Source organism: Erigeron canadensis, chromosome 9, assembly GCF_010389155.1.
Source record: "Erigeron canadensis isolate Cc75 chromosome 9, C_canadensis_v1, whole genome shotgun sequence".
NCBI lineage: Eukaryota > Viridiplantae > Streptophyta > Magnoliopsida > Asterales > Asteraceae > Erigeron > Erigeron canadensis.
In genome coordinates, this window is record NC_057769.1 from 10,779,433 (window position 1) to 10,923,611 (window position 144,179).

At 32.5% G+C, this 144,179-nt stretch overlaps 14 protein-coding genes and 1 pseudogene across 23 annotated transcripts; 5 read left to right on the forward strand and 10 right to left on the reverse strand.

Moving 5' to 3' along the window:
- The first annotated feature begins 7,918 nt into the window (after positions 1 to 7,918).
- On the forward strand, positions 7,919 to 11,227 carry LOC122582423 (annotated as a pseudogene).
- A 2,060-nt stretch (positions 11,228 to 13,287) lies between these two features.
- On the reverse strand, positions 13,288 to 19,251 carry LOC122581626 (C2 and GRAM domain-containing protein At1g03370). Its single transcript, XM_043753869.1, has 9 exons — positions 18,888 to 19,251; positions 17,189 to 18,412; positions 16,928 to 17,113; positions 16,563 to 16,846; positions 16,363 to 16,479; positions 15,613 to 15,875; positions 14,368 to 14,599; positions 14,011 to 14,283; positions 13,288 to 13,925 (listed from the first exon to the last, which is right to left on the reverse strand). Exons 1-9 carry the CDS (start codon positions 19,234 to 19,236, stop codon positions 13,716 to 13,718), a joined length of 3,138 nt encoding a protein of 1,045 aa, XP_043609804.1. The 5' UTR covers positions 19,237 to 19,251; the 3' UTR covers positions 13,288 to 13,715.
- Positions 19,252 to 23,127: 3,876 nt separating this feature from the next.
- LOC122581709 (putative disease resistance protein RGA3) lies at positions 23,128 to 31,426 on the reverse strand. 4 transcript variants are annotated; one of them, XR_006321030.1, is made up of 4 exons: positions 31,126 to 31,426; positions 30,917 to 31,011; positions 28,885 to 28,947; positions 23,343 to 23,418 (listed from the first exon to the last, which is right to left on the reverse strand). XR_006321030.1 is itself a non-coding variant. In XM_043753967.1 (2 exons), exons 1-2 carry the CDS (start codon positions 27,857 to 27,859, stop codon positions 23,266 to 23,268), a joined length of 465 nt encoding a protein of 154 aa, XP_043609902.1. In that variant the 5' UTR covers positions 27,860 to 28,026; the 3' UTR covers positions 23,128 to 23,265. The 4 variants fall into 4 exon arrangements, 2 of the variants coding, with proteins under 2 accessions (XP_043609902.1, XP_043609904.1); XR_006321031.1 differs by lacking the exon at positions 23,343 to 23,418 and adding an exon at positions 23,496 to 23,568; XM_043753967.1 differs by lacking the exons at positions 28,885 to 28,947; positions 30,917 to 31,011; positions 31,126 to 31,426 and adding an exon at positions 27,548 to 28,026 and having other exon boundaries at positions 23,128 to 23,418.
- Positions 23,545 to 27,540, reverse strand: LOC122581708 (putative disease resistance RPP13-like protein 1). Its single transcript, XM_043753966.1, has one exon. The coding sequence runs from the start codon at positions 27,494 to 27,496 to the stop codon at positions 23,723 to 23,725; it is 3,774 nt and encodes a 1,257-aa protein (XP_043609901.1). The 5' UTR covers positions 27,497 to 27,540; the 3' UTR covers positions 23,545 to 23,722.
- A 1,353-nt stretch (positions 31,427 to 32,779) lies between the features above and the next one.
- On the forward strand, positions 32,780 to 35,428 carry LOC122582063 (phosphoglycolate phosphatase 2). The gene is made up of 10 exons (XM_043754412.1): positions 32,780 to 32,966; positions 33,150 to 33,217; positions 33,787 to 33,879; positions 33,958 to 34,029; positions 34,113 to 34,184; positions 34,281 to 34,340; positions 34,429 to 34,481; positions 34,584 to 34,781; positions 34,893 to 34,996; positions 35,107 to 35,428. Exons 1-10 carry the CDS (start codon positions 32,840 to 32,842, stop codon positions 35,205 to 35,207), a joined length of 948 nt encoding a protein of 315 aa, XP_043610347.1. The 5' UTR covers positions 32,780 to 32,839; the 3' UTR covers positions 35,208 to 35,428.
- A 9,763-nt stretch (positions 35,429 to 45,191) lies between these two features.
- LOC122581806 (sister chromatid cohesion protein PDS5 homolog A) lies at positions 45,192 to 55,902 on the forward strand. Of its 5 annotated transcripts, none has more exons than XM_043754089.1 (32): positions 45,192 to 45,391; positions 46,653 to 46,856; positions 46,928 to 47,109; positions 47,206 to 47,332; positions 47,411 to 47,632; positions 48,300 to 48,516; positions 48,609 to 48,754; positions 48,872 to 49,002; positions 49,101 to 49,250; positions 49,348 to 49,399; positions 49,721 to 49,918; positions 50,011 to 50,184; positions 50,276 to 50,430; positions 50,515 to 50,641; positions 50,730 to 50,879; positions 50,948 to 51,007; positions 51,097 to 51,233; positions 51,586 to 51,703; positions 51,805 to 51,945; positions 52,285 to 52,484; positions 52,575 to 52,725; positions 52,828 to 53,172; positions 53,272 to 53,835; positions 53,913 to 53,992; positions 54,066 to 54,117; positions 54,280 to 54,366; positions 54,446 to 54,483; positions 54,603 to 54,662; positions 54,732 to 54,958; positions 55,075 to 55,229; positions 55,319 to 55,480; positions 55,571 to 55,902. In XM_043754089.1, the coding sequence occupies exons 1-32, from the start codon at positions 45,308 to 45,310 to the stop codon at positions 55,613 to 55,615; spliced, it is 4,941 nt and encodes a 1,646-aa protein (XP_043610024.1). In that variant the 5' UTR covers positions 45,192 to 45,307; the 3' UTR covers positions 55,616 to 55,902. The 5 variants fall into 5 exon arrangements, with proteins under 5 accessions (XP_043610024.1, XP_043610027.1, XP_043610025.1 ...); XM_043754092.1 differs by having other exon boundaries at positions 54,738 to 54,958; XM_043754090.1 differs by having other exon boundaries at positions 54,449 to 54,483.
- Positions 55,903 to 56,134: 232 nt separating this feature from the next.
- Positions 56,135 to 59,437, reverse strand: LOC122581808 (phosphatidylinositol/phosphatidylcholine transfer protein SFH9-like). Of its 2 annotated transcripts, XM_043754095.1 has the most exons (12): positions 59,329 to 59,437; positions 59,172 to 59,248; positions 59,047 to 59,075; positions 58,614 to 58,697; positions 58,481 to 58,534; positions 58,306 to 58,383; positions 58,138 to 58,191; positions 57,995 to 58,054; positions 57,812 to 57,907; positions 57,315 to 57,416; positions 57,093 to 57,173; positions 56,135 to 56,745 (listed from the first exon to the last, which is right to left on the reverse strand). In XM_043754095.1, coding segments are annotated over exons 1-12 (1,035 nt in total). In that variant the 5' UTR covers positions 59,331 to 59,437; the 3' UTR covers positions 56,135 to 56,427. The 2 variants fall into 2 exon arrangements, with proteins under 2 accessions (XP_043610030.1, XP_043610031.1); XM_043754096.1 differs by lacking the exon at positions 59,329 to 59,437 and having other exon boundaries at positions 59,172 to 59,322.
- Positions 59,438 to 65,765: 6,328 nt separating this feature from the next.
- On the forward strand, positions 65,766 to 71,889 carry LOC122581137 (nudix hydrolase 2-like). The gene is made up of 9 exons (XM_043753297.1): positions 65,766 to 65,981; positions 66,322 to 66,560; positions 69,493 to 69,558; positions 69,920 to 70,057; positions 70,460 to 70,537; positions 70,616 to 70,666; positions 70,793 to 70,827; positions 70,971 to 71,079; positions 71,528 to 71,889. The coding sequence occupies exons 1-9, from the start codon at positions 65,882 to 65,884 to the stop codon at positions 71,714 to 71,716; spliced, it is 1,005 nt and encodes a 334-aa protein (XP_043609232.1). The 5' UTR covers positions 65,766 to 65,881; the 3' UTR covers positions 71,717 to 71,889.
- A 1,194-nt stretch (positions 71,890 to 73,083) lies between these two features.
- LOC122581138 lies at positions 73,084 to 74,502 on the forward strand. Its single transcript, XM_043753298.1, has 2 exons — positions 73,084 to 73,394; positions 73,946 to 74,502. The coding sequence occupies exons 1-2, from the start codon at positions 73,127 to 73,129 to the stop codon at positions 74,263 to 74,265; spliced, it is 588 nt and encodes a 195-aa protein (XP_043609233.1). The 5' UTR covers positions 73,084 to 73,126; the 3' UTR covers positions 74,266 to 74,502.
- A 177-nt stretch (positions 74,503 to 74,679) lies between these two features.
- LOC122581139 (acyl carrier protein 3, mitochondrial) lies at positions 74,680 to 76,191 on the reverse strand. The gene is made up of 3 exons (XM_043753299.1): positions 76,133 to 76,191; positions 75,621 to 75,824; positions 74,680 to 75,043 (listed from the first exon to the last, which is right to left on the reverse strand). The coding sequence occupies exons 2-3, from the start codon at positions 75,816 to 75,818 to the stop codon at positions 74,849 to 74,851; spliced, it is 393 nt and encodes a 130-aa protein (XP_043609234.1). The 5' UTR covers positions 75,819 to 75,824; positions 76,133 to 76,191; the 3' UTR covers positions 74,680 to 74,848.
- A 4,396-nt stretch (positions 76,192 to 80,587) lies between these two features.
- LOC122583187 (putative disease resistance RPP13-like protein 1) lies at positions 80,588 to 81,766 on the reverse strand. The gene has a single exon (XM_043755611.1). It carries the CDS (start codon positions 81,764 to 81,766, stop codon positions 80,588 to 80,590), a length of 1,179 nt encoding a protein of 392 aa, XP_043611546.1.
- Positions 81,767 to 85,107: 3,341 nt separating this feature from the next.
- Positions 85,108 to 90,078, reverse strand: LOC122582178 (TATA box-binding protein-associated factor RNA polymerase I subunit B-like). Of its 2 annotated transcripts, XM_043754535.1 has the most exons (5): positions 89,973 to 90,078; positions 88,520 to 89,072; positions 87,198 to 88,037; positions 86,937 to 87,070; positions 85,108 to 85,739 (listed from the first exon to the last, which is right to left on the reverse strand). In XM_043754535.1, the coding sequence occupies exons 2-5, from the start codon at positions 89,070 to 89,072 to the stop codon at positions 85,218 to 85,220; spliced, it is 2,049 nt and encodes a 682-aa protein (XP_043610470.1). In that variant the 5' UTR covers positions 89,973 to 90,078; the 3' UTR covers positions 85,108 to 85,217. The 2 variants fall into 2 exon arrangements, with proteins under 2 accessions (XP_043610470.1, XP_043610471.1); XM_043754536.1 differs by lacking the exon at positions 89,973 to 90,078 and having other exon boundaries at positions 88,520 to 89,109.
- Positions 90,079 to 96,707: 6,629 nt separating this feature from the next.
- Positions 96,708 to 101,409, reverse strand: LOC122581361 (oligopeptide transporter 3). The gene is made up of 6 exons (XM_043753582.1): positions 100,876 to 101,409; positions 99,570 to 99,667; positions 98,304 to 98,873; positions 97,952 to 98,207; positions 97,648 to 97,830; positions 96,708 to 97,541 (listed from the first exon to the last, which is right to left on the reverse strand). Exons 1-6 carry the CDS (start codon positions 101,353 to 101,355, stop codon positions 96,927 to 96,929), a joined length of 2,202 nt encoding a protein of 733 aa, XP_043609517.1. The 5' UTR covers positions 101,356 to 101,409; the 3' UTR covers positions 96,708 to 96,926.
- A 19,234-nt stretch (positions 101,410 to 120,643) lies between these two features.
- On the reverse strand, positions 120,644 to 121,723 carry LOC122582596 (non-specific lipid-transfer protein Lac s 1-like). The gene is made up of 2 exons (XM_043755008.1): positions 121,313 to 121,723; positions 120,644 to 120,758 (listed from the first exon to the last, which is right to left on the reverse strand). The coding sequence occupies exons 1-2, from the start codon at positions 121,654 to 121,656 to the stop codon at positions 120,749 to 120,751; spliced, it is 354 nt and encodes a 117-aa protein (XP_043610943.1). The 5' UTR covers positions 121,657 to 121,723; the 3' UTR covers positions 120,644 to 120,748.
- A 12,079-nt stretch (positions 121,724 to 133,802) lies between these two features.
- LOC122583189 (receptor-like protein EIX2) lies at positions 133,803 to 136,898 on the reverse strand. The gene has a single exon (XM_043755612.1). It carries the CDS (start codon positions 136,896 to 136,898, stop codon positions 133,803 to 133,805), a length of 3,096 nt encoding a protein of 1,031 aa, XP_043611547.1.
- Between the last annotated feature and the right edge of the window lie 7,281 nt (positions 136,899 to 144,179).

Genomic DNA, 144,179 nt, shown 5'->3' on the forward strand with positions numbered 1-144,179 from the left:
GGAGTAGGAGTTCAAATAAGAAATCTTTAAAATTTATTAAACTAGTAGATTCCGAGTCCCACGTTATGAGACTTAATTTTCGCTTTAAAATAGTTGTATTGTTTATGTACTTGTGATAACTTTCAACCGTCTAAAATTAAAAATCATCTGTCACGAATAAGCTTTTTTCAAATGTATAATGTTAAAGCCACATAACTTCCGTTGAGCATTGTGAAGTTTAATTATTGTGATTAAATTTGTTACTTATGGTATGTCGTTATATATGTTAGCTTCTTAAACTTTTGACATATAGAAATAGATATTATTTAAAGCAATACCACAAACGCATTATGTTTGGGATGAGTGGCTAGTCAAGCTGTTGCATACTGATTAATGCTTCAAGTTGTATGTTCGTAGCTTTATGTCTTGGCCTGTTTCTTAGGCTGTTTTGCAGTTTATGTATCGAGTAGGGTCTAGATTAGTTTGCTTTTAGTGATATCTAGATTTCTTTGTAATTGTATTTTTACAGCTAGTGTCTGTAGTTGTATATATTAATAAAATTATGCCGTTCTAAAAAAAAAATACCACAAACGCATCTAAAAGTGGAATACATATATTTAATATGCACAAAGAAAAAGGTCGAATGAAAGTTTTCATATATTAGTTGAAACTACCTATAAAAAAAAGCGTGCAAAAACCGAATAAGGTACATAACATTACGAAAACATGACATTAAAAAGTTGCAATACTATACTGTTTGGAAAACCCAAACGGAAAAAAAAGGTGTGGAAAAAAAATCAATAAGTAACCCGTAATAAAAAGCTCAAACAGAATGCGATGTGACAAAATCCAAATAATGGTAATGGTACGGATATAGGCATTAGAAAGTTGCAATATATTGTTTGAGAACCCAAAAGGAAAAAAATTGTGGAAAAAAACAATAAATAACCGTAAAAAAAGATCGGACGGGATACGATTTGGTAAAATTTTACAGGATGTTACGTGGCCGAATAGTAACGCCACACAGGCGATTCCTAAAACTCACCATGAAGTATATCTCCAGGTCTATTACAGTGAACTGTAGACTATTTTGACTTGACTGTAATCTTCAACCTGATCTCTTTATAGATGCAAGATTGAATCGACTAGACCCGTGTTGTTGCAATTCTCATAAAAAAACCTCAAATGCAGATTTAGTATCAACCTGCATTACCATAGATGGATAATTAAGTTCTTTAAGCGTGAGCTTCTTAGTGCAGTTAGCCTTTTATATATATTACACCAAATTCATGGAACACTTCCATAGAAGTCCCATATTACTAGCATATGTTCTAAGTGTATTTTTTTTCTTTCAAATTATCAAAACCAAAAATTAGAAAGCATTAACATAACCACCCTATAACATGTTGTTAAGCCCATAAGATCTCTTGAATGTCAAATTACGATTATATGTGTGTATATAGAGAGGGAGAAATTTAAGCATGGTTATTACAATACCTTCATCAAGAAAACAGTAAAATATGTTTTAGTTTGTTTCAAGTCATTTACCTTTTTCATAAGCATTGGAATTCATTTTAAAATCTTTCTATGAATGTGCAAAATTTGTACAAACTTTATACACGACTAGTCGTGCAGAAGAACGCCCCCTCTAGCAACTCCTAAACCGTAACAGTTTGCATCTTTCACTTCATTCCTAACTTAATTTTAAAAAAAATTATAGCATAATTGATACTCTTGAGTTTAAGTAAAAATAAATTAAAAAATAAATAAGAACTAATTCTTGAGTTTAAGTTAATGATAGGAAAAATAGATTAATAGTTACTTTTATTTGTTTTTCCTAATGAAAAAAAATAAAGATTTTTAGTTCTTACTAAAAGGAAAAGGAAAGAAAACAAAAGAAAAAGAACGGACGGAAAAAAAAACAATATAGACCCAAACGTTCCTTACCAAGTTTGAACCAATTTGAAAAGACAAAATTGTGATAAAAACACTACATTTTTATTTTCAAATAAAACTAAAAAAAAAGTCGATGTTTTAATAAATGAATAACAAAAAATATTTAAAAACTATAATTAATGTACGTAAAAAACTCGAATGCACTAACAAACATATATTGTGTCACTTGTCATAATAAAAGATTGAATAGCTAAATATATCATTTACTCACTTTAAAAAGATGATGAAATAATAAAAATAACATGAGGTATTATTACTCTTGTAGTTTTATTCTATATATATATTTAAAAATGAAAAGAATGGTGCATATTCACACCATCGGAAACTTTTCATTTCTACCTCGAAATTATATATCTCTTTATTTTTCTTCACTTTACTTTATAAATATTCGGTTGTAAAGATATATATGGGTATGGGAGAAAGATTAATAGGGTGTGATAAAAGTTTGATTTGTTTGATTATTGTAAAGAGAAGTAGAGGAAGCAAAATGGCCAAAAAGAAGTTAAACACCAAAAAAATAAACAAAACACATTAAAGGTAAAAACCAAAAAAGGACAATTAAAAGTTAAAATTTTCCATTTACAAAAAAAAAAGTTAAAAGCCAAAAAGTCTCAAATAAAATAAAAACAACGAAGAAGCTGAGAGTCTGCCATTAAAAATTTCACTAAAAACAAAATTAAAAACTAAAATGACCAAAATTTCGTTACTAATTTGTTTAGTGACCAATTTTGGTCATTATGATAGATTAGTGACCAAAAGTTTGAGTGATCAATTTTCGTCACTAAAAGTCCATCACTAATTTGTTTGAAGACCAAAAATTGTCATTTTTGGGCACTAATTTTGTTTAGTGACCAAATTTAGTGATAACGTTTTTAATGGTACTAAATAAGGTTATTAGTGACATTTTTCTTGTAAATCTATATATACATGTTACCCTTTTTAAGAAATATGATATTTTTTATGCATTTAACTTATTTTAATTTATTATCTTAATCTAAAGTTACAATAACGCCAAGAAGTCATTAAAGATTTATACTTCTTCAAATACCTTTTAATAATAGGAGTAAAAACATTTGAACATAACCAAGTTTAAATGTTACATAAGATCGAGACTTGTAAACCACCACTGGAAAAAAAATGTAAAGTAAAACTACTGTCTTCAAAAAGCATTTCTTCACAAAAAATAAAATAATTATTATAGTGTATGCATACTAAAAAAAGAAAACCTGCCAGCAATCACGATTTGCAATTTATCTCACAAATTTGAATGGCTTTTCTGGTCTACCTCTAATAGTAACATCTTACCTGTAGTAGCAACGAGTGACGGATTCAAAGTGAATATTATAGTAACAGTCCACCACTAATAGCAACCATGAAAAACCATGATTATATATGTAAGGGGGGTTGGCCGCTTCATCCACATTCAACTAGCGTTGTACTCGCGCGATGCAGCGGGGAATAAGAAAAAAACGTCGGTGATTTGTGGGGCGGCGGCGATGAAAAAGAAAAAAAAAATAAGCCTGCGGTGGTGGAGGGTGGTTTTTGGGGCGGTGGTGGATGGTGTTTATGGGGGGATAGCGTACATAGAAGGTGGATTGCGGCGGTGGATGGTGGTATTTGGGGCGGTGGTGGATGGTGTTTATAGGGGGAGAAAATCAGAGAAGGGGGGAGGGAGAGAAAATCGGAAATCGGATGAACGTATGTGTGTCTAATGAGCGTGATGGAGAGAAAAAATAGGGTAGTGTAAATTAGGAGGGCATAAAAGACATTTTAAAGGTAGATGTGTTAAAAGAGGGTGTGGTGGTAGTTTGCTTATTGATATAGATAGATAGAGAGATTCTTAACATAAGTTTTAACTCAATTCTCTTAAAAAAAAATAAGGTCCATAATCATTATGGAAATCGACAGACTATTTAAAAATCGACAACAACATACAATTTTAATTTTAGATTTCTATCTATATTTCCTAACAATTTTTTAGTAACAAAAAAAAGCAGATATCTCTAGCACATACACAAATACAAAAACTCTCATTCTTCGGCCATACACAAATACAAAAACTCTCATTCTTCGGCCATAATCCTGCTCATCCGTAGCAAGATGTTCCGAACCACCAACAACCCTCTCAATAAAAGCCCCTTATTGAAAAACAATCAGATAAACAAATTACTCGACTATTAGTTTATGCTTACCACGACCATCCTGTTACATCATGATATAAAAATTAAACAAAGCACCAATATCCATAATAAAAGGATAATGTGTAGCTGATTATATATAGATCAATTGCAATCGAATGTATAATTATATATAGATCAATCCGGCTATACATTAATGCTTTGGACAATTATCAGATGCGATATCCGCAATTAAATCAATTGCAAGTATTTGATTGATTGATAGCTTCAAAATCCTAAAAAGCATTAAAAAAATAATGTAAATTCGATGATATATAGATCATGTGAACAATAACATTTATACAAAGAAACAAAATTAGATTTAGAAAATATGTTGAGACATGAATATAAACATACAATACCTTTTGCCCTTTTCATCTTCTTGTTTGTAAATGATGATATTATAAAATGAGAAGCATGAATGGTGAAACATGAATGTGTTTGTGGCTTTTATAATGAAATAGACTATAAAAATTCTTTGAAATCGAAGTGTGTTAGGTACGTATTAATTCGATTTTGGAAAGACTTCAAATTGTGTTGACATTTTCTAATTAAAGGTTTACCATGTATTAACGGGCGTTTTTTTCTTTTTCCTTTTTGTATTGTTAAAAGTTTCAAATTTTTGGTATAATTCACCACTTACCATGTACATATAAATTTAGTTTGAATTTATTTGACTTGTATTTGAATGGCTAAGATTGTTTTTCTTCTTTTATTTTCGATGGTCAAGATCAAACTTAAAATCTATTTTTTTTCTTTAACTATGGTAGCCATATATATATATATATATATATAATTTTGTGGTTTGACAGCTGCATCCACATTCAATGGAGCGAAATGACTTGATTTTTTTTAATAATAAAAGCAAAGACATAAATGATATATAAAAAATATCATATTTTCTTAAAAGGGTAACATGTATATATAAGTATTTATATCTCCAAAAACGCTAGCTAGGAACCATAATAGACTAATATACACATAATTGACTTGATCTTCTTTTAATAATAAACACGAAGACATAAATGTATATATTAAAAATATATATTATCTTAAAAAGGGTAACATGAATATATAAGTATTTATATCTCCAAAAACGCTAGCTAGAAACTATCTAATAGAATAATATTGACATAAATGTAATATATACACCAAAAAACATGTTTATATTTTGTTGTTTTAATTGGTCCACCGTCCATGCTATAGAGTTTCCTTACCTAATAGAAGGAGCCCCCCCACCCCCCTCTGGGGAAAAAAATCTAGTAATCTGGTAAATGCACAAAAAATATAAGGGAAAACTTTTGCTCCTAGAGGCATTCTTGTTAATATCAATATTATTTTTGTATAAATATACTAAAACAAGTTCATTCTTTAATATATGAATGTTTTCAAATTTTAGTAATTATCTAATATAAATATTCTAATGATCTTTTCGTACAAAAAATATAAATAATGAAAAGTAAAATTAGCTCAAAAACGATTATGGTTATAATTTAGATAAGTATTATATATAATATATATATATATATATATATATTTTGATTGTGTTTTAAATTTTTGATTTCATTTTATTATATATGTTTGAAAGTGACTCTCCCCTGGTTCGAACCAAGGACCTTATGTTAACTTTACTAAGTAGCTTCTTGTTTTACCTTGTCATGAAAAGTTACTATTCATCCTTTAATTCCTCTTAATATTATACTAGTAAAATATACCCCGTGTTGCGGGGATTCAACTGTTCGTTGAAGCAGTTGCATTATTCTAGTGTAATCGCGTAGAACTTTCAACTGTCTTCATTATGTGATCGATAGATTTGTTTCAAATATATATTATTAGAGGTAAAACCACATTAGGTTATTTCTCCACATTGAGAAGTTTCACTTATTGTGATTAACTTTTGTTATTGATGATTTGCACTATATATATAACTAAAAACTTTGACATATGAAATATATATTGCCCAAAGTCAAAACTACAAACGTTTTTAAAAGTTTGTAGCAACAAATATATATATATATATACATATATATTTTTAGGCACAATAATCCAAAAATCAAAAATGAAAGAAAAAAATTTTTGAATAACAATTTTCAATATATTAGTTAAAACGACAAAGAAGAAAGGTTTGAGAAAAACTATGTAGTTGCACATAATAGTACGTGGTACATAATGGTACGGGATATGACGATGAAAAAGTTGCAATATATTGTTGAAAACCCAAAAGGAAAAAAGTTTGCAAAAAACCAATAAGCAACCCGTGTTTGAAAACCCAAACGGAATATGATGTGGCAAAATCCGATTAGTAGTCAGGATGTGTGGTGGACGAATAGTAACTCGCCACGTAGGCGGTTACTATTTATGTAGTTATGTTCATGTTTCAAGTGTATTAACATATAGTATAATTATCAATAAAAATAATAATAATTACCAGTCTTAAAAGTATTACAATCTATTATTAAATTAGTTTATATAAAATTAAAAATTTAGTTTATATTTTTATAATTTATTGGTTGAGATAAGAATTTGTTCTAGAGTCTTAACTTTAACATCTAGTTATTTAAATTAGAACATACATTTAAACAAATTTTCAGATTTTTTGATTCATAACTAGGAATAGGGGACTTTTTTTTTACTTTCTTTCTTTTTTATTATTGTTTTTCTTAAGCTTTTTTTTTCAATTTGTTTCGACTTATATATATGTGAGGATGATAATATAAGGCTGTTAGGTACCTAAGTTTAGATGCCGGACACTCACATATTAATTTTTTAAACCATAAAAATCATGGCGACCTAGACATTTATTCATTAAACAATAAATAATAAAATCAGTATATGAGGGGTTCCACACCTAAGCTTAGGTGTCAGACAACCTTATATTCCATTTTCCATATATATATATGTATATATATGGAGTGAGTAGGGTCGGAGGAGGAGTGATGGTAGTCGGATGAGGAGTGATGCCGTCTGTTGGAGGAGTGAGTGGGGTCGGAGGAGAAGTGATGGTAGTCGGAGGAGGGGTGATGCCGCCTGTTAGAAGAGTGAGTGGGGTCGGAGGAAAGATTCCTCCGATGGGAGGAGTAATGCTTGAGGGAGGTGTATGTAGTGTTAATGGGAGTAGCGGGTGTAGTGGAGGGTGGTGTTGAGGTTTTGCAGCCGGTTACAAAGGTTATAATCGGGAGAAAGACAATTATTTTAGTAATCATCGTCAGGATGGATATTTGATATTTGGTGTGAATGATAAATAATGTGTGAACTAAAATGCTCAAAGTATAAACATAGACAAACCTCCTGAACCCAACAAAGCGGTAGCAACACCAGAAACAATGCGCAAAAATTGGAAGTCGCCAAAGTCAACCTTCAAAATGTAAGATGCCATATAAAAAGAAGAGAAAAATAAACTATTGAGCCTCCAAAAATGTAGTTTCATAGTTTTTATGTAGGTATGAGCACGAGTCAAAACCCGCCTCAACCCGTGATCCGACAAAACAATAATATTGAACCCGTGACCCGGTTCATTATCCCTTTTAGGTTTGTCGGGTTCAGCTCGACTCTCGGGTTTTTCACTTGTCAAAACTTGGTTTGAACCTCAACGGAGAAATAACATCAAACTCATTACTCTATCAGACGGGTTGGTCCAGATCGGTTCTCGATCATTACGGATTTTCGGGTCATATACTCGTTAGTTTCTTGTATATAACCTTGAATTGAACTATAAAAAAAAAACCCAAATTGAACAGTCTTTGCATAATTTAATTATTAAAAAGAAAATTAAAATTAAAAAAAAAAATTAGAAAAATCAATCGTCTAAAGTACACAAAACAAAACCCTGGATTTTTGAAAACCTACTTAGAAACCTACCACAACTTTTGGCAAACGACCACCAATCACCCCCACCACCACAGTTGTCGGAAACCTCCACCGTCACAGCTGTCATAAACCACCACCGTCTTTCTAGGTAATTCTTTTCCTTTTGTCTAGCTTGTCCTTCCTTTTTATTGTTAAAATCAAATGTTATTATTCTTCATTTGTTTTATATTATTATCATTATTATTTTCATATTTTACTGTCAAACATCATTCATTATTTTTCGTTATGTAATGATATATGACGCAATATGTTGATTATGATATGATACATCAATTTATCAAAGTTATTATATTTCTATAAAGTTAGACACTGCCCAGTTTAGTTTTTCGTTTAGGAACAATTATTCCGATTTTAGTATGTCCAAGTTTGTTGTGGTATGCGAAATGAGCGGTAGTCAGGCGGGTTGAGTTTTTATTAAAAAAAATAATAATAAAGAAAAGAAGAATTTAACTAAACTAACATTAGCATAAACAGCATTACTGTGAGGATACTTATATCAAGTTCTGGACTTTACGATTCTTGTTTCACAATAGTCTTTATGGATTTTTATGCTATAGTCCAAGTCGAGTTATGTAATGGTAAGAGTTTTAGAGTGTCTAAACAAATATTTTACTGTTACACTTTGCTTTGATGAAAAGAAAGTCTTTAAAGTGTCGCGTGCAAGTAGGCTTGCGCTTGATTGGTATATGTATCGGATATTATAGTGTGAAACGTTAGATGGCATGTTCGCTTTTAGTGTTTGTTGATATAATTTTGACTGTACCCAACACTTTGGCTTGCAAGTATGTCCTGAAGTAGAATTTCAAAGGGACAAGTATTTTTCAATGGCTTTGTCCCTTAAGCTTTTGACAAATACTTTTAATTAGTTAGTGGTTTCTACTTTGGACAACGAATCCACAGGGACCAAGCCCATCGCCACACAAACTTGGCCTAGCAAAAGTTTTTCCTGCAGAGACTCGTGTTACTACCTGAAATTGTTTGCACCTAATAGAATCTGAACTTTGGATCTCTTTAACTGTGCGAGTTATATTTTCCTAAAACTTTTCACTAAGCCAACTCATGGATGCTAATCTTGACGAATACATATACCGAGGATTTGTCATTGGTTGGGGGTTTGATGAACACCGTCCAGGGTATGGACATATCACATTATAATTATAATTTGGGTTTTTATGTGGCCCGACCCAATATAGTTAGGGTGTTGCTTTCTATACTCTGTAGCTTGGGTTCTATTTATGTCCTACTTGATACTGTATACACAGGATAAGAAATCTTCGCTCCTGCCCATAGACTAGGTCGATCAGGTGAAGTGTTGAACTATGTAAGTATGTTTTCTTCTTTTTTGATTGCTTCTGTATTGTAAGTCCATTTTGCATAGCAATATAGTTTATAGTTACTACCACACATTAATGGACACATGTCGTGTTTCTAATAGCCATCTAAAAAAGTAGACTGCCCAGTTATATGAATGCTCATCTATCGCTCTTGGTAAAGTCAGTTACTTATTTAGCTTCTGCAAAGTAGAATAGCTATAATTTACGTGTTTTTCGCGTTCCCTTTGCATGTGTGCTACATTTTCTCTTTTCATTTTATATTGAAATCAGTGGCTTATTGTTTTGTTTTTTCTAATGGGAACAGAATGCCCGGAGATAAGCTATCTATCGGTCTGTCGTGGGAACCACAACTGCCCTCTTTTTCGTCTGGTACAAAAGTGAGTCGAATGACAAGTTTCAAACTTTATATAAGCCCAACTCAGAGCTCATTGATGGGCTGTTTGTTCCACCTAATGACCCCAAAGGTTGAACAAGTTACTGAAAAAGCAAGTCAAAGATACAAAGGAAAGAATTGGTATGCTCACATTCTAAGTGGTGTACTTCATACACGATCTTATATCTAAATTTCTGAAGTTGACTTGAAAATGTTTGAAATGTGTGTAGGTTTGATATGCCTGCTCCTACACTCACACCTGAGTTAAAGAAGGATCTCACTCTGCTAAAGGTGTTGTCACTTCTATTGGTTCTTATAAATTTTAATTCAGCTTAATTTTTTTCCATAACTCTTTTGACATTTTGGCCACTATCTGACAATGTTTTTTGGAGCTTCAAGCCCATGCTTTAAGAAAAAGTTTCTGCTAAACAAAAAGCTTTGAGTGGATGTAGCTTTTTAAAAAACCCCAGCCACTAAAAGCTCCTAAAACGAAAGCTACTGACAATAAAGTTTTTGAAAGAGCCCCGGCTTCAACTTCATCCCCTGATTACAACTCTCACTTCATCCCCTTGTTACAGCTCCATCCAACTACAACTACTTTTGCTAAACGTACCCCTAGTGAATAAACAATGGCATTTGCATCTTTTGAAGCTATATCATTGATTTTTTGTGACAAATAGATATATGCTTGTTTTATGTTTTTAATACTCTATAATGGCAGCTAAATTGTTTCTTTCATCCTAAATGATCTCACTTTATAACATTGTTTTCGTTTATAGCTGCGAAATGTGATTGATCCGAAGAGGCACTACAAGAAGGGTGACTCCAAATCAAACTCATTTCCAAAATATTTCCAGGTAGGTCTTGGTCTTTCGGTACATCATTAGCAAAATACTGATCTCATGGCAGATTAGGACTTATATTTGAATTTTTCAGGTTGGGACGGTTGTGGAGCCAGTATCAGAATATTTTACTAGTAGACTTACAAAGAGAGAAAGGAAGGCAACTCTTGCTGATGAATTACTATCTGATCAGTCACTCAAGGTTTACAGGTGAGGTTTTTGTTTTTTATATATATAAAGGGTCGAGGAAGAGAAAAATATAGCATGTTATAAATGTTGTTTCATTTTACAGGAAGCGCAAGGTTCAAGAGATTGAACAGAAAAACCAGCCAGGCGGGGTTGATAAATGGAAGTTTAAAGGTAAAAGCTCATTGAAACGTGCAAAGCAAAGGAGGCACTGAATGTGGTCCTAATGGGGATTTTTGAAGCTATGGAAAGTAGGGCGATGACTTGTTGGATCAGATGGTGTTGCATCTTTGGTTTTGATTTATGCTGCAACGGTGAAGTGTTATTATTGTATTATGTAAGCAAGGGTGAACGATTCCTTTTACTCTAACTGTCAATTTTTGGTCTCCTTTAAAGACATTAGTATTATCTTTGATTTTTAAATGTCGTATGTCCACTATCTTTAGTTTTCAAAATGGGACAATTTTGTAGCTAAACATCAATGTTATTATTAATTTTAGTATATTGGAAATATGTGATTCTAGTATAATTTACTGTACAAACCGTTAATTGGATGATCTTTTCCCTGTTCATTGACCAGGGAAGGACGAGTTTTAACTCAAGATGTATGTGACTTAACCCATGTATACCATGAAATATGAATACTATAGAACCCTTTTCCTGACAGCCCTTAGGATTTTCGAATATGACATCTCTTGTGAGAACATTAGATGCTAGACTGCCCGGTCATGGTGGTTAATCAATTGCCCATGTTATGTTATTATAGTATAGCAGAATCTTATTAATACTTTGGCAACTGGATAGGCGCCAAACAATTACAAACAATAGCTTACATCAAATAGTCTGGCCTAATGTCATGCAAGATGGCCTTTGGTACACCAGACAGCCAAAGAAGCATGACCTCTATAACTAGATATTATTCCTACGTGGGTTTTATCTATGGAAGGGGATTCTATTTGTTTGTTTAAGTTATAGTTATGTAGCCTTTTTCTATGTTGTTTTGCTAGTTGAATTTCATTAACTTATAATTATATGCCATACATGATTATGCTAATCTTTATTATAAAAACAAAATAAATGTTTCACATGGTGAAAATTATAGTTGATGTAAAAAGTGCATATTTATAGTACAATCATTACTTTTACAATATACATTTTGTATGATTGTCTCCGGCATTGTAAAACATTTTTAATAATAAACATAGGTAAAAGTGTAAAACTACTTGATCCCCAATACCATTTTTGAACCCACCAATCCCACTCGTAAAAGACGGACGCCTATAAAATCCCCTAACCACATTACCGCAACATGCTACGACCGAGGATCGAATCCGGGGCCTTATTGGGTAAATTCATATAACATGTGGACACGGGCATTAGCTGCGGTAGTGCCAAACAGCCAATTGAATGAAAATTGCAAGAAAATTCACAAATTATTTATATATATACTAAAAACCTATGTAAATGTATAAGTACTTTATACGTGAAATGTAAAGCACATACTAATCTTAACTAAGTTTCGTTTTAGCCCCCTAAATTTTAACCAAATTTCGTTTTAACCCATTAAAATTTCTACTTTTAAACTTTTATCTCATATCAAAGTTTTCACTTTCATTTTCGTGACACGAAACTTTTAGGTTCTCATATTTTCATCAAACTTTCACACAGTTACGGTTTTACTTTTAAACATTTGGTGTTTGATTATTTTCATTTGTCTTTTTATACATATAGCGTTTTTATTATACAATAACTTTTATTATCGTTACGTCTTATGTTTATGTTACATTTAAAACGTTAATATAGTTATTGTTTATGTTTTTATACATCTTAATATTCTTTTACATTATTTTTATTGTATTGTTACATGTTTAGTTGTTTTTTTAGTAAAAGTTTTTTTCTTTTAACTTGTATCCACATCAAAATTTTCGTTTTCATTTTTATTAACACTGAACTTTTGAGTTCTAAGATTTTCATCATACAATTTGCACACAGTTATGGTTTACTTTTAAAGATTTGGTTTTTGATTATTTTTTTCTGTTTTTATACATATATATAATATAATGTTTTAAATATATAATAATGTTCATAATGATTACACATAAAACATTTAAAACATTAATATACTTATTGTTTATGTTTTTATACGACTTATTATTTTTTTACAATATTTTTAATGTTATTATTAGATGGTTATTTATCATTTTTAAAGTTTATGTTCAAATATTTGACATAATTTGTCAAAACTTTATTGTATAAAAAACGTACCCCGTGGCAATAACTAGTTGAAGTTAAAAATGAAGTTCACCATGGTTGGTGGCCCATTGGTAGGGTCATTAACCTTGGGGAATCCACCTGGATTCGAGTCTCACTTCTCACATTTGTGGGGTAAATTAATAGGGATTTTTCGAGAGTCATGGATTTCATCCCAGACATGCATGTAATTTAGGAATAAGAGTAGATTAGAATGCCGTTAAAAAAAAAAAAAAAAAAAAATGAAGTTCACACAAACCTATAAATAACCAATATAATGGGTAGAAAGGAACAGAATAGAATGAAGTGATGTACAACAAAAATGGACTGAAGCAAAAACATTAAATTGAGACATTGAGTGTCAATAATGAAAGGATGTCCCTGCAGACTGTCAACGCCAAGATGCACCTTCGTGTTTATATCTGAAGCTAACTATCTGTTGCTGTTGTAGTATATAAATGTGAAAAATGTCTATAATCCGTACATGTGAGATTCGAGTCTAGGCTACTTCCTACACTTGTACACAACTATCTATAGCTTTCAAAAAGCGTTATTATCATAAATGACTGTACAAAGAAGGCTATATCCTAGGTAAAAAAAGCCAAGATATGCTAGAAAATTCACTTACAAAATGATACTTTTATCTCGCCACTTGATTTCTTGGGTCATCTGTTGCATTACCCGAGAGCCAATTCAAGTCTGTGGTGTAGTCGAAAATGCTTCTTGGTAGATGTCGTAGCCTCTCTCTATTTTAAGTTTGCATCTGTTGTTTTCCTGCTACATATTCTCTCTCGATTGTACTAAACATGATTGTCATACGTTCTTGCAGATTTGCATGTATGTTTTTGGTGATCTTTTTCTTGTGTTTGGTGCTTTTCAACCATGCAATTCCAAAATGCACTACAATTTTACACACTATAGATCTCGACCCTTGGTCCTCTATTTGGTACTTTGTATGAAGCTGCAACAATTATGTCAGAACAGTCATATTTTGATCAGAAACACATCGTATTCAGATCCATATTAAATGTAAAAAACATGCATACAGTGAAATAGTCGCCAAGGGGGACACCATGCAGCGTTGTTACTTCTTCTACGAGCCAACCACTTCGATCAGGAAGACGGGATTTTTGTTGACTTGTAGTGACCTCTCCTCCATAGCGAGAAACACTCACGTCAAACTTGTAATAAGTTTGTCTTTGATATACATCTGGCTTTTCTAACTCCCATGGGCTTGTTGAATAATTGACACAATGAGCCCTATCCATTGCTCTTCGCTCCAGTTCGCTTCCACTGAACAGCTCCATCACAAAATTTGACTGAAATCAAGTACTAATCTACATCAGCAAAATATGCATGTAAATCATTAACAGTAATATTTATTTATGAGCGATGAGACTCACAGGAACTGAAAGAACAGAAGAGTAAACAACAGACATGGTGACATCCCCAAGGCCTAAAAAGGCTCCACTTTCTTCACTCTGGAGACTTCTGTTTTCATTGTCATCATCACTTACAATGGATGATGATTCTTCTTCAAGTATCTGTAAGCTTTTGTCATCTGATTCTTCTTCAGCTATTTCTGCCTTCTGTTCAGGACTTAAAGATCTGGCCCTCCACAGAGCCATGATTGTCCTGGTTTTCAACATTACACAGTTTTAGTTATTTATCACACTCTTTGGAGTTTCAGTATGACCCTCCATCCAACCAAACAGGAAGGCCACTACTCACTAGTCACAGAACTTACATCCCAACTCCCAAAGCAAAAGGCAAGTGCAATAGGAACCCCTTTTATGGAGTTGGAATATTACATGACAGCACTTTCATGTATTCAGCAAACAGTATTCATCTTGTAAAGCGACCACCTAAGATTTTTGGCTGCCACTAGACAGATTTTGTTATGATAGCACAAATGAAATCCACAAAACATTAACACAGTTATGGCCGTCTCAGACATAAAAAGCTATATTTTTTACGCACAATCCAGTTTAACTCTTTAACTGCACTTCCATTGTTCCATCTAGGGTATCTGGTTTCATAAATATTATTTCAAGAATTGGAACTTATAACAAAGATTGATACTGATTACACAATTGTTTTAGGATTTGCATAGTCAACATGTAAGGTATTTATGGATCTACCTATCAGCCCTTTGATCTAATCAAGGAGTAGGTCTTCAAAATCACATAAGAAATTTCCTTATAGCACCTACCTCTAGTGTGCACGCATAATTAACTTTTGTTTAGTGTGAGATTTCTCATATAATGACACTTCTTATAACCAGCAGTATATGGTGCATGGCCTGACAAGATGAGCTATAGGCTCATACATTCCACGGAGTTGATGCCACTGAAATGGCTACAGCGTCATACAATCAAATAGACTAATTCATTTGTAAAATCACCAACCCTAGTGGAACAAATAAAAATAAACAGCAACTACGAATACGATGGTGATTCTCAGATTATGATGGCACTTTAGTTGGTAACTTTTTGGCACTTTGACTTTGGTGATTCTCAGATTATGATGGCACTTTAAACGAATTATCATGTGCTATTTCCAGCTGTTAAACAATATTTTCAAATGCTGGAAAAGAAAGTGAAGGGAGTTTTAAAGATGAATAGAAAGAAAAGTCATCCTAAAGTTACCTGTGTGCAACGCTGAAAGACACAAATGACTGGAAATGAAACTTGAGCCTGCCTTCTGCATCTTGAGTCTTTGCCCCGTGCTTTGCATCCAAACCTCTGCCCGGATGTAATGTTATGACCACAATTGGACTGCCCATTGATGACAGGGTAGGAGGAACCACTTGAATATCTTCTATATCCTCCCACAGGAAAAAGAAATTTGTCTTGTGTCCAAATATATCTCCATGAAACCCTATTATTCTGGCTGACAGAAACAAACGACCCTGCGAACGAACATACTTTAGAATCAACCAAAGCAGAGTATGCCAGATGGATGGCAAAATGGGCAGGTCGGGTTATGAGTCACAGTGGGTCCAGGTCCATATGGGAAATTTTTGCATAGGTTGAAACAAGTTGGGTTGATCCAGAAAACTTTTTGCCCTAACTTTTTAACCTTCATAAGCGATAGGGATGTCAAATATGACTACAGAAATTATATTCATTGTCTAGGTTTCTGAATGTAATGCTTTACCAGGTTGGACTATACTTTATGTGCCTTTCAAACTGTTTGCTCTGCCCATCTGGGTTCTTAACGTTTAAGCTAATTTTGTTTTCAATTTTAATTTTTACCTATTTGATTACATAAGGATAAACATAACCCCAAGTGACCCATTCTAAGGTAAATGGGCCTGAACAACAAGTACTGAATTAGTTTCCATATTAGTTAAAGACTAAAGAAAACAAAGACATTCACCAGAACAGAGAATAAACCTGGAGGGGCATTTTGCGCTTCAAATGACAAGTAAAGTCATTAATTAGAAATTCCTCTGGTGGAAGCTTAAAGAGCTTCTGAAATGCTGAATTTGTTTGGGGAGAACGTAGTTTTATCTAATTATATAAAAGTCAATTACATAGTTAACAAGTGGAACTATAAGTAAGAGGTCACAAACTGGGATCTTAATGAATATTACCTTCTTTCCCACCTCCTTTTCCATCTTGGTCAAATATTCTTTAACAATATTGCTACCTCTTGTATTATTCAGAAATATCCTTAAATGCAATTTAGATTGACAAGCTTGTGCTAACTTCCCTTGTAGTGGAATCCACACATCACCTAAATCAGTTATATTACTTTTTACAAAATTAATTTGCGTACTTCCCAAACATACAGCTTCATCAAAAGGTCCATCAAAATTATACACTTCAACATCCAATGTAGATGGCGGGTCATCCATAGCATCAAATTCAAAGATTTCTGTAATTTATCACCGTTTACCAACACATTCACTTATACACATTTTAAACAACCCAAAATATAAAAACAGATAAAACTCACCATTCCATCGAGGATCAGACTTTTGGAACTTAATTGAGCTTGTTCTCGTTTTTCCGTTGCAGGTAAAAACCACATATGGATCAGATAGCCCAGTGGAATCAATGGTTGGTAAATTGCTTCCCTCAACCAATGCAACAGTTAGCAACCATCCATCTCCCGTTGCTTTTATTCCATGATCACCACCACCTATAAGATGCAAAGTTATAAGTCATCAAACACATAAAACGGTTACCTTATATACTGTTAATGAACGTTCCATACCTTTTTGCCCTCGGGCTTGCATAAACCGTGATATCAGATTCAAAACCCTTTCCCCTTGAAGAACCAACACCCCACACACAACGACTTCTCCAATCGAATCTGGCAAATCCAGCCCACCAAATTCAAGCCCCTGAACAGTGCTAGGCATGGCCAGAAAGAGGTGCACTATCACATACAATCCCATGAAAAAGGTAGAAATCACAGTGAAATTAGCAAAATACTGAACTGCGAGCTTCCAATCTGACTGTTTTTCCACTTGTAAAGAAGCCAACACCTGATCTTTTTCTGAACCAATATCTTTAAGATCAACCACCTTAAACTTTTCAGCTAATAAACCTGCTACTTGCTCAAAACTTTCCCTCACACCTTGGCGGGCCCCACCTTCTATCATACCCTTCATCATTGTATTATGCAAAAAATTCATTCGCCACGAGACCACCATATGGGAAGATTCTTCTCCTGTTGGTAACTCAGGACCAGGTGATATGGAGGTTTGAATTTCAACCCTGTAGTTACTTGCATATGGAGCATCTGGCGTGTTTACACTTGCTAAAACTGCAAAAGATTTCCCGTCAGCTTTTAGATATGTTTGCTCTTCAATTGCTTTTAAAGCCTTAATTAGCCTAGATGGTGCTTTAACATATGTAAACACTCTTTTTAAACTCCCACTTTCAGTGTCGAATTTCCATGGTCCCACTTGCAACTCTGAATTTTTCTGAACCTCTGCTAACAGATTCAGATAATTTGAATCAGATGAAAAGATAAATGAGTTCAACTCAGATGTTGAAACTGTATAAACCTGATCCAACACTATCCCTCCAGGCAAATTTGCAGGCATTTCACCACCTTCATCTTTCTCCTCCAACTTTTTCAAAAGTTCTTTAAAATTTAGAGATGACGACGGCTGCTGTTCTTCACTTTTGTCCTCAGATACCTCTGAATCATCGGTTTCAGTGGCCTCTGGTATCTCGGTGATTTTATTATTTGCAGCAGGCGGTACTAACTCATTACTTCTATTAAATATATGTGAAAGTAGACTTGAAATTTTTTCTTTACTAGTTTTTTCCTCCTTTATTGGAGCTAGAAGTTCCTCTGACCTCATCGGAGACGACATTCTTGAACTAGTCGAAGATCTCGCTGGCGACATTGACCCATTCTCAATTTGAGATTGTATATCCGATTGAGGGTTATTTTGCGCAAAACTTACTGTCAGAAGAACTTCACCTAGTAATATAAACACATTATCATATAAAAAAGACTATTTAAACTTCATATAATCATATACGCATTCAGCAATAAACGATCATACAAAACAGTTTAGGTCAACCTCAGTAATCAAATAAGAAGTTCAAAATAAGCAATTCCAACCATCCTCAAAGCACATTGTCAGTGTAAAAATGAGAAAGGACACAACCCGCAAGATGTAATATGGACAATTCATACAAAAACTGATCATATAAAGAATAGGTAAAAGCAAAAAAGTAACAATTTTTAAGCTTACAGTATGTTCAAAATAAGCAATATACAACTATATACAAACAATGATCATATCTACAACAACATAACGATGCCCAATCACGCTGGTATTAGAGTACGGGGACGTGGGATGTTACACAGTCATACATTTACTCGAGGGTAAGAATGATCATATATACAAATATCTAAAAATGGAAAAAAGTAAAGATTTTGAAAAACTAACCACAATCTTTAATCTTTGATTTCTTTTTCGGCTGCAACGAATACCAAGAAGTACCTAAAGATTTATCCACAGTATCGAAAACTGTCGAAATAGGGATTTTAACACTACCAATAAGATCATCATTAAAAAACTTGTCTTCATTTAATAAACTAACAATAAGTTGTTTATTTAAATCTTCAATTCTAAAACTAAATTCTTCACACCAAGATGGATTCAAACATTTTTTAACAACTTTTGTTTTATGTCTTTGATTTCCAACTTTTAATTTAACATATGAATCAATTGATCCATTATTTTGATCAATTATAGGCAAGTTTTTGGCTTCAATTACACGTACTAATAATTTCATATCAAAATTATATATATAAAAAAAAAATTAACAAACTTTATAAAAAAAAATATCAAGATTTTATAAGGGTATACATTTTAGTTCAAAAATATTTTTTTTAGGAAAAAAAAAAAGAGTTGGTCAAAGTTAAGAAAAATGCTGAATTGAAAAAGGGTATGAATATTTTTTTAAATCTTGAAAATCTTGAAAATCTTGAAAACCTTGAAAAGAGGTAATGGGATTAAGGATCAAAACCCCATAAAACTGGATTAAGGATTGATCATGGGAGTTAAATAAAAAAATCTAGGGCGAAAAATAATGTAATCTGTGAAATAGCAGAAAATGATTACAAGAAATATAGAATATTTTTACTTTTTGTTTGAATTAATTGATGATTTTAAGAATTGATTCAAGGTGGAAGGAGAAGGAGGAAGTTGAATTTTTGTAGCAGAAAATAGTTTTGGGGATTTTTTAATTTAAAAATATTTGTTTTTTAAAAAACAAATAAATGGCTGACAAAGATAAAAATATTATTTATTTATTTATAATTTACGTAAATTCAAATATGATTGCGCGTACGTTTTTAGAACCGATTTTGACTTTTTGGAAGCTTTAGAATCTTTTCATGTTTTGTAACCTCGCCAAATTTAGTATCAATCTTTTCATGTAAACTTTATAATATGGAATGTGCAAAGTATCAGTAAAAGTCTAATTAGTCGTTGACGTGAAAAAGTGTACTATTATTTGAGGTAGTTTAGAAATAAAATAAATTTATCCTTATAAAATAAAAGTTTAGTAAACTCTTTATATTTTACTCGTAATGTGGTTTTCCATTTTGTATGGTAATTTTGTTTATATCGAGAAAGTTGAGGGCCAACAACATCATAAATTGTTGTTGTGATTTTCGGGATATATCATAGTTATACTAACGATATAAGTTGTTAGTTGCATCGTGACCAAAGATATTATTATTCAACCATATTTAATGTGTGTGAAGAAGAAAAATATAAAAGAAAAGATTGATGACATTGAACAATACTAACATGATAGTCGCACAATACGACGGTGGTGATGATGGTGATGGCGACGGGTGTTGATGACGGCAACTATTGTTGTTGACAGTGTTGAGTGATGTGAATTAAACTATTTTAAAAGGTATGAGCTTAAAATGTAAATTTATAAAATAAATGTTTAACACGTAAATTAATTCATTAAGTGCAAATTGATAAATTTCTATATCATATATTTTCATTAAAAAGGGTTTAAAAAGGCAATTAAATCAATTTCAATGTAACTTTCATGTAACTATATTAAAACGAGAGAACCTAGAATATTTATAAAATAGAAAAGATATTATGGTTACAGAGTAACAACATACGAAACCGACACTAAAATATGTGCTAACATTAACAGTTTAGAGAACATTTCCCAATATATAATGACGATCACTATCAATGGCAAGTCATGATATAACTTTAGAAATTGTTGTAACATCATTGACGATGACTTCATTGACTTATATGAACAAGTTAATATATACATATACACATCATAATCATTAGGGTATGTTTTTGCATTTAATTTTGATAACAAAACCATAAGCTGAGAATACATTGCTTTTTTAATTGGTCGACATTGTTCATAAGTAAGGCCACAAAGTGATAACTAATCACTGAGGTGGGGCGGACCACATTCTTTGGTAACATGTTTTTGTTCAACAAAATACAACATCTGATTCGTTATTATGGTTTTTCTAGTGTATGAATGAACACATATCAATTAATAGTTCAATATAAATTAGTATTGCTTTTGCAATTGTTTGTCCGAACGTCAACTATATATTTATCCATTGGTAAAGGCACATGGAGTCGAAGGTTGACCACGTTTCCCTACAATATATGTAAACTCGATATATATATATATTACTAACTTTATGTATTAGTTTAGTCTAAAGTTAACTGACTCACCCACAAAGCATAAATTCTTGTTTAGCCTCTTTATACGTCAATTCATGGCTATACCAATGTGTCTATCTAGTGAAATAAATACACTTTATACAACTCAATGGAATTGATAGTGTATTGGTAAGGTCTTTGACCTGAAAATAATCCGGCTGGGTTCAAGTTTAGCTCTCCACATTTGTAAAGGTGGATTATTGGAAGTTTTTTCAAAAGTCCTAGATTGTGTCTTAAGCATTTGTATTGTTTAGGAGTAGAATAAATTGTCGTTCAAAAATTACAATAATAAAAAGAAATACATACAAGACAATGACCCCTATTTTTACCAGCATTTACTAGTTTCAAGTCAACTATCAAAGCATACAACTATGGATATAAGCATTATAAACATGAAGACATCAAGTTATGCTTTTGGTTAAAGATATCACCCCTAGATAATTAAAATATTAAAATTTATATTCGTAACAAGATGACGAAAACTAGCTAGGCTGACTTGTCAGTCCCTCTAAAGTCTAAATTCATTTACTGGTCAAAATGTACCAACAAGGCCCCATAACGCCTACGATGGCTATCGCATAATGCATGTCGATCTCAATTTAATAGATATATTTCGCTCATTGATAGTTAGCTCATTATTAATTAAGTAATGGTTTTGGATATATATATTAAACTTAGTACACCAACTTTACAGGTGGCTCTGCCCCATCTTATGTCATTGTTCGTTGGGTCAAATCTGGCATTCTATAACTGCCTTCCATAAACCACATTGCAATTATATATCTATAGTTTTATAGTTTTATTTACATATAAAAATGAAGTTAGGAATGCATGTTTAATAGATTATAATTAGATCTTAAACTTGAAAACAGTGTATATTAATATATAACATTTTAAGTTATCCAAATGTATCACATGCAATAACATATGTGTAGTTTTCCCTTTTACCTTTAGAAAAGCTAGAAGTCATTATTTTATTACTTGCAAACTTGTATTGTAAAATATGACAATCTAAGTATGAAAATATTGTTAGCAAGTTTGCTAAGTATATGATGTGGTTAGTTGGTTCATAGAGTTCAAATGTCCTAAAACTGTTTGGAATGTGGTGCAGAGAATTGCTTTGGTTGCCAATGTTAGAAGATTAAGGATATATATTAAGGTTGTTAGGAGCCAGATCAACAGCCCAAACAGCTGCTGGATCAGCCGTCTGAACAGCAACCCAATCAGCAACCCGATACACCAGCCGACCAGCAGCCCAAACAGCCTGAAAAATGAGACTGAAAAGCAGCCAAACAGAACAACAAAAAACAACCAGTAATGAACAGACTAAGATAGATGTAAAATTTAAAAACAAAGTAAGATACATGTCAAAGAATCTTAGGGTCGTATGATAACAGAAAACAACATCCCTAGAGTATGTAAGTGGTTAATAGTCCTTTAGAGTTGCGAATGACTCCACATGAAATAGAAAGAAACTTGAAGGTGTAATCAACAAACATAAAGTTCAAAGGTAAAATTAGGAGCTTACATGTTCATGAATTAATAGAATATCAATTGCCAAGAATTCGATGGTACATGGGATATAATATTGGAACAACTCATTTGCATTACCGATATAGAGCTAAATATTGGAACACACAAACTCAAACATACTGAAAGTATCAACTAAAACCAAAAAGCATTGCCTTAATGTTTAGATACAAGTATAGTGTGCAAAATGACTGAACAAAAAGCATAATTATTTTTTATGTTAAAAATATAGTTACATAACGAATATATATGTAAAAAAACGCCTTTTAAACATTTCATCAAACACCATAAATGCATCAAAAAAAAATTTCAACGGTAACATACATTCTCAACGCATAGTTTTGGAAAAAAAATTCAGATGTTAAATCACAATCAAAAAAATAAACTAAGAAATCACTTTTAACTTATACTACATAAACAAGTCAGATCTCAAAAAAACAATCTCCATATTGACAGAAACTTTAAATGATTCCAGAAAACTAAAATGTTATCATAGTCATACCGTAGAAGTTTTGAGGGACTCATTTATAACACAAACTGCGTAACTGAGAATCATTTTAACTCATTATAATTGCCCTCGCCTTTTACCTGAATTCAACAAAACTAAATGCTTAATTTTGTCTAAGAAGGAAGTGATTGAAAAACCTGACAAAGAAAAAACGTGTGCCTCTTCATATAGATTCGCGAGCAATTTGGTTGCCATTTTGTCACGAGCCATCTACAATTCAATTGCTCGCACAACATTAGAAGCAGACATAAGTAAGCCATCTACTTTATATGAGAAGACAACATTTCACCACTTGTCAATCCTAACTTCCCTATTCCAATCGTGTTCGCACAGAAATTTGCTCCCAACATTACCTATTCTCTGCATTTTGTATTTCATATTACATTACAAACTACATCATTTAGTCCTTTATAGTGACAGAACAAACGCAGACAATTACTATACAACAAAGAAGCAAACTATATATCTTTATACATAGAAAAAAAAAAAGAGTTAACAAAATCAAAGCCACTAATTAAAAGGAAGTATTATTTCTCGGAGAGATTTGTAGATGAGGGATTTGGGAAATGATGGGCCAGTACTTTCCTTTTCTTTTTCTATCACTACTACACTTTTTTCTCAGTTCCACGGAAGGAAAAATCAGCCTCAAACTTGAAAGTGAAGGGAGTAGTGTCTCTGGCAGATCTCTTAGCTTCTCGCATCTCCAAATATAAAGATATTCAAGGGAGGTGAGGTGTTTCATTCCTTTTGAAACTGTTTCCAATTCCTTTAAACTACGCATGGATAAACGAGTTAGAGATGATGGAAGTAGAAACAATGATGATGATGATGATGATGATGATGATGATGAAGTATTGCTTTTGATATTTGCAAATGAAACCACTCCCGAATTATCACCATATAACGTTAGATTAACAAGTGAGTTTGGGAAATTCTGCATCCCCCACTCTGACATCGGCTTCTTTAATCCTCCTATTCTTATCTCTCTTAAATTAGGAGGCCAAAATCCACAAGGAAAGGACTTGTCCATGCTTGGACAATCCTTAATCCTCATCTCTTCCAAAGATGTGAGACTTCGCAATTGCTCATGTGGAAATGAATGTATATTCTTGCAACGCTTAATCAAAAGAAATCTCAGGCAAAGATGTGGGGAAAAACCATAACCTTTCTCTGGAATGTATTCTATGTTTTCACACCCCCAAATTCTCAAGTCTTTGAGATGAAGTAAGCATCTTTCTGGTAACAACCTCAAATTTGGCACTTTTTTTAATTGAAGAGATGTAAGCGATGACAAGAAGTTGCTGAGGAGCAAATTAACCTCCGCATTCTTACAATCCCAAATTTCAAGACTCTTAAAAGTGGATGGCAAGTCGTAATCATTCACTGCTGGGAAGGTCAATGATTTCATTAAACCACTACCAGATATTTTCAGCGTCTCAATACTATCTGAACCACAATAGTAACTCTCCAATTTCGCACAATGATATAGTCCGACACTTCTAAGAGATTCCATGTGAATCACCAAATCCACCTTTTTTTCTCCTAGTCTTACCAAGTTCTTACACCCAATTATGTTCAACTCCTGCAGATTCACGAGAATCTTGCATGCTTCAGCTTCCGATTCCCACAAGTATGTGAGTTCATCACACCATGAAATGCTAAGAAATTCTACTGCCCTAAGATTCTCTAATACTTCTCCCTCTAGCCAAGTAGTAAGTCCATTAATTTCCGTCACTGTTAATCTAGTAATAATTGAAGACACACCGATCATGCTTCTTAACGTCACTGCTGAACATTTTTCTACATGTAGAACGCGAAGTGAATGTATTGGCTCAATTGTCAATACGGCCAATTTCGGACAGTTTATAATAGAAATTTCACTAAGACAACGAAATGATGTAGCAATTGCATCTTTGCTATCATCATTTACAGTTGACCATTCGTCCCAACTGTCCATATCCTTAAATTCCAAAACTTCAAGTGATGGAAATGTATTACCATTCGAAGTTCCAAGTAACTCTGAACCCACCCTCTTCAAACCATTCATGCTTTCAACAAACAGTTTTTGAAGTGACGGTAAATGTCCAAGTGTCGGTAAGCATGTACAACTTCTACAGCCATGTAATGTAATGTGGGTTAAGCAATCATATATGGGATCCCCAAGCCAACTAGGAAATTTTGTTCCCATGTAGTTTGATATCTTGATGTTGGTCAACTTCTTAAAAGGCCTTAGTTCTTCAAGCACACCAGACTCAGTCAACTCATTACGAGAATCATCAAAGACGTCACCCCAGTCCATCTCCAAATCATGAAGGCCCTTCTTTTGCATTAAGTTGGCTTTCTTTGCGTTCATTGAGTTTGCTACTTTATGCAGTCCTTCAATGGCAAGCCGACCTTGAAGATGTTGTAGGTCCTTGAGATGGGATATTTTGAACCCATTAGCATCTCCGATAATAACTTTGGATGATAGAATTTTTAGACCAGTCAATTCACCTATCCCCATGGGCAACTCTTTCAACCTTGGAGTATCTGTGATCTCAAGATGTCGCAGGTTTATCAGCTTTATGAGACTGTTTGGCAAGCTAGATAACCCATGGCAACCAGAAAGCAACAAGTTCTGTAGATTGTACAGGTTACCGACTTCTTCCGGTAAACATGTGATGTTTGTTTCAGAAAAGTTGAGGTACCGCAGGTTTATGAGCTTTACGAGACTGTCTGGCAACCTGAATAACTCTTTACAACCAGAAAGCAACAAGCTCTGTAGATTGTACAGGTCACCGACTTGTTCCGGTAAACATGTGATCTCAGTATTAGAAAAATTGAGATACCGCAAATGTTTCAAACCACCAATAGGTTGTGGTATCACTGTGATTCTAAAATTAGCCAGGCTTAGCACCCTTAAGAATTGTAGTTGGGGTAGTAGTTCTGTAAGGACCTTGCTTGATAGATAGAAACTTTTCCATCTATCTATCTTTACCGACGACATTGGTAAGAATGTTCGCAAGCGCCTGGCTCTGTATAGTGCCTTGAACTTTTCATATATTCCAAATTCTTGACGAATAAATGAAAAGTGGTGGAGCTTCTCCAAAGCTTCATTTTGGCAGTTAACGGCGCTCTTCTCACCCAACATGAAAAAGTATTCTCTGGCAACACTTGTTGCCAGGTCATTAATGAGATCGTGCATTGTATAATGCGATTTATTATTGGGTGGATGCTGAAAAAACGATCTCGACACAAGCTCTTCAAAATAGTCACTACCTAAATCCTCCATTGACTTGCTGCCATTTGTCAGGTACAAAAACCCTTCTGCCATCCAGAGTAGGACGAGTTCCTCCTTGCTAAACATGTAATCCTTGGAGAATAAGCAGCAATAGACAAACATTTGCTTCAAATGCGGAGGGAGATCATAGTAACTTAGTCTTAGGGCCGGAAGAATATCACCTTCATTCGGTAAGTTCCATATCTCATTATTTAACAACTTCTCCCATTCTTTATCACTTGATTTTGTTCTCAACACCCTTCCAAGTGTTTTCAATGCCAATGGTAATCTGCCACATTTCTTCACGATACCTTCTCCATACAACTTAAGTGTCAGATTCGAATCGAAATTTTGTTTACCCAGAGCATGTTGGGCTAACAAAGACAGAGCTTCTTCATTCGACACAAGCTCCAGAGGGTAAGATTGAGAAGAATTCATCACCAATGCAACTGTACTATTTCGAGTTGTGACAATAATCTTACTTCCAGATGCCCCTGCAACAAACGGGCGTTGGAGGAGTTCCCACTTGTTGTGGTCTTCATTCCAGACATCATCTAGAACGATTAGGAACCTTTTCTTTGAAAGTTTTTCGGTAAGAGCCACCTGCAGCTGATTTAAAGTCTCAAATTTTTGGTCATTCCCACCTACATCTATATAAATAGCCTTGCAAATTTTAAATACTTCGAACTCATCAGAAACACAAACCCATGACTTGAGTTCAAAGTGATCCTTCACTTTCTTATCGTTGTACAAAACTTGCGCAAGAGTGGTTTTGCCAATCCCACCCATACCGACTATGGATACAACGCTGAAGTGCTTACTAAATGGTTCATTACCCAATAGCTTCCCGAGCACTGCCTCCTTATCGCCTTTCCTACCCACAACGCTAGGTACATCAATAAGTGAAGTTTCTTCCAATCTTTTGATATTTGTATTTGACCTTCCAACATTATCAATCAAACCCAAAAGATTTTTCTCCTCGACAAGATCATGCAGTTTGGTTGTAATCTCATCTAGCTTAGAACGCATCTTATGACCATATTTAAAATCATAAAATTTGTTGGGGATAATCTTTAATACCTTACTAGTGCTGGTACCGACAGAAGATTCTGTGTGGCGCCGTGCTGCTTCAGTGGTAATGTCATCTAGTATATCGTCTATGTCATAAGCCAAATGCTGGAGTTTGTTTAGCCACAACTGAACAGATGTGTGTCTTAAGTGTTTCTCCCCAGCATCAACAAGGACAGCTTGGATTTGGGCCAATTTCTGGTTCCATTTCTCTAGCTCAGAATAGATGCCTGCTGATCGAGCAAGCCTGATCAAGTCACCAGAGGCCAGCTTCTCAAACAACACAGTGATGAATGCGCCAAGTAACAGTTCAGCAATAGCCATGAAAAGATTGCTTGTCTCTTAGGGGTTTTGTTTTGAAAGAAAGATAGAATTATTATTCAGATAAATGAAAAAGCAAAAGCAAAGTTCATTGATAGAATTATTATTCAGATAGATGAAAAAGCAAAAGCAAAGTTAATTGATTGAATTTGTGTGGATATAGTAAGAGGAGACTAGACTTTCCATTATAACTGGATACCACTTCATATGACATCTAAGATAGAAAGTTATATGATTCCTCTTTTACTTTCAAACTGATTGCACAAATAGTCCTTTTAATATTCCTCTATAAAAGAAAATATATATAATATATAAAAACTATATGAATCATAATGTTTAAAGGACATGTTTTGTCCTTTTCTTTTTTTAGCTTTAATGTCATATTTTTTTTTTTGCTTTAATCACCATAAGCATAAAAATATATGCTAGTCAAGTATAGATGCGTGAAAATGTATGCAACATTGCAATGAATATGTTAAATGTACCCAACTCTATTTGTCATCCTCTATAACATATATATGTTAGACATTTTGTTAAGCAACAATCACATGATTCTAGTAAAGTAGTAAGTGACATTCACCTCCAGTTATGTATAACATAAAGAGCATAAAAAGTCACTCTCGCAAAGTTTTTAGGTACATAAAAATTCTGTTTCCCGGTTGATTAAGTATCATGAATAGTTGGTTCATATGTAACAGAATGGAGAGCATACCACATCATTCCAATGACTTCCCACCCCACCTAAACTATTAGATCATGATACTAACTTTTCTTGGACAGTTCTATTTTGTAGTTCATTTTATGAGCACCCTCTAACTGGTTTCTTCCACAAGTAAATCCTTAGTTCTATAGACCCAAATAAGTCAACAATTCAAATAAGCAAGATAAAACAGTTTATATGGAACGATATAATATGTAAAGAATAAACAACTTGGAAACTTGATATCTAGTAGTGGTGCTAAATTTCTAAACACCACTGGACTTGGGTATCATTGTTAGCCATATGTTACCACCAGAAAATAGCAAACCTTAATTCAGATGAGTTGGGCCTCAGTAGTTGCAACTTCAGTAAGTCCATTTGAGCAGCCAGTCTACAGAGCATGAAATCCGGTTAGAGAAACAGACAATGGATACAGAAACAACTATAAATGTTATGGAGAATAAGAATTGGAAACAAAGTTGTCAAAGGAGAGTATAAACGTCACAATAAGTGTGCCAAATGAAAGGTCAATGAATCTTATTATAATAAATACGTGATATAGCAAACAGTGTCTTCTTTAATGAACAACAATTCTTCTCTACTAATCTACTTGTTATCCGTTTATCCCTGTCAATTAAATACCATCTTTCCCTCTATTTGCTCCACTAACTATACTCTTTCTCCCTCCAGTTGATTTTTAAGCAACATGAACCGTTAAAACGTAAGGCAACTTTCTAATGTATGAAATGACAATGAAACTCAATCCCATCAAAGGCAGGGTATGGAGGAGGTGAGATGTAGACACTCATACCTCTACCAGGGTTATAGAGACTACTTCTAGAAAAAATTCCACCAGGAATGTGTGGAAGCATATAGGCATCTGTGGACACGTATTATGTGTATTTATATATATATTATAAGTATATGAGTTTGTTTTTGTGTTAATATATGAAAATACAGAGTACATGACAACAAGCAAAAAGGATATAAGAATATAAGCATATAAATCATACAAGCACCTTAAATAGCAAATGTAAGTTTGTATATCTATATCTAAAAACAGGTGCAAGTATCTACACGAGAAGGGTCTAAGTCGCTTAGAAAGCCTATAAGCAACTACCCTGCAAAGGGAACAGTCGGAACACCCTACTTATCTACACTAGATTTAGTTCTCCCGGTATTCCTAGCAGAGGTCAAGTCCTCAGACAGCCATCTACCCTACTTTTGGTTCTCCAAGTATTCCTACCAGAAACAAAACAAACGAAGCTCCTTTAGGTATTCATGTCCTCAGACAATCATCTACCCTTATTTTAGTTCTCCAAGTAAAAACTATCATACTAATTTCTCTAATTTAAGTTTCTAATTTTCTTTTTTTTTTGGTTTACCTAGGGATCCAACCATCTTTGCGAGCTAACTAACCCTAGGCGGAAAGCGGGTAGCTTAAAGTCGTGGCCGGTGAACCTCCGTACCACAAAGAGTATATGTGCTCTTAGGATTCGAACTGAACCTGAGCCTTCAAGTAGTTTCCTTTTGAAAACATTTTGTGTCATTCTACTATATTTTATTTGTTACACTCTAATTTCTCTAAAACTAAAACTTCTTTTCACAAAAGCTAAGTAAAGATTGAAATTTGCTTTTAATTTCAAACATGAAACCTCTGTCCATTTTTGTGCTACATTAATCAGAAGACTATAAAGACCGCCCCTTTCACGTTCTTCAATTGCAGGTCGTATTTAGTGACTTTTCATGAATATTGAACCTAAACTTGATTGCCAGGACCCATTCTTAGAAGCCTATGCTTAATTTAAAATCTAATTGCAGACATTTCCTAGACAACTGTATGCATTGAAGAGGTTTAGCTGATAAAAATTAACGTACCAAATCAAAGGAGCAAACTATATGTTTTCTCTATCATTATCGATAAATATTTGTTGTCCTAGACTTGCATATACATTAGTTGTTTATATGCTGTAAATCTCTATTTTAAGGCTGCTAGTTAACTTACAAGCTAGTTTAAGTATATTATGAGAACTCTGTTTAAACAGACAGCAAGATGTACACTAAATATATATGAAGCATCGAATCTTTTTCCACGTGGAAGCTGGAACAATTCTGTTGCCTCTATCAGTCCTTTGCCATCCATCTAACTAAATTTTGCATTTTTGTAAAAAAAACAAAAAATGTATATACTTTGACTCTGATATAGTATATATATTAAAACAAATGCAACTACAATAGCCTAGTAACTTTACCTTCATTGTCATTAACACCATCATCTACATTCACAATATCCACATTTTTACAGCAACTTGTATTATTATCCACATTATCAAAATATTATCTGTATTAACAATACTTACAGAAATGTTAGCAGCCTATCCTGTACTCACATTAGATGCCAATTCTCCTTTCTCAGTCCCATTTTCTCCCACGGGACTTTCATCAAACACCTTACCTGCAGAACCACATTATCAAAATGTTATGGTTCGATCTCATCCCATGCAAAGGTCTGAGGACATTTTCTATCATCTAGGTAGAACGTAGAGTTAAGTTTTGTCTACAACTTAACCTCCCCAATACACCGTCAAGGCACTGTGCTTAAAACCCGCGGGGGCGGCACTGAGTTTCTTTCTTTCTTTTATACTCATCAGTCATCCCTTTTTTCTTAGTCAGTATAAACTCGGAGTTCCCAAATTTGGCACCACAACTTTACTGGTATGTTTGGCACAAAGGCGAGCTGAGATTGTAATTAGGGTCTATTTCAAACTTTTTTTTTTCGAACATTCAGTCGGTATACGATATCAGATATCAGAAAAACCTCACCGTATAATAGTGAAACTTGCACGTATCGTAGACAACGAGATGTTGATCATGGCCGTTACAAAGATTCGGAAGAAAAAACTCCAAGACTTGTCATTCTTAAGGATCGAACTCAAGACCATGAGTAAAACCTGGATGCCTCTGACCAATTGGACTGTCTTCTTTGTCCTCAACCCTTCAAATTATTCAAACTAAATCATCAAAATATGTATTATTTAATACGACTTAGATGAAATTAAACTTATTATTCTACATATTAGTCACGTGGGGACTTAACGGCCAAAAGGTACGTTGGGCATTTGGACGTCGATGCAAAATTACTATAGGGTTTTTGTAATATTCTGACCTTAGGGATATAAATTGAAAAATATTATATTTAAAGGGACGAAAAGTGTAAATTACTTAATAAAAAATACCCAACGAATAAACATGCTATACAAAAAACAGAATCTTTGAAAAGATATGTTTTTCTTAGTTGTCAATAAAAAAAGAATATTTTTCATTAATTTTTTAATTTCAAATATTTCATATTAATTAAATTATTCTTAATCATTTATCCTAATTATTGTTAATTAATAATTAAAAAAAACTAAATAAAAACTAAACAATAAGACAATATATTGATAACAAGTTGGTTGTGATGGTGGATATGTATATGTAAATGGCTAAAAAAAAATTTGTTTTATTATTAGTGTAATTAATTAATAAGTTGTTTTAAAACATATATATATCTTAATATAATGATAATGAGGTCGATCGGTTACAATATATATTGATATCTATTTATATAACTAAGAGAGGATATGTTTTCTCCTATGTGACATTTTAGTTTTTTTATTACATAGAATTTTTAATGAAGTGTCATTTTCTCAATTTAAATTGCTATATCTATGTTACCATATATGATCTTAATTATTAATTTTAATCTTAATCACCAATCATAATTCTAATCATTAATAATTATTTTTCTATTTTCTATATAAGTATAAAAATTATATAAATTATACTATGTTTTTTTATCAATTCAGTGATAATTATATTTTATCAAATAAGATTATTTATTATATTATGTTTATTTTTTTGAAAATCATTTATTAAATTATATTTAATATTTATATATCATAAGAAAGATATTTATGATTTATAAATATTTATGTTTTATTAGTCATGCTTGTACATATCATATATTTATAAAATACAATAATTTTATTGTTTGTAATCTGACAATCTTATATTATCATAAATTATGAATAATAATGTAATTATCAGTTATTGTAATTTTTTTTATTAATGTTTACATTTATTTCATATAACGCGCGAGTTTAATTTGGTATATTTATATTCATATTCCTAATTTCCTATTGGCTAAAAGCAATATATAAGTTTAACAATTCTTTCATATATTTTTCTTTCTTTCTTGGGCAGGGGAAAGTGAAGTGAAGAAAGAATAAAATTCCTTTAAAATGATGAAGGAAGAAGAATCTTCAAGAACAGCATCGTCATCAGCAACAACAGATTGCAAGCTTTTATCTCCCTCCAACCTTCCACAACTCTTTGATTCAGTCGATGCTTTTCTTTTCGATTGTGATGGTCTCTTTCTTTCTTTCACTTTCTTTAGTTTTATTTAATCTTTTTCTATATCATATAAAAAAAAAATATACAATAGCTAGATATATGTTTTTTTTTTAAATAGAACTTGAACACAAGTTTATGTCGTTAATGATGAAATCAATACGCATATATATATATATAATATAATGTGTATATGTATAGGCGTGATATGGAAAGGAGATACACTCATTGATGGTGTTCCACACACTTTGGATATGCTTAGGTCCAAGGTAAGTTGTCAACAACAGATCCTGCAACAACAATGTTTATGTGAATGTATGTTTTTTTTGTCTTTTTTTTCGTAATATTATACGGAAATAGGGAATTTTACATACCGTAGCAACGTATTTTCACTTATGTCCTTCATTTGTTATTTTGTATATAGGGAGTGTTTGACTAAGCTTAGTTAAGGTTAATCACCCTTGCTTTTATTTTGATTTGTTTAATAGAACTACAATTTGTGTCTCGTTTTGGTCAATATAACTACGTGTTTTAGGCTATCTGTGTTCCACTTCGGTTATAAAATACTAATTGTCTTAAACAAACAGTTAAACAAACAGAGAACCAGACGTGTTTCGATGGAACTTAAATAACACAAAGAACTATACTCTTCATGACCATTAAGAACAACAATTAATATAATTACCCAAGTTGAGTGTTTGTGTAAGTACGTTGTTATATGCAATCTGCATTATACTGTAACATAAGCATCTTTCTAATCAATAAACCTTGAAATTTATATAATATTAACTTAGTCGTCAAAATTAAATTCTTGATTTTTCTCAATATTTCTTTGCAGGGGAAGAAGCTAGTTTTTGTGACTAACAATTCATCAAAGTCAAGAAGACAGAATGCGCTGAAGTTCCAGTCACTTGGAATCTCGGTTACTGAGGTTTGTTATGTTCCATTACCTTCTCTCACTTTTTTGTATATAAAATAAATGCGGTACTCAAATTCCTAGTGCATTCAGGAAGAGATATTTTCTTCATCATTTGCAGCAGCTATGTACTTGAAGATCAATGGATTTCCTCCAGAGAAGAAGGTCAACATCTACAAGTGTCTATTACAATAATCTTAACATTTTTCTTATCAAAGATTTGACTAAAGTATATGTTATTATTTTAGGTGTATGTAATAGGTGGTGAAGGTATATTAGAAGAGCTGAAACTTGCTGGTTTTACTGGCCTTGGTGGTCCTGTAAGCCTTTTCATTTATTTTGTTTCTTTTGAATACAACATATACATACACGATAGACATTTTGCAATAATATATTAAATTTATATGTATCTGCAGGAAGATGGGAAAAAGACTGTGGAGCTAAAATCAAACACTCTCTTCGAGCACGATAAGAGTGTAATGTAACATGTTAATATGAATATTTTTATTTATTTTTTCTTGCTTAATAGCACGTGAATACTAGCTTTTTAATTTAAAATTGCAGGTTGGAGCGGTTGTTGTTGGAATTGACCCGTATATAAATTACTACAAACTACAGTAAGATATATTATCTGATTTACTCATATAGTCACTATTTTAATGATTTTTGGTTATGATTGAAATACTAAAAATTTGAACTTATGAAAATTGTGTTATCAGGTATGGAACTCTTTGCATTCGTGAGAATCCAGGATGCATTTTCATTGCTACAAACCGTGATGCAACTGGCAATATGACTGATCTGCAAGAATGGCCTGGGGCCGGGTGTATGGTTGCTGCAGTTTGTGGTTCAACACAGAAAGAGCCTATTGTAGTTGGAAAACCGTCAACCTTTTTGATGGACTTTTTACAGAAGAAGTAAACAGTGCCTCCTAATACTATTATTGTTAATTTTTTGAATTTGAATAGCATAAATTCTAGTTTTGCTATGTTGCCGAATAAAAGCTGACTAAAATCTTGTCTGTTCAGATACGACATTCCTACGAGTAAAATGTGCATGGTGGGTGACAGATTAGACACTGACATTTTGTTTGGGCAAAATGCTGAATGCAAAACGCTACTTGTTCTTTCGGGTACATAAGCAGAAGTTTATAACTTTTAGTCAGTTTTTTTGTATGATTTTTGTAATGTATTTAGATTTAGACATTCATAGCTGACCTGTAAGTGTTGCTGATGGATGCAGGTGTGACAAACCAGTCAACACTCCAAGACCCTTCGAATCATATCCAACCAGATTTTTACACAAACCAGATTTCCGACATTTTTGATCTATTGAATTCATGAACCAAGGCATCAGATTGTGTTTATCATTGAAGAATTACAATCAGAAATAATGCAACAGGGTTCAACAAACTATTGTACCATGTATGTTCTCTCAATATTAGCCATCTCTGGCTGGCATTGGCTTCTTTAAAGCCTCATTTAAACTTTGATCACACACTTTGATTATTCTAATTTATATTAACACATGGTATGTGGTTTTTATGTAAGAAAGATTGAACTTTTATCTGGGTCTCCATTAACAATGCTGAGCTTCATGTTTGATCACACAATTCGCATTGTGTAGTATATTAGTTGTTAGCTACATTATATTAGCAATTTTATATAGACTAATGGAATTGTGATGAGTATGACCTACTTATTTACCATACATGTTGTGCTGTCCATCTTCGCCCCAACCATGGCTAGAATAAGTCGACCAATACTAAAGAAAACCGCAGACCATTATTTGAAGGTACATTTAGTCCTGCTGATGTTTTAAAAGCCACATTAGCTAGTGAGCCGTAACTCATAAACAGCTCTACTGCAATAAAATTATGGCGTATGACTGCTTAGCTTTTTGAGGTGTTTGGATGTGTCTGTTCTAGTGTGCAATTATCAGTTTTATAGTGGTTGGATAGTCTGCTATGCATACAAGTTTGATTGTTTATAAACTAGGAATGACCTGACTGTACTTAAGCAAGATCTATTCTATAGGCTTGTAACTCTGTCTGTATGTAGATACTTTAAGTAATTGGCTGCAGTAAATTTGATTCTCAAAGTCAAAGGTGAGTGATTTTATCCAACTTTTCTTCCTGATTGCACCAGAACTTTATTTAAAACTTTGGTTGTATGTCCATTTAATCTTGTCATTCCCTATCAAAATTGGATTTTACAACGTGAAGTAATGGACGTTTAAAGAATCTCTCGTGGTTCTTATCACGACAAGTACATAGAAATAACGGCTATGATGGTATGATTTCTGAAACCAATTTCCAAATACAATTTTATGAGAGAATAACAGGTTGAAGGGAAGTGGCACAGAAAAACATGGGCCCTTGACCTATTGTAGTCTCAACAGGTGTTCTGGTCCTCAAGTCGCATATACTACATGTTTTGTTATAATATTATAACATTTACTTTGTGTCTTAAACTTACATTAGTATAAAAGTATATCGTAAATAGTATTTTAAAACTTAAATATACTATACAAAAACATTAAACCCATCTTTGACTCATGTTGGTATTGGGTTGGATTTTTGTTGATACTAAAACGTGAGGTAATGGTTGTGTATTTTAGCACTATTATACAGTATATCTCATAAAGGTCAAATTTTGGCCCATCTAAACTACTTTTTGCCACTTGTTTGTGTTTGATAAATTTTTCATTCTGTCCTGAAGCAAAATCTTGGCATCTCGGCTCTGCCACAGAACATGGATGCAAATATAAAGTTAAGGTAGTTCCTAATACTTCAAAATGAAGCTATATTTAAGGAAAACTATGAAGGCAACTACGAGCTAAGCATTTCAGGGAAGCTCTATTCAGCGTTCAACATGACCATTTGCTTTTCGTCGCGAGCTTCATATACGTTGCTTAATATCTTTTACCTTGTATCCAAGTTGGTGGAAATGTAGAATACTAAAACCTGGTCGGTCATGACTTATTAGCAAACAATTTATAGAACACAACCTTAGAAACACAATAATGCACTCGTAGTTTAAGCAAAAAGTAAAGTGGATGCTCAATAGTCAAACTCGAGCATCAATACAAAAATAAGAAGAATACAAAGATAAAAAGAGAAAAAAAGTCTTTAATAAACCACCCCCAAGAGGCCGGAACGAAGAAAAAGAAACACTCATAATTCACGGATGAGAAACACGAAGAAAAAAAAAATGTACCTCCAAACAGAGTTTACTAACTTCAAGGGGGTGTTTGGTATAAGGGAATCATAAAGAATGGATATGTAATAGAGAATGGAAATAGTGTAAAAGAGAATGAGTATTTGGAAAGAGAATGGATTCCGTTGTTTGGTACCCACAGAGAATGAATATATAAAAAAAATAAAATTTAAATAATAATACATTTATTACATATAACATCTTTAAATAAAAATAAAAATTTGTTTTCCATTATCACCCATTTGCTACAATTTGTAGAGAAGGGAGAGAATGGAATTGATTCCCTTCTCTCCTTTCCCATTCCCTTTCTCCATTGCAAACAAACAAGAGAAGTATTTCTCATTCTCTTTCTCTCCTTTCCATTCCATCATACCAAACACCCCCTAAGTTCCTTAACATGATGAAGTTCGAGTATAAGTCCTTCAAGCATCTCTTCGTTATAGTATTATAAATTTGGGGGTATCATATAATTGAATCATTCAAGTAAGCTTTAAGTAAAGACGACACATTTATTAGCAACAAATGTTTCGTCCAATATGTCAAATTGTGTAGTGTTAGTGACAAAACATTCGGAGCATTGATTTCAATAATATCTGCAACATACTTAGATCCATGTTGACCACACCGGTCGCATCCAGAGACGACCAAGTTCTTAACCCTTTTAGAAGTGATATCAAGCCTCCTATAACCATAGCAACATTCAAGGTTCAAGCCTTCAAGGTTTCCAACAAAGGACTTCCAGATAATATATTTTGAATCAAATCTTCATCTAGTTTCATATGTGAGACACACAAACTCTTAAGTTTATTCCAACTAATGACACCAGATGGACTAAATATGCAGTGTTTCAATTTGAGATGAGTACAACATGAATTTTTAAAGAACGTGTCGTCTTTTAACTCAAACGTATTGTCACCTTCCGGCGCAAATGAAATTAAGTAAAGCTCTTGGACGTTACGATTAATAGCATAATGAATATAATTGTTGAGTTGTGACTCAAAGCAAACATGGAAACCGGCCATATGGAGTTTGAATATGTTGAGCTTCTTTGATTGGCATTGAGCTATGGTTTTCTTAAAACACGATAAGTAATTAGGATGCGAGTATCTTTCATCCATAGATGTTGGTACTCATGAAAGCGTATGAACAAAAGTCCATAGATGTTGCCATCGTTTTGAGAGAACACTTGTTCTGATGGCGTAAAATGTCGAAGGTAAACGGCTAAGGATTTCGATAAGTAAACAATCTGGTAATGAACTTATCCTATCTTTTTTCCTGCTCTTTTCTTCATAATTCTTTTTTCAAGCTTGATTTTGAGTTTTTTACCCCCTCCTCCTTTCATGACGGCAACTTCAAATACAACTCTTGTTGCCTTCTAACTCAAACTAAATTTCCTTCTGACCTTTCAACCTTTAGGAAGTAGGCCTAGCTTTTGGAAGTAGGCCCAGTCATCTTTAAACCTTTAGGCCTAGCTTGGCTAAGCTAGGGGCTGACCGGACTCGACTATGATCTCCGATAATTCAAGATTGGTTTGGGATTTGAGTTGGGCTTTTTCAGGCTAACGTCCAACAACTCAATATTTAAAAGTTGAGGAAATTGTCAAAAAAAAAACTTGTTGGAGCGAGGTGTTAGATGGCCTCGGGACGCCCAACAAGGCCAGCTCAAGGTTTTCGGGGGCTCTAGCAAGACTGATTTTGGGGTCATCCTGTAAATATCTAACAACTATTTTCATAGTTCTACACAAGACCAATTTTAAATTTCCGTCAACGATATTAATCCGTCATATGCATAGCACATGATGACATATAAGTCTTTTATACCTAAAGCTAATGATGTTTTCATGCGTCTTCTTCTTGAATTAAAACCCAATCACAAATAATCAAGTAAATAAAAATACTTACCACTCACGAATATACATATGAATATAAAGATTTTTATGTATATACATAAAAACTCACGAAAAAAGATACCTAACAATCACAACATAGAAAATAAATAGTCAAATAATTTCAAAATGCTTTATAATCCACAACATACTTATTCATAAAATCACTAAAGTAAAAACAATAATTAACACATATATAAATAATTATAAATAAGGCTTAGCTTGGATGCACCTGCATCATTTTTGGATGAAATTATTTTAAAAATCAGGGGTATTTTTGTAATATATCAATTATCTATATGATATGTATGTGTGACTCCATCTATAAACTTTGCAGTCAACTGCATATTTGATCTTGCCATATAAATAAAGACAAATAAAATATATATATATATATATACATACTAGGTCTTTTACTCACGCGATGCGCAGATTATTATAAATATTGTTTTATGAACAATCAACTAATGCGACAAGTAAATGTTTTTAGCACAACTTTTGTTAAGCTTGCTTTGACATTTTTGACATGATAGATGCACGATTACACAAATTTTGTAAGAAGTATAAGGACTAAAGAAATGCTTTTTAGTTTGAAAGCTTTCAACAACTTAATCTTACGCAATTCATTTATTTGATCTTCATAAAAAACTTCCACATGGTAATAAAGAACAAATCTGTACGTATCAATACAAATTCAGACTTTTCATAATAAAAAAGGTGTTTTCATTATCAAAACACAAATGCATACCATATGAATCAATTAAAAACTAAGAAAATAAAAGTTAGAAAATCCTTTGAAGAATAACTAATAAATTAAAGTCGTCATACATATTAAATCCTCATAATACATACATACAAATCAAATTCAAGAAAAAAAAAATCATCATATTTTTGTAATACGTACTTACTTTTCATGACAAAAATAAGAACTAAAATCCATAAATACATATATTTCAAATAAAGAAGAAAGTAATATAAAAGCTTAATTACAAATTTAATCATATTGTGTTGAACAAATATGCAAGAACACATAATATTCGTGTATGTATAGGGTGAACATGGTGTAATTTTTTTGTTAATGGTAATCGATATCATTCATCTATTAGGGACTTTTTGGAAACTTCCTATTTTATTAGTTACTAGCTAATCAACCCAGATTTAATCCGGGCCATTGCAAATAGGTTTCGTTATATATACAAAATAAAAATTGTTATAAGAGGCTAACCTTGATCTTAAGACTGAAGGTTCAATAATATTAATAAGACTGAAGCTTCAAAGTAGAATAATATTAACAACATCATCAGTAGATAAAAATAATATAAAGTACAATCTATAAAAACAAAACACAACTGACATATCTATAACCATAAACTCAAAACACCAAAAGGAGGTAAACCTATGTAATTATGTATTTTATTAACTCTAAAATAAAATTTTACTTGGACATAGATATAAAAAATATCATTAATTTAAATTTATAAATATTTCATCAAGACTTAAATGGAAATTTTGAACTATGATAGACCAAAGAAAAAATATGCTAAATTAAAATAAATATAATATTTTTGTAATATGACATCATCTTTAATTATATAAAATGTAGGAAAGAATTATAACATGACACATTAGATTTTTGCTTCTAGAAACAATCTTTATTTATTTATAATAGAGATCAAGTGTGGGTGTTGCAGTTTTGCATGTACGCAATAGCCAACTTAGTGATTTATTAAGTTGTCTATTTTTCATTGATATTAATAAAATCTTACAAAGGTATAACCTTTCACTCAAAAAGATATCATTCATTTAGTTAGAAAGATTTAAATTCCTATAATGAAAAGATTTAATAATTTATAATTTGATATATTTTTAATCATATATCTTTACCATAAAAATTAAACTTGATTTAGTGGATGTAATGTAATTTTTCATCAGTGTATGGTATGTTTTTTTAATAGTTTCTAAAATTTTGTTGACAAATGATTTTGGATCCTCATCCGTTCTACATTAATTTTTTCTATTTTTATTATATATAATAAATATAATATTGTAATTGTAAAAGAAAATATGGGAATGCCACATAGGATTAAATCTTACGTGACAATGTTAGAAGCTAGCTTTAGGTTGGAAAGGCTCTAAAATTATTTGGTTAACTACTATTTTATTAGATATATAGATAGATAGATATATATACATATAAAAAATTAATCGTGCCGTAAAAAAAACACCTTATACTCAATAGTAATGTAGTATACACATATACATAATTATATAGTAGTAATAGTAATAATAATAATAATAATAATAATAATAATAATAATAATAATAATAATAAAAGGGTTGTTCATAATGGGAGAAATCAAAAGTTATTAGAAATAAAGACATATAAAATTATTGTTGTTGTTATTATTATTATTATTATTATTATTATTATTATTATTATTATTATTATTATTATTATTATGAGTCTAGTTATCTTTTTTTAGTTATCTGTCTCAAATCTCAACCTTTCATCCAAGGTTCACAAAGGGGAGTAAAGCGCCTCATTTTGATACAGCCATACAGATACCTTACTTTTATTATCTAATCATTCTTATTTTATAAGTCCAGAGAATATGTAGAAAAAACCCATTACATTAAAACTTTGTGGCCTTAGTAAATGGTGAGTTTTAGCCTAGCCCACTATATAACCGACATTGACGCTCAAAAAGCGCATGTAACGCCCCCATAACGTCTGTTACATTGCCCCCACGGATGTTATGGGCAAAAAGAATTTCCCTCCGTCCCTTTTTCAACGCCCAACGGATATATTTCCTTTCTCAATGGTTCTTTTCTTTTCTTTTTTTCTTTTTCTTTTATTTTATTTTTACTTTTTAACTATATTAAATTTGAGAGTTATTGGAATCTATCACTCCAAAGGGAAAGCTCACTTTTTTTCTTAACTCCACATGTCATGATGTCATAAGTTTGAAGGTTATGGGACCCCTTGCTACCTTTGGTCTTAAAGACTAAATCGATAATTAGCTAATTCAAAGTTAAAAAAATTAATATAAAAAATTAAAACCACTTATAGTAATAATAATAATAACTAGTTGGTTATGGACCCCATGTTACAAGGCTTCAATACAATCCGTTTAATAAATTATGCATATAATGTTCAAAAAAAAGTTATATACATTTGAATTTTATTTATTTATCGAGTACACTAATATTTCGAGGGAAAATGTATAATTTGTTATTTAATTAGGGATAGCCATAAGATTGGTCGGGTCTCAAAACTCACGAATATATGGTACCGGTCCTCGTCCCATATAAGGCGGGATCAGACGGGACGCGAACGAAAAATCCAGTATTTGCGGGATTTTGTCGGTCTCGTCCCGATCCCAATCACATAAACCATCAAAAATCAATACTGGTTCCAATCTCACTTAGAACTCGGTATCACTTCTAGTACTAGTACGGGACTCGGGACTTGAAATTTTCAGCTCATCCCTATATTTAATGACTATGTCTAGCTTGTAATCTATATCTATCTATACTTTCATACTACTTATTAGGAATTGTACACCTCATGTTAACAGTGCATCCTTAAGTTTTTCTTTTATGAAATAGGAAAAGAAAGACTAAGAAAACTTTCATTTTTTCATTCTTGAGTTTTTTCTTTAAAAGAAAAAACTGAGAAATAAAGAAAAACTTAAGGCTTTTTTTATCCAAAAACTTTCCAGCCAAATATGGTCGGATTTGGACATAAAAGCATACATCAAAATATAAAGTACCAATCCACCCCTTGAATCTGCTACTGCAACCGATCTATGCTTGAATATTCTGCTATTGCATCAATGGAATCTGTTAATGGCAGTAACTGTGGAAACATTATGGGTTAGGTTCTTGTATTTGTAATCAAGGGACGGATAACATAAAAGGAGGAGGATATGGGTTTTTGAAAAAGTGAATAGTGAGGAGATAGAGGTTATTTTATGGTCATTAAGATAAATGAATGAAATCATAGAATATAAACAATAGATAAATAGAGGAGGCGATGGCGGTTATTTGATGGTTATAATAATATGTCTATTATTTTTATGGGTTTTGTTAGTGACAGCCCTTAGGGTTGTCAGTAAAAACTAATTGGGTGCATTAAAATTTGTACGTTGCTGTTAGAAAAATCAGGGGGCGGTTTTTAATATATAATGTACAAGTTTTTAAGCATGTAATATGTTGTTAGTGACAGGCCTTAGGGCTGTCATTATCATTATTTTTATTGATTTATATAATGAAGATATAATTGTAAATTTTTGTTTTATATCCTTTCTTTTCAATCTATTTTTTTTAACTCAAGAATGTTTTAACATCAATATGATTTTTAATCTTTTCTTTTCAAGTTTATTCCTTTCTTTTCTTTTTCTAAATGTTAAACTCGAGAATAGATCGAGGGTAAAAGTTACACAATTTGAATGCATAAAATGACAAATTACCCTTATATATTAACAATGAGATAAACAACGGGTCTTCAACTACTTATATATACTTATATATTTTATCAACATGATTAAAAACGGAATTAACAATGACTTCTTTCACAATATATTTGGGATCACCGCATTGTGTGAGTATCAAGATTTAAACTGACCAACTTGTCCAGTTATCCTTTAAAAAACTACATAATACGAGTAGTAAACTTATCTATGGGATGGTCTAGCATCCACTTTTGTAGTATCCGTTGTTACTTGTTAAAAACGTTTGATTTTTTTTAACGTTATAATATAAAGCCAACTGGGATATGAAAAAGAATATTGATTTATTAATATCAATTTAAGAATATTCATTTTTTATTTTAAACAAGCAATATTCTTTTGATATAAAAATTGTATAAGTTTAATTTTACCAAATGATTTTAGTTATATAAGGTTTAAAAAAAGGGAAAAATTCATTAAAAGGTAACCTTTTTACTTAAAATTCATAATAAAGGGAACCTATTTAGTTTTCATTTATTAAAAGGATTTTGTTTATGAAAAATTCTCAATAAAGGTAATATCATTAGTTTTTAACAATAGACCTCCGTTAAATGTCACGTCGACTTGTCACGTCATTAAAAAAAACTATTATGTCATCTCGGTGCCTCTCTGTCTCTCTCATAGTCTCAATATACATGATATCTGTCTCTCTCATAGTCTCAATATACATGGCATGTCATCTCAATTTTTCACATAATTAATTTTACGAGTTTTATGAATATTCAAAATATTAGTGTTTTGTTAACAGATGTTTAAAGGGATTCCTAAACCAATCATTTGGAGGGATTGCTAAACGACTAGAAGACACAAAATAATACTCGTAGTCTATTAAAACAAATGGTCTAATTTATTACCAGGTATTTGAATATTTAAAGTATTGATGCTGGTTGTATTACTGCCCCTTAGCTTACTGTTTGACGAAATTGATCAAAGAAACACAATTATGATGTTATCCGAAATGAACTGAATTTATGCGTACTTTAAAGCTTGGTGTACTAAGCTTGTGAAGATTGAAAAATACAATTAAAAAACTTAGCCGCTAGCTTGATCATTACACGGAAAAAATAGAAAATTACAATACAATCGTTACTTTTCTTGATGATTTGGTATCAATGCTTGTTATCATTCGAATCTCGTCATCTTTCTCAATGTCGTGGCAAGTCGATGAGACATTTAATAGAGGTTTGACGTTAAAAACTAACGATATTACATTTATTGAGAAATTTTCATAAACGAAATCCTTTTATAGACGAAAACTAAATAGGTTTCCCTTATTTGGAAATTTGAGAAAAAAGTTATCTTTTTATGGATTTTTCTCTTTAAAAAAGATAAAATATTGAGATATCCGTTGCCGAACTGATTGCAAGATATCATGCGAGTTAATACAGATGAGATGTAAATATAAACAGAAATTAAAAAACAAAAAAAATTGAAATACAAATAAAAAGATTTTTAAAATACGTGCTGTAGAGAAAATTGAAAAAATTTAACAATTAGAAGATGTGAATTGTGTACAACTCTACGACATGGATAATTTTATTTTTTCTTTCTTTTTTTTTTATTTTTATTTTTTATTTTTTATTACAACGACTTTCCTTGCGGTAAATCTTACTTTCCAAATTTACACCCGTGTAATAATACATACATACATACAGATATCGATATATATAGATGACACATACATATTTCTGCCTGAAATCAAACACACTTCAAAATTTTCACACACACACACACACACAGTTGAAAAAACTTGCTGGCTTCTTGTTCCAAAACTCACCCCTTCTCTTTCTTCTATCTCTCTCATGGTGATTTAAAATCAAGAAACAACAATGGCTAAAAACCTTCTAGAAGAAGTTGGATCCAAACTTGAAAATCCACCTGCAAATAAAGATGCACTTATCAAACTCTTGAAGGCACTTTTTTTTCCCTTCTCATTGCAATTTTAAAGATTCAATATAATTTTTAAGTTTTGGTTTGTGGGTTTTTATAAAATTTGTTTCTTTTGTATAAAAATTGTTGCTTTTTTTTATTATAGAAAGTGTATCTTCATTTTAGGGTTTTGGCTTATTGACTTCTCATTACAATTTGTAGTTTCAATATTCTAAGTTTTGGTATCTGGGTATTGGTTTTTATTGTATAAATTTTGTGGGTTTTGTTGGGGAAGCAAGTTTAATTATTTAATTTGGAATTTTCTTGCAATTTGTGGGTTTTTGTAAAAAAAAATAGAAGATTGTTTCTGTGGTTTAGGTTTAAATTTTAATTTTGTGTTTTTTGGAATGTGCTATTGTTTTGAGATATCTATGTATATGTATGTAGAATTTTATGTATAGTCTGTTTAATTAATGAAATTAGGGTTTAGTTTTTACCGAGTGAAGAATAATTTAACTTTATCATATAAACGGATGCCCTGTTCAGGTAGGGTGGGTGTGGGGGTGGGGAGTTCTTTTACTATGATGTACACGGCTTAACCGGGGATGCCAGGCACCGTTTCTGAACCTTTCCTTAGCCATCCCCGAAGTTTTACCTAGTGGGATTCAAACCCAAGACCCCTTGTAAGTTGTGATGACCTCGAGATGTTAACACTGTGCCACTTTGGAGGTGCTTGTTTAACTTTATGATATGTTTGGGCTTATAATTAGACTATTATCAATTCCACTTATGAGTTTTTATCGGTAAAAAATCTGAATGGACCACTTGTAGAAAAAGATCTGTTAATTTGAAAATTTAGTATTCATTTGGTAGAATTCATGAGCTCTTTTTGAGAATTTTGTGAATAATGATTGGAATTAGGGTGGGTATGGAGGATTGAGGATGGTAAGAAATGCGAAGTTAGAAGTTTGGATCTTTTAATCATGCGTATTTTTAGTTATGACTATGGAGCTAATAATTGAAAACCAGGTTTTGTTAAGGTGAAAAGTTACGTAGAAAGTGTTTGTCTAGTGTTCGAAAGCCTAATTTTTTTAAATCAAAGATGACCGAAGAGCACAACATTTCATAATCATAATAAACCTGATGACTTCTAAGCTAATACTTAAACTTAGGTTTGGTTAAGCTGAAAAGTTACTTAGGTAGTGTTTATATGGTGCTCGAAACTTTAAATTTAGAAATACAAGAAGATGGCAGAATGCAAAATTGAATTCATAAACGTAATATGTACGGTTTGCATTCATGCAGCAAGCGGCGGCATCTTTGTCGGAAATAGAGCAATCACCGTCAAAAGCAGTATTGGAGTCTATGCAGCCTCTTGTAACTGCAATCGTAAAGCCAGAATTGCTAAAACATCATGATAAAGAAATTAAGCTTCTTGTTGCCACCTGCACATGTGAGATAACCAGAATCACTGCTCCTGAAGCACCATATGATGATGATATTTTAAAGGTACTTTTTTTTGTTGCTATTTTGGATCTTGGTTATGTGATCATTATTTAATAGCATTTCTTATCCTTCAGGACATATTTCATTTGATTGTAAGCACTTTCAATGGGCTACGAGATACCAAAGGACCATCTTTTGGGAGGAGAGTAACTATCTTGAAAACTGTAGCTAAATATAGATCATGTGTCGTGATGTTGGATCTTGATTGTGAGGAATTAATCAAAGAAATGTTCAGAACATTTTTCGCTGTTGTCAGGTTTGTCTTGATAATTAATGGTATTGTACTCTTATTATAATGTCATTTTATCCTTTACGACCAAAGTTCTTAAATGCATTTTTTAAATACATGCAGTGATGAGCATTCTGAGAGTGTTATCTTATCGATGAAGACTATCATGGTGGTTCTTTTGGAAGAGAGTGAGGAAATTAATGAGGACCTTTTGCTCATTATTCTTTCTGTTTTAGGCCGAGATAAGAGAGTAGGTTTTTCTTTTTTCTAACTGTCCGCATTTCCATAATTTCTTTAGAGAATTAAATTTGGAAATATGATTTGACAGGCCATAACTATGTCTGCAAGGAGGCTTGCTATGAGTGTTATAGGGCATTGCGCTGTAAAACTTGAACCAGGAATTAAGCAGTTTATTGTAAAATCAATGTCGGGAGAAGAGAGCAGTCCTTCAATTTCTCAAATTGATTACCATGAAGTTATTTATGATATCTACCGTTGTGCTCCTCAGGCCTTAGCAGGAATTGTGCCCTACCTAACAGGAGAGCTCTTGGTAAGCACTTTTTTGTTCCTTTCTTGATTTACTTGTGCCTTAGCAACCATGGCCAACATCTTGAAAGTGATTATCTGATTTAAATAGTTAGAATAAGATAACTAACTGTAAAAAAGCGGGATGTAGAAGATAATGCTCAGTTGTACAGTTGTACTGCTGCTTGTTGAAGTTGTAATAATCAGATAATCAGCTGTTTGAGTATTTGAGGAGTTCTGTTTAAGGAAGTGATGGATTGTTGGAAAAGACATTGTTCTATGATGAGAGGTTACACATTTTGTGAAATAGGGTTAAGGTCTCTCAAACTAGGCAAATGGAGGGTAAGTAAGTAATTACATTTACCCTTTTGATAGTAGTTTTGTTTTATCTGGTGTGAAATTCTTTTTCTTTTTTTAAGAGGTGTGTGAAAATTATTTGACCTTTGACTAATTAAATAGGTGTAGATGCAGAAAAAATTCTAGCCAAACATTAACAGTGATTATTCCACCTTCAGATCACAATAATAAGCTTCAAAGCACGAATTTGACGACACCATAAGAATCGTCTCATTGTAATTTGTGTGGCATTGTTTTATTTAATATGTGTGCCGTTCCTTCCTATTATAAAACCAATCTGTTGATATACTTTAGCAAGTTCTGTAAGTTAACTAGTCAAGTAATGACATTTACAGACAGATAAAATAGATGTTCGGTTAAAAGCAGTCAAACTGGTGGGAGACCTTTTCTCTATCCCAGGAAGTAGCATTTCTGAGGCATTTTACCCAATCTTTTTGGAGTTTTTAAAGAGGTTGGCTGATATAGTTGTTGAGGTACGGATGTCAGTTCTTGAACATGTCAAGCGCTGTATGCTGTCCAATCCTTACAGATTAGAAGCTCCTCAGTTAACCGGTAATTTACACTTCATACTTTTGTTGCATTTCATTTGGTCATTTGCAGTGTTACTAAACAGTTTTTATCTTATCTTATTATTTTATTATTAGCTGCGCTATGTGATCGCTTGCTGGATTATGATGAAAGCATACGCCAAAAAGTTGTTGCAGTAGTTTCGGACCTAGCTTGCCATGAACTATCTTCTATTTCACTCGACACTGTCAAACTTCTAGCCGATCGACTTCGTGACAAATCGGTATAAACTTTTCCTTTTTTTCATATATAAAGTTGATTCTTTGTTTCTCTTCATTTTTTATGTGAATATTTTACTATAACATTAGATTGATACCAAATATATAATCGTTAAATACAGCTCCCTGTGAAAAAGTATACCATGGAGAGGCTATCTGATGTGTATAGAACTTGCTGCTCGGATTTAACGAGGGATGGTTATGATTGGATCCCCGGACGAATTATAAGATGTTTTTATGACAAAGATTTTAGGTATGTAGAGCTTCTTAGTTGTTCCTTACTATTATGGTTAGGTATTTTTATATCAATTTGAAGAGTGAATGTTTTTATAAATATATTTTGAGTTGCAGATCAGATACAGTTGAACACGTTCTGTGCACCACCCTTTTTCCAGCTGACTTCTCAGTCAGAGATAAGGTTACAACGTGGATCAGAGTATTTTCAAAGTTTGACAGTGTGGAGGTAAAGGCTTTAGAGAAAATACTGGAGCAGAAGCAAAGGTTTGTTATGATAAATGGATCTTTTTTGTTCCTTGTTATTGTTTGTGATAAATTTGCACTTTTAGATTAGTTTGAAGTTCTGTACCTGGATTTGCAGGTTACAGTTGGAGTTGCAAAAATACTTTTCTCTCAGGGAGATGTATAATAAGGTTTGTACTTCATCAATTGCTAATAAAGGCGGCAATTTCATTTATGTACTTTTGAATGGGTCAATTTGGATTAACTTCTAAGCGTCAAATGGGTAATTTAACAATGTTCGTTTAAAAGTAAACGGGAAATGAGGTTAAAGTCCTGAAATATTGTATGATTATTGAGTTAATAATTTATATCATGTGTAAGAGACTAATTATTTATAAAAATAAATATTTCTGACAAAAAACAACTTGACCTGTACCAAATTTACTTGCACAGGACTTACGTGTGTATAACTGTATATGCAATTATATGGTAACCTATTTTTCCCCCCTAAGTTTCAGGAAAGTGATGCTTCAGATATCCAGAAGAAAGTTACACTTTGCTTTCGGGTCATGTCTCACTGTTTTACAGATCCCACTAAAGCCGAGGCAGATTTCCTGCTTCTCCATCAACTAAAGGATGCTAATGTTTGGAAAATGTTGAGAAAACTACTTGATCCTAACACTACGTCTCTTCAAGCTTGTAGATATCGGGTAAGAGTTTGCTTTCATTGTGAGTACCCAAGATTTTACAAAATAGGCGCATCTATTGGATATATATGTTACGATTTTGTTTCGTTCTACAGGATGAATTGCTTAATGTTGTTGGTCAGAAACATCCGCTTCATGGATTTTTGAGCACTTTGTCTGTGAAGTGCTCATATATACTTTTCAACAAGGATGATGTTAAGCGTATTCTTCTGGAGGCGAAATCATCCCAAAATAGTCTGCTGACTCAGTCTTGCATGAATATACTTGTGGTAAACTTTTATTATTGCATTGAGTTTTTATTATATGTTATTGTGATGTGTGGTTCTTATGAGTTGGAATAAATATGATATTTATTTTCAGATTATTGCATCCTTCAGTCCTTTATTGCTTAGCGGGGCTGAAAAAGAGTTGGTTCATCTTGTTGAAGATGATAATGAAGTAATAAAGGAAGGTGTTTTGCACGTTTTAGCAAAAGCGGGTGGAACCATTCGGGAACTCTTGGGAGAAGCATCTAGGTTTGAAGAAATATCCATATCAATTTGGTGATTTTTAAGGCGTTCGTTGTATTGTCTGTGAAATCTAATATTATCTTTTTTCAGTACATTAGATTTATTACTGGAGAGAATATGCTTAGAAGGTAGTAGGAGGCAGGCCAAGTATGCTGTACACGCGTTAGTGTCTATAACAAAGGATGATGGCCTCAAATCACTATCTGTTCTATACAAGGTTCGAAAGTGACGTGTGTGTTTGTGTATTTTATTCTTATACAGCATGTCTCAATACTTACTATTTGATGTGTACCGAAAATGTACAGAAACTTGTAGAGATGCTAGAGAAGAAGACACATTTGCCTTCTGTTCTACAGTCTCTAGGTTGCATTGCACAACTTGCCATGCCAGTATTTGAAACTCAAGAAACCAAAATTCAAGGCTTTATAAAAGAAAATATACTAGGATGTAGTGAGGTACGAGTTGTGAATCCACTTGCTATCTTGTACTTGTTATTATGTATGATTAATATAACTTACTTCAGGAAACAAGTGACAAGACAAAAGAATCTTGGGATGATAAAAGCCAACGTTGTTTGTTAAAGGTTAGTTTATATTTCGTCAATCTATGATATCAAATTTCAATGGAATTCTCAAGTTTCTCATATGCATTCTGTCAAACTCTGCTGTCTAGATATATGGCATCAAAACTCTGGTGAAAAGCTATTTGCCTGTGAAAGATGCACATCTTCGTGTTGGGATTGGTGAACTGATCAAAGTTCTTAAGGACATGCTTTCTATAGGGGAATTCTCTAAAGATATTGAATCAAGGTAATGTGACTATTTCAAACCATTTGCTAATGGGTCAAGTAGATTTAATGTTCCCGGCCTCGACTTTTTTTCTTTGAATAAAACCTCATAAATCATTTTACCCAATAATTCAGGTTGTTATTGAAACAATATGATGTTCGTAATCATATTTTAGACCCTAGTTACAATTTAGCATTTTTGGACAAGAACTTTTTTGAGTCAACTCGGCATGTTTCAGTCGGTAGCATATGATTCCTGTCTTTCCGTGATCCATTAGACTTGTTGCCTGATCCTGCTTATTTATCCACCCTATTGATAGTTTGTATATTAAGTTTTTAAATATGATGCTCCTTCCTTTTTTGTTCCTCACCAGTTCTATTGATAAAGCGCATTTAAAGCTAGCTTCAGCCAAAGCTATTCTTCGTCTGTCAAAGCTTTGGGATAAGGCCATCCCAATTGATGTATTTTACCTCACTTTAAGAACATCAGAGGTATAATTAATAATTTGTTATTTCTCTCTTTTAATTTGTTTATATTTATGCAGCTTGGCTGAATGACGTATTTTATCTCAACTTTTTTATGATGTATATAGATTGGGTTCCCTGAAGTTAAAAAACGGTTTCTCAACAAAGTTTATCAATACATCAAGGACCGAAGTTTGGACCCAAAATATGTGTGTGCTTACTTCCTAGGCTTAAAATCTGAATGGTCACTGCAGGATCAGAAATCTGAGGTTGTATTTGTTGATTTTTTCTCGATTTTTTTTTAATTTGCTTGAAGTATATCTACAATATGTATATCTACCCGTCGATTATAGATCAATCGGTACCACCGGCACTATGCCCAAGGCCCCAAATGTGAAAGCTTACCAAATAAAAACACCCGGGTTTGATCCCTAGCATGTGGGGTGACTTGTGGTTGGGTGATTTGCAGGTGTCCGGCTCTTGTGGGTGGGATTGGTGAATACCAAAATGGTACAGGGAATCAAGGGGTTCCCTTCAAACTACCCTTTACCAAAATGTATATTAAAGATGCAAGAATGATATCTTGTTATTGAATTTTAATTTGACAGGAGTATTGTAATCTAAATGACATCATTCAGATGTGTCAGCAAGGAAAGGTAAGGCAACTTTCTATGCAAAGTGATGGAAACTCTTCGGTGGTTCATCCTGAGTATATGCTTCCGTATTTAATTCATGCACTTGCACATCATCCTTCATGTCCGAACGTTGATGAATGCAAGGATCTCAAAGCATATGAACCAATCTACCGGTAAATCATCCATGCTTTTTTCTATCTTTTCAACTGCATGTTAATTGAATGCGATTCTTTTGAATGTAAAATATTTGTAAAAATTTACAGGAAATTGTATGTATTCCTATCTATGTTGGCACTTGGAGATGAAGAAGGGAAGGCTGGCAAAAGTCTAAAGAAAGAAGAAGTTTTTTCTGTACTTTCAATTCTTCAAAGCATCAGGAGCTCTGAAGATGCTGTATCTACAAGCATGTCAAAGGTACAGTCACACACAGAAAGACCTGAAACAACATAGTTCATGCTGTATTGTAAATAAAATAGCCACATAAACAGATGTCATTAACTTTTATTACATGTTCAGAAGTCGTATGCTATCTGCGACCTTTGCTTTTCAATCACCAAACGTTTAGCACAAAACCAAGAAGAGCTCCAGGAACCATTAGTACATGTCTCTTTACCTCAAGTGCTGTATAGACCATATGACAAAAAACATGACAAGAAAGAAGAAATGGAGGAAAAAGAATACAAGAAAGAAGAAGAGAAAGAAGAGAAGAAAGTAGACGAGAAAGATGAAAAGGAGAAAGTAGATGAGAAGGATGAAAAGGAGAAAGAAGACAAGAACCATGTCACTGAAAGGCAGACATGGTTGGCTGATGCTGATGCTCTTGCGCACTTTGAGTTGCTTAATATGGAAGCTAATGACAGTGTATGTTCTTGTTAGCAATTTCTTATGTCACTAAACTTCACTAAATAATAATTTAAAATTTGAGAAGTTAGTGAAAATTGTGCATTTATTCTTGTTTAGGTTCCGTCAAATACTATTGAAGACGTTAAGCTGAAGGACAGTGAAACGGATGATAACGAGGTGCCTTTAGGAAAGTTACTGAAACGGATAAAAGCAAAAGTAAAAGAAAGGAAGGAGGCTATGAAAATTGGTTCTACACTACCTGCTGCCGAAACTAATGATAGTAATGTGGATAATTTTGATATTTTGGGGATGGTGAGAGAGATTAATCTGGATAGTCTAGGTGTGCCAAGTAAGTTTGAGTCCATTAATGGTCATGAAGTAGATAAAACTGAGGAAAAGCGCAAGAGGAAAAGAATACCTACTGAAAAAATGAATATGTTCGTGCCCAAACGTCAGAGGTCAAAAGAGCTGTCAGTTTTTGATAGCATAAAAATGAGTGACATAAATGATCTTTCTTTGGAGCCAACTCACTCAGATGATAGAGGTCATATACAAAAAGAATATGAGAATGGTGACAAGACTGGTGTGGGAAGGCTTAACAAGTATATGGATACTGATGGTAATAAAAAATCAGGATCTTCAAGGAAGAGAAAACCAAAAAGTGTTACAGGATTAGCCAAGGTTTGTTTGATATCTGACCATCTCAATCTTCACATTCGTGAATTGTCATTTGTGGCTTGACCTTTTCTTCTCTGCAGTGTTCTTCAAAGGAAGTGGAAGGTCACACTACAGATTTGATTGGCAAACGAATAAAAATTTGGTGGCCTTTGGATAAAGCGTGAGTTTATCTTTTATATCTACTAATAAAAGATAGTGCTATGGAATTCACTTTATAATTTGGCAATTTGCAGGTTTTATGAAGGATTAGTAAAGTCATATGACGGTCAAAAGAAAAGACATGTGGTAAGCTGCCAGTCATGTTTGTTTTGTTTCATTTCACATTTGATTGTTTCTTCCGCTATATTAATGCAGTACAGAGTGATTGGTCTAAATTTCATAATTCCTCTTGTTTCCATATTTTTTATTTCGTCATTACATTAACATGTGCTGTGTATTATGTTCAAGGTGTTGTATAATGATGGTGATGTTGAAGTGGTACGTTTGGACAAGGAGCGGTGGGAGCTCATTGCCAACACTCCCAAGGCTAAGAAGGTATATGTTAAGTTAAATTCCCGACATATCTGCATATAGTTCAGAGGATTGAATTTTTGTTTGCATTTCATCTTTACAGCAGAATAAATTGTCCAAGAGTCTACGCCCTATAGGAAGGTATGTAATATTTCTTATTATTTTTTTATTACATTATTCCCCGGGCTAAATGTTCCAATTTAGCAATAACTTTATTTACAATACAAGTTTCTAAGTGCATCTTAATTGTTTCGTTGCAGGTCCACTAAGACGAAAAGTAAAGTTTTGGATAAATTCAAGAAAATTAAGTCAGTAGACACGTAAGTAAAGATTATAGCTGAGTTAATTCTCATGAAAATAAGTGTTTAGAAGTCCTAATGGAACAATAGTGACAGATCTCCATCATCTATGGTAAGAGGCAAGAGAACCCCAAGAAAAAATACAAAGCAACGGAAAAAGGCAGTTAGCCGAAGAACTCTTGAATATTTGGAAGAAGAAAGAAAAGCAGATTCTGATATGGCAGAACCTGAGCCAGAACCAGAGCTCGAGCCTGTGCTCGAGAGTGATTTCGAATCAGAGCATGTCACTTTCTCTAAAGTTGATAATTTGGATACAGGTTATTTTTTATTTTTGGAGGCTATTTTCCAGATACGTCATATATGATGCGAATCATTTGTTGAGCTTGTCAATCATAGGACTTGACTTGAGCCATGTTTTTGTTTGCTTTTGTAGAAGAAGAATCAAGTGATAGAGAGGAAGCAAAAGATGCAGGGAATGGGTTCATCGAGGGACAGTCATCGGGTACAAGTGAAAAATCTAATGAAGATGACATTGACACTGATCCAGACACGCATGATGAGGCAGAGTTATCAGATGACATGCCACTTGTACACATCTCTTCATCTTTTCTGCCAGTTTTGCCATATTCCCATTTTTATTCACTCTATATTTAAAGATCTTGCTCGTGTGGATGCAGAGCGCTTGGAAGTCTCAAAAAGAAACTGAGAATGGGCCGGGATCCGATCAGGAAGAAGATGAGAAACAGTCATCGGGTACAAGTGAAAAATCTAATGAAGATGACGTTGACACAGATCCAGACACACATGATGAGGCAGAGCTATCAGATGACATGCCACTTGTACACATCTCTTCATCTTTTAGGCCCAGTTTTGCCATATTCCCATTTTTATTCACTCCATATTCAAATATTTTGCTCATGTGGATGCAGGGCGCTTGGAAGTCTCAAATTAGGAAAGCAGGTGAAAGCAAATAGAATATTAGTTGCTGATGGTTTAGGAAACAAGAAGATGATGGCATATAATTACGACCAACAGTACACCAATAAATGGCAAATACGGTGTGTAGCTGAACTAGTATGTGCAGTGACATATGCTTCTTTCGATTATTATAGGCTAATGTACAGATGTAGCTGATATGCTTTGGGTAACTGACTCAATTCTTTTGTTCAAGTGTGTAGATTTTAGCTTCATGTAATCACTAATGATAGTGTAAATCATCAAAGCTATAGATAGATACATAGCATCTTTTGCTTCCACATCATGTGATGCATTATCTTTTTTTTTTCCCCCTTTTTTTTATATGCTATTTGGGTTCATTAGATTGGTGTGTTTGTTGAGATTTACATATGGCCAAACTTAATCATATAAGATTTAAAAGATGAAAATCACCAAGCATTAGGTTGACAATAGTATCAAGACAAATGCAATTCATTATGTCTAATGTCCATACTAGTCGTTCTAGTCACTAAGATGTTTTGCTGAGGCAGGACGCATACTAGAATATTGTGTATTATTCCATATACATAAAAGGGAACATCAAGTGATACAAGCAAATGCAATAGGATGAGGACATATTTAATACGTCTGATTTAAGCATCTCTTTTGTGATACCTACCTAAATGTCTAGCATTGTTACATAGGGTCAGATCTAACCGCCACCTAGATAATAGATGATGCATACAGATTTACGTTTACAGATACATCCACATAATTTGAACTACTAATGAGTAATAACTAAAGAACACAATATAACCAATCATATGTTTCTCCATCTTGTGTAAAAACGTCAATCACTGATCTTGACATCGGTGAAGGACTCGGAAAGACTTTTATGAGTTCGGAGCTTCTTCAACTCAGATTCCAAAGTTCTGCATAAATCTGCATCCTCGGGTTCTCCCAGGGGCACTTCCACATGCACCGATCCTTGTTTTGCTGGTTCTAATGGTTCACGGACCCCTGATTGCTGCTTCATGTAGCTGTAAAGTTCTTGATGGAAAGGATGGTCCAATGAGTAGCAAATATCAGTTGAATGCCGAGACGAGCCAGACCTTGACCCTGACCCTTCTCTTCGGCAGAAATGAGGGAGGGCAGAATTGTCCATTATCTACACACCGAACATTAGCCATTACTACTTATGAGAGACTTGTGGTTGTATCAGAGAAAGCAATTTTGACCAGTTGACCCATAAAACTATGAATAGTTCGATCTGGGTTCTGCTTATCTTAATCAATAAATTTAAAAAATTTAGCTACATGAACAAGTCAAATGCATTAAATATTCAGATAACTATTTTGGTAATCATCATTGGTAATTTTTATTTTTTGTTTTAATAAAAACAGACGGATAAAAAGGTGTAAGAGATCAACACTAACCCTAACCCACACACCCAGTTTTGATTAATAGAATGACATTTTTCAACCCATACCTATTTTGACCATTTACCCAACTTACCTTCAACAACTCGTCACGACCACAACCTTGCAACACCTTTACTTTTAACTTGGTTCGCTCCTGTAACAGTGGTTTCACAACCTGCACACACGAAGATATGTTTCTTCATGAGTTTGCTTTTTGAGTATCACGTGTAATTTAAGAGTAGGAGTAGGATAGAATGTCGTTCAGAAAAAAAAAAAAGTGGACATACTAAATATAAAAGCTTTGATGGTTACCGACCTTCCAACAAGCGGAGAATACATACGGGACATTTACTATGTAATATGTTATTGTTTTCTCTGGGTAGTTGAGATCGTCAATGGTAGAGATTGTTGTCAGCAGCTGCAATGCCAAAAAATCATTAACATCTTTTCTTCTAAATATAGATATATAATGGACTTCATTTCTTCTTTTGTCAAATCAGATTTAAAGGGTCTAGGGACTCCGGTCTTCAACAATGGACATGGAAAAACCACAAGTTGGGCATTGAAGCAAATTTAAATCCATGGCATATTGGCATCATGGCATGATACTTGTTGCTTCTTTTTTGAAAGTACAATATTCATACATATGTCCCCAATGGGACTAGACCAACAGCCACTTGGTTGTGATTAACATAGACATATATTGTTACTTCAGATATAGTTGACACTTGACAGACCAGAAATTAAGTTATGAATTATGATTAACATCAAATACATATAATTTTAACATGTGCTTATAAATGTAAGCTGTACCTTAATCTGGTTCAGAGCAGAAAGCCTAAGGCCACTCATATCCAAAACCTTCACACACTTGCCTATATATTTTCCACTCCTTTTCGTTGCAGCCGGCTACAATCAATTTACGAATTAAAAAAAGATATATAAAAAAAACTATGCAAGAGGTAAGCTAAATTGCCAATTTCATATTTTTCTCACCAGAATCACACGATCGCGATATTCATTAATTTGAATATGTGATTGCACATAATAATGGATCTGCAACACAAAATATATAATAGTCAGATACATCAACCAAATCTATAATAATGATTCGCATTGGATTTCTTGTGAAGTCTTACAGATGCTTTGTCAAATGTACTTAGGCCTACACCGATAGCAAACACTGGAAGTCCCTATAGTAGATAGCACAAACGGATACAAGTTAGAATATTCCAAACATTTCTCATTTAGAAATAAAAATTAACAAATGTTTTTTTAAGAATGGCGAAAAAATAAACAAATGTAACCTCTCTTGTGTAACCCGACACTCCTATCAGCTGCGAATCACGCACTCCTCTATAGAAATTAGCAGGAATTATTGGCTTCTGCATAACAAAACCATATCATCATACCCTCAACAGATCACACAATTCATTATCCCCTTCACAGAATAAAACGTATTAAGCATAAAACAACACTTACAGCCAAAATGTCATCTATCCCATTTTGCAACCTCCACTGTAAGCTATCTACCAACTGTAGATTAACACAAACTATATTAATGCATGCATTATCACTATTATAAAACTGAGCTAAAAGGGTCAAAAAATCGAACCATCTTGTGAGCTTTAGTAACATTTCCTTCTCTTGCTTTAAGAAACCTCTCCAAAGTTTCAACTACATGTCCTTGATGAACATTCTAAGAATAGAAAAACACAATATTTCATTAGATATTTAGTCAAGGGGTTTTGCTACTAATTGAATACATACAAATATGGTTTGGAAAATTAAGGGATTTGTTGTTTTATATAATAAGTACTACTTTTTATTAATGCATGTAGCAGTATCATTAGCAAATTCTTTACTCAAAAACTACTAAAAACCCAAAATTAGTAAACTTCATATAGAATCATTATTAACTCAAAACCAACCCATAAATGAAGTTACAACTGTAAAGATCTTGACTTTTGAACATATTATTAGCAAATGTAGACAACAATTTAAGTAAAAAATATAATAGATCTAAAAAGAGTAAAGTTAACAAACACCTTGAATGTTCTTTTAAGTGGCTCTTCAACTGCCAAAAGTATCACAAAAAAGAAAAAGTCAACATTAGCATAACCATTAAGCTAAATACAAGATCTTCAAAAAAAAGTTGTAAAATTTCTCAAACCTTGTTCCATTAAGGCCTTGAATTGATTGATTGCTTCTTTTGAAGCAAGACCCATTTGAGCTTTAGTACTTGTAAACCTAAAAAGATTAAAATTTTAGTAAAAAGATTACAAATTTAGCTGAAAGATTGAAGCTTTTATTAATGATGATTGTTCTACATGTGAAGTCAAGTGTTTCTCTCTCTTCTGAGCTTAAAAGGTTCGATGAACTTTCTTGGAAGTGAATTCTAGTCTTTGTTTTTTTTTTTTTTTTTTGCTAATCTTTAGGACATGTCACGTTTGAATTTGTACCTGTTTCACACTTTTGTGGTAAGCGGATATAAAATAAGAGGTCAAAATTGGAACATTTTGAAATTTATGCTATAAATTTTGAATAAGCATAATTGCCTAACTTGTTATGCCTAAAGTCCTCAAATAAGCATAAAAGAGTAAGAGTATTTCATTCTATGTTTTTTTTAATCTTAACTTTTAATTATCGAATATATTTGTAAACCAATCAGATTACCTTTTTGAGAATTTTTGTCTTTATGGTTGGATAAATTATTGTTATTAGTACAATAACAAGATGATAACAATAACTATTCATTTTAGTTCCTTTGTATAATTTTTAAATATCTATAAAAGAGAAACTTTAATTTATAATTAGAGAAATATTTACTCTTATTTAAGTTATTATTATTTTCTTATTTAAGTTTGTAAACATTAATAATTAATATTTTTAATGATATAACTATGGAAACTAATATTTTTATATTTTATATCTTTGAAATTAATTTTTAATTTTTTTAAATAAAATTTTCTTTTTGTTGTTATTAAATTATATTTTTGTATATGTTGTTTATCATATAATGAATAAAATCTGGTTATAAGGATTTATGTATATGATTTTTATCATATAATATTTTTATTAAATTAATATTTTGAAAAACGGACAGAATGTCAAGTCAACCCACTTAATAAAAAACTAAAAAATAAATATGAAGTTTATAGTAAACTATCACAACTATATATCAGATAAATAATTATATGAAAATTCCAATGATATTATGCATAAGTTTAACTTTAATTAACACAACATACGCAATATATAAATTGATAATTAAATTACTTTATAGTTTTAGTGTATAACTAAATTATTCAAGCAAAACGTTAAAGCACATATACAATGACAAATGCAAGACTTATCCAGATGAATGAAAGACATCCAAAGAAAGGAGAACCTTACTTAGCGATACCTCTAATAGATGATGTATTTATTTTTCAAATGTCTGGTCACTTTAAACCAAAATCTAAACGACCATTAATGTAACTTCATATTTTTTAGTAGTTTAATTCTTACTTGGTTAAATATTTGTATACTTATAATATTATAAAAATTTAACATGTAATTAATTATATATATATTTCTCGCGTATTATGTGAGTAATAATCTATTATATACTACTAAACTTAATTAATCTATACTCCCTATTAAAAATTATCTACCCTTGTTAAAAGTTTACATAATTTGAGACATGCAATTTTACTTTTGTACCCTTGGTCATCTCCTTACTCCAACAATCTGAATTTTTCAACTCCTAAAAAACATTACCAATTAATGATATATTACACTATTAGTCTTTATTCTTTTAAAATATCTAAATTAACTCTTTACATCAATTACTTTTACATCAATTATTTACACCACTTGACGTCACTTTTACCACCAAAAGTCGTCCCCACCACCACACCGTCAACGCCTCAAACACCGCCGCATAGCACGGGTACCGTGCTAGTTACAATAATATATACTGAAGGTAAAGTAAGGGTCCGTTTACAATCGAAGTAATTAAGGGGGTGCGCATGTTATGTGATGATTTCAAAGACACACCGAGGAGGGGAGCAAGATTTCTTTAAGTTTATTAAGTCAAGGTTTCTAATATTAGTTTGAAACCATTGAGTCTTAGCCTAATTATTAGTGCCGGCTTAAACTTTTTAACGGCCTAAAGCAGGGTCAATTTTGGAGGCCTTTTTAGAAATTTCTAACAAAAACCTTCTTTCATTAACTGAGTTCGGAACAACAAAACTAAACTAATGACCAATATTAATCGGATTATCCAAGACCAACATTGCTATATTGAAAATATTATACTAGTACATTATGTCTCTAAGTCATACAAAAGTTTATAAATCAATAGTAAGTAGTCTACCATTTTTAGAAGTTGTATAATGATGAGATCCTTAAAAACTCACACACTATCATCTTATATATACAGATATTAAATATTAAATATCTATGTATATTTAAATCAAAAAGCATATCACACACACTGATAACATGCCAAATTATTCCCATCTAGAGAGAGTGAGAGAGAGATTTTAGGTGTGGAAGAGGAGGGTGGTTTGCAAGAACCACACTGGCACAGATACAAGGTTATAGCAATATCCCAGTCATTAATAAAAAGCCCAATAATTAATAAAAGACCAAAACTTATATAAAATTTGGGGCCTTGTGTTTATGGGGCCTAAAACGGTTGCCTAACCCCAATAACCTATTAGGCCGGCCCTGCTAATGATCCGTAAGATTTATAGTACTTGTGGTTTCATTTTGTATTGATGATTATTCAAATCCTATCAAATGCAAATCTAGTGAAAAAGCTTTAGTTGAGATCAAACTCTATAATTCGATCCTAGAATGGCCTCTACCTTTAAAAAAATATATAGTTTCGCCATTAGCTTTTAAATAGTACCTATGTTAGTCGTTGTTATTGTAATATATACAAGACATTAACATAAGCATTACATAGCTAGATTAATTATTAACCAATATTATCATGGAAAAAAGATCATTCGAATAACTAAAGTTGAAAGTAGATTAACACCGAAACCAGTTTAAAACATGCCGATTGACTATATATAAATTACCGTGCATGAGGAACGATATATATGATGTTGATATGTTCTACGTATGTACTATGGATAAATGTGTTAAATTAATAAGAACTTAGAAATTAGATGATCGATAGATTTACCTTTAATTAATCAGGTACGTACGCTTGAAACCCAAAATACTAAACGTCGAACGTTATCGAATGCTTCTTGTCTGTATCTCTTGAATTTCGACTCAATATTTGACTCAATAGTTCGTGTATTCCTATATATACGCCGACTTATTAGAGATCGATTACAATTTGGACAATTTTGACATTACTTAGTTTCCGGTATTAACATAAAAAACCCCTCAATATCAAGTTCTCATACCCTTTACTTAAGACAATCCTATGTAAATAGTATTAGACAAGTTTTAAAGCGCACAATTATTAAAGCATTTGACAATTTTTTTTTATGGAAATTCATTTCCCTGTAGTCTGTCATTAAATTCCATAAATTAATTGTATAATTATCATAATTTCCGTGATTTATTGGGTGTTTCTCCTTCTATTATGTATTGGAGGTGAGGAGGCTATCTAAACATGCGAAAATGACATAAATAAAAACATAAATAAATTTAAATACCTTTACATTTATAAGTTATAAGTAATCAATAGTTTTAATGTGCAAACACAAATTGATATTACTATAGTTGCATATACATTGCATAACTATATTTCGGGTAGCAATCTTTTAAAGTTAGATAAGTAAAGTTGGATAATATCATAATATCTTTTTTTTTTTTTAGAATAGCAAGGGCCGGATACGTATCCGGACTGGATATCGTGAACCTACCCAATCCCCCCACCCGGTAAAAGCTCTACGAAATTTAATATTATCTTTGGATTGAAATCAATAGTCAAAATTTAATAATAAAGTTTGAATTTTGACCTTTGGTTTTAATCCAAATGTTGAAATTTGTGACACCCCAATAATTTAAGGTAATAGAAAATTAACCCTTTTTATAATTTTAACATTTAATTAATTTACTAGTATTTTGTTTTGAGATAAGAGGTTAATTTAGTTGGAACATTAATGGCTAGCGGGTATAATACCCATTTTATTTGTAAGAAAACGTGGCCAAAAGGGGAGGGTGCCAGCCAAATTCATGGGATAATTCCTAATCCCGTTTTTTCTTCTCCATAACCTTCCTTAACCTCTTTTCTATATCCATTTCAAGTAATTCAAATTTACCCTTTTGCAATCAATTAAAATTAATCAAAGAATCATTCTAAGGAAATAACAATAACAATAAAAAAATCTTCAAGGAGCAAAAATCAAAAGTTAGGGTTTACATTTTTGGTGGTGGTGGTCGAATTTTTAAGAAAAAAGGGGAAAGAAAAATTGGATTTCAATTATATTATTGAATCCTTGAGGTATTGATTTCTTTAGTTTAATTCCAATTTCTTTTATCTAAATTAGGGTTCTTAGTCTTAGAAATTGGGAGTTTTGTTATTTGAGGCTTTCAAGTAAAACCCTAATAGTTTGATTGAGAAAATATGTTGATGATAAGAAACCCCCATAGTAAGAACCTTATATTTTGTGGTGTTTGGCTAGTAGATATAATATGAAGCTTTATTATGAGAAATTTGAATATTTGAAAGTTTTTGAATAAGCCAAACACCATGATGCTAGAGTTATGGTGAAATTAATTAGATGGTTGTGAAAGGATTAAGTCATTGAGCTCATAGAGATAAATATGTTGAATTATGTATAGGTGGTGAAGACCATTTTGTGGAATATAATAGCCACATATTGTCAAATAGCCAAGATCAAGGTGAGTGTATATGTATATGATCATAGTTATGTTATATAAAGGTCATAGGTGGGTAAATTCCTATGATCCAAATATTTGTTAATGTTGTGTAAGACTAGTAGATGTGTAGATACCTACTAGCATGTATTGTATGAAAGACTAGTAGATGATGAGATACCTACTAGCATATCTTTTGTCTTTTGTGTAAGACTAGTAGATGATGAGATACCTACTAGCATACATCCTTGGCCAAGTAGAATTTACATGATCATGATTTGTTTGTTGTTGCTTTGATTGTTAAATGAATAGCTTAAGTGTTTATATGTATTTTGAGTGATATAGTTATATGGATATATTAATCATACATATATGCATTCACTAAGCTTTATACCTTACGTTTTAGTTGTTTAATGTTTTTTTTTTAGGAGTTGGTAGTAGTAGCAAGAACAAGTATCCGGTTGAGTGAAGATAGAGCAGAAAGTTTTGAAGATTTCGAAAGGTTGATATTTTGGGTAATTGTTGGTAGACTACCCCTTTTACCATGGTGGCTCTTGATACAATGTTTTGGTTTAATTTACTTCCTAACAAATTTTCTGGAAAACTTGGTTTCGAATGGGTCATGTGATGTTTGGAAGTTGTTATAATCGTTTCGTTTTGATGATCATTTGGGCAAACGATCCATTGAATGGCAAATGTAGTTATGACTTGTATATGAATGTAAACGATGTAGTACAGGTGTTATAAATGACTTTGTTTGAAGTTGGTTCATGTCAAAGGAAGGTGTGTTATGGCATGCAAAATGCAGGAATTGCAGAATTTTGATTTTAGAGTTTCCTGGGCAGAGAATTTCCACTGCGCCGCAGTGGGAAGTATCAACCCCACTGCGCTGCAGTGAGGTTTGTTGTCTGCGAACAGGTTTCTCACACTGCACCGCAGTGGGAGGTTGAATCCCCACTGCGCCGCAGTGGGGATCTTCTGAATTTTTTTTTTTTTTTTTTACGGTTTTAAATTAAAAGAGTTTGGTTCTTACAAAATTCTTATAACCTTACCAATAAATCTTATCCCTATATTTCTACCACTCCGTGGTTCTTAAGAAGACATCATAGTATTGCGGTTGAACACGTCTAAATTACATATTATATGACGAACTTCATTTTAATTAAGGTCATATAACAAACTTCAAAAACTTTTTTAAAATAACATCCAGTAAGATAAAACATACTCAAAATGATATTGTTACTTTAATATGAGATTCATGTCTATAACGAAGTCTTAGTAGCATTTTAAGCTATGGAGTTTCGACTCATGATAATGGTAGCTTTTGGTTATCGGCTATCTGGGATATAAGTTCAAGTTTTGTATCTGTTGACTGTCAATAGAAATAGAAGATTGTGTTTTGAAAGAAAAAAAAGTCTAAGGTACCTTATTTGGTATGAATGAATCGAAGAATATTTTGAATTTAATCTAAATAGAACATCATCTCATTTTAAGTTTTAATTTTCAATATTCAGATGCATGATGTACAATACATCAAAAACACATTACATCAATAACCTATACTAGTCACCGTCGCCGCTATCAATAGCTCCCGCTGACGCTTGCTGCCACCACCCGTCATCGCTACCGGCCTACCACTATCGCCGCCATTACATACCGCTCGTCATTGTCATCACAGTGATCACACTCTATAACTCTGTAAAACTAGAAATGACGAGAAATGGTAAAAAGAGAAAAAACTTTTATTAGAGAAAAATAAATCATAGAAAAAAGGAAAAAGGAAGGGAGAATCATCCTCCTTGCATTTCGTTATCATCTTTTATTACCATCAAACCTAAGCCACGTTTTCAATTTCCAGCCCCACCATCTTTCGCCGGTAAAACCCCTCTTCTTCTCTCTTCATTTTTCCACATGTTATTTTTCTCTTCTATACATATATATTACATATACATATACATATATCATATCATCTGTATTTCCCTATAGAATAGTCACAAACTAAGCCTTATTGTAGTTAAAAAAGGAAACAAACTAAAAACAGATAGAAATATGATAATCAGATTGCTCCCAAAACCATCAATTATAAGCTTCATCACTGCCACTAATCGTTCCTTTTTACTTCTTAGGTCAAACCTTCTCCCTGTTCGAGGTCAACATTTTACTTTCCATATTCACTTTTTGCCTTTTTATGTATTATTTTTTTTATATGGGTTGTTTTATTTTTGGGCTAATTCAAAAACCCAGTTTTCAAAATTTAATCTTGACCCACTTTTTGATTTGGGTCATTTTTTATCTTGGGATTTTTTTTACAGAAGTTTTATGTGTGTTTTTTTTTATCTGGGTTGGTTTAATTCTGGGTTACTTTCAAAACCCAGTTTTCAAAATTTAAACTTTACTCACTTTTTGATTTGGGTAGTTAAATTTGGGATTTTTTACATTATTGTTATTTTTTTAAATTTTAATATATATTTTGTTTGGGTGGGTTTCAGGGAAATTGAAGAAAAGTTATGGGATACATTTGAATGTAAGATCCATGTCAGCATCAGCGAGTTCTTCGGCTACTTCGCCTGTATTGTCGGATAAACAAGTGGCGGATAATGTTTTGTTATTAAGTGGTAAAGAGGATGAGCATGAAGGTGTTATTGTGGAAATGTGTAAAGATTCGTTGCTTGACCCGATTGTGTTTGCTTCTTCGCTTAAAGCTTCAATGCTGCATTGGAAACAACAGGTCAGTTCCTAGTTCCTGTTATTTAGTGAAAAGATATGAGCTTTGCGATTCGTTTAATGAATGTTAGTGTGATATCAATTACATGAGTTTGTGATTGGTTGTACTTATTAACATATGTAAGTTAAGGAAGAATTTTATGAAATGAGTTGACCATGTCTCATGTCGGTTCCTTGTGACGCTCAAAATTTGTAAGACAATATGCAACAACCAAACTAGATAGCTGAGAAGTCATCCAATGACTGAGGTGAACATAGGTGAAATCTAACATAACTTGACCCGTGATGTAAAAAATGATGACCAAACTAAAACCTCATCTGATCAAACTAGGCAAAACTGGTGGCCATATAAGCCAATGAAACTAGATATGCAATACAACATCAAAAATTGTGAGTAGACGTGAAGCAATGAAAGGTGTGATTATAGAATATTTGAAGGACAAGAATAGATACTACATACGACGTTGGTACAACGTTAACTGGAGAGGGAGACACGTTAGTGAAAGCTATTACTTGATGCTAGTAGCACAATAAGATCGTGATAAATTGATAGTTTTCGGTTTTAAATTTTTAATGGATCATAGCGATCTTGCTATCAGTGACCACTTGAAAACTACCAAGAGTTCTTTTTTGTTACGAAACTATCATTGCGAAGCTTCTATGTTTGACTATCATCTCTTCCAAGACGAAGTCTCATACACGGCTTAGATTATAATTGGTAAAATTTTGTATTTCTATGGACACATATGTAAATTGATCTATCAATGGTCAGGTCTTGATCTATATATGGCCTGATCTGATCTATGTATATAATCCATTGGTCAAAAAAGTTGATCTATAATTCAATAAGCAATAAAAAAAGATTGATCCATCTAAATGGATCGTGACGCAGGTTGATCAGGTTCGTTTCATATTTTAACACTTTAAACATCTCCAACCAATTCACCCAAACATCATTCTAACTCTCCCACCTGGCCACCACTCCCCACCCCAACCTTTTCTCCTTTTTAGTTCTTAAATTCATATTAAATGCTCACAACCAAATATTTTTATTCATCTATAGTATCATGAAGACGCATCTTATATAACCCTAGTGATTATATGATGAAGTATGATTGGACAAAGAACTTTAAATAATGTGAATACTTTTGATGACAGTGAAGTGTCAATTTTGTATTTGCATAATGATGCTTTTAGACGACTGTTAACCCGTTTCGCCTGTTCTTGTAGCTATTTTATATTTTTTAACCCATATGATGTCAAACACTACCCAAATCCCATTCTTGAGTGAAGGTTTCGAAATTGCCACCTCTACAGCACACACAAATCACTAATGATTTTTGGAATAGAATAAGAAATAGCGGTTGTCATGCATCAAAATAAGCGATGTTGGCTCCATATATTTTCGAGAAAGAGAATATGGTTGTTTTTATGCCTTGTTAAACATAACAACATTCCTGACTTTCTTGTCATATTGGGTGATGTTGGATTGATAGATACTAACTTACGATATGTTCACATGAAATGTTACATAATTTCTGATTCTTTAGATGTTATTTGTGTTAGTTTCAACTATTGGTCGATGTTGAGAGGTGCAAAAATGGGTATGTTGTGTAGTGGGTCTAATTGGATTCTGGCTGAAATCTTTAAATTATAAAATAGTTAATGTGTTTCTGATTACCAAAACTATACAATTACAACAACACATTAATGTTTGAATTAAGTGGTTTAGGAGGTCGTATTCATTATAAATAAACATTGGGTGACTTTGATCCGTTTGAGTTAAAACATAACCCAAGTAGAAAATCTATAAATTAATGGTCTTTTATCTCTAAACTTATGTTATGAAACTTGGAAATTTCACTACTGACCATATCCTGACGATAATAGCATAACTAGATCATGCAAAAAGATTGCTTTAGCTTTTATTGATTGTGACCTTGCTTTCGGATTATCACTGGAAAATTACCAAGAGTATTACTCTGTTGCACATATTATTCCGATGTGAAGCTTGTACGTTTGACTATCGATCAAATATCTCCTCCAATGATGAAGTCTCATACACGACTTGGATAATGTTTGCTATTGGTATGGATGTGTATGTAAGTAGGTCTATCAGTGGTTTGGTTTTGATCTATTTATCATTCAATTGTTTGATCCATATATATAACCCAATGGCCATAAGAGTTGTTCCATAATAAGGATTGACCCATTTAAATGGATCATTACTCAGCTTGATCATTTCTTTTAGTATTATTTTGACACTTTAAACATTGCTGACCTATGAACCTAAAATATCATTCCAAATTTCCCACCCACCCACCCCAACCTATCCTCTTTTCAGTTCCTGATTTAAAAACTCAATTAAATATATTCTATTCAACTATAGACGTATTTCTATATAACGTGAGTGGTTTTATGACGGCTGATTTAAAAGTATAATTGGACAACAAACTTTCAATAATGTGAATACTTATGATGTCAATTAAATGTCAACATGCATTTTGTATAGCAATAATGTTAAACATGTTTCTGTGCAAGAGAAAAAAAAGGATTGTTTAATAACATTTCTTAAGATTATGTAAACATCTTAAAAATGACAGAAGTTTTGAGGTCTAGATTTTATAAGTTATTACATATTGATTTGAAGTGGGAATGGGGGTCATGATCCCTTGAATTAGTTAGTTGGGCCATGGGCTATATGATGCATCATCTAATTAGTCAGATCATAGCCATTTAGTTGCCCATGGTGAGTTTAAACCTCAAAGCGTTTAACTGATGTAACAACCCATTGACAGGTCCGATACATATGGCTAATTATGCTTGACTATTTGAGTTCTATGTTCTTGGTACTTTAATGAATTTCTGATGGTTGAACTAGCATCTGTTGAATTTATATAGCCTTGTGCAATGAACAAAAGTACATGTTTGTGCAGGGCAAACGAGGAATATGGATAAAATTACCAATCGAGCTTGTAAATCTTATCGAGCCTGTCGTGAAAGTAAGTTGGTGGTTACATTTATTAATTCCTTGGTAGCATTAAGGTAATTGGATGACACAAGGAAGAGTCTTTGTTAAATGATATTTCCAGACCCATGTACCCAACATGAAGGTTAGAGTGACAGCTGGCAATTTTGACCCATTTACTTATGGAAGGGTCTGTTGGGGTTAAGCTCTTATATGAAACGGGTCAAGTCAAAAAGTGTAACTAAAAGGGGAATAGGTCAAGCGGGTCAAACAGCTTTGACAGTTGGCCAAATTCGTTTTAATTAAACATTTAGATAACTATAGTAGTAAATATTATTTATGTAATATACTGTCACTCTGTTAGACATTAGTTTATGTCAGATCTCGTGTTGCAGGAAGGCTTCAGTTATCACCATGCTGAACCAAATCACTTGATGCTTGTGCGTTGGATTCCTGAAACAGTAAATACATTGCCAGCAAATGCAAGTCATCGAGTGGGTATTGGTGCTTTTGTGACGAATGAAAAGGGAGAGGTATGCTTTTATGTGTATTTTATAAATTATAATAATTCTATATATTTTATGTGAAAAGCCACTTTATAATATGTTGTGGCCCATTTTTAAGGTCTTTGACCATGAGAGGATCCACCTGGGTTCGAGTCCCACTTCCCACATATGTGGGGGTGGATTAATAGGGGATTTTTCGAGAGTCTTGGGTTTAATCTCAGGCATGTGTGCAATTTAGGAGTAGATGTAGATTAGCGTGTCGTTCAAATATATATATAATAATAATAATAATAATAATAATAATAATAATAATAATAATAATAATAATAATAATAATAATAATAATAATAATAAATGTTTATTTATTTATTTTTGAACGGAAAATTTGGGCTCAGAGGCATGCCTCTTCATATAATCCTTCTGGTTTAGGTTTTGGTAGTTCAAGAGAAAAGTGGAAAATTCCAAGGAACCGGTGTATGGAAGTTTCCTACTGGAGTTGTTGATGAGGTACACATCTTTGGTAAATCGCCCATCACATTCTAAAGGTTTATTTAATATTTATAAAAGAATTTTATTTTCCTGTAGGGTGAAGATATTTGTGATGCTGCGGTTAGAGAAGTTAAAGAAGAGACTGGAGTAAGTTGCAATAGCTGATACTCTGGTTGACTTATGATATAATAATGAAAAAAATTACAGATTTAAACTGAAAAGTAAAAAATGATCATCTTTTCGGGAACTAACTTGATGTTAATGATGGTTCAGATTGATGCCAAATTCGTGGAAATTTTGGCATTCAGGTAGGCTATATATTTGGAACGCATTAGATCTTCCTGTTTTTTTTTTCAAGCTTGAGTAACAACTCTACACACATACAACATACAATCTAAAACCACATCCTACTATTCGACTCTTGATGCTTTTAGGGTTCTTCATTTTGCAGACAAAGCCACAAATCCTTCTTTGATAAGTCAGATTTATTCTTCATGTGCATGTTGCAACCATTATCTTTTAACATCCAGTTGCAAGAAAGAGAAATAGAGGCAGCCCAGGTTAAATTCAGTAGGGAACATAGATAATAAGGATTTACTGTAGAAGTGGCAATATAGGTGGACTTGTCAAACGGGCCATTTTTTGTATGGGTTGAGTTGGGTCAGGTAGACAAATTTGATTTTTTTATAACAGTTAATGTGCTAACTATTTCTACAAAAAATATACATATGATGGTTATCTATAAATATAATCGACTTTCGAGGTTATAGCCTTGTAGCTTGTAGGCATCAAAATTAAAAATTAAATTGTACAGGGGATCCAACCCCTTGACTTGTTTTGCTCATTTATTTTGATATTACTAGCATTTGTCCAAGTGTGACTTGTTTCGCTTATTTGACTGCTTGATATTAATATACACAACCCAAAAGACCCGCGCCGAAATTGCCACCTCTTTATATTTTGTTTTAGCTTTGTTTATTATTAAAGGCTCGGTTATTTAATGTACAGTGGATGCCGTTTGAGGAGTATGCGGCTCAATCATTTGTCCAGAAGCATGATCTTCTCAAGTATATGGTTAAGATATGCATAGCAAAGAGAGATGGAAACTACAATGGCTTCTCTGCTGTGCCTACAGTCACCAGTTTCTCTAAAAAGCAAAGCAACCTCTACTTCAACACTAGGGATGTTAGCTCTTAGTTTATATCTAAAAAACGAAGGATGTTTTTCATGTTTCCAAAGGGGGCGAGTCTTTGACTTAGATGGGCGAGGTCTAATCATTATGTTTTATTAGTTCATGTATTTGACACATAGCTTCATACTGTATAAATATTGTTTATTGTTTATCGACAGGTTAACCCTTGTTGACGTGAGTCACCTTTTGTTGAATTAGTTTATAAGAAAAAAGTTTATTCAACGTTGGAGCAACAAATGAAAAGTTTGTCTTGGAAAAGATATGAAGTAAAGATGGTTAGAGTAGGCTTGACCATAAGAGTTTAGGATTACATGAGTTACTTGGTTGGTTACCTACCTAATCATCTTTATTTTTTGTGGTTATCTTCCTCTCCAACCTATTGTGTTTGTGTATCCCTTCATTGCTTCCAAAAAAACTACTTTTACCTATCATTTTGTGCTAAGGAGTTGATAACGGTCAAAAGACTAAAAAGCCCTATCATCAGCATATGCTCAACATGACCACCATTTCAGCAGTGCACGATTTGGTTCAGCTTATTTGAAGATCAAGTATTGTTCAAATCATTAATCTTTTTTTGCGAACCAGGCCGGTTTTATTATTGACTATGCGCTTTAATTATTAGGAACCAACTAAGGTGATGAAAACCGTTTTAGTTTATAAGACATGTAAGCTATTGATCCCTATCTAAATACTGCCAAATATGGTATGTAGCACATGAAATTATCATAAATTGTGTATTATGGGTATAAAGTATAAACTGTAAACGTAACATATGGTTTGTCTCCAATATTGTAAATTGAACCACACTTATGGGTCAGATAATGTTCCAAAATCGCTGGCCGGGTAATAGATGGTCACTGCCCAGTCAAACCGTGAACAACCGAGTTTAGTTTTAAGAAACTCATGGTAAGCGAATACATTCGTGAAACACAAGTCTCCATTAAGAAGGTAACAATAATAAAAGTGACATTTTCATATCATGATCTACACATTCTCTAGACTAGATTAAACCAATAAATAAACACATAATTAAAAAGTACTTTGTTTTAGGCAATGAGTAAAAACCAAGAAAAAGCAAAGTGTCACAACCTTGTTATTCTCCTCATTAATTTATGGTTCACTAAAAATCTTGACAAGCCAACTTCTCCTTTCTTTCTCATGTGTAGTTAGACAATATATTTGTGGTATATTGCCTATCCAAATTGGGTACAAGGCACTGGTCAAAGGTTATAGTAGGTATACAACCACAAGAACATTGACAAAATATCATTTCTTTAATATTTGGTAGGCCCATTAAAAAAAAGTTAAAACCCCATGCACAAGATTTAGCAATAGTAGCACATATAAAACTTACAACTCAGGCTGGTGGCTTTTCATTTTCTTTCTCCCATTGCTTTAATCCAAAGTTTTTGCTTATGTATACACAAATGCAAAAGATGATGACTAATTTTCAAGGGTACACCAATATCATGACAATCTTGTCTTTCATTTGTTTCATTTCTTTCGGGGCTTTCACAAGTGCTGCAAGAAATGATATTATGTCGGAATTCTCTACAAGTGATGATTTTAGAAGGGAAGTTGGATATGGGGAGGAGAAGCTCTCTACGGTGCTGGTCACTGGCTCAATTCTTTGTGATGCTTGCGTGGATCAAAATTCTCTTCTTCAATCATATCCCATCTCTGGTACGTGTCGTTGTAGTTCATGACTTACCGGTCTATATAAAGATGAAATTATGGATTTACTAGAATGTGCCAAAACGATTGTTTTTAGTAACACTGGAAATATGAAGGGGGCAAACTTAGTCGTGTTTGTGACGCCGACGTTTTCTTATGATTATCCGGGGTAAAATATCAAAATTTTGTCAATTTACAAGGAAAAGACTCGTTACACATGAAAAACTGTCTATTTTTGTTAGGCTTGGTTAGATAGTTACTCATTTAAAATGAGTACAAAAACTGTGTTATAACCATAACTATATGTTTTCTTATCAAAATGATTTAAGAAGCTTTAGATATTTGATATGAACTTGAAATCAATTCGGATACCACCCATTTGACCCGTTTCCTTTGGGGAATTTTTTTTAATTTTTTTATTTCGAACTTCCACACAGGGATAAACTGTTAATTCAAATCGATCATCATAAAGAAAAGGATCAAAATTGCTTCCTCTAAGTCTCTAAGGATATTATTGAAGACTTTACATTCTAATAATCAATACATTATATGAATATCAGGGGCATCAGTGGCGGTTTCGTGTGATACTAGCAGGAAGACGAGTGAATCAGATTGGGTTAAAGGCACAACCGATGAATATGGAGACTTCCTCATCGATCTTCCTTCCCATCTCCACGCAATTCCAAACATGGAAAAGAAGTGCTTAGTGAACATTCTTGAGCTGCCAAAGGACTCTCCCTGCCACCGAGCTTTAAAGGGTGAACACAGAGGGATAAAGTTTTTATCGATGGACAATGGATTTCGAACTTACACAGCCCATGATATTCACCTGACAACCAAATATTCACAGCCGTGCATAAAGAAACAAGCCACAGTCTAGGATGAGACATCAATAATGGCCACAACTTATGCTAGAAGGCGCTTCAGTCACAACGAGTTGTGGAACTCGGCCTTGTTTCTTATGCTTATGGTGTTCTGTTTGTGCGTGTGTTTGTCTGCGTGTGTATGAGTGCAGTCGACTCTGGTCCCAGGAAGAGGATGTACATATTACCGTTATACCAATACTGAAACAACTTACATGTATTTGATAAGAAAATCCAATCTTTGTGTTTTATTATTCATGGGTAAACAAGCAAAGAAAATCCAATCTTTGTGTTTGTCTGTTGATTGTTTATTTGATAGAACTGTAAACAATCAACAACACCCGCACCATATAAAATTTATGATGTCCTTTAGAACCGAATCACCGCCATTTTTCCAACCAAAGAACCCACAACATGTCACATTATTCCAATTCTGTGAACTAAAGATGGCAAATAGCCAAATTTTATAAAACTTGCAGAAAATAAATCTAGTATTCTTGCATACTTGACATTTGTACATAAAACAACATCAAGGTTCTAAACCATATAATAAAAACAACATTTAAATTTGAAATATGATTTTAGTCTAGTAGCAATTCATCAGGACTCCTGAGAAGTAGTCTCTTGCTTTGGTGACGACATAATGTAGTTGGCAACGTCAGCACAGCATTTCAATTTATCTGCTTGCTCATCTGGGATCTCAATGGAAAATTCCTGCTCAAAAGCCATGACAAGCTCCACCCTATCCAGGCTATCTAGGCTCAGATCTTTCTGAAAATCTGCTGATTCGGTCACCTGTTTAAGGAGATATCCAAAACCAAGTGATTTGGTGGCAAAGATTTTATTCTATTTTTAAACAAGAAAGAGACCTTGACATTTCACTTCAATATTGATATGCATTCCATTTCAAATGTCACATTTTCATTCACGGGTCGATTGATTATCAAGTACGCAAACCAACTTTGCTCTAGTTTCTATTCCATGTCACTATTTATTTTACACTAACAAAAATCACAATCCAATTCTAAGGAAATCATCTACATGAACCGGTTTCAGGCAGCATTTCAGCAAAAAAGTCATCATGGTCAGAATTTCTGGCAATGTCACGTCTAATGCCACATAGTATTAAAATAAATAACTTACTCGAGACACATTTTTTTTTTTTTAAGTCCAACGCATTTTATCGATGCAAAAAGACCTGAAATAGAAATCAAACCAAAGTTGGTTACCTTTTCTTTATGCAATTAGTCCTACCGTGTACTAAATTCCTAGAAAATTATCTAATATTCAACGCCCAAATGTTAAACTTAAAGGCTAATACCTTCAAACGTGGAGTAACATAAAAGCAACCTAATCATACAAGTGAAAGTACCTTGGCAGCATCAATCTTGTCAAATTTCCTCACTAGCCCAATCACTCGAGCCTTTACCTGGTCATGACTGGACCCGACGGACGTGCAAAGTTGTCGGTGAATACTAATACTTGGACTCCCAAATTTGGGTAATATAAGCTGTCTTTTAGATACATTAACGCTAAAATGCCTCAAAACTGAATCCCACAAGCTTTGCATATTGATCTGAGGGCATTATTAGATAAGATAGTTAATTAAATCTAAATATACCATAATTTCAAGAACATTAAAACTAAGTGTGGGTTGATTACAATTTTGGATAACATTTGTTCTAAAAAACAGTTAGGAATGTGATATTTGACATATCGTGTCTTCAAGAATACAAGGTTTACATTATTTTTTCTATACATATTTATATTAACTTATCATAAAAATATAATTACAGCGACATCATATTGTAATATAAACTTTAATTACGAATCATTTAGAAAAAAAACTGTTAGTCAAAAGATAAGGGAAAATAAAAGAAAAACCTGTAGTGGTTGTGAGAAATTTTAGGGGGTGGCAATAAAACCCTGGCTGCAATGTGTTGGTCAGAGGCTGAAGAGGGTGTGAGGTTTTTTATTGGGCCATTTTAATATTTGGGCCACAAGTACTTTATTCAGTTATTCAATAACCGGGTTGGGCCGTTGGGGTTCTTGGGAATATCCATAATTGGAAATTGGACTTTTTGATATATGGTTGCCGATTTATCAATTTTGGAAGAGAAAATCGTGAACAATAGTCAATTTTCGTTGTGTTTGTAAATTAGCCAACAAAATCGTAACAAAAACCAAAATCACAACACGAAATCCAAAATCGCAATAAGAAATGCCAAATTGCAACAAGAAATGGCAACTCGCAACAAGTTTGACTTTGTCTTTTTTTTTTCTTCTTAAGATACTAGTTTATTACATAGTATATAAATATAAAATTTCAAATCATAAGAAACATACTAAAACATACTAATAATCCTCAAACTTAACAGTCTTGAAAGGAGATGATTGTGAATTCGATATTGATTTCCCTTTTCATTCTGATCTTGATGATAATCCATACTCTCTCGGTGGAGGAAAGAGTCAAAGTCAAACTTGTTGCAAGCTGCGATTTTGACATTTCTTGTTGTGCTTTGGCACTTCTTGTTGCGATTTTTGGTTTTTTGTTGCGATTTTGTTGGCTATTTTGGTACGATCGTAACAAAAACTGGCTATTGTTGCGATTTTTTTCTTTTTGGAATGACCACACCCAATCAAATGGTGCCATGTAGGCATACCCAAAAAAAAGGGTCCCAAATAACCAGAATCGGAACCAGTTGAAATCGGCTCTCGAGGAATTGATTCCGATTTTTGAAAAAGTGATCAGTTTGGAACCGGTTCCATTTCCGGTCCCAAAATTCGTTCCTTACCGGTTCTAAATTGGTCCGGTTCCGATTATTTAACAAAAAACTGGAAAAAAAATACTGGTCAAAAGTTGACCAAAACCATTCTAAACTAGTTCCATATGATCAAAACCGATTTTTCATCACGTTTTCCGGTTCTATTTCCTAAAAAAAAATCGGTTAGGTCATATAATTACATAATTTTTGTCAAAATATGCCAATTAATTCAACAAACAATAATTATAAAAAAAAAAGTCAACAAAAGGATAAAGAATCGGCAAGGTGATGGAGCATTGTATGGTGATCGATGAGTGAGTCAAACTTGAATAAGTTGACTTATTTACCATCATGATTCATGACCCATTCTTCTTGAACCCCTAACACTATAACAATTTCCAACTTTATTGTGTTTCCCGTAGGTGGGTTTTATTCTTATTGAATAGAAGTGATAGATATTCAAAGTATTTTGTCCGTTCACGGAAAAGAAAAACAAAAGCATATACGATAATTAGTTCATAGTTGAAATATGTGCATAAATACTTACGTGTTTTACATGATTTTTTTTTATGCTTAATGTGAAAATAATCACCATCTCATACAGAATCAAAGCTTAAATTGTAATTGCATTCAAAAAAACAAAAACATAAATACATCAAGAGTATATTTATGGTAGAACTTATTTTGACTTTAAAATCCCAATCAGATCTAGCTCAACTTCTACATTTATGTAGCTTATATGGGCAAAGTTGTAGGCATTATCTCCAAGACCTCCCAACATCTCCATCTCTATAATAAATAAAAAACAATTATTTTTCAAAAATATTTTTAAAAGAAATATGATGTGACAAGTCTACAATTTTACTTAGAATGTCTTTATTTCAATTATGATGTCATAAATAATTTATAATATTTTTAATTAAAAAATATAGCTCACTAAATGCTTATTTAAAGTTCTTAACCTTTTGTTACAAACAAAGAAAATTATTTTATATAGTATAATCCTTTTATGTTTTGTTAATGCAATATCTATTTTAATTTATAAATTATTGTGTTATTCAACTCATCGTTTCCATATCGATTTATATTATATTAATTAAAAAAAATTACATGCATATTTTTTAGTTTTATAATTTTAATTAAAACGTCCGGGTTAAACCCGGTAAATTTGCTAGTGTGTATTTATACGAATATTGTACCAAATTAACAATGTGAATATATAAGGATTGCTTGAAACAAAGAGACAGCTGAATTAATTTTCAAGCTTAATATTCACCTGAACACTTTAACATCAGTTTTACATATTTTAAAGTTTAAACATCTTGGAATTAAACATATGATATCTTTTGAACAGATCAACAGGTTTAAAGATTTGACTATAAAGGAAATAAATCAAGGAGGCGTCACTCTTCATGTACACAAGTGTATAAAATGTTCAAAACCACTGTATCAAATAAAGTTTTTATTATTATCACAACATAATGGTTTTATGATCACATTTGATGTATTGGTTATTGATGATCTAAGAAATATATAGTGTTTGATAATTGACCCGACCCTACCCATTTTGACTTATTACCCAACTCGTGTGCAAGTTCACAAGGGTATTCGTCTTAGGATTGTGATACATTTCAAGAAATCATACATATGACTCCTCACATGCAGTAAATGTGAAACTTACATCTAAATTTGTCAAATGTGATCATAAAATTTTACAAATCATTTGAACAACTTCGATAACCCGAAATTCTTGAGCGGGCATATTCATTAACAAAACGAAATCCAATACGTTACAAACTATAAGTCTTATCGATCTAACGAGCCACAACATGCAATAATATGATGGAGATTTATTATTCAGATAAGATGTACAAATGTCAGGACTTTTTTTTTTTTTTTTATCATTTCTGGGGAAGGACGATAAACCAGCAAACTTAAAAGAGAAGGGAGCAGTGTCTTTGGCAGATCTCTTAGCTTTAGGCAATTATCGATAACAAGACGTTCAAGGGAGGTGAGGTGTTCCATTCCTTTTGAAACTCTTTCCAATTCCTTAAAATTTCTCATGGATAGATAAGTTAAAGATGATGGAAGTAGAAAAGATAATGATGAAGTATTGCTGCTACTATCTGCAAATGAAACCACTCCTGAACTTTTACCATGTAACGATATATAGATGAACAAGTGAGTTTGGAAAATTTGTATCCCCCACTCTGACATCGGCTTCTTTAATCCTCCTATTGATATTGTACTTACATTAGGAGGCCACAAACCACAAGGAAAGGAATTGTCCAAGCTTGGACAATCCCTTACCAACATGTATTCCAAAGATGAGAGACTTTGCAATTGTTCATGAGGAAATGACTTAAAATTCTTACAATCATAGATCAAAAGAGATTTCATGCAAAGATGGGGAAGAAAACCATAACCTTTCTCTGGAATGGATTCTATGTTTTCACATTTCCATATTCTCATTTCCGTGAGATGAAGTAAGCATCCTCCGGGTAACAACCTCAAATTTGGAACCGTGTATAACTCAAGAGATGTAATTGATGACAAGAAGTTGCTGTGGAGCCAATTCATCTCCACATTCTTACATTCCCAAATTTCAAGACTCTTAAAAGTGGATGACAAGTCATGATCATCTACTACCGGGAAGGTCAATGATTTAACCGAATGACACCATTCTATCTCCAAATTTTCAATACTATTTGACCAGTTGTAGCCTTCCAATCTCTTAGCTTTACTTTTCTAAGAGATTCTATGCTAATCACCAAATCCTCCTTTTTCTCTCCCAATCGTACCAAGTTCTTACATCCCTCTACTCCCAACTCCTGTAAGTTCACAAGAATCTTGAATGCCTCAGCATCTGATTTCCATATGTATGTGAGTTCGTCACACCTAGAAATGCTTAGATATTCTACAGCCCTAAGACTTTCTAATACTTTTCCATCTAGATATGTAGTAAGTCCATTAACTTCCCTCATTGTCAATCTAGTAATTGTTAAAGACACACCAATCATGCTTCTTAACACCACTGCTATGAACATCTTTCTACATGTAGAACCCGAAGTGAATGTATCGGCTCAATTGTCAATACGCTCAGTTTCAGACAACTTGTAATAGTTAGCTCACTAAGACAAGGAAATGATGCAGCAGTTCCATCTTTGCCACCACTATTTATTGTTGACCATTCTTCCCAACACTCCATATCTTTAAATTCCAAAACTTTAAGTGATGGAAGCGCATTACCAATTGCAGTTCCAAGAAACTCTGAACCCATCCTCTTCAACCCCGTCATGCTTTCGAGAAACAACTTTTGAAGTGACGGTAGATGTCCAAGTGTTGGTGAGCGTGCACAATTTCTACAGCCACGTAATGTAATCTGGGTTAAGCAATCATATGTGGGATCCCCCAGCCAACTAGGAAATTTTGATCCCATGGAATTCGATATCTTGATGTTGGTCAACTTCTCAAAAGGCCTTAGTCCTTCAAGCACTTCACACTCAACTGTCTCATTCCGAGAATCATCAATGACGTCACTCTATTCTATCTCCAAATCACGAAGACCCTTCTCTTAATCTAACTTGGCTTCCTTTGCGTCAATTGAATTTGTCACTTTATGCAGTCCTTCAATGGTAAGCCGACCTTGAAGATGGTGTAGGTCCTTAAGATGGGATATTTTGAACCCATTAGCATCTCTAACAATAACTTTGGATAAAGTTTGTAGACCAGTTAATCCAGCAATCCCCCTGGGTAACTCTTTCATGTTTACGAGACTGTCTGGCAAGCTAGATAACCGTTGACAACCAGAAAGCATTAAGCTCTGTAGATTGTACAAATTACTGACTTGTTCCAGTAAAAATGTGATGTCAGTATTAGAAAAGTTGAGGTACCGCAAATGTTTGAGACTGCCAATGGAGTGTGGTACCACTCTGATTCCATAATTAGCTAGGCTTAGCACCCTTAAAAACTGTAGTTGGGGAAATAGTTCTGTAAGGACCTTGCTTGATAAATAGAAACTTTGCCATCTATCTATTCTTAGCGACATTGGTAAGAATGTTCGCAACCGCCTGGCTAAGTGTAGTGCCTTGAACTTGCTGTATACTCCATACTGTTGAAAAATATATGAAAAGTGACAGAGCTTTTCCAAAGTGTTATATCGGCAGCTAACGTCAATTTTCTCACCCAACATGAAAAAGTACTCTCCGGCAACACTTGTTGCCAAGTCATTAATTAGATCGTGCATTCTATAATGTGATTTATTAGTAGTGGAGTGTTGAAAAAATGATCTTGACACCAACTCTTCAAAATACTTACTACCTAAACTCTCCATTGTGTTGCTCATTTGACTGGTACAAAAAGCCTTCTGCCATCCAAAGCAGGACGAGTTCGTCCTTGCCAAACAAGTAATCCTTGGGGAATAAGCAAACATTTGCTTCAAATGCGGAGGAAAATCATAATAACTTAGTCTTAAGGCAGGAAGAATATTACTACCATCATTCGATAAGTTCCATATCTCATTATTCAACAACTCAACCCATTCTTCATGGATTGATTTTGTTCTTAACGCCCTTCCAAGTGTTACCAAAGCCAGAGTTAATCCGCCACATTTTTTCACGATACCTTCTCCATACAATTTAAGTGTTGGATGCGAATCGAAATTTTGTTTACCCAACGCATGTTGGGCAAACAAAGACAGAGCTTCTACGTGTGACAAAACCTCCAGAGGATAAGTTTGAACGGAGTCCCTCATCAGTGCAACTGTGGTCTTACGTGTTGTTACAATAACTTTACTTCCACGTGCCGCTACCAAAAAAGGGCGTTGCGGAGTTCCCATTCATTATAGTTTTCATTCCAAACATCATCTAGTACAAAAAGGAACCTTTTCTTTGAAATTTTTTCTGTTTGAGCCACCTGAAACTGATTTAAGGTCTCAAATTTTTGGTCATTCCCGCCCCCATCTATGAAAATGGCCTTACAAATTTTAAATACATCGAACTCATCAGAAACACAAACCCAAGACTTGAGTTCAAAGTGATCCTTCACTTTCTTATCGTTGTACAAAACTTGTGCAAGAGTGGTTTTGCCAACCCCACCCATACCAACTATGGACACGACGCTGAAGTTTTGACTACATGGTTCTATATTATTGGTCAACAGCTTCCCGAACAATGTCTCCTTGTCCCCTTCCCTCCCCACAATTGTAGATACATCAACCAGTGAAGTCTCTTCCAATCTTTTAACCGTTGTATTTGACCTTCCAAGAGTATCAATCAAACCCAAAAGTTTTTTCTTCTCGACAAGATCATGCAATTTGGTTGTAATCTTGTGGAGCTTAGAACTCATCTTATGACCATATTTGAAAGCATGAAATTTGGTTGGAATAATCTTGAATACCTTACTAGTACTGCTACTGGCTGCATTCATCTGGCGGCGTGCAGCTTCGGTGGTGAAGTCATCGAGTACATCGTCTATGTCGTAAGCCAAATGCTGGAGTTTGTTAGCCATAACTGAACAGATGTGTGTCTCAAGTCCTTGTCCCCAGCATCAACAAGGACAGCTTGGATTTGGGCCAATTTCTGGTTCCATTTTTCGAGCTCAGAATAGACACCTTCTGATCGAGCCAGCCTGATGAAGTCACCAGAGGCCAGCTTCTCAAATAGCACAGTGATGAATGCCCCAAGAAACAGTTCACCAACAACCATTGTATGTAAACTGGAAAGCTAGCTTGTATATTTTTCTTGTTTAATTAGTTTTGATTTGTGAGAATCTATATAGCTACCTGTCTTATTCGGAACAAGTAATATAGTCAAAGGTCAGCTGTTTTATTCAATTCGGAACGAGTCATGCGGTAATCTTAGTCAAAACGTTAATTGTCTTTGATACAATGGTTTTATACTCTTATGAATTTTTTGGTAAACGGTTGTATATAGTAGGTTATAAACTACATTTAAGGGTAAAATGAATATAAAATTTTATGCATACCTAAATTAAAAAGGAATTTTGTTTTATCTAAAAAAAAAAGTAAAAGTAATACTCGTATTAGTAAGGTGTAAACAAGATAGAAGTTTAAAGGAAAGGAAAGTGTCAAAGTCAGCAAAAATAACATCTAATTCATCAAACTAGATTTTATTCACACTGTCGGTTAAAACAATAATATTAAAAATATTTATAGTAATTTTTTAAAGCATAAAATTAATTTAAATATCCCTTAAACTCGTAAATTCAGTATTCGATCACATAATTTCAAAAATCATTATTCATTGCTATGTGAAATGATATGTAAATATGTGTGGTATTTCAAAACATTATGTATAGTCGTTTGTTTATATGTGAATGGAAATGTGAACAAACTAAACATACGTTTAGGCATATAGTCTAGACCCCGTTGATTCGCACTTGTCAAAAACAAAATGTAAAAAACAATGAGTTCATCTATAATACTATTAAAAAAATTATAGCTCTCATGTTGAAAGTTAAGAAAAATAAGACACACAAATTGACCTACCCTTAATGAACTAAATCACCAATCACCATTAATATTAAATTGCACCATCAGTACTATATATTATAAAATATCTTTACCACCCCTTAAAATCAAACACCTTTACATCGCCGCCACTACCATTACTCCACCGTCATCGCTGCCGCATTATGTGTGTACCGTGCTGGTTACATATAATAAACACTACCTGCGTATGTAATTCATGATATGGTGTATAGTTCGTTACATAATATAAAAGTTCGTATCGATCTAATTCATTATTTGGTACCACATAAGTCGGAAATTATGATGCATCAAATAAATACTAGTGTATTTTTCCATCGGGCAATAAGTTCGTAAACTTTACACAATCCAAACAATGACACATAAAATTTATCCAATAACATCCATCAAACTCATTTTAATCTTTCAACCCTTCCAATCAACCCTCCCAACCATTTTAACTGACACCCCGTAAATCTTCAACCCTCCCAAATTTTTCACCAATCACACACTCTCTTTCTTATCCCCACACACCCTTTCTTTCTTATCCCCACACACTCTCTTTCTTTTAAAGTCTTGGTCCCCACACACTTTCTCTTCTTTCTCCATTTATGCTCCAAGGGTAATAAGCCTCTACCCAATAGCCAACCTACGTAATGTGAGTTGGTATTTTGGTGTATACATCTAGTAACTACTAGATTTTAGACCCGTGTCCAACACTGGACACGAGACTTACAACATTATTAAAAATAGATATTAATACATGTAACTCATAAAAGCTTATAAGTTCAAAGTTGAATATATATGTAGATTTTATGTATTTAATTCAAATGTCAAGAATGTTAAGCTAATAGAAAAAAAACTAATGTAAAAAAATAATATTGGAAGCATATACCCTCATTCGGCAGTTGAAAAACTTTTTTATAGACGAAATTTATTGTAATGTCTTTTCTCTTCTCATCTTTGTCACATATCCTTAGAGCCCATTCTCAACTTAACTCGAGATACTGCGATGTACAATTATTCTTGTGTGAAAGCTGGACTTTGTAGATAGAAACCAATTTTAATAACATTGTAAAATAATTATTTTAGTTATTTGTTTTTTTTGTAATTAAATAAAATTATGTAAAAAACTAAATGATGACATTATCGAGAGTCAATTTAATGAAATCAAGCGATATAATTGACTAATAAATCATAAATTCAACTGTCTCTATTAATATTAAAATATTGCAATTAGTCAATTACTATTAAGATCTTGATATATTTATATTAAATTTAATTTATTATTAATTATATATACATATATATAATAGAACATATTATTGGATATATATTAGTTCTTATTTTATTGGATAATATTAGATATTATTCTATTAGATATATATTAAATATTATTATTTATTTATTATATCGAAATTATTGGGTAAAAAGTGTAAATTTATGATGGAAAACAAAAAAGTGTAAATTAAAGTCAAAATTGAAAACAAAAGTCAACATTAAGAAATCGAGAGCTATGATTGGTCGATAAGTTATTAGAGCAACTGTGCTTTAGTATAATAAAAGATTTTCCTACCGATATAGTGACTTGTGGTGAAAAAAAAAAAGAAGGGAAGGAGTCGTAACCAACCTTGAATATTTGGCAAAAAAAACCTTAATATATTGGACGAACACAAAAATCCAATACTGATTAAGGTGCAAACTAATTGAACCAATATTACAAGTTTAACTTGGAAAAATCCACATATTCATCATCTGGAACACTATGTGTTGGCTCATCATCAGCATTGCAGAATTGGCAGGGTTCAGCATAAACCATTCGAGGTAAGCAGTGTTGGATGTTTTTCTCTAGCCAAGCAAGCCGCCTCTCGAAATTCTGCACAGCGGCATGCATAATCCTCACATCAAGTTGAGCCACCCGTGCACAAGAACGCAACAGAATGTAATAATCTGCATGCGCAGCATGTGCATAGGCCCCGTTCACCTTTTTCCTTGTGTAGTGTAGGTAATCATGTCTTTTGACTTTGGTCCTTGGAGGGATATAAGTGAAGTGATTCTCTTCCATGTTTGATATCATTTGCCTGATTGCTCTTTCTTTATGGGACTCCTTAGGGCCAAGGGTGATTTTGGCATTGTCATTTTTAGGTTTCTTGGTCTCTTTTGTTCCAGTTTGAGCACAAGTTGGAGATCTCATGAGTTGACTACTGGAGCTAGGGGAGCACTCGGGTGGTTTATAATCCTAAAATGAATCACCAAAAAATGCAACCTTATGTACTCCAAGAATTCCATTTACAAATATCTTATGAACTCAATCATATCATATGTATAAACAGAGGAACATTATTTTCCCGTAAGCAAATCATGTTGTCTAAACACAAAGCTCAAAGCTGGTCTATAACACAGCACAGTGAGATCCAAGAAAAGTAAGGGAATTTTAACTACAAAGCAGGTCTCAATGTTGGGCAAAGAAGGTTTCACAGGACCTATAATTTATTGGCAGACAGACAGACCAAACAAGTTAGCAGGCAACAATTAAAGACTAGAGACTAGCCGGTAAGGTGAAGCAATCTCAGCCGATACATTGATGTAGATCTAGATCTAGATCAGAAAGGCCGATACATTGATGTAACAAAAAATAAATGGACCATTTAAGCAGAGATGCTTTGATCAACCCATGAGACGTCGATCTTAATAGTAATAAAAGAATGTTTATTTTGCTATTCCATGACTACTATTCTACCATCCACGCTATAACGATTGAAACTCTTTTGAAATTGTTTTTGTGCACAGACGTGTAGATATTTTTATCGAAGACAAAAGAAAGGAAAAACAGGGCATTTCTCATAGAAGTTTAATTGACTTTATAATGCCTAATTTTGATTATAGAAAATGGAAAATTTGATCTTTTGAAATACGTATATGTTTTTAGGCATCAAAAGACTGTTATTACGATGTTAGAACATGTTTAAGAAGTTGTACCAGATGGTTTGAAAATTCAAGTGTTTAATGATTGGAGCCTACGGTACAATTTTTAAAGCATGTACTAACACCTTTACATGTTTGTAGCAGATGGTTAGAAAATCCAAGTGTTTAATGATTGGAGACTAAGGTACAATTTTTCAAGCATGTACTAACACCTTAGTAACAAACCAGCAGCCCCTTAGAACAGTAAGCATCAAAACCCATATTTTTTAATAAAAAAAAATCAAATTTAAAAACATGATTGATCTTGTGATGACAAAATCTAATCACAATTTACACTTTAAACCATAAAATTTGAAGATGTGAACTTTGAACAAGCAAATCATATCATGATGAAACTTTTTTAAGATTTTACAATGTTTATAGTTGATATGTGTTTGCAAATATGGTATATCACAAGTAGAAATATATACAAAATTTAAATAATAAAAAAAAAAAAAAAACCAAAAATTACCTCTTTCTTCTGATAAAAATTCCATAGATCTTCTATTATCTGAGCTTCTTCATGATCCTCAAATGACAGTTCGGTACCAGCAAAAACCACATCCTTACAATACTTAAGATACGATTCCAAATCCTTGCAATAATCTACCACACACAAAATGTAAGACAATAAAAAAAGATATGAACCTAAACCACTTATGCAAGATTTTAATTCCAAATATATGTAACAATGATTTATAGCTGTTTCTAAAGAAAATCTGTAACAGCTTACCACTTGTATGAATGAGCTCACTGTATTTCGAATGAAGAACAAGCAAAATATCTGTAGCATCCAAGTTCGGTGCAACTTTCTTATCACAAGGGTCTGCAGCTGAATCGTCATTATCTGATTCGCTACTGCTTGTGTCTGACATCTCAGCAACATTATTTTCATCGACCTTTTCTTCATCAACATCTATATCCGTACCTTTTGAAATGTTTCCATCTTTATTCTTCAAGGTGCCAGACAAAGACATTTCCCACTTCCCAAAACCATGTATATTGTAAAGAATTCTAATTGAAACTATAAGTAAAGACAATACATAAGCACGAGTAGGAAGCCTGGAATCATTAGCTGATATCCACAGCTCGGCTGGCATAGACCATTCATATATTTTACATGCATGAGGAAGGATAGTCTCAACTGGAAGAGATAACTGATTGAGATAGCGGGAAGCAATTGCATAAAAGTTGACTGGAGGTAATAACAATCCTATTGAATGAGCAATGATGCCTGCCAATGACTCAAGTTTCTGGGTCGATATGGATTGTATAGGTCTGAACATAAGACTTGATTTTAGCGGGCAGGCATTAGTAGGGGGTCCCATTTGTTTATCTATATCAACAAAAGCAGCAAAATACGGAAGCTTTCCTTCAAGTGCCCAGTTAATAATATCTGTCGGCAAGACTGCCTCTCTTGCCAAATGGCACGCCAGAAAAGAAAATACCAGAGAATAACATAATGGTATTGTCTTGCTCACAGATTGGTACCATATCATTACATTCCGTTTACCAAGTAAATTATGTGGTTCGTTTTTATGTCTAGGCCTAGGCCCAACAATTTCTGTTTCCCCTGATAAGAGAAATAATAAAAGATTGGTTAACAATAGCTAAAGCACCGCAATGACAACAAAGAATCCACAAATTAAACATACTATGAAACTTAAGATATATAGACACTAATGATATCTAAAATACTTTTGTTATTCAAAGAGTAAGACCCTCTTTGAAGACGATTGTCCAAATAATGACAATTGACACAGGGATGATATTAAATCCTAGGCCAGTCACCTACCATTGACCATCACTCAATCTTCAGATAACAGGACCCGAAATAGAAACAATATGGGTTTAGAGGCCTCAAAGAGCATGACATTTACCAAAATTCAAACAGAAGACTCTAAAGAGTGAAATATAAAGCAGCTGCCAGTACATCTCTTTTTCTAAACTATGATATACCAAAAAAGTAGAGGTTGGCAAATGGGTAGGTAGGGTAACAAGAACCCCCCCCCCCCCCCCCCCCTCCCCGCAAATGGGTAGGAAGGATATAACTACCTTGCACTTGAGATTCTGATTCAGCAATGGCCTGATCAGCCCATCCATCAGTAAAAACTTTAGTTGATGCTACAAATCTCATCCAAATGGGCTGAACCAGGTCAACAATTATGGGATGTACTTTGAACGTTTCAATTAAAGCCTTCATCTGCAATTGAATCATTATTTGGACACCCATCACATACCTAATCCTAAGTTCCGAGTAATAATCATGATATTCCAAAGTTCTAGGCCCTCTTCCGAAATCAGAAGGCTCAGTTGGACCCACACCATCACCCACTTTAACATCGTCTACTTGGGTCCATAAATCTTCCCAAAATTGTGAAGCAGGTTGGGACTGCGTGAGTGGCTCATTTTTAACAGCGGGTACACGCCTTTGAACCAGACCCGCTACATTATCTTTGGTCAAAATCATATCATCATTATCAACAGCAGTGTCCCTAATTCCCTCAGCTTGGGCACCACAACGCTGGCAGTAAAAGAAACCATCTGAACCATCATCCAACCCCACAAATCCGCAAACTTGGCATTCCAACCCCAATCCGCTAGCCATCTATAAAGACACAAGACCTTGTCATGAAAAAACTTTGAAACTATTTGTGTATCTATGTCTAAGTTATTAGGGATGCGTTAAGTCATAGAAAAAATTTCTAGAACCAGACCCACAAAGTGTTTTCTAGAAAAAATTTCAAGGAAATCATGGAAAACAGAAAATGCGTTCAATTGTAAGTTTCCCCGAAATAATTTTCCATGAAAATAAAAAACTACGGGCACGTTTGCTTGCGGAAAATACTCCTTGTTTTACATTTTTGTATTCCAAGAAAACATGGAAAACAGCAAACGTGTTCTTATCATAGTTTCTGAAGAAAATTTTGCAAAAAACAGAAAACAATGTTTTCCACTTTTCAATGGAAAAGCTTGAAAAAAATATTTTTATTGTTTTCCATTTTCCATCTCTCCCCTCTCCCCCAAACTAAAAAACATTTTCCACAACCAAACATGCCCTATGTTTCCCAACTTATAACTCCCTGTTGGAAAACTCATTTTTATAATTTTCTAAGTTTCCACTTCAGAAATGGAAAACTCCTTGTGCTTTCCAATCTTGCAACTAAAAGGGTTTTCAAAGATTTAAAGGGTTTTCTATAAATGAAGAATCTTTCTCATTTTCTTGAATAATGGAAATGGAAAATTCGAAAAAAGCTTTCCGCAACTAAACACACCCTAAATATTCGTACCTACAAATGTGATGCACCAATTGCTATATATTGTATATGGTTTCTTGTCAGTAAAAAAAAAAAAAGAATTAGTTCAACTGTGTATATATCGATATTTCAGATGATGGCACAAACATAGAGTTATTGATCATATTTAGATACAATATATCGAATATATGATTAACAAAACAGAGAGCAATACGATATCTAATAAAATAAAAAAACTGATAAATACTTACAAAAAAGAGGAGCGAAGTAAGCACGGAAAATCAGCAATGGAAAGAAGCGTTAAGCGACTGTGAATTTAAATAGAAAAGGAAGTGGGAGGTTCGAGTTGGGCCGGCGGGGTGCGTAGGTTCGACCGATGGTTTGGGCTGGGACTAATATTGGTATGCTTGGTTTATTCTATGTACGTACGAGATTAGACTCGTGTCCAACACTGGACAGGGGTTTACGATATTATCATTGTTAGATTTTTCATATATTTAATTCATAAAAGCTTATAATTTTGAAAATATACGGTTCCAAGTGTAATACTTTGCAAGTTGTAATACCTTAATCACATGTTCGTCACTATTATTAGCTGAGACATATTGATGTAAATTGTTTGTCGTAGTCATTCCACAAGGCACATGCTATAATAATTTCTCTATCATAATTTTTTTTTTTTAATCTAGTTTTACTCATAATGTAATATTATTATGAAAGATAACTAAAAATTAAAATATAAACATACTTGTGATCTTGTAGTTGACATTCAAGTATATGTATTTGATCATGATGCGATCACATAACACGAATAAGTTTACTTTCAATCACCTGTTCTATGATAATTAGATAACAATTAGGATTGTTTTCATATTCTTTGATAACAATTATGACTATTGATTTGAGTAACAATTGTAACTTTAAATATTAATACACAAAGCTAATATATATATAAAAAAAGAAAGTTATGTACCTTTTTAATTGAGAAATTATGTTGAAATTTTTTTATTAATTAAATGATTGTAAATTTAAAAAAATTCTATCAAGTTGATGGCTAAAAGTAAATATAAATTAAGTATTCAGGGCTAAAAAGTGTAAATTATTGATGAAAAACAAAAAAGTGTAATTAATGAGACTTTATCTACAAATTAATATAAATATTAATATAATAATATATTTGGATAATAATTATTAAGATTTTTAATTTATAGTTTATCTACATGATGACATAAGCGAGAGTCAATTTAATGAAATCGAATGATTTGATTGGTTAATAAGTCATTAGTTCAACTGTCTTATAGTATATATTAAGATTCCTTATTTCCTTCTTACATCTAAATTTATAAGTAAATTTTCTAATTCTTTTATAGGTTCTATGTAAAATAAAACAAATATTAAAATTAAATAAATAAAACAATAGGTTTTTTCTTCACTGAAAATCACTATACATCATGAAAATCATCGTACATCAATTGCTTCATGAAATTTCGTGTATCATTTTATCCATGATCTAAAGGTCAAGATCTTGTCTTATTTTGTTTACTCACAATAACCAAACGCTTTATATATATATATATATATATATATATATATATATACGAGACAAAGTACCCGCGCATTGTGGCGGTTAGATGGTGGGGGTGATAAGTCTTAGAGTATGATAGATAATAGGAGGTGATAGGTCATAGAGTGTGATAGCCAAATGCCTTAGCCGTCCAGGCTCCGCCCTCGGATTTAAAAATTCGTCGAAAGTATATCGAATAACATCTCTAATGAAAGAGCATAAAATTTTAATTACACCCATATAATTATTATAATTTATCGATGTACGGTTTTTGAGATAAAAGATTTTGAATGAATTAGAGGAATAAAATGATTTATGAAGGAGAGGGAAAAATAAGTAGTTGAGATTTGAGGGGGGAGAAAAAAAATGAGTGGTTGAGATTTAATATTAATGTTGAATGTTAAAAAGTTGAAAGTTCAAATTGGATTTGCTTTATAATATAGTATAGATACTGTATAATAGAAATATATTGGAACATACCTTGTAATTGGATTTGGTTCACACAATGTTTTTGGAAGGAATGAAATCTTTCGAAGGAATTAAAATCTGAAGGAATGGAATTTGTCGGAATGTTTTTGATTTTTTGAGAATTCAAGTGACGGAAGGAATGAAATTCCTTCCTCCATTCCCAAGGAATGGAGATTTCATTAAATGATGGAATGTTTATATTCATACGGAATGAGATTCCCCCTTCTTTGAACAAACAAACGCACTAAGGAATGAAATTCAATTCCAATTCCATCATATTCCATCAAATTCTGTGAAACAAACGCGACCTTAGTTTTTATTCTTTAGTTCTTCATATCTTTGTACTAGCTTATCAACCCGGGTAATACCCGGGCATTATTATGATGACTTTTTATAAGCTTTTAAATATATGATCGTTACTAGCGTTAATTAATTGAAAAAATAATAATTTATGTGTCAAAAATTCCAAAAAAGAAACAGACATTAGATGATATATAATTAACAAGCGAATCAATCTACCATTACTATTAAGTTCTCTAAGTTACCTCATGATTTTTATTAAGTTGAACTTGGACGTTGATTATTAAGTTAGATTTAAAATAGAATATAAAGACATTAAGAACAAAAAATTCAAAATTTGTAAATATAAATGATGTCATAATATTATTTTTATATGAAAAGAGTCAACTATAGAGAACCATGGTTGTGCCATATAAGAAAATTTTTAAAAAAAATTATTTCAATATAATTTTATTTTATTTATATAAGAGATAATAATCATCATCATTATCTATTGTTGTTGATTCAATCATAAAGTTTCTAATACGTTAACAACACGAGAAACTTTTAGATCCAGTCACCAAATTCGATCCCTGCAACAATAGTTTCTTTTAGCTGACAATCCATCAATCATCAAAACTCTTTTGTATATAACATAAATGTCTTTTTGTTTTTATTGGGTTATCTATAATATAATTAAAAGAGGGGGTTGGGGGTACACTTGACACCCCTAATCCACCTCCTTGAGTCTAATCTTCCCTCCTTATTAATCCTCTAATTTTTTAAATATTAATCTAAATTAATTTACACTTTTTGGTTTTCCATCACCAATTTACACTTTAACCCTAATCTAAAAGAATTAATTTACACTTTTTAATTTCCCATCACCAATTTACACTTTAAACCCATATTAAAATAATTAACTTACACTTTTTGATTTTCCATTACCAATTTACACTTTAACCTAATTTATATTTAATTATATTTTTATATATATAGTTTACACTTTTAGAATATAAGAAACTGTAAATTTTTTATTTAACTAAAGTTGAAAAAAAAGGGGTAAACTGAAATCAATATTTATATGGAGTTAATTTTTGTATGTTTTTTCGTTGGGCGGATAATTTTTGGAGTATTTTGACCGATGGAATGGCTATTCAGCTAGCAAATTTTCAAGTTGATTTCGGTATATCTATTTAATATATTTGAATTCCAATTTTTTAGCTTTGATTAATATATTTTGAGACTACCCGTCTATTGGACGGACCTGACCACTAGTAGAATTAATATGTGAGGGATTTTATTTTATCACTTTTAAAATAATCTGATTACACTTAATGAGCCCCTTTTTGAAAAAATAAAAAAAACATTACTCAATTTGCTCATAACGATCTAATTTATAACGAGATTTTTACTACCACTTTTACATACATTTACAACAACCTATAGCGTCATCATAACCAATAGGTCACCACCATCAAAACCCGTCTCTGACATCACCAAATTAATATCATAAAATAAAAAGTAGCACATCATTTGAGAAATGGATGGAATAGAAAATGTATGAGTAAATGCAAAGATAGAGTACAAGTAATTCAAACAATAAAACAGAAATTCATCGATAGAAAAATATCCAAAGAAGAAATATATAATTTACATATACCTTTAAACATATCTTATAACAAAACACTCTCATCAAACATATCTTTCATTACTTAAATTCTATAGTTATTATTTATACTTGTGTTCGAATGTACCTCCTCATATTAGTGTTGCCTACAAAGTTATAACATGTAAACACTGAAAATACATACTTTATAAGCTAAAAATTAATACCATTAGTTGTTTGGTAACAAAAAGTGATTGGCAACATATATTTCTTTTATATGCTAGACTAGCTAGTTCTATTACTAAACTATCTTTATCTCTAACAAACTCAAGATGAATATCCCTTTATCATTAACTCATGTTATCTAAGTAACTAAATTATATATTTATATCTAAAAGAAGAATAAAATCATATCCAAAACCTGGTACCAAAAACCCATATCGGTTTTGTATTCACAAAGTTACTTTTACCAACATTCCCGAATTCTATATCAAAAAACGTGGCAAGTCATTTCATCAAACACATAAGGTGCTTGATTTCCTTATAGAAAGTAGAAACACAAACACACACGCATTTTACATACTATGGAGGTGTCAAACATACCTTTCATATATACGTTCAATGCCATTTCTGGGTCTGAATGGGCCTATAGTTTACGAATTGTTGGTGTCCAAACTGTTAAATTGGAATTTAATTAGAAAATTAGGCACAAAGTGTTTCTCAAACAATATTCACCTAACATATAAAAATATCTTTTAAAATATACTATGTATAAAAGAGAAAACAAAAAGGAACGTATCAACTGTTTATGACAATTATTCTTGTTTGTAACCATTGATAATCCTCATGTCAACCTTCTGAACAGAGGGTCCATTGGGAAGAAAAGACATTGTTTTACACTGCATTCTCGAGTTTGAATTAAAAGAAACGAAAATAAAAGATTCGATAAGAAAATAAAATAAAAGAAAAATAAATCATATATCAAAAAGGCATTTTTGAGTTGAATGGGAAATTTAGGAAAAGAAAGGAAAATATAGAGTTAATTATGTTTTCGAGTTGGAAAGAAAGAAAGGAAAGGAATTTTTTTTTACAATTTTACAATTATGTCCTTCTCTCAATAAAATCGTACATACTACACTATTATTGAATAATAAACATGATGTTTATATTACTAGTAACTTAGTAAGTAAGCTAAAGAGGTGCATTTTAAACTCATAATGAGACGGTTGTACCAAAAAAACTCTAACACAATCTATGAGAATTCCAAGAAATCATTAATATAATATTTGTAATGTCGAATAAATAGAAGAAAATATTAAAAACTGACCCGATAACAAGCGGTAGTTTGTGGAAGGAAGGAGATTGTCGAGAGATAATGTGAGAATATGGATGGGTTTTGGGTGTAGTGGTCAGTGGGTAATGGAAGAGAATATACAATAAAGTTGTTAAGAGAGGGTAGATTAATAATTATCTAATGGGTTATAGATTTTTTTCCTTTACGATCGGACCATATTTGGTTGGAAAGTTTTAGCTAAAAAACCTTGACTTTCCCTATCTCCTCTTTCTTTTATTTTCATAAAAAACTCAATAATGTCTTTTTTTTTAATATTTATTTTCCTTTTTTCTCTTTTCTTTAAAAAAAAAAAACTCAAGAATGTAGTGTTAAGGTTATAGAGACATCAATTTATTGACAAACACTAGGTTTATAATATTTGGGCTATTTTAGAGGTTTGGGTTTATTGTTAAGACCCAATTAACAACATAGATAAAATAACATACATCTGTACAACTATACAAATGAGAAAATAAAAAATGAACAAAATACAATGACAAAATACTAACATTGTGGGTCTTAATAAATAAATAAACAAATAACTTTATGGGTCGTCTATATCTATAATCAAGTGTACGTATTAATAAATAGATTATCGTTTTAGTGCTTTTTATTTTTTTAAAGACAATACACAAACACAATATATTAAAAGTTCGTTTTTATTTTGATAACTTAAAAAAACATAATATTAAGAATAACTACACTTACATTGTTTACATAAATGTTGTAGGCAACAAGTGTAAAAAGACCAAAAACTACAAAAAAAAACGTATATAAAAAACAAAACAAAACAAAAACTTTTAAAGGAAAAACACGTTTGTTTTCTTTTATGAGGAATATCATAACCACACCATCATGTTTATATTTTTTTAAAGAAATTATAAAGGGAGAAAATGTTACTAAAAAATCCATAACTAAAACAAAAAAGTTACAACAAAAATTTAAATAAAATTTTTATCTAAAAAGATACATGCAAAGCAAAATCTTAAAAAAAATTTTTAAAAAGTAAAATAAATCAAATGTTAAGAAAACAAAAATGTTGTAAAAAACAAAAATGTAAAAAAACAAAAAACTACAAAAGAGCTCAAAACTACAAAACAAAAAATAAATAAATAAAACAAAAAGTTTTGAAGGAAGTTATTTAGATAAAAATATGTCGAAGTTATATAAAAAAATAAAAATAAATAATAAATAAATACATGATTGAATAATGTTTAGAGGTGAAATGTAAATACTTTAAAAAAAATTGCAGGATGAGTGTCAAACTTATGACTACTTTTTTGTAGGGTAAAACATGAACTAACCCTTCTAATCATCTCTTTGTTCATTGTTTATCAAATCAAATATTTATCTTAAATCTTAATTATAACTGTTCACATGCATTTCTTTTAATGAAGAATATATAATATAATATAATATAATATAATATAATATAATTTGTAATAGTTATTTTTTAAAAAAAAAATTGCTAAGATATTTTAAGAATTTTTATGAATAAGGAAGAATTATCATTTCTTATTTTTGGTCAATGGCCAAGTGGTATAACACTAGTTGATAATCGAATGTAGATGACATGGACAAGTCAAATGAAAAATGACAAATAAGAATGTGACAAAGTATTTCAAATGACAACTAAGACAAGAATTATCCTCTTTTAGTTATGGGTAGCCGCACAATGCCATTTAGCATGTGTACGTAGTTTTGGTTACACAACTGCCATTGAACACAAATTATATTCACAAAAATTGCATTCCTCTCGATTCAAATCATGAAACCAAATAAGGCATAATCATCTGCATTATGCAACTCCTGATACAAATACATATACAAACAAACCTTCTTTGGTTAAACAATTTACACTAATGCACATTAACTGGTTAGACCAAACGTAAGCGTTTTTAAACATGCATATTCCCCTTATTCTAACTAACATAACTACTGATATCCCGAGCCTAAAAAATTGGGCAGCCCGTGACATTAATTCCAGGAGCCGTTGGGCACTTAGCCAAAGGACAGTGGTCTGGTTTTGCCCCCCACCATTTCAACTCAACGCCCTCGTTTTGAAAAGCAAAGAACAACAAAACTCCCATGAACGCCGTCCCTGCATCAAGTGCAGCAGATAGGATGTAATTGTATTTCTTCCACCATTGTTTCTTGTACTTGAACACAAAGTAATTAAAGATCATTCCCGTGACAAGCCAACTTGCTATATTTGTTGGTGTTGCTGGCGGCATTCCAGCAAAACCATACGATATGACAGGTATATTGATCAAAGGAATCCATTTCTTTTCAGGGAAAATCTTGCTCATTACCCACACGGGTACTGGCAACAATGCTCCAATTAGAAACAGCCATACAAGGTTTCTATACAAACCACCAGGTCCAAATAGACGTTCTGGTCCAATTAGTCCCCATATAACTGATGCATCAAACGTGACCTTGAACTTGGGGCATGTCCATGGGCTTTCGGGGTGAAGTCCGTCTATATCACATAGGTTTTCTATATTCTCCAACATCCACCATGATACCGCAAGATTCACTGTCCCAGCAACGAGAGTACCCACTAGCTGAAAACATATATATAATAAATTCACAAACGTTAAGATTAAAAGGTAAAATAAATACACAAACACAATGTTTGTTACTAAACGGTTAACAGCTAAAAAAACTAACCTGAGCTGTAAACATGCATCGAGGTGGGATCTTCATGTAGTGTCCAAGCTTGAGATCCGATAAGAAAGAAAGAGCATGAACTGTACTGATTCGTCCGTAGATCTTGAAAAGCAAGTTGGCAATCGGTTTTCCAGGTAACATATACCCAAATATAAACTGTGCTATGATGTCGTAGCCAGGTTGCTGCATATAGCACATTATCAGTAAAAATACAATTTTCAAAAGTAATTGTCATGCAACTGATTTGTGAATAAAACTTCATAAACTTTGGTCAAATTAGATCTAAATTGTAAACCAACTGTACCTGGTTAGTAGTAGCTTGAATGACACCAATGGGGAGTGTAACGATAAAAGCCAGGGCAAATGCAAAGAGAAAACCCCACCATGGAAGTTGCACATCCTCTTTGTAGACAAAACACATGACGAGTGATAAGGCTATGCTTCCAAACAACAACACAAGGTACCACCACTGTGGCACTTGTTTATAACTCTTCATTAGTTTAGCGTGAATGTCAATTTTTGCATTTTGCACTGCAGATTTACTCTGCTTCCATATGTCCCTAACAAACCAAATTTAATCAGTATTGAAATGTTTTAAGAGGCTATATCGTTACTCATACTTTTAAATAACATGGATATAGTAATAGCTTAATTACCCGCCATGAAACAAAGCCACATGCGTGAGTGTTGCAGTGAACCTAGCAAATCCTGATCCAATGGAAAGCGCAAACAATGGGCTCAAATAGAGTTTGCCATAGCTGTCATAAGCAGCGATGTTTAGATCATATTGTGGTGTCAAGATTTGAGTGGTGTCATACTCGTGACCAGTTCTCGTGAACAGCTTGTTAGAAAATATTGGGAATTTTTGGGCATCAAATGTGTTGTACTTCCAGTAACACACAGGAACAATAATGTATATAAACATGATGAACCCAACTCCAACATTGAGAATAGAAGTCCAAGGTGTGACTAATGGACTCCCATGGTAAGCCGAAATACCAGCCCAGTCGAGGGTGAATGCACCCACACCTAGACCATGGTAACCCGACCCAATTTGCTGTGCAGTTATGCTATGTGGCCAAGCCCAGCAAACCCATGAAAAGAATGTCAATATTGGAAAAAGATAGCCAGGAAGCGCGTAATATGCAAAACTCAGAACTAAGAATATCAAGAAAAACCGCATCCTTGTCATGCCTTGTGCTTTCGTTTCTTTTTCATGTAAGGCTCTGTAATTAAAACAAGTTAACATGATAAGTTGCATAATTATACTTGCACAATTAAAGCGCTACATCAGCATATAGTAACCTTGGCTATAATATTTGATTACTATTCAGTGAATATTTTCCCTATTATGTTTGTAATTTGTGTAAGAACAATAATACAAAAGCATTAACTATAGACCAAAAATTAGACCTAATCCACTTGTACTTAGCAGATGTCATGACCTTTTCTCGGTCTCTTCATATTAATGCCTGTTTTTATCAAAATTCTGAATCAAACTTTTATATCTATCTTTAAGACCATCAATCATTTTTTCTGTCTATTGTTCGGTAACGCCTCAACCACTGGAAGGGAAATTGGAATATGGAAATGGGCAACGAGTGGACAAAAAAGAAATCGGACAAAATGGATTGACGAATGATTGTTATTCGATTTCCTTTTGATTCTTTTCGCACAAGTGACATACACAAAACCTCTGTTTTACATCTTTTTCAAAAAAGTAGTATTTGAAATTCCTTTAATTTCAAGTTGAAAAACGAATATTTGACACATAAATGTATACAACTTTTTCATTATTCTTAATGGTTACCCCACAACTAAAAACAAAGAATATGTACTAATTGATAAACTATGAAAAAAGCCCATACTTGACTAGTTACAAAGTTACAAAAGAAATGAAATGAAATGAAAAGGAAACATACCTAAATAGAGAAACCTGTGCAAGGTTAGCAGGCCACCACATTTCCACTGGATCAACCAGATACCTTCTCAACATGCCTGCCCATCCATATCCTAATATCTATATCATCAACCAAAATTCATCAATAATTAATCAATAAGTACTTTTGCTATTTTGGTTATGATGCTTAATCTATGAAAAACTTTCATGTATTAAGTCCTTTCCATATTCAACATAGAAGAGTTCAAACAAGATACTATATAGTACTTTTGGGTTGGTAAAATCCTATCTAGTAAACTGTAAAAGAAAAAGTACTGTATATAATTGGCATTTACATAATGGAAGGTAGGTACATCACCAGCATTTTTTCATAGGGAATTTATCAACCTTGTATATTGCATGATCCAACCCCCAATCAAAAAGTAAATACAATACACTGTGCTGATTTTTAGAAAACCAATATTCCACACAACTAGACTAGCACTAGTAGTGTCGTACTAGAAATGACCCATCAACTAAGAATTTTTGGATTCTGGTAGAAAAAAAATCTTCTTATAAGTAAACTAAGAAAAGGACTTCTAAAAAGGCATCTGGGGAAGAATTTTCATGAATTTCTATTCTTTAATCTTATATTTTGAAAAAAATCTCACAAATACTTCACTAAGTTGTAGATTTTACATTTTGTAGTGTCCAACAAACTTACATCAAAACAAACTTTGACTTTCAAATAAATGCAAATACAAAAATAACTTTAAAAAAGTTTTTAACTTATATCAACAATTTTTTTTAAAAATTATATCAATTACATTTTATCAGTTATACATATCGAATGAACCAATCGATAATTAACATAAAATTTTCAAAGAGATATCATATATAATTTATATTGCATTTTTTCTAACATATATATCAGAATATATTGATCAAGATATTAAGTTACATCATAATTTTGAAACTGCAATGTTGTACTATTATATATACAAATAGAGGATTGTTTCTCACATTCTAGTTATCTAGTCTAGTATGGTAAATACTATATGTGTCAATAATTGCCTTAAAATAAAAAATTGAAATACAAAAACAAAAAATCCACATCACCAATTATTGTTTCTCAAAATCTTATCTTCCTTCACATGCAAATCAATTCCCATTACACATGTCATATCACAAACTAAATCAATCTAATTAGCTAGAGAATCAAACATACAATAAAATTCTACATGATTAAAATGTTTTAAAAACCGGACCAGAACATATCTAAACAAATTTAAAAAGTATATCATAAAAAGATAGAAATTAAATAATAATAACAAGAATCAAGGACATACCTGAGTAGTCAAGACAATAATCAAGCTACAAAGAAAACTCAAACTTTGTCTATAATAAGCTTTCATAACAGTAATTGCACCAATCGAATACGCATCACCACCACCACCAGAAAAACCACAATTCGCGAAAACCGTAATTATGACATGTTCTTTCATGTTAAATGGACCCGGGTTTAGACTAAAACTCCTTCCTAACACTTTAAACTCTTTTTTTGGCAGCGTTGCTGCCATGAATTTACCAATTGGCAATACCGCGATTTGCATTAAAATCGCTGATATTGCCAATGGTTGAGTTCTATAAATAAAAAAAGTGTTTAGAAATATTAAAACCATGCATGAACCAATACCAAGTGTCCATGCTCGAAATGTCATTACGGGTATTGTCGGGTCGTCGGTTTCGGGTACGATTAAAGCTACTTCTTCTACTGAACATTCGGACACATTTTGTTTTTCATCGACGGTGTCGTTTTTGGATGACATGATATTTGTCAGGAGAATTGAAACTTTGCTTACTTTGATATGTGTGGTTTTTTTTAATGTGAGGACAGGGGTGTTGGTTTTATAGGACAGTGAGAAAGAGAATTTTCTGAAGTTACGTTTTTGTCCTTGGTCTATAGCTATTATTGGTTTGGATTTTTATATTGAAAAACGATTAATCATCCTAAACATTAGCCTAAAAATCCTCTTAAAATTATGTAAATATGACATGTGGGTTCTACTAATTGTCTTTCCTAATCTCACCCTTTGATTTCCACATAACACCATCCTATTATTATGAAAATTTTTATGCTAATAATTTAAGAGAATTGATCATTACCTTTTTATATTTATAGTTTTTTATCTAGTTTTTGGTATGATGTATTATTTGATGATAAAAAGTAGAAATATTCTTGAGTAGAATTTTGAGGTCTTCGAAAAATTTGCTCTTTACCTTTGTCACATTTTAGAAGTAAGTTAGTATAACATCTTCTTAAAGATTGTAGGTAAGTTAAATTTGATTGAATTATGTTAATTATCTATAGAATTATCATTTTTATTTTTGATTTGATGTTCCACACTCTAACTTTCTATGAAAGCAAGCCTATGATCTATCGAAAGAAATAATTTAAAACATCTTTCAAAGTCGTCTTAATTGTTTTAGGGTAGCATCAATTGAAAAATATATTTAAAAATAATAATAAAAGGAATGATAATATAAGCCCTTTTTTAAAATGTAAAAGACATAAAAGGTCTTCAAGAAAAAAATTACTCGTAATAGATAAATCTATAACTATTTGACAAAGGGGATAAAAGGGTCAAATTAGCCTTTTCCTATTAAAGGTCTATGGAGGCAAACAAGGTAACAATTTAATGAATAAATGAAGATTTAAGGTGGGTGGATATGAGTTGTTACTTTCCAATAGACGTGAAAACCACATGGCTTAACCAAGTCTAACACACTCTTTATCACACTATCATAAAAGCGGATGCTTAAGTGTCCAAGCGGGACCTACTAGTGTCAGTCCACGTAGGATTCTTTATGCCACGTGGATGTACACGTAGGACATTTATCTCAAAGTACACGAGTTCTTTTTTGGTATCGAGCATAGTACACAACTCAATGTGGCTATATCTATGAAACGCACTTTGTATGAATGCCATTCACTCGTGGTGTGATAGAGATATGTGTCAACTAAAATGTAGGTAACTTTTCCTTATGGAAAAAGGTAGTATGTCCAAAATTAAATTATCGTGTTTATACTATTATTTTATCGTGCCGATACAGTAATAGGTGACTAGAGATGATCTATTCACTTATTAAAAGTAGCATGTCCAAAATTAAATTATCGTGTTTATACTATAATTCAATCTATTCACTTATTAATTTAAAATAAAAGGTTTTGCAAGAATACTTTTGAATGAATTTTCAAAATAAATGGCCATAACAATTTAAATTATGATATTAATTAAGATAGCTAATTCTTAGAAGTATTTTATTCTTAGAAGTATTTTATTAAAAATGGAGAAAATTAACAACAAAATAACATATAGGAAAAAATCCTACATAAAATATGCTCGTTATATATAAAAAAGATATGATTAGCTGAAAGAATAAAATAAAATAACATGCAAGAGATCGAGATACGTCACATTTGTTAACCAAATTTGTTTTCATTTAGTAATGAGGATTATATAATCAATTATTTTTATCTGTTTTATTCTAAAAGGACAAATTTTGTTAAAATAAAGGTAGCATCTAACAAGATATTAGATGTCTAAACATAAAAGTACAAATCTAGTATACATCACTTACACAAGTAGTTTCTTTCCGAAAATTTTCATCCATAATTAAGACATAAGCTATGTATATATTATTAATACGGTAATAGAGTTAGCGGCACATTTGTTTTATTACTTAAGATAAGATTAGAGGCAATTATATATCTTGTCTACGAGTAGTTTATTACAAAGAATCTTTTGGCTTTGGGTATTTTAACAATTGCGTCAGCAAGAATCGTAATGGTTACTAGGAATCGATAAAGTGGTATTAAGTGTGTTAAACTATACTAACTGCTTAAATAACTTTGGTGTTAATTTGATTATATAATGTTATACTATTTTGTTGCGACGTATGTAAAAAAGTAATATCAATATACATATCGATCTTTTTCAATGGTATTAAGTGTTTTTTCAATGGTACTACGTGTTTTTTTCTTTCTTCAAAGGAAAGAGTAAGAAAAAATATGGGCTACAATAGTTATTTAATGAGCAGACTCATGTTTTGCTATATACTCGTAATACTTAGTAATTAATTAATATATAGATAAAAAAAAATCAGTTGCAGATAATAACTAACTTATAATGTTTTATATATCTATAATTACTTGGTTTTGTTATTTAAAATTTAACTAAAATAGTTATTAAATTTAAATTAATCTGATTATTGAATATGATCATTAAGAAAAGCTTTAAGTAAATTGATTATTAAATATAATTATTAAATAAACCCTTATAATAAAGTTGATTAAAAATCTTACTATCGTCATTATACAAAAAAATGTACAGTAATTACATACAATGTAGGGTACAAGGTCATGAGTTCCATCTCGTACATCCATATATATAATTTAATAGTAAAGTATGACATTGGCTCTTTGTAACATATATAAACCTTATTGCAGATGTCATTTGCTTAATTAGATTCATACATATTGTAGTTTAAAGTTATGAATTTGATAATTGTAAAACTACGGAGATAATATAGTTTTATAAGAATTTTATTATTACAAGAAAAAAAACATGTTTGATATATTTTTAAGTTTTAATTGTTATTATATAAAGATATAACATACGTATTCTTATAACATATATAATATAAAATATTTTAAAATAATCATATTATTATTCTACAACAGGTTTTAACTACATTTAACTTTAAGTCTTTAACCATCTTTTTACAAAGCTATAATTAATAGGTATGCATATTTTACAAGTAGTTTTTGATAAATATATTTTTTTAAATAATAATATTATTAAACTTTAATATGTCATATATATATATATATATATATGGGTTAGGTATTGTAAAACAAGTATTAAAGTAAAACAAATAAGACATGATTTTGACCCTTGGATCATAGTTAAATTGATGCACGGAGATTCACGAAACAATTGATACACAATGATTTTCATGCTGCATGTAGCAACCCTCAAATTTTCAGGTCAACATTTTATATAAAAATCATTTAGTAAATTATATTGAGTTGTGATTCGCAAATTTCTCATGTTTATATATATAAATCTATATGTTTATATGCCTTTCGATTAAAAATGCAAAGTCCATTTCTCTTGTAATCCAAATCGACCATATGGTCTTAACCATAGTAAAATACTCACAAAATTGCATAAAATAAGTCAAGGGAATTTACTTTAATATAATATCCAAATGAAGAAACTAGTCAAGAAACTTTTATGACTATATACAAGGTTCTATCTAGTTTGATACAAACACTTACTCTCATCTTTCTACCTCACTATATTTGTAAACTAGTGGTACATGAAACAACAAAAACTCTTCAATTTCTTGGTTAAGAAACGAGATGGAGAAAAGAAAGAATATACACTTTTGACTAGTTTACAACCAAGCTCCTTCATCCTTGGAGATATAGATTCTTCCATTTTTGTATAAGTATCTAACCCTTATTAGGGAACATGAGTGTTGAGACAAATGACATTTATGAACTATAGACAAAAGACATGACACCAATATTTCTCTTCATCTTCCTAACTGTACATGTGGAAGGGAACAAATAAGATAGGCAAACTTCATGAAGGTTTTTCCAATTATAGGTAACTAAGATCTTTCTTTTCTTGTGATAGTTATAGTCCTTCAACATAGTCTAGGTAGAGGTAGTATGACACAATCTAGGAACTAGGGAATTAGTGATAGGAGACAAGCAAAAGATGACAAAACTCTCCTTACACCCCTGATCGATCAGCTCCTTTCCCCCATCAACACACTATATTTCATCTATAAATAGTCTTATTCATTTAGCCACATCTTCTTGTACTGATATATTATCTATCTATTTGAACACATTTAAATAAGTCATAATTTTATCTTCTTACTAGTTTGAGATCAGAATAACCACATCCCCAACACACTATTAAATCATCATCACTATGGCCAAAATAATTAGCTAATCTAAGGGTGTTGCTCTTTGTCCCGTAGCTGCGGTTTCGGGTTGTAATCTAGAGGTTTAATAGCACTAAACTTATGTAAGTAAACTCATGCTCTGCATACTTCAAATTCTCGCATGTTCTTAGTGTGTTTTTAAACTCGAACCTCTTTCTCTTGTTCACTAGTAGTACCATTTCGAACATCACTGTTCAGGAGCTTGACTCGTCACCCTCGCTTTTCGACCCTTCTTACTGTAAGTACTGCAAACTTCACTTGATAACCTGATCCTCAAAGTCGATCGTGTCACAATATTGTCATTTCAACACCTTAAGCGAGCTAGAGAAAACTAAATGAAATAATGTCTAAGGGTTAGTTTTGACATACAATCAGTGACTAAATGAAGTAAAGCTCTTTAAAACCTCCTTATGGATTTTCAGATATGGGGTAACTTTGCTACTTCTATTATAGATTCTAGATGAATAAATATATGATATGCATAATGTAGTATCGATCTGTATGTCATATAAAACCACTGAACATGAATATATTTTCATACATATATCATGTGGCATCTATATATATAAATATACTTACACTAAGAAGCATGAAGTATATGTGGTGGTAAACTCTCTCAAAAGAAAGGATGATAAAATGCAAGTAATTGGGACTTCTTAGTTAATGCTAATCTTATGATTCTATATGTATATTCTGTCGTAAATTTGTATAAATAGACACCATCCAATTTAACATAAAAAGTGTATGAAAGATGTAGAATCTAGACAAAGTGGCAGTCGACCTATAATCTATAAATCTTAAACGATCTAGCATGGCAAGTTGTCAAGTAAATATTATAATTAATAAAAACTGTATGGTTTATTTAGGAAGCTCGTAACTCGGATACCGTCATAATCTTATTACCACTCTAAGGTGAGTTCATAGCCCCTTTTTAAATTTTTCATTTTGGGGTGAGAATACATGCATTACTTTTACTTGTTTTAAGATTGGACACAAGTATTTTGTTACTATATATTGCCTGAGTTGTTTCTCATCATATCAAAACCCCTATTTCAATACCGTTAGTTATGGACTTAAGCGCGAGTAGTTGTGAATAGATCTATTGGGTTTGACACCCCCACCCGAGTTAGTAGCACTAACTTGATCGGCATGATCAAACGGGTGTACAATTATTTGATCCATAGTACTTGAGGATGAAAGTACTACGCATGGGGTAACTTCATCATTGTTAAGCTTCGGTATTGGGAGCTCAGTGCTATAGTATATATATATATATATATATATATATATATATCATGGAAACCTTGTGATCCATAAACTATGTTGATATGATAAACCTATGACTCACCAACTTTATGTTGACGTTTTAGCATGTATTTCTCAGGTAACTAGTATGTTGGATTATCATGGAGCAAAGTAAGAAACTCGTATGGATCATTCAAGAGTCTGGCACTAGTTAATAAAAATAAGCTCCTATGTAATTTGAAATTACTATTATTGTAGAAGTTACGTTTTAAAGACATTATTATGTTTAATAAATAAAAACGACACATTTAGTGGTCGTTCTCTTGTACAATTTGTGTTATGATTCCGCATTAGTCATAACTCGCCAAAATGATTTGGTGGGGTGTGACACTGCACGGTGATCTTCAGTGAAAAAAACCTATTGTTTTATTTGTTTTACTTTAATACTTGTTTTATTTTACCTAAAACCTATATATATATATATATATATAACTTTTTAATATATTATAAGTTATAACAAAAACTTAATATATTTAACTCGCGTAATACGTGAAAAATAATAGTAATCTATATTCTATAATTGGGTTGGATATTGTAAAACAAGTATTAAAGTAAAACAAATAAGACAAGATCTTGACCTTTAGATCATGGTTAAATTGATGCACGAAGATTCACGAAATAATTGATGTACGATCTTTTTTATGATGCACGGTGATTATCACTATAGAAAAACCTATTGTTTTATTTTAACTAAAACCTTATATACTATCTATATCTATACTATATTATAAAGCATATTTGCTCTAGATATTCAACATTGAACTTGAAATTTTCAATATTGATTTTAAGTACTTTTCCAAAATACCCCTCCTAGCTATCTATTCTATATTTACCTAAAATAAATATAATACCATTTTTCTCTCATCAAATCTCAACCAATCATCTTTTTTCTCTCTCCTCCATAAATCATTTATTCATCCAATTCATTCAAAATCTTTTATCTCAAAAATCGTACATCGATAAATTATAAAAAGTGCATGGGTGTTCTTCAAATTTCATGCTCTTTCATTAGAGATGTCATTCGATATACTTTCGACAAATTTTTAAATCCGAGGGCGGAGCCCGTACGGCTAAGGCATTTGACTATCATACTCTATGACATATCAATTCCTATGACCTATCACACTCTATGACCTAGGTATCACCACCACCATCTCACCGCCGCAACGCGCAGGTACTTGCTCTCATATTAATAAACAAACTATACTTCCCCCTTTCAACTCTTAGAAGTATTTTATTAAAAATTGAGAAAAGTAACAACAAAATAACATATAGGAAAAAATCCTACATAAAATATGTTCGTTATATATAAAAAAGATATGGTTAGCTGAAAGAATAAAATAAAATAACATAAAATGAAAGAGATCGAGATACGTCACATTTGTTTACCAAATTTGTTTTCATTTAGTAAGGGGGAGGGAGCCGAAGAAGGGAGATGGAGAGGGTTGAGGGAGATGGAGAGGGATTCGGGTGCCATGGTCGCGAGCTCGACGGCGAGATGGGGGAGCGAGCTTTGAGCTCAGAGAGGGTTGGAGGAGGGTTGAGGAAAGAGGGGCGGCTGAAAGTGTAAAATTTTCTGACAGTTTCAGGGACTAGCAGTGTAAGTTTTCACATACAAGGGACCAAAAGTGTAAACCGGCCTAAAGTTTCTTTTCTTTTGTTTTCTTTTAGTTGCGATCCTAAAGTAGTGTTTTTTTTTTAGCTGCGCCTAAAGTCAAAAAATAGGCTGAAACTTTCTTTTCCAAAGGTTTTTTTTGTTTTTTTTGGCATAATGTAAATTTCTTTTTTTATTTATTTAATGTTTTTTTATTATTATGTAATGTGTTTTTTAATATTACGTATGTGTTTTGTTATTAATTATGTAAAACTTATAAACGTGTTTTGTTTTCTTAACATATAAATTTAAAAAAAGGTTAATTTTATAAAGTTTATATATGTTAAGGATAAATTATTAAAATTTGAAGAAAAAGGTTGAGAGTGATGGTTGTCATTAAAAAAGGTTAAAAAAAAGATTGGAGGGTTAAAATGAGGTGGGGTAATTTGATTGGATAAATTTGAGGGATGAGGGGGATGAGCCGTCCGACTCCCTCCCCTAATGAGGATTATATAATCAATTATTTTTATCTGTTTTATTCTAAAAGGACAAATTTTGTTAAAATAAAGGTAGCATCTAACAAGATATTAGATGTCTAAAAAGTACAAATCTAGTATACATCACTTATACAAGTAGAATCTTTCCGAAAATTTTCATCCATAATTAAGACATAAGATATGTATATACTGTATTATTTATACGGTAATAGAGTTAGCGGCACATTTGTTTTATTACTTAAGATAAGATTAGAGGCAATTATATATCTTGTACTACGAGTAGTTTATTACAAAGAATCTTTTAGCTTTGGGTATTTTAACAATTGCGTCAGCAAGAATCGTAATGGTTACTAGGAATCGATAAAGTGGTATTAAGTGTGTTAAACTATACTAACTGCTTAAATAACTTTGGTGTTAATTTGATTATATAATGTTATACTATTTTATTGCGACGTATGTAAAAAAGTAATATCAATATACATATCAATCTTTTTCAATGGTATTAAGTATACTATGTGTTTTTTTCTTTCTTCGGAGGAAAGAGTAAGAAAAAATATGACGCTGCAAAAACTTAATGAGCAGACTCATGTTTTGCTATTGATGAAAGCTTGTCAGCTCTTAAAGATATCCAATCCTTTTCTACTGAAGTCATATTCAATGAGCTCACTGATCCTCCTATCGAGGATACTGCCTCATTTGTTGATGCTTCTTGCTTGCTACCTCATGTCAATTAGCAACCTACAGAGGAAAGCTCAGCTAAAGCTGAACGTGAGCAAGTTGCTGCTCATATCTACACAATTGAGCCTATTTTGAGGTCAATCCATGCTGCATCAGCCAAACCTAGATCTCTGGCTGATGATTTGCTGATTGATGACTCTGCTGAAGAAGAGTTTCATGATGCTTCAGCTAATGCTGAAGAGTTGGAGTCTGCTAATGACTCCAACACAACAGATGACTCAATCCAGTCAAATGGCTCCTCTGATCAAAGTCCTGTTGAACCAACTCTAACTATTGATCTCTCTTCTTATAGTTCTCCTGCTGAACCTATTCCCTAGTCTTCCGCTTCCCCTCTACTTGGTTCATCAAGTATTCCAGCCCTTAAATGGACTTATAGTCACCCTGATCATCAAGTAATTGGTGATCATCAACAGGGTATTATGACTCGATCAGCGACTAGAAATTCATGTCTCTATGTCAATTTCCTGTCAATGATCACTCCAAAAAATATTGGAGAGGCTATAGTTGACCCATCTTGGGTTGCTGCCATGCAAGAGGAACTTACTCAATTCCAAAGACAACATGTCTGGTTTTTGGTCCCTTTTCCTCATGGCAAAGAACCCATAGGAACTAAATGGGTTTATAGAAATAAAATGGACGAAGATGGTGTTGTTATTCGTAACAAGGCTAGGTTGATTGCACAAGGTTACCTTCAAGAAGAATGTGTTGACTATGACGAAACCTTTGTTCCAGTGGCCCAACTAGAAGCTATACGCTTATTCTTGGCACATGCTGCTTATCAAAACTTCACAGTATATCAAATGGATGTAAAGAGTGCATTCCTAAATGGAAAACTTGAAGAAGAAGTTTATGTGGAGCAGCCACTTGGTTTTGAAGATCCAGCCAAGCCACACCATGTGTATCGTCTTTACAAGGCCTTATATGGTCTTAAACAAGCTCCCAGAGCTTGGTATGACACTCTTTCTGAATTCCTTCTTTCAAATGAGTTTCAGCATGGATCCATTGACAACACCCTCTTTATATATAGAAAGGGTGTCCATGTCCTCTATGTCCAAATCTATGTAGATGACATTATCTTTAGTTCCTCCAGCAAGAAACTCTGTAAGAAGTTCAGCTCACTGATGTCCTCTCACTTTGAGATGAGCATGATGGGCGAGCTAACATTCTTCCTTGGTTTACAAATTCGTCAACTCTCTGATGGAATTTTTATAAACCAAGAAAAATACATTAGGGACATGCTGACTAAGTTTGATATGACAAATATCACTCCAAAGCCCACTCCTATGTCCCCTCCAAATAATCTCCATGCTTGTAACACGTTGCTTTATAAAAATGTGGATTTCAAAAAAATTTCAGATTTAAACATAACACCATTAGCAAAATGCGGAAGCGACGTTTAAAAATCCCATTTGATTCCTAACAGAATCAATAAAATATAATAAATGTCTCAAAAGGTGTTACTAATAAGTATCATCACAGTAATTCAAATGAAACCCACAATCTAAACCAACAAAGTAACGGCCAAATAGCTGAATAAAGTCTACTTAAATAAATGCAACTATGGGGAACTAAAGCTAATATCCATAAGCTCCAGTAAAAGCTACCCATCTCACAAGCATGCTACAAAGTCGCCAATCAATGCCTAACCTGAGAGCACAACACATTTTTCACAAAAAAAAGTGTCAGCTATTAAAGCTGAGTAAGATAACAGGTTAGTTTAATGAAAAGGATTGCCAATTAAATCAATTATAAAACAACTCATGCATATATAAAGGCACAACAACAATATCAAAACAATCTGCATAGTAGGAATATTAAATCCTATAATGTGCCTAGCAATCCTCCATATCAACACTAGCTACTTAACTGCACAAGCAACACAATCAACGCAAAGGTTATGCCAAATAAAATCTGCACAAATAAGTTGTATGAGGCGGCCACATGAACAAATAGGAAACCTCACATCCGACTAGATGGGTAGACCTTACGGGGTCCATCATTGTCGTTATGGATAGGCATAACCAAATCCATGAGTAACCCGTTACTACATTGGTGGTCAATCACTTCACCCGGAATTACTCTACCAACGCTAATTGGGTCAAACGAGAAACATGTACGGTGCCCCCAAATGATCAACGCATCACAACTAGCCTAAATAGGCTAACTGTGGGTTAAGCTTAACTCTTTCAACACAATGCTCGAGACTTATCTACACAAATAGGTTGCAACAAAATCTACTCATCAACACTAGGGCTCTTATCGTGCACGTGACATGGCAACTTAAATAATGTCTAGTGTTCTATGTCAACAAGTACACACAAAATATTCACAACTCATACGACAATCTACAAAAGTAAATCATGCAATAAACATCTCATTAATACATAAACATGCATGAATAATACCCCAGTCAACCCCCCTCATATATCCCACACCCAACATATGCATGAGATAATTTAAGCAACATAAAATGGGGTTTAACTTTCAAAACTGAGTTTTGTTGTGTCCCTCATGTGTCAAAAGTAAGTTATCTTACCTCTGCGCTTCACAAACCACAAACAATAATATTTTACCAAGCTTGTTATGTATTCCCAATAACCTATATAGATGACGAATAATTACAATAGGTCAATAAAAGAATAAACACTTAAAATTACTAACTCTTAAATCCCACAACCATATACTTTTATATTATTATTGCTTACTTGTTATCTAATGAAAGTTGAACATAATAATGTTTGTTCAATGCTCTAGTATATTCGACCAAACTCAACAACAATGATTAAATAACATCCTGCATAGCTTTATCTTTTTATGGACTCCACATGACAAAACAACAAACTATTATTTTATATTAAAGAGTTATTTGATGCTAAAAGAAAATAAATAATGACTCATATTTCAATCTGCATTCTTTCTCTATTACTACAACTCAATGACACAACAAAAATTTTTTAATCCATAAAAATCGTGGGGGCCATGTGATTTAATTAAAATTCAACAAATATTAAACAATTAGTTTGTTAGGAGTTTCACACCTAAGTTTAGGTGCCGGACAACCTTATATTCACTTTTCCCATATATATTGGTTCTCATTTGATAGCCACCCTATATATATATATATATTATATATATACATATACAACTATAACTATGAAGCCTTAAAAGAAGTTAAACTTAAATCACTACCTTTAGCAAGGACATTACCCTTGTTTGGAAGACAACAGAGTTCTTATAAAGATTTGCTTGTTTTGAACACGAATGTAAATTTATATTGTAAGGTATTAATGAATTGAGAAGAAGATCCGATACGAAGAGTATAATAAAACTTCAAATATTCTTAATTGATCGGTCAAAGCCAATTACATAATTAATACGAGTAATTAAGAACAAGACGTACAATTAAATAGTGATTCTTAATTGGAAGATAACGGAGTTCTTTTTTTTTCATCCATTTTGATGAATATGTTGATACGGTGATACGTATAAAATGTGATTTAGTATAGAAATAGATAATGTCTAATAGTTGAGGGGTGTTAGTTGTAATATAGAAGAGTCGGTTAAGGTCTGTATATATAGTTATATACTTCCATTCTTCATGAATAATACAGTTATGATTGATGATGAAATTACTTCTTCCCCTAATTCGCTGATTTCTCTAATTCTTCTGTAATATGATTTCTATCGTATCAAAAGATGATTTTAAAATTTTTTTAAAACTCGTTCCTTTTTTTTTTCAATGCAACAACTATAAATGAAATTTCAAATTCTTTTATACAAATGGTCCCTGAACGGCTATATTTCATAATTTTAAACATTTTACACTTTTGGTTCCTATTGATCATATATATATACAAATCATTTATCTTTTTATTCTCTACTAAAAAACATACACTCTTCTAAGCAAATAACACATTCACAAAAGAACCATGACAAACAACATACCAAACATGACTGTTCACGATGCAAAAATTGGGCATGCAGGATCACATGCTTAACGATGATACAAACAGATCTGCAGTTAACAATGTGATTGAGAGCATAACTTCCAAAAAAGCGGCAATCACAACCGAAATTGAACGACTTGAAGCTGTAGAGCATGCTCGTAACGCCGTTGAAGATGAGTACATTATTTATCTTCGGCAGAAGATCCACTGGCTCAATCAATTTATTTTTCAACTTACCACAACTACTACCAATTTAAACGCCACTCTAGACCACGCATTATTCTGGCAAGACGCTATCGATGGTGTTTGTCCTGATGATTACCTGACTGACCCTGGGGAGGAATACGCATCTCCGCAACCCGGCGACGCTGCCGGGTCTCCTGAAGCATATCGATACATTCATCCCAATTACGACGACAGTATTGTGGACTCGAACTACTCCGAGTGTTAGTCTTATGTATGCTTTAAACTAAAGGTTAAATCCATAAAAAAGTAACCTTTTTACCTAAAATTCCAAATAAGGGGAATCTATTTAGATTTCGACTAGATGCCGTCAATAACTACCACATCATCGGAAGATGTTAAACTCCGGTGTACATGCTAATCTTCGTTTCTGTTTTTATTTACTTGGCTTTCTTCTTTGTTCCCCCCTTTCTCACATATCCATTGATTCTCATGATTGGATCTGGGTTTTTCTTTCGATTAGGTTTAATTTTAGGGTTCTTTAACTTCAATTTGAAGTTTCGGATTGGATTTGGGTTTTTTTTGTTTTTCTATGTTTCTTGTGATTTAAAGTTTATGAATATGGTGAATTAAAGCCTTTAATAATGCTACTGACAAAATATTTTAAGAAAAACTAAATGTTAAAATTAAAGGTGTAATATAATTTAGGGTTAAGAAATCTGATATGAATATGATGATGAGTGATGATGACCTGTATGCCCACTCAGTCCACTTGGATTTTTTTTAACGACATAGTATGCCACGTTGATAGTTAACGGGGATGTAACAATAAAAACTAATGATATTACCTTTATTGAAAATTTTTTGAAAATGAAATCCTTTTAATAATCGAAATCTAAATAGATTCCCCTTATTAGGAATTTTAGGTAAAAAGATTACCTTTTTATGGATTTAACTTAAATGTGTTAGTATTAAGTGTGTTTATGTTTTTTATTTAGGGATTTTCGGTTTTAAAGGTACTGAAGTTGTAATTTTTTACTTTAGAAGGAACCATTCTTTATTTTCGTATATTGTGGGTTATGTTTTGTAAAAGTTCACATTTTGTGAGGGGCAAAACCACCATCTGGTTTACTTAAGATGACATGTCCGGTTTTGTGTGTGTTTGACTCGTTGACTCATAAATGGGCGGGATTTTTGAGCCGCCAGTCACTGTAGCTAGTGCGTTGTACTGTAGCAAGTTAATAAAAAATAAATAAATATATATACTTGATATACAGAAACACAAACACATTTTCATATATTCATACATATATTTGTATCTCTCTCTCTGGTCCCCCTCACTTTACACAAACACAATAAGCATCGGTTCTTTCAAAAACCCTAAACTTAAGTTACATGGTGATCATCATCTGCTTTAGTTACTGCTGCTTCAACCGTTTTTAGTTGTTGGTGATTAATTAAAGGTTTGATTCCATTCGTCTCTTTTCCACAGTTAGTTAAGTATTTGGGTTTTGGGTTGGTAGTAATATATGTTAAATTTGATAACAACGTTTGTATAAACACAAGATTTAAAAATAAAACGATAATCGTTATTAAATATTTGTGTTCTGACAAATTTTCTGGAAAATTAGGGTTTCAAATTTTTTTTTCTTTTTTGGGTTATTCAGTAGGTAAGTTGCATGGGAAGCATGTCTTGAACAACGTGAATAATATTATTTTTCTAATTATTATTTTTTTATTTTTTAAATTTTTATTTTTTGCAACTTATTGTTACAGATGACTGTGAGTACGTTTGAGGTTGATGTTCACTTTGATGGTGTTTTCTACTATGGAGCTACTAGGTATATTGATGGTCAGGTATTACCCTTAAACTTGAAAAAATATGAATTCGTCGATGAATTACTTGCTATGCTTGAAAAGAACACCTTATCCATGGTGTCTGGTATATACTATGTGATTCCTGGGGCTGATTTGCCAAGTGGGTTGCTTAAGATACAAGATAGTAAGGATTTAGATTGTCTGTATGACATTGCTTATTGCTATGGTAAGATTGATATGTATTTGAATCATTTGCAAACCCATGAGGAGGCATTGGAAGATTATTTGTGTTTGAAAATAAAGAAAGTAAACCCTGGTGAAATAGAAGATGGCAATGCCATTGGTTCCTCTAGTAAGACCCCACCTAGTCGTCCCCCAGCTGGTTTACAAGATGAAGCCATAGAGGATCCAGTAGATGTGGATAATGATACTGATAATGTAGAAAGCAGGGCAACAGATGCAGAAGATTTAGATGTAGATGAGCCAGTTGTAGAAGAGCCTCCTGCTATGAAACTTGCTAGAAGGTTGTTTGCAGAAAATGATAAGGGAAAGGGAAAGACCATAGAAGAAGAGGTTGTTGAGGATTCTGAGTCAGACAGTGACTATGTATTTGAGGCTGATTGCTCTAGTGGCAGTGAAAGTGACACAGCTTCTGTAGACTATTTATCAGAGGGGGAAGATGAATTAAGGGAGATGAGACTAAGGAAGATTGAGGCCAAGAAACTGCTTAAAACCAAGAAACAGCCTACACTACCCTGAAGCTGACAGCAATAGGGAGGGATGGCAACAACCATATATACCCAATTGCATGGGCCTTGGTTAATGTTGAGAACAAAGACAATTGGACTTGGTTTTTGGAAGCACTTTTAGGAGATCTTGATATTGAGTGTGGAGTGGGAGTAACTGTCATCTCTGATCAACACAAGGTAACCCTTATTACCTTACAATCATAACTAATTATGCTATTCGATAAGTATTGATAACTGCATGTTAGTTTTCCCGCACTACATTGTTATATAATGGTTGTTATTTTAAAATTACTTGTTAGTTTCAATTTTTATAGTGATACCTACTTAAATAATGTTACAGGGATTGATTGAAGTTGTCAAAGACATGCTGCCTTATGCAGAGCATAGGCAGTGTGCTAGACACATATATGAAGGGTTTAGAAAGAGGTTTAGTGGTGTCCAATTTAGGTCTATGTTTTGGGCTGCTTCAAAAGCTAGTTACCCTGCCTTTTTTCTGAAGGTCATGAAAGATATTAGGGATGTAGACCCCAGAGCACATCAATATCTAATGGATAAGAATCCAAGGACTTGGTCTAGGGCTTATTTCAAACTTAATAGAGGGTGTGAAAGTGTTGAAAATGGTTTCTCTGAGTGTTTCAATTCTGTGATATTGAGTGTCAGAAACAAGCCTATCATTACACTGTTTGAAGCTATCAGAGCTATAATAATGGAGAGGCAATCTGTCATGAGAACATTATGCTCAAAGTGGAAGGGTGACATCTGTCCATCTATACAAAACAGATTGGAATGGGTGAAAGATCAACAAAGGTTAGTTTTGCATTTATAAATTGATTATTCATTTACATACATTACTGGATTTTGTATTAATTGGAAATATATTAGCAGGTTTTGGAAACCATTTCATGCTGGGGGTCCACATTGGGAAGTTAGACAATTATATGAGTCATTTAAAGTTAACTTAACAGATAGAACATGTAGTTGTAGAATGTGGGAATTGTCAGGGATCCCATGTCCACATGGTTGTGCTGTCATTTTTAAGATAGGTAGATGCCCAGAAGACTTTGTGCCAGGTTGGTTTAGAAAACACAAGTACTTTGAAATTTATAACTATCATATCATGCCAGTGGGAGGGATGAGTACATGGGCACTAAACATAATGGAAAAACCCTTGCAACCACCAGCTAAGAAGATGCCTGGCAGACCCAAGAAAAAAAGAAGAAGAGCATCACATGAATTGGGTAGTCAGAGGTCTAAAGCAGTTGGGGGTAACATTAACAGGATTAGCAAGGAAGGGATGGTCATGACATGTGGAAGGTGTGGTCAGAAAGGACACAACAAGGTTAAATGTGTGAATGAGGAGTTGGAAAGGCCAGCTAAAATGCCAAAAAAAGGAGGGAGACCAAAGAGAGTACCAAACTAGGGGCAGACTGAAACCCAAGCTAGTGGGTCAAGGCATACTCAGGCATCCAGAGGACAAGCAAGTGTTTCACTAAATGGTCAGAATGTGGCACAAGCAAGTGTGGAAATTGGTGTTAATTCTAGAGGGAGTGCAAGGGCAACAGTTGGAGGTGACAATGTGTATGAAGCAACAGTCAATGTAACTGGTGGTAACATAGTTTAAGAAAACTCAAGCCCAGTAGTGAGACCTGCAGTAGAAGAACATGCTGAACAATTCTCCACTCCAATACAAACCCAGGAAAGCCAAACTAGAAAAGACAGTTCTCCACTAATTGTGCCAAAACCAAGATGGACCAAAAGAAAAGTGTTACAAGAAAAAAGCCCAATGAAAGCCACAAGTGCTGGACCATCTAGGAAATATGTAGACAATGTGGTTATGAACTCACACAATGTTCTAACCAAGGCTAGTGCTGGTCTAGGTGTCACTAGTGTTGGCTTTCAGAAGACAAGAGGTATGCTTTATTATCCATGTTAATGTTAATAGCATTGTGTACATTTAATTAGTAACTGCCTAAAATACTTGTGTATGTAATTTTAGGTCCATATAGGTTCCCAACTTGGTGGGGTGCAGGGATATGTGTTGATCCTATAACTAATGAATCATTTATAGGTGGAGCACATGGTATCCCTGTGCCAATATGTTCTCAAGATGTGCCCATACCTAGTGCTAGTGAAGAACTTGCTAAGAAACAACAAACTTTGGCAGTATTGAGGAAAAAGGCAAGTGATGAGGGAAAGAAGAGGGCTGTTGCATCAGTAAAGAGAATGATGGAGAGGGATGTACTTGGTGGTGGTGTTGAAGGCCCAACAGATTCTGCACATGAAATAAGAAGTGTGGTCAGAATGAGTGCCCCTCAACTGAAACCTGCAAGTGAAGGAAGATCTGTGATCAAGCATGCTGCTGGTGGGTCAAATGCAAGTGTTAGTGATACTGGTTGTATCATCAGGAAAGCAGGAGGTGCAAACAAGCAAGTTAAAACACAACCATCAATAATCAAGAAGAGGGTAAGAAGCCAAAGAATATTAGCCATGAAGCTGGCAAAGAAGATTGATGGTCCTGGAAGCACTTTTGACTCTGCAGTCAACATTGAGTGATCAATGTTGGGTTTTCCAAGTTATTTTGATGCCAATATGTTGTGTCATGTATGAACACTTTTAACCAACTTTTAATTATGTAGAAAGCAGGTGGCTTGTATGAACTTATGTATATTAAGTAGTAGGTATGTTTCAGGATTGTACCCAAACTTTGATAATGTATGATCATAGGCAGGCTTAATGCCAAACAAATCCAATAGGATGAGGCTGCCTGCCTAAATTTTGTAATGTATGATCGTTATATATCATCCTTATGACCTTAAACCTCTTCAACAAGAATTTGGTTGTCTGCAGTTTTCATTATTTTCCATATGTTTGATAAACTTTGTAGCAATAAGCATTCCAATTGATTTCATTAATAATGTGAAAATAAACCATGTAACCAATTTGGTTGTCTGCACATATACTTAATTTTCCTTAATAATGTGAAAATAAACTTTGTTGCAACAACAATTTGGTTGTCTGCACATATAGTTAATTTTCCTTAATAATGTGAAAATAAAACAATTTGTAACCAATAAGCATACCAATTGATTTCATTTTCTTTTACAAAACATATAAACCGATACAAACACATAAAAACATAATAACTAGTAGCAAAACAAACACCAATTTCTCATAAATTTTCATGTTTGACTTTTTGATCTTCAATTCTTCCTTAAGATTCAAGAACTCCAAATTTGGTTCTCCATTTTCCTCAGACCTTGCAGATATGTCATTGACTGGTTTTTTTCCCATATTTTGATGCAACTAAAACATCAAGTCTTTGTAGTAATCACTCGGCAGTTCAGGATCTAAGAACTTATATGCCCCACACTTGCTTCTTGAATCCTTTTGTGGACAAGAGATGAACCTTCGACCTGAGTTCTTGGCTGTCCACGATGTACGTGGGGTTAATTCGTACCCACAGTCGCAATAGCCATAGTAGGAATGATCTTTTCTTCTAATTGAAGAAGAGGAAGACATGGCCGACATCAATTTTTGGCTGGATCGTGATTACGATTTGGGATTTGGGGTTCCCTTTTTGGAACTACGGAATTAGGGTTTTGAGATATTGTTTTGAATTTTGTATTTAAAGAGGATAAATAACACGTTGTTGGATTTTGTATAATTTAATTAAAGATAAAATAATTAAAAAACCACTATACTGACAAAAACCACTACCCGGTTTTAGGATATGTTAACATAGAAGGTGTTTTACAAAACATAACCCACAATATACGAAAATAAAGAATGGTTCCTCCTAAAGTAAAAAATTACAACTTCAGTACCTTTAAAACCGAAAAGCCCTTTTATTTATTGTGGACTTGGACTACTCCACAGAGTGTTATGTATGCCGGGTCTTATTGTTTGTTTTTTATTTAATGAAATTTATAAGTATGTTTTTATTAAAAAAAAAATTGAAGTTTTATAAATTAGACAGTTAAAAGTGTATAATTAAATAGATGGTATAATTCAGTTAAAAAGGTAAAAATAAATAAATAGTGGGTTATAAACTAGTTCTGACATTATGGGTGTTTTGGAGAATTAGTTATTGGTTAGTCGTTGGGTAATCTTTGGGCTGATGTGGAGCTGATGTGGTGTTGACAGAAACTAGTCCTTGAAGGATAAGTCTTGAGCAATAATGTGAATGCTGTTATACTTAATTTTGATCTATTGAAGCCGAGTAGATGATTAATAAAACAACATTAATACAGAAAGGGACATAATTAAATGAATATAATCCTCATCTTTTATTTGTAAAAAAAATAACAGAATTACAACACATACGGTATCTCATCGCTTAATCTTCCTCGATCTTCGTACTCTAAAAATCACTGAATCCTTCATTTCCAAATCACACAACAACATATTAGTAAAGCAGAAATAATTTATGTTTAGCAAAAACTGAATAATAGCATGTCACAGGATTAAAAGGCAGTATATACCTTCAACATATATCTATCTGTATCTTCTCCATTTTCCAAACACACACACAAGAGGGGTAGGTAGATCGAGGATATATGTTTTAAAAATTAAAAGTTTAAGAAGTAAATTAATAAGATAAAAATTGAGGGTGTTAATTCAACGAACTTCAAAGTTGGACAATTAATAGAAAAATTTTATAAAGAAATTTGATTGAATTAATCATGCTTATCAATCAAGTTATTCCATAACTTTATATCCTATTTCTTATGTTCTCTATCTAAAAATTCTTGATATGAAAATTACGTGCTACTTGATGTTATGCTGTATATATAACAGTTAAAGATGGTGAACGAATATATTATTGAAATATAATATAAAGTGGATAACAGACCCATTATGAATCCATTAATCTATAATTTTAAATGTGCGTCATTGATCACGAGACAAAATTCATATAAACGTAGACTTACTTTGAGCAGTCGATGCTATATTGGATATGGTAAGGAATTTTGACACTACATTTTTTGGGGAGAATAGCGGCATTAGCCTCGATTATTCCAGGGTAGTCTTTACAAGCACTCTTAATGCATTTACAAGCGTTTTGCCTGTCTGGACGAGTTCTAGCCGCTCTTTTAACACTCCTGACACCCGCACAACAGTTTGTGGGAACTTGCCCGCCGTTCCTTAGGTAGTTCAAGCAAGGAAGCAAATTGCTTGTCACCTGACCACAGGTGATGATAGCTTCTCCATAGGGTGCTAACACCACCATGCAAGCCACCACCATACAGGCTATCTTCATCAACATACCGGCCATTGTTGTATGTGCTGGCCTTGTTGTTCAAGGGAGATTGTAAGGTGTGTTTGTTTGTAGAGGAAGGAGCGAAGTGTGGGGTGTTTATATAGAGCCAAAAGTAATGGGAAATGATTTTTACACTAAAAAACTTTATTCTTTACGAAATCTTTAGTCCCTAATAAAATTTTTTATTTTTTTTATTTTAGGTAATTCTACCTTTAAATTACTACAATCATCTTTGACTTTTTATGTTTTGTCTTTAATAAATTATACATTATACTCTAAACCTTTATTTTAATAATTAACACGTACTTTAAGCCCTTATATTCGAAAAAATTTTCCTTATCACAATTACATCGACCTACAACACTTGACACGGCTAGGCCGTCTTCCCCACCTCTGCTGTTACATTGCGCGGGTATCATGCTTGTTAAATTGCTAGACCGTATTCCCCACCTCGGTTGCTGCATTGCACGAATACCATGATCGTTAAATTTAAAAGACCATATTGCCCCATTTATTACCTTTATGAATTCCGTACATTTGTGATTCACTGATTTGTTAGCTATACCGACCCCATCCTTTCCTATCTTTTTTTAATTTTTTTTTTTTTATGTGTATGACGTTTTGGAGTATAATTTGGTCCTCACTTAATTGGAGTATAATTTGGTTTCACTTAATGGTTTCCTTTATCCATAATTTATACATCTAATTTATACATCTAATTTATACATCGATCATACATGTTGAGATAACAAATGTACCATCTTTTCCAATCTTTTTCTCAGTGGCCGGTCTTTATCATTGTATTCGCGGTCTCCGATACCTTCTAGCAACCATACTTATAGTCTTATACCAACACTCGATTATATCTCCATCAACAATCTAATATGGGCTTAATATTCATCAATCACATTCCCCGTAAACATGTACTGCTTTTTAGTCTATTTTGTAACTATGCAAATGAAAATTCACAATAATCTATACAATAAGGTTTCAAACTTTCAATTTTAATAATATACAAATGTTAATGCATGATGTACAATACATCTAAACCACATTTTAAACTTCAACATTTATCTATAATTCTATACTATATTATAAAGCAAATAAGATTTCATCTTTCAATTTCAACAATATACAAATGTTAATGCATGATGTACAATACATCTAAACCCTATTTTAAGTTTCAACATTTACTTTCATAAAATGTCTCTCTTATCTCTTCTATATTTACCTAAAATAACTATAATACCCTTTCTCTCTACTTAAATCTCGACTACTCATTTTTTCTCTCTTCCATAAATCATTTTATTATTCTAATTCATTCAAAATCTTTTATCTCAAAAACCGTATATCGATGAATTATAAAAAATTATATGGATATTCTTAAAATTTCATGCTCTTTCATTAGAGAGGTCATTCGATATACTTTCGACGAATTTTTAAATCCTATGGCGGAGCCCGTACCGCTAAGGGAGTATCTCGTCAGGTAGATCACCACATCATCACCACCGCCACCGCCATTACATCACCACCCCATCATCACCTCCATCACCACCGCAACGCACGAGTACCTTTTTCTCGTATTTATTAACATCAAATTCAGTTAAATCTCAATTAAGTTTAATATCATGCATGATTGGAATGAATAAAGTAACCTTATGGTTCAATAATCTACCTGTATCTATAATATGTTATAAAGCATTTTGTCCTTTTTTAAAATTTCAAAAGATGATTTGAACTACCTAAATTACTTCTTTTTTTTTATTACTAGTTTAAACATTTCTACCTAATTACCTATAATACCTTTAAATCTCAACTACTCATTTTTTTTATCACTCCTCTAATCTCAACCATTCATTGTTTTTCTCTTTCCTGCATAAATCATTTTATTCCTCTAATTCATTCAAAATGTTTTATCTCAAAAACCGTATATCAATAAATTATAAAAATTGTATGGGTGTTCTTAAAATTTCATGCTCTTTCAATATAGATCATGTCATTCGATATACTTTTAACGAATTTATAAATCTGAGGGCGAATCTCGTACGGCTAAAGCATTGCTATCACACTTTATGACTTATCACATTCTATAATCTATCACCCCCAACATCTTACCGCCACAACGCTCGTGTACTTTTTCTCATATTATAAAGCAAATAACACCTGTTTAAAATTTTAAGTTTCAACATTTAAATTCTTAAAATGCCCCTCCAATTTATTTTATATTTATGTAAAATAACTATAATACCCTTTCTCGTTCCTCAAATATAACCACTCATTTTTTCCTTCTCTTTCATCAATCATTTTGTTCTTCTAATTTATTCAAAATCTTTTATCTAAAAAACCGTACATCGATAAATTATAAAACTTATATGGGTGTTCTTAAAGTTTCATGCGCTTTCATTAGAGTGGTACTTTCAACGAATTTTTAAAAATCCAAGCGCGGAGCTCGTACGACTAATGACAGAGCCCGTCAGGTAGATCACCTCATCACCGCCACCGCCGTCACCGCCATTACATCATCACCCCGCCATCACCTCCATCACTACCGTAACGCGCGGGTACCTTTCTCCCGTGGTTCAATAAGAGAAATAAATAAATACACTACAAAAAAAATTCACTTTTGGGATATATTTAGCGACAAGTTTAGCAACATTTTTACACCTAGCGACATGCTTCGTGACGTTTAGTTTGTCGTCGCTATAAAAGAGTTGCAAATTTTGGTGACATCTAGGATCATGTTGCTATTATTGGGAACAATATTTGCAACATAATAATGTATGTCACAGATTTTTGCGATGTCAAAAGCTACGTTGCCATGTGCATTTCAAAAAAATTTTTAGCTTTTACAAAAATTTACCAGTATCAAATAGTTTCTACTAACCAAAAAACTACACATAGAGAACTTTATATTACATAAACCTAAATACAAAATATCATAACTTATATATGTATTTACACACTCATTTTCATGTCTCATATGTATCAAATTAACTAAGTGATATTTATATAATTCACGAGCAGCCGACATTATTTCTACACCAACATAATTCACTTAGTTAAAAACCCACCTACGAATATATATAATTTCTTTGAAAAATAGAACACTCAAATGACTCATTATAAACAAAAACAAGGCAAATATAGATCATTCAGACACTCAAAAATGATTATATTGAACCAAATACGACAATAATACATATATAAATTATATAAATATCACTGTAAGTATATATATATATATATATGTACAAAATTAAGGAACCTGAAATTAGGTTACGAAGAACTGGAACATATTTGGAATATAAAGAAACAGAGCAATTAGGTCTCGATTTAGGGATCTCTATCTATATATAGACACACACACACACACACATATATACATATATATATATATATATATAATATTGATGAACCTGAAATTAGGTCTCGATTTTAGGGATATATCTACACACACACACACATATATACACAGATATATACCTGTGTACAAAACGAATCTGAAATTAGGTCATGAAGAAGAGGAAGAGATCTGAAAAGGAAAAAAAAATAGGACAATTAGGTCTCGATTTGGGGATCTGTATATATACACACATCCATATGCATATACATATATATATATATATATATATATCTATATATATTAACGAATCTGAGATTAGGTTATGAAGAAGAAGTAAATCTAAAAAAGAAGAATCAGAGAAATTAGGTCGGGATTTGGGGATACCGCGTGCGAGATAAACGAAATGAAAATTTAGGAGGGATTTGGGGTTATAAAGTTATGCTGTAAAATTTGGGCCATGGGTTTTGTTTTACTTTTATTTCCAATTGAAAATTTTATGTCCAAGTATATTTGAAACTTAACTAGCAAATTGTTTGAAAAACACAATGTTAATCATTAATAATTATCGATGAAGGTATAAATATATATTAATTATCAATAATCATTGACAAAGATATATATATATATATATATATAAATCTTTGAAAATCATTAGGGCATTTCAAAATTAACGTCACTCCTTAGGATATACAGGATTAAAAATTTGCGACATAATCAGAGACATCTTAGGGAACGTCTCAACCTTAGCAACACATTTAGAAACATGTTTTACGACATGGTTAGTGATAGATTTTAGGACATCGCAAAAAGTAACGACATTGTTAGCGACATGGTGTATGTTGTCTCTAAATTTCTAACAAAGTTAGTGACAACCCAGAGATGTTGCAAAATTTGCGATACAATTATAACACAACTGTGACAATTTGAAGTGGACGTCGCTAAAATGTGGCTAAATTAGTTGCAAGTTAGTAACAGAAAAAAGAATGTCGCTAAGCTTGTCGCCAAGGTGCTGATTTCTTGTAGTGATATACCAATGAGTAAAAGCTTATGGTTCGATTTCTGTGATTTTTTCCCCAATTAAATAAAGTGGAACAATGGGAACTAACATTGAATCGAACTGGATTGACGTGATTAAAGTCGTACGCGGGTTTACTAATCGATGATTTCATGCCTTAAAGGGAATGAGTAACGAGTGATGTTATGCACTTTAAAAAGGAAAAAGAATAAGGGTGGGGAAATGGAAGATTGAATGAGGTCAATATGGTCTTTTAGATGTAATTTCCGTAGAAGGATAAATTTCTTCAGTGTAAATATCACTATCCAAAAGTAATCCATCCTGACTACATTATGTATTTTATTGTTAGGAACAAATTTGGAGAATGTTGAGATATAAAAATTAATTACTTTAAGTAAATAAACAAATTTAACCTTTTATCAAAGGTACAATATATCTTGGGTAAAGTCGACAAAGATATATAAACAAGAGTATGATAAAAGTATTATGTAAATGTTACATTTGTTTTAAATAGTTGATTAATAACTTTTTAAAAACAAATGGTTGTGTAAATTATATAATGCATGTTAGCTTCTTTGGTAGAGATTTTTTTTCCTAGAATTCAATATTGCTTTTTTGTGTTTATTGGAGTAATATAAATATTTAGAAGTTTACAATTAAAATAAAAGAACAAACGGTTGGATATATGTCAAATATTCCGTCCCATGATGTAGAGTGAAAGTGCGAAATTACGACAATTGAGTAGAGGTGGCAAAATTAATGTTACTGGTCGGGTTAGGTCCAGTGACGGATCAAAATAGGCCCGGATATTTTGAAAATGGGTTAACACGGGACGGGTCAAAACGGGTTCGAGTAAAAAGGTAGTTCTAAAAGCTTAAACTCAAATGATATGACTTACGAGCAAAGTTGCATGAGACTCAAACTTAAAAAAATAAAATTACATGGTAAATATATAATCATAATTATGAAATATTAAAGGTTATACCTAACTTTTAGTTTTATAATATTGACTTTAACTATAAAATGATAATGTATACTGTATATCATTTAATCATTAGAAAAATATTATATTTATTTCAAAAGCTTTTTATTTGTCTTTAGAACTTCAACAGAAAATTTTCTTATCCACTCCTCACAACGGTTTTTTTTTTCCTTCTAAAGTATATCGCCCATTCTAACCCATCCAATCTTTAATTTCTGTCCAATTAAATCTAGAGCTGTTATAGATATACTTTAAGATCCACCCTACTTTAGATAATTATCATCACCCAATTACACCCAAAGTGCATGAAAATTGATCTAAAATCGCCTAGTCAATTGTTTTTGGGCAAGTACAGCTCTACAATTGAGGTATGGAAGTTAACTATGTTCTCGAATTTTTTCAAGAAAAAAAAAAATTCAAATGAGTAAAATAAGTTGGATTTTTTGGGTTTTTACAGCCTTTTTAGATGGAAAAAAATGAATTGATAAGATATATATATCTTTAATATGCAATAAAGTAGAAACCTTAATTCATAATTGAAAAAGATTGTATCTTTAAATTAAGTTTAAGTTTTAATTAGAGCTATTAGATCCAAATAATGATGTTATATATCTTTTTATTAAACTTTTTTTTGGATATAATTATAATTTAATAAGTTTAAGTATAATAATTATTTATGAAAAATAAGTTCTACAATATATAATTATATATTCTTAGATAGTAGATCATTAAATTTAATATGTTTAACCTGCATATTATGCGAGAAATAATTTTATATATATATATATATATAATGATCTTTTAGTTGTTGTTTTTCTATAAATTTTAATTATTGAGATGATTTGAAATGATTATAACTCTTTTAATCTCATATTCTTTTTTAACAATAGTCGGTATTTAACATCAAATGAAAATACTCATAAACTTGTTACTTTAAAAAATCGAATCCAATACCTATAAAAACACAAAATATGCACTATAAGATGAGTTCAATGTTAATCGATCCATCTGTCATTTCATATATTTCTTAAAGAGCCTAGTAGCGGTAGTTGGGAGTCGGGTCTTAGACTTTTCAATTCCATAATAATTTATGAGACAATTATTACATAGGTCCTATAAAGGAAGCAGTCCCGATCTATGGCCATTCTTATTCACAAACATAGTGTCCGCGCATTGTGACAGTTAGAAAGTGAGAACATTATAAAAGAGAGACGGTGGTGAAGATCGAAGGAGGCGATGGAGAAGGAGAGTGGCGATGGAGGTGATAGAAGGTCGATAAGAGTGTGTTATGATTAGAAAGAATGGAAAAAGAGAATATATAAAGGTTTTATATTTATGTATAGGGGATGAGAATATAAGGCTGTTAGGTAGCTAAGTTTAGGTGTGGAACACTCACATATTGTTTTGTTAATCTATAAAAATCATGGGGACCATGTGATTTAATTAAAATTAACAAATATTAAAAAAATTAGTATGTGAGAGGTTGCACACCTAAGCTTAGGTGTCGGACAGATTTATATTCTCTTTTCCCTTATGTAAATGAGTATTTTGAGAAAAAAAAATATTTTATCTGTTAACCCAATTCTCTTCATAAGAGATTATATATTCATAGTTCAGCCTAATAATATTATTTAATAATAAATTAATTTTTCTTTCTTTTATTCATCCAGCCACTTAAAACTAATTTTTATAACTATTTAACAACCCAACCAATTTTTTTTTCTTTTTATAAATAAACTCAAATTTACATCCCTATCAAATAAAATTAAATCCATTTAAAATCATTAAAATATTGTCTTACAACAAAAAAATCAAGTATGTTAAAAAGAAAGCTAAGTATGATCAATTGCTCGATCAAGCAAACAAGTCGATTGAAAATGAAAGAATCTTAGTAGGTCTAAAGCAACCTTCACAAGAATATTCAGAAGTACATACTCAAATGTTAAAAAAAAAGAAAGTATATACTTACATTTGACATTTGAAAATAAGGTTGTGATATTCTCACGGAGAGATGATAAATCCTTCTAAAATAATATGAGTAACTTAAAAATCCTTCAAATTATTAGAATGAGATATGTGGCAGAATTAAGGGTGAGATTAGAAAAAAATATTAATAAATAACATTTGTCATGTTTTAAAATTTTAAAAAAAATTTTTAGACTAATTTTTAAAAAAATTAATCATTTTCCCGTTCTCATCACAATCTTTACCCCACCCATACATAACAAATATACATATATTATATTATTGTCTAATGTATAATATACAACAACCGAATAAAACATGTTCAAGACAACTTTACTAGTAAAGTTAGAAGAATCATGATCTTTAATTAAAATCAAAGTTCAAAATACAAAGATGAATTTTGAATTAAGACCTTTAATTTTAAATCAAAGGTTAATATCCCTCCAACTTTTAAATATAAACTATTAAGTATATCTATATTTTAAACCATAATATTAATAACATGCCTTTTAATTTTAAAGTCATTATAGATATTATATAACTACATTAAATAAATTTTTAAGATATTAAGTGTATCTATATTTTAAACCATAATATTAATATCATGCCTCTTAATTTTAAAATCATTATAGATGTTATATAACTACATTAAATTAAATAAATAATATAACTAAATGATACCGGTAAATTAACTTACGAACTATACTAAACAAAGATATATGAGTCTAATTCGAAATTATACATCAATTATTTTATCGATTTTGTGTTATTTACAACATATATTTATAGAGATTTTTGATTTAAATTTTACAAATATATATTTATATATTAATATTAATATTAATATTAATTATGTGGCCTATATATATATACTATTGAACGGGTAGTCTCAGAATATATTAATCAAAGTTAAAAAATTAGAATTCAAATATATTAAATAGATATACTGAATTTAACTTGAAAATTTGCTAGCTGAATAGCCACTCCATCGGTCAAAATACTCTTAAAATTTTCTGTCCATTCACCATTGACCGAGTCATGTATGATATTGCCTTGCAAATATAAAAAAAAACATGGAAAAAACTGGTAAGTTTTGTTAGTGTGTTTCTATGTATTTAATCCAATTTTAAAAAATAAACCCCAAACAAATTAACCATAAAAAATTGAATAAACATCTTTGCATACAGATCCAGGAAAGTTATTCAGGAAAAAAAAGGAACCCAACCAAGAACATTCCAAACGTCGATCAAATGATTTTATCGGCTAATGCAAGAAAGATAGGGAAACAAATTGTTGATAAAAAAAAAGAGTCGAGCCAAAAACCTTGCAAAGCCATCTTCTGTTGCGCTAAATCCTAAACATAACGTGGATCAAAGGGTTTTATCTAAATGTGTTATTTAAAATTGATATCATGTTTTTCATAAGATCCGAAGTATATCTGTCATACACAAACTAAAATGATGAATTGTCCCACCATGCTAAATAATCATACTAAAACATTCAACATCATCTCAATATATAGCATTTTCACATGATAGAATAACAACGGCTAAAGATTTACACCATTAATGAGCTAGTTTCAAAACAGATTCAAAATAATCATAGTTGATAAATTAAAATAATCATAATCTTACTCATAGCAAAATTCAATGTTTTATCTAAAGGCTTATAGAAAGATATAATCGTAAAATCTTAAGTATACACCATTAATGAGCTACTTTCATAACGATATCAAAATAATCAAAGTCAATATAATAAAGTAATCGGAAAGCTACTTATAGCAAATTTAGACTTTATATCTAAAAGGTTATCAAAAAATATAATCGTAAATCCTAAGAGTTAATATATGTTACAAGTACAAAATTTAATATATAATATTTAGATTAGTTAAGTCATATATCATAACTTAATCAATACAAAAGCTAAAGAAGAAACATACGGAAATTAACTTTAAATAAATATTGATTACAGTTTACCCTTTTTTTTTCCAACTTTAGTTAAATAAAAAATTTACAGTTTCTTATATTCTAAAAGTGTAAACTATATAATTTGAAAAATACATACCAATTCATCAACAAAGACCATCTCGAACGTTTTGATTTTCTTCGGGTTGTTTCACTCCTAAACAGTCCGTACACGCACAACACGGAGTCGTAAATGATGGTTAACATGTGTTGGCTTATTATCTTTAAGATGAACTAATGTGGTCATATTTTTTTGTTGTTGAAGAAAAAACCATAGCGAACCTCAAACTAAATTAAAAGAAATAATAATAACAATAACATATGAATTCAATGTTAAAAAAATAAGAATAATAATTAATTATGTGCAAAGTATATAAAAAGGAAAAAAAACCTATTGTAGTTGATCGTAGCTTCATTTTTTGTTGTCGTACGTGAGTTATATTATAGATTACCAATAAAACCGAAAAGTGTAAATTAATTATTTTTAAATTGGGTGAAATTGTAAACTGGTGATGGAAAATCAAAAAGTGTAAATTAATTTTTTTAAAGTGTAAATTGATGATGGAAAACCACAAAGTGTAATTAATTATTTTTGAATTGGGTTAATGTGTAAATTGGTGATGGAAAATCAAAAAGTGTAAGTTACTTATTTTTGAATTGGGTTAAAGTGTAAATTGGTGATGGAAAACCAAAAAGTGTAAATTAATTTTTTTAGATTTAGGTTAAAGTGTAAATTGGTGATGAAAAACCAAAAAGTGTAAATTAATTTAGATTAATATTAAAAAAAATTAGAGGATTAATAAGGATGGAGGATTAGGCTAAAGGAGAGAGATTAGATGTGCCAAGTGTACCTCCAACCCCTCTTTTAATAATATTATAGATTATATATATATATATATATTATTTTATGTTCTACACGGATAAAAAAATATATGTAACATCTAGAGATATGGTTAATATGTTTTTTTTTGTCACCCATTTTTAATCTTAATATTAATCTTTATCTTAATATATAATAAAAGGTGACTGATCTAACCTTAATTGACCAATCACAGTTCTTAATTTCTCAAAGTTAATTAAATCAACACATGTTTAAATTAATTTACACTTTTTGATTTTTCATCATCAATTTACACTTTTAACACAATTAAAGAATAATTAATACTTTATTGCATAATGTCTATCTAATAACAAAATATAGATAAAGTTAGGAACGTTACATATTTATATCAATATTTTATTTTATATTAAATATTATTAACAACCTCATGAACTAGCTGCTACTTTTGTTGTTCTTAACAATCATGCTAATTAACTAAAATAAAATTATTTTTTTGCAAGACATTAATGAGAACTCGGTTAATAATGTAATCAAAGTTAAGATATTTCTTTTCTAGAATAATTTATATAAAAGAAACCCTGTTACACCATCCAATCTTGATATGATTTATCATTCAGTGTGTACATTTAAATATCTCAATTTCTTTTTAAGTATATTTTTTCATTTAACATATATGTATTTTTTTCCATTAATTCTTATATTAATAATGTTGTAAAACCCGTGTATATGACACGGGTCTAAAATCTAGTATATAGTTTAAAAGTCTATAGCAAGTTATTGTATAAATTAAAGATTTTCATAATAAATAATTTTATATAGAACAACAACTATAATAGATATAAGTAAACCTATAATATAATTATATTGGGTTCCGGTCAACATGGTTTGGGTCAGCGGTCGAAAATACCCAACCCTAACTCAACCTAATATCAACATCGACTTGAAAATCTTAACCAAAAGTTGTCAACCCGTCAACTCAAACCATACAAAAAAAAGGTTGACGGGTTAAATGGTTTGGTGTGTTGATTTCAACGATGTGGTTGTGGTTGGCGGATTGATTTCAAGTATAATGGGCTGTAGGTTGTTGGAAAAATGAGTTGATGGGTCGACTTATTTAAATCTATTATATAAAATTTAAAATATTTTTGGGTTAGGTAAACCCGACCCAACCAAAAGAATCAAGTTGGTAGGTTACCGGGTTGCGGAATCACAACCCTAGCTAATCCAGTTTTTTCGTATCACATTAATATATTCTAATAGTTTTTTTTCCAGAAGATTTTCTCAAGTTACTCTAACATGAATAGGGAAATTTTGACCCTTAAATGAAAATTAAGGGCCAAGATTTAAAAATTATCTTTAAATCTCGACCCTTAATTTTTATTCGAGAGTCAAGATTTTTACAACTTGAGTCAATAATTTGAGGGAATCCTTTTTTTTTTTTTTCCTTCTCAAAGTAAGTCTTTGCTCAAACATTATCGGAGATGCTCAAATAAGAACAAAATAATTAATGAAAATAGCAATCAAGTTATTAAACCAATATTCTCTAGCTAGGATGGTACTTCTGCTTTATAAGGGCGATGCTTATAAGCGTCCGCCCCTTGCGTCTTGGTAGATTTTGGACGCCGGATGTTATTGGCATTGAACTTCTAAGTGGCTGCGTCTTGTGTTAGTCTTGGAGAAGAAGACGAGAGACGCTCCGGTGGGGTAGCAACTGTACGTTTTTTTTTAATATATGTCTGGGGTATATATATGTGTATTTGTGTGTGTGAGATAAATTATAATTAATTGATGACGTGGCGAAAAAGTTCTGAAAAAGTTGTCTTTATAGGCAGTGAGTGTCCTGAGGGAAGTTCTGAATAATGTGATGTTGATGTGGCAGTGAAAAAGTTCCAAGAAGATGTGTCCTATAAACACAGGCCTAAGCTTGTAGCTTTATTAAAGTAGTACGAGGATATGATAACTTTATTAAATTTAAAAACATACTAAACAGTGGTTCGGAAAAAATAAAAATAAAAAATCACGAGGACACTTTTGATTATTTAAAAGACATGTTAGACTCCATACTTACGCATCATATCGTAAACCATATACCCCTGCTCACTCAGGAAACAAAAGTACGCGATCCTCCATGCTCTGCTAACCATCAAAGGAGCCACAATGAGGCAAAAACCAACAGCCAACCCAAGCAAAATGCTAATAATCAACCCACAATCTTCTCCATGTGATGCATTCTCGTCTTTTTGAATTTGTGCATTGGATATTTCAGTTGATATACAATCTGGGAGTGGATCTCCACAAAGTTGGTTGCCAATGAAGCTGGACTCTTGGAAGCTCTGAAGCTGGGTACCTTTTGGAATGCTTCCTGTCAAATGATTCCATGACACATTGAAGCAATCCAAATACGTTAAGTTTGACAAACTCATGGGAAGCTTCCCTGAAAGCTTGTTTAGTGATAAATCAAGACTTTCAAGTGATTTCATGACTCCAATATTCTCGGGGATCCTTCCGGTCAATTGATTTCCGGATAAATTCAAAGACCTCAACCCCAACAGACCCATTAATTCACTTGGAATGTGCCCAACAAGATCGTTACTTGAAAGGTCCATCAATATCACCTGTCCAAGAATAATGGTGTTATATCTGTCTTCTCGTCCTTTTGTCACCAACGAATCACTAGTGTCAACTGCTTTAAAAAAATCAGACTGGAAGAAAAATAGATTTCCGTAACAAGCTTCTGTTCCAGAAAAGACACTATAGTTTTTGAAACATTTTGGAATATTTCCAGATAGATTATTATGAGCAAGATCCAATATTTGGATATGTGTAGGATAACAAAGCTCATCAGGAATATTTCCGACAAATTTGTTGGATCTAAGGTTGAGAAGTCTCAAAGAAGAGAGCTTACCAAACCATTTTGGAATGCGTCCAACAAGTTCATTCACACCAATTTGAAGGATCATCAAATTTTTCAAATTCATTAGAGAAGCAGGTAATCTTCCCGAGAGCTTATTTCCACGCATGTGCAGTCGTTGCAACTGATGTAAAGAGCCCAATGTTCGTGGAATCTCACCAGAGAAACTGTTATTCTCCAAGTTTAAATAAACCAACTCTTGCCATTTGTCCCAGCACTCGGGAATGACACCCGAAAAATGATTGCTACCCAAATGAAGAATAGTTATGGATATGGGATCTGGGTACTTTTTCACACTATTGGAACACAAGAAACGATGTAATGATCCCTCAAAGAAATTGTTCGACAGATCCAACATCTGTAGAAGTGACCCATCAGACAATTTAGGTAATTCCCCCCTAAACTCGTTGAAATTTAGGGCTAGTTGGGTGACTGTTGCAGGGATATCTGACAACGTTCCTTGAATATGATTATACGACATATCTACATTTGTTAGATTGGAGAACGATTTCCAAAATGACACAGGGATGGCCGAAGAAATGCTTGTGTTTCTTATGTATAAATTTGTTAAATGCGTTTGTGATTTCAACCACAATGGAAATTGAGGCCCTAAGTTCCAAGAACTTAAATCCAAGTATGACAACCGGAATGGGGGAATCCAGTCAGCAACTCGTAATCGTAACGTTAAGTTGTTGTCAAATGCAACTAGAGATTTCAAAATCGCTAGTTTGGCAAAGTGAGCTTCTGTTACGACACCGGTTAGAAAATTGTTAGAAAAACGTAAAACTTCTAACTTGGAAAGATTGCCAAGGCTATCAGGAAGGCTGCCATTTAGACGATTTTCTGAAAGATCTAACTCCTCCAATGATGATAATCGTCCGATCGAGTGTGGAATAGAACCAGAAATTCTATTCCCTTGTAGTGATAATCTCTTTATAGAAGTTAACTGCCCAATAAAATCTGGAATTGTACCAGAAATATTGCTATTGGTAACATATAACTTCTCTAAGGGTGAGTATCGACCAATATGTGGTTCGCACTCGAGAAACCCTCCAAGAAGAATATTTAAACTAATATTACTAAAATCGTTAAATGACAAATTAATATCACTCAAATTACAAATATTAACAAATGATTTAGGTAGTTTCTGTGTAAGTTTATTTTCTGACAGGTCAAGGCTAAGAAGGGAGGTTAAGTTGTGAAAGGAATTGAGAAGTGAACTCGAAACACCACAATTTCCAATCTTTAATGACACGAGATTACCAGCTACTGTACTAGACAGACCTTTTAAAACTAATGAAGAATTCATGAAATCGTTCCCATAAACGTGAAGCAACTTGAGAGAAGTCAAGTTACGGAAGCTATCGATATTGCCATGACTAAGGCTATGAAAATTACACGCAGACAAATCCAAGAAAACCAAATTAGTTATACTTAATATCCATTGTGGCACGTCGTAGCTATCGAAATTGTTATAAGAAAGATCGAGCTTGGAAAGGGATGTGATATTAAGACTAGGAACACGAGGATATATATCCATAAGATAACAAGAGGATAAATGAAGCTCGGTCAAAGAAGGAAGGGTGTTGATCACCTGAAACCAATTTGTAGCTTCAGTAAGGTCGACGCCACTCAAATCAAGGTGCTGCAACAACCGAAGACTTGACAACCATTGCATATTCATCATGGTTGTGTCTTCTCCATCTGATATATAACTTCCAAGACAAAGGACTTGTAATCGAGTAAGATTCCCTAATTGATGAGGGATGGTTCCACTGAATTCCGAAACTGAGATATTAAGATATCTCAAGTTTCTAAAGGAGCCAATGAATTTTGGAACTTGGATCCCTCCAAAATTGTTGCAGCTTAAGTCGAGATGTCTGAGTTGCTTCAGACGCAAGAGGGATGAACTTAAATGCCCTCCCAACTGCCGTGTTGGATCAAAATCATTGTCGAAAGTAGAATCACCCTGTAGATGAATCTCATGAACATGACCAGTAATGTTATCACAAACAATGCCAGTCCATTTACAACAGTTTCTATTCTTACCAACCCATGAAGCAAGACGACCTGTCTTGTCAATTAAGCCATGTTTGAACTTGAGAAGTGCTTGTCTCTCACCCTTCATGCATAATACATCACTACTACCAGCTTTTTGAATAGATATACATGAAAGGGACAAGCCCAGAACAGCAAGAAAACACAAGTAACAAGAAAATGAAAACAGAGGACTCATTATGGATTAGTATATATGGGGAAATCAATACATTAACACTCTGATAACTTTTTAGTTTATAAGGGGACAAGTAGATTAAAATCCTACATTTCAAGAGTATATTTATACACATAATGTAAGGACTCTATTCAATCTTTGAAAAATCAAAAGTGTCTTTATCAGTCCCTAGCTCAACGTAAATGACCCCAAGTCCAAATAAACTAAAAAACAGGGCATCATTTCGTAGTGAAAACAAGGGACGCCATTACAGCTTGGCCGTTGACGTGTACTATGACTATTAAGGTATATTATTCCATTTTATAATAAATATCCTTCATTTGTCTAGCTAGTTATCGCTTTACCTTTTACGATTGATCAGTGTAATCAACGGAAAAGGAATTTGGTAAAAAGTAAGTAAGTAACTGCTCAGTGCCGTCTTCCGCGGGTTTTGAGCCCCAATACCTCGACAGTGTATGGGAGAGGTTAAGATATGCTGCTTGGAAAAGGAATTTGGTGGTGTAGGTAATACATAAGACTAACAGGAATGGGGCGATAACCCCCCCCCCCCCCCCCCTCCCTTTTTATCGCCTAGCCGATCACCCGGCACACCGGCTCGTTTGGGCGATTCACCCAACAAAAAAAAAAAAGTGGAGCGACTGATTTCGCTCGCCCTAATTTTTTGATTCTCCCAAGATTTATAGCCGTTCAACCGCTCCTTTTAAAAAAATAAAAATAAAAAATTTTACCCTTAATTTTAATATATATCATCTCTAAATAAACCTCCTCTTTTACTTTTCATACACTACTTCTTGTTGAAACAGGTAGGATCGTTCAAATCGTGATCAATTCGACTATGAAAGTGCGGAATTTATTCATAATCGTCTTTGAGGTTTTTGCAAATTAATGGACATATAATACACGAATATATGAAGAATAAGAGATAACAAAAGATGCAAAACTCGTAATATATCATTAATCATGTGAATATTACACCAAATAGAGTATACATCTGATTGGCACATGGTATAGATCTCTACCCCGTGCGAGATGAATAGGTTCTGTTGCAACTCAAACCATTAACCCTAAATTGTAACCTAAGTCTTGTATATATAGGCTGCTACATGGGCTGGGCTTCTATCACGTTCGTGAGCTTCGAGTTTCTTCGCACGAACTAGTTGCCTTGTGATGACGTCATCACAACCTTGATGATGCCTGCTCTCCATCATAATCAGCCCTTGGAATTGTATTGCAACGGATAACAATATATGCACGAAACGTGCATCTACAGACTCCCCCTTTTCCGTTGCAATCAATTCTAGATAAATTCCGATAATCAATAGCTACCAAAAAACCTGAATCCACTGACTCTCCCTTAACTGATGACATCGAGTCTTCTTGTTGAAACTCGATCTTCTGACATCGCATCCTGATCTTCAAACTGCAAAGTCCCTGTCCCTCTATGAAGACCAACTAACCCAACACATCTCATTGTAGTTCTCCCCCTCAACGGTTAACCACCTCCGAATTAAGCATTGCCACCTTCCACTTAGGATTGTCACCCGAAAAATTAATCTCGCCTTGCCTAACCGGCATATAATAGAGAAGTTGAATTTTCAACAATCATCATCAAATCAATCAGCTATCACAAAGATGAGAAACTCTACAACCTGAATCACAAAATTTAATACCATAGACCCTGTCTCAAATAGCAGCATCTAACTCTGTCTTGTATCTCCACAACTCTACTAATCACCTGAAGTCTTTCTTATCGGATCTCCCCTTGAGTTATATAAACCGTCAATCACATAAAGATCTTAATCTCGTAGTGTGACTTGTAACGCCTGATTATCATCCTTACATCATGGAATATAGATAGGTTCAATCTTCAAATACTCTAACAACAAATACCCAGCTTCATTATTTTAATACTTCAACAAAGTTTCAACTATGTCTCGTATCTTCATTGCTCCAATACTTCGACAATAGCTGCTATATAGAAGATCATTTATTGAAAAGTGTTAATCAAAACTGAAAACACTATGATCTTTATTACTCGAGAGTTTTGAAAGGGTAAACACCGTCAATTGTTAATTCTTACAGAATAACACTTTGATCACCACTTCGTCTCAAGTATATCAGAGTTTTGCGGAGAAAACCGAAGAACATTCTTGAAAATTTTATTCCCCCTTTTCTCGGCAAATATTCTCAAAATGAGCCTATAATAGGTTACGGTATCTCTCATTTTTGAGGTTCTTTAAAATTCTTAGAGCTCATGACGTTTACAGCTCTTCGCCAAACAGGGTACACTCGTTTTCCCTGCAAATATTCTGGGAAAACTCATTTACGTGAAACATTGGTATTCACGTTAAATTTTATTAATAGGGCTGTGGGAAAAAATTGATAATTGCCGAAAAATTTCATCCAAAACGTGCCGAAAACGCACACAGAAAAACGGATCGAAAATTTTTCGAATGTTACCAAACTTCAAATCTCCATGAATCATGCCATTTTAAGACCAAACTTGGATACGTGAATTTTTTTTTCCTACTACCCTGTCTTGTGTGCTTCAAAGGATATGTATGCACATAGCTTGGAACCTCTTTGTTCGATTTGTTTCTTGTTATAAGATTCAAACAAGGAAGTAGAAATCTTCGTAATAATGCAAACACGAACCTGTTTCAGATCGATATATCATCTTGAGCATGACGTCAGCGCGAAGTAAAGAATATTAAGGCATGATGTAAGCATGAACTTGATTATAAAAATGTGATTATCTTCGTGGTGATGTCAGCACGAAGGAAGGTCCTCTTCGTGATGACGTATACATGAACTTAATCAGAATTCGTGATATCTTGCCCATGAACTTGTGGTAACGTCAACACGAGAGTAAGTCCTCTTTGTGGTGACGTCTTCCCCCCGCTCTGATACCACTGTTGAAACCGGTAGGACCATTCAAATCGCAATCAATTCGACTATGAAAGTGCGGAATCCATTCATAATCGTCTTTGAGGTTTCTGCAAATTAATGGACATATAATACACGAATATATGAAGAACAAGAGATAACAAAAGATGCAAAACTCGTAATATATCATTAGTCATATGAGCATTACACCAAAGAGAGTATACATCTGATTGGCACGGGGTATAGATCTCTACCCCGTGCGAGATGAATAGTTTCTATTGCAACTCAAATCATTAATCCTAAATTGTAACCTAAGTCTTGTATATATAGGCTGCTACATGGGCTGGGCTTCTATCACGTTCGTGGGCTTCGAGTTCCTTTGCACGAACTAGTTGCCTCATGCTGACGTCATCATGACCTTGATGATGCCTTCTCTTCATCATAATTAGCCATTGGAATTGTATTGCAACGGACAACAATCTATGCACGGAACGTGCATCTACACTTCTATTTTTTTTCTTTCTTTTCTACTTCTTCTCTTTCTTTTTAACATTTTTTAACAATGTTTCCAAATAATAATAATCATAAATTCAACAACCCTTTTAATAATAATAATAATAATCGTCTTATACGTCCTAACAATCAAAATCAACAAGACGTCAACGATCCTAATATGCTACCAACCATACGCGGCGTTGTTCCAATTGATCCAACAAATGGGTGCCCAACCACAAATGTCAGGTTTTATGACATTTTAGGCGCCACAAGAAGATGCTTATTACGGTCTTGGTGGGGTTACGCTACCACAAAACACGTCGGGTTCATTTTTTGGTAACTTTTTACATATTGTATGTTACTTTTTTGTTTATATACATATATACATATGTTGTTTATATACTTTTTGATGTTTATATAAATATAGTTTATATATTTATAGTTTTTATGTTTATATATATATATATCTATATATCTATATTAAAACAATAGTTATCCTAGCCATCTTAGCCATTCTATTCATTTCAAAGTTATCCTTAATTATTGCCACATAGGATTTATCCTATGTGTCATCTCCATGTGTTTTTTTACAATATTTATCTTATTTATATATACAAAGATATAGATATAGATATAAGTATAAATAAATGTGGCAATATATCGGGCTTTAATAATGAACATTAAATTAAATTAATTTAGAACCACCATAATATATTTTTGACTTTGGTAAATATTTACTTTTCATAACTAGATATTATCAAATCTATCTCTATTTTTAATTTAGTATTCTATCTTATTATATGATATAAATATGCTATTTGCTATATATCTACCTATTTAGTTCCAAAAATAAAAAGACAAAGAAGTTAACAAATGTTGAAGGAAAAAGAAAGTTGGTGGCGCACGAAAGAAAACAATCAACCCTTAATAAGCAAATAATAAGGTGATTTAATAAATTTACTATGATGATTATTATTAAAACGATAACAAAAGCCATGACCATAAATGGCTATGCAAGCTTATATTTTTCTAACGTGCATTAAAGTAATCAAATTTTTTATGTAATATTCTTTTAATTTGTTTAACTTGATTGTTTATTTAGTAATAATTCATGATATTATTGACATATTGATTAGGTATGAATTAAATCCAAATAATATTGATAATTGATGATATTGTAGAAGTTTTGATGAGATATATTTATCATTTTTAGTCTATGTAAATATTACTGATAGAATGTAATAACCCAAAATAGTATTGATCCGAGAATAGACAATGAACTATATCATATTGATTTTGATAATAAACTTATTGAATAATTTACTAATGCGTTAAAGGAACCCATATATGCGTATATTTTCCCCCGAAAAACCTTCTTTATGTAAGCATTAAATAACTATTTTACTTTTCGCACATCGTGCGGGTAAAATACCTAGTATATATATTTATCTACCAATAAATATAAAACACGGTATGAAAATATTTTATTAAAAAAGTTGAACCCTTGTATGAAAAAATATATTAAATTGTGATCTTAGGATCAAATGGGTGACATCACATACCTTATTTAAATACTTTAATAAGCATGATATTAATTAATTAATAATAGAGTTAATGACATAAATCGTCCTTGTGGTTTACCAAAATAGTCACCTTTCGTCTTTAAAAATCCAAAACCTCAAGGATAGTCCTTTATAGAAGGATAAGGTTCACGTTTGGTCCTTTGACCATTTGACTGTCACCTTCTCTCCGTTAAACCCCCCACGTGCCTCCCACGTGAGGGGTATTCTAGTCATTTCCACTCTAAAGGAGGAAATGTGACTATTTTGGTAAACCACGGGGACGATTTATGTCATTAACTCTTTACAAAAACCAAAAGGTGTAATTATTTCTTTTAATAATAATAAAAAAAATCATCATTTAAGAACGAGTTACATACAGAGTATATGTAAGCCTCTTTGAGATAAATAAAACTATGAAGCCCGGGTTACATACATAGTATATGTAAGCCACTTTGAAAAAAAATCTTTTTTTTATTTTTGAAAATTTATATTTTTGTATTGGATTTTATCTTTTCAAATTTTGTATTTTGTTTTTCTTAAATGTGTTAAGAATTCCTTCAAAGGTAAAAGAGTTAAGGTTCAAGATTTAACATACCAAGCTTGGAGATAAGAAAGTTAAACCTCTTCTCATCCAATGGTTTTGTGAACAAATCTGCAAGTTGATAGTCAGTTCCCACGAAATAGAGCTCGATGTCTCCTTTCTCAATATGATCTTTGAGAAAATGATATCTAACATCTATATGCTTTGATCGAGAGTGGTTTACTGAGTTGACTGCAATAGCAATGGCACTTTGAGAATCACAATAGATAGGAATATGATCATATTTCAGACTATAATCAGTTAGTTGAGTCTTCATCCATAAAACTTGAGCACAACAACTATCCGCAGCCACATATTCAGCTTCAGCAGTTGATAGTGACACACAATTCTGTTTCTTGGAAGACCAACTCACAAGTTTATCACCTAAAAATTGTAAAGTACCGGAAGTGCGCTTGCGATCAAGCTTATAACCTGCATGATCTGCATCTGAATAAGCAGTTAGATTGAATCCAGTATCCCTTGGATACCAGAGACCTAAATTGGGTGTACCCTTCAGATAACGAAAGATTCGTTTCACAACTTGATAATGTAAATCAGTTGGAGCAGCTTGATACCTAGCACACATACATGTTGCAAACATTATATCTGGGCGAGATACTGTTAGATACAACAACGAACCAATCATACTTCGATATCTCTTTTAGTCAAATGGTTTCCCATTTTTATCAGCATTTATGTTTGTTCGAGAAGCTATTGGGGTAGAAATTGATGAACATGAAGTCATATCAAACTTTTTCAACATGTCATTTATGTATTTACCTTGTGATATAAAAATACCAGTTGGTAATTGTTTGATTTGAAGACCCAAAAAGTGGTTCATTTTCCCAATCATGCTCATTTCAAAATGATTAACCATAAGAGATGAAAAGTTTCGGCAAAATGTTTGACTGATTGACCCAAAAATAATGTCATCAACATATATTTGGACAAGAAGAACATGCTTACCTTGTTTGCGAATGAACAAGGTAGGGTTAATTGTGCCTTTGGTAAAACCACCTCTTAGTAAGAAAGTAGTTAATGAATCATACCATGCTCGGGGTGATTGCTTAAGACCGTAGAGAGCCTTGTCTAACCGATAGACATGGTTTGGTATTTGAGGATCAACAAAACCTTCTGGCTGGTCAACGTAAACTTCTTCTTTGAGGTCACCATGCAAGAAAGCAGTCTTCACATCCATTTGAAACACCGTAAAGTTTCGGAATGCGGCATAAGCTAAGAATATTCGAATGGCCTCCATTCTTGCAACTGGAGCAAAAGTTTCGTCAAAGTCAACACCAGGTTGTTGGCAATAACCCTTTGCAACAAGTCGAGCTTTGTTCCTTACTACCACTCCATTCTCATCCTTTTTGTTTTTGAACATCCACTTTGTTCCGATTGGATCAGCTTCTCTCGGATTTGGAACTAGCTCCATACTTTCAGTCTTTCAAATTGTGTGAGTTCATCTTGCATTGCCTTTACCCACTCTGGATCACAAAGAGCTTCAGAGACTGTTTTAGGTTCAATATTACTCAGAGACAGTGCAACAAGACACTCATTTACTGAAGTACGAGTAGTTACTCCGGCTTGTGGATCTCCAATTATTTGATCAGTAGGATGGTATTTCTGCATACGTGTCCACTTTTGAGCATGAGGAAAAGGATCTTGTTGTTGAAGATCAACATCTCCATTAATAAAGCTTGAGTGTTGTTGAGAGATGGATTCATAACTTGGTAGAACTCTTTCCTCATAAGATGAATGATC

Excerpts from the sequence above, each read along its gene's own strand:
- LOC122581626 (XM_043753869.1), bottom strand. The coding sequence starts at position 19,236 with ATGAAATTATTAGTACGTGTAATTGAAGCCAAAAACTTGCCTATAATT. Across the intron at positions 18,413-18,887 it reads ATCAAAGATTAAAGATTGTG|GTGAAGTTCTTCTGACAGTA; the intron begins GTTAGTTTTTCA and ends TTATATTACTAG. Across the intron at positions 17,114-17,188 it reads GCAAGCCCGAGGGCAAAAAG|GTGGTGGTGATCATGGAATA; the intron begins GTATGGAACGTT and ends TGCATCTTATAG.
- LOC122581708 (XM_043753966.1), bottom strand. The coding sequence starts at position 27,496 with ATGCGTTCTAAGCTAGATGAGATTACAACCAAACTGCATGATCTTGTC.
- LOC122581709 (XM_043753967.1), bottom strand. The coding sequence starts at position 27,859 with ATGGCTATTGCTGAACTGTTACTTGGCGCATTCATCACTGTGTTGTTT. Across the intron at positions 23,419-27,547 it reads TCGGTACCAGCACTAGTAAG|ATGGCTCGTGACAAAATGGC; the intron begins GTATTAAAGATT and ends ATTGAATTGTAG.
- LOC122582063 (XM_043754412.1), top strand. The coding sequence starts at position 32,840 with ATGATGAAGGAAGAAGAATCTTCAAGAACAGCATCGTCATCAGCAACA. Across the intron at positions 33,218-33,786 it reads TGGATATGCTTAGGTCCAAG|GGGAAGAAGCTAGTTTTTGT; the intron begins GTAAGTTGTCAA and ends ATTTCTTTGCAG. Across the intron at positions 34,782-34,892 it reads ATGGACTTTTTACAGAAGAA|ATACGACATTCCTACGAGTA; the intron begins GTAAACAGTGCC and ends TTGTCTGTTCAG.
- LOC122581806 (XM_043754089.1), top strand. The coding sequence starts at position 45,308 with ATGGCTAAAAACCTTCTAGAAGAAGTTGGATCCAAACTTGAAAATCCA. Across the intron at positions 48,517-48,608 it reads AGAAGCTCCTCAGTTAACCG|CTGCGCTATGTGATCGCTTG; the intron begins GTAATTTACACT and ends TTTTATTATTAG. Across the intron at positions 50,431-50,514 it reads CTCTTGGGAGAAGCATCTAG|TACATTAGATTTATTACTGG; the intron begins GTTTGAAGAAAT and ends ATCTTTTTTCAG.
- LOC122581808 (XM_043754095.1), bottom strand. Across the intron at positions 59,076-59,171 it reads CAAGGCCTTAATGGAACAAG|TTGAAGAGCCACTTAAAAGA; the intron begins GTTTGAGAAATT and ends TACTTTTGGCAG. Across the intron at positions 57,174-57,314 it reads TATTCTCCGCTTGTTGGAAG|GTTGTGAAACCACTGTTACA; the intron begins GTCGGTAACCAT and ends TCGTGTGTGCAG.
- LOC122581137 (XM_043753297.1), top strand. The coding sequence starts at position 65,882 with ATGATAATCAGATTGCTCCCAAAACCATCAATTATAAGCTTCATCACT. Across the intron at positions 65,982-66,321 it reads AAACCTTCTCCCTGTTCGAG|GGAAATTGAAGAAAAGTTAT; the intron begins GTCAACATTTTA and ends GGTGGGTTTCAG. Across the intron at positions 70,538-70,615 it reads CTACTGGAGTTGTTGATGAG|GGTGAAGATATTTGTGATGC; the intron begins GTACACATCTTT and ends ATTTTCCTGTAG.
- LOC122581138 (XM_043753298.1), top strand. The coding sequence starts at position 73,127 with ATGTATACACAAATGCAAAAGATGATGACTAATTTTCAAGGGTACACC. Across the intron at positions 73,395-73,945 it reads TCAATCATATCCCATCTCTG|GGGCATCAGTGGCGGTTTCG; the intron begins GTACGTGTCGTT and ends TATGAATATCAG.
- LOC122581139 (XM_043753299.1), bottom strand. The coding sequence starts at position 75,818 with ATGCAAAGCTTGTGGGATTCAGTTTTGAGGCATTTTAGCGTTAATGTA. Across the intron at positions 75,044-75,620 it reads ACAAGATTGATGCTGCCAAG|GTGACCGAATCAGCAGATTT; the intron begins GTACTTTCACTT and ends CTCCTTAAACAG.
- LOC122583187 (XM_043755611.1), bottom strand. The coding sequence starts at position 81,766 with ATGAGGGACTCCGTTCAAACTTATCCTCTGGAGGTTTTGTCACACGTA.
- LOC122582178 (XM_043754535.1), bottom strand. The coding sequence starts at position 89,072 with ATGGCTAGCGGATTGGGGTTGGAATGCCAAGTTTGCGGATTTGTGGGG. Across the intron at positions 87,071-87,197 it reads TGAGCTCATTCATACAAGTG|ATTATTGCAAGGATTTGGAA; the intron begins GTAAGCTGTTAC and ends TGTGTGTGGTAG. Across the intron at positions 85,740-86,936 it reads ATTTTTATCAGAAGAAAGAG|GATTATAAACCACCCGAGTG; the intron begins GTAATTTTTGGT and ends GATTCATTTTAG.
- LOC122581361 (XM_043753582.1), bottom strand. The coding sequence starts at position 101,355 with ATGTCATCCAAAAACGACACCGTCGATGAAAAACAAAATGTGTCCGAA. Across the intron at positions 98,874-99,569 it reads GCACAGGTTTCTCTATTTAG|AGCCTTACATGAAAAAGAAA; the intron begins GTATGTTTCCTT and ends TTTTAATTACAG. Across the intron at positions 97,831-97,951 it reads TTCAAGCTACTACTAACCAG|CAACCTGGCTACGACATCAT; the intron begins GTACAGTTGGTT and ends TGCTATATGCAG.
- LOC122582596 (XM_043755008.1), bottom strand. The coding sequence starts at position 121,656 with ATGGCCGGTATGTTGATGAAGATAGCCTGTATGGTGGTGGCTTGCATG.
- LOC122583189 (XM_043755612.1), bottom strand. The coding sequence starts at position 136,898 with ATGAGTCCTCTGTTTTCATTTTCTTGTTACTTGTGTTTTCTTGCTGTT.